Raw genomic sequence first — 144,179 nt, 5'->3', positions numbered from 1 at the left:
GAACAGTAGGCCATGTCAATAATTCCTCAAGCTGCAGAAAAGCAAGAAATGCAATGAAAGGTCAACATTCACAAAAAGCAGAAATTAATTTCAGTGCAATGCTGTGGCACAAAGCCCATCAAATGGCTGGCTGAGGGAGAGGAGGGAAGAGGCAGTCACTCTAGGAAGGCTCTTTGCTCCAGCACAGAAATTAGAAGGGAAACCAAAGACTAGAAGGAAATCCAGGCCACTGCCATGGGAGAGTGGGGAAGTTGTTAAGAGTATGAACAATGAGCTCTGGAAATGAGCCACTGACTGACATAACAGATCCATGTGGATGTGTTTGTCTTGGGCTTGTAGGTTAAACCTGGAGGTCCTTCTGGAGGTGATGCTCTAGCCAAGCATTTGCTAAAGAGCTCAGGGCCCTTTGACTCCCTGGCTTAGAGGAGTCAAAATAGCAACTTTAATGGTCCTTCAGCCTCTGCAAAGTCACCAGAACAAACACAGATCCCAAACAAGACAAGAGATGAGTGAGGTGCCTGTGGGAGCAAACAGGCCAGAGTCTCCAGCTGCTCTGTCCTCTGCTACTGTCTTTGGAATGAAGGATGAAGTCTGAAGGGAGCCTGGGTGGAGGTGGCTGGGATGTCTGTCAGCCTTGGGGGCTGGCCAGCTTTCTTATTATTCTGGTACAGCATGTTCAGAAAGCAAATTGAGGTTTTTTCTTTGCTCTTTGTGCCAAAGGGAGTGTTGTGGCTGAAGCCAACTGCCCTAGGAGCACGTCCCAGAAGTGCTGATGCCTGGGAAGCTGAAGGGCTGGAGCCAGAAGGCAGAGCAGGAGTGTTCTCCATTCTCTGGAGCAAGGTTCCCTCAGCTGTCACAAAGGCAGGGGTCAATGTCTGCTCCACAGGGCTGGCTGTGCAGCATGGCCACCCATCTGTGTGTAGATGAATGGCAACATCCATCTCCTTTTCAGTGCTCTCTGGAGTATTTCAGGGAAGTAAAATCAGAGTGGGCACTGTTCACCGAGCAGCTTACACCCTGCCAGATCACATCCTTTTTTACCCCAGGAAAAATGATTTCTGCATCATTTAAGGCAAAAACTCATCTTAAATACCATCAAGTTATGGCAGATCATGACTTCTTTTCATACAAAAGAGCAGAGGTTTTGAAATTTCCTCTTCAGAAATGAAAATCAGAGTGTATCATCTCCAGAATGTGTCTAGACAAAGATCATGTTATTGCCTTCACCTCTAACAGGAGCACCTACAGCTCTGTGAGGTAGATCCTTCCTTCCTTCCTTCCTTCCTTCCTTCCTTCCTTCCTTCCTTCCTTCCTTCCTTCCTTCCTTCCTTCCTTCCTTCCTTCCTTCCCTCCTTCCTTCCCTCCTTCCCTCTCTCTTTCTCTCTACAAAATAAAGTCACAATCAATAATCTGACAAACAAAACTGAGAAATAAAACCCACTTCTCTCTCTCTGAGCTGTAACTAGTACAGCAGTGTATGCTGCTCCACCAAATCTTGCCTGCATCACATCACATCAGCATCAGTGATGAGAAAAGGACAAAGAGGCCACATTGCAATATTAGCTGGAGACAAGTGCCAGTAAAAAAAGGAAGTCATGAGTTTGGAAAAGGCAGAATTAAAATATTACAAAATATTACATATATGCAATCAATGGTGCAAGAAGCTGAGCACCACAGGCTGGAGGAAGATGTTGGACAGCTGATCACCAGCTGATAAGCCATGCAATGTTGCTCCTTTTTTACTTTCTGGGGTGAGCCCTGTCCTGCTGTGCATAGAAGAGGCAGCACATCCATGGCTGCCTTTCATGGGATGGCAGCACACACAAAAATCCAGGCAGCATCCACAGGGAGATGCCCACCTGTACTCATTGTGCTGACAGCTCCTGACCTGCCTCTAACCCATTCTGGAATCAGGTTAATGTCCTGGCCTCTACACCTCCTGAAAGACAGGGCTTTTAGGGGAATTCAGCCCAACCACTCATCTGTCCTGCAACCACATTTTCAAAAACCCAAATGCCACACTACACTTTATCTACACTTTACACTTGTATTGCAAGTGGTATCAAAGGGAATTTTTTGAGTTATTTAAGGGCCAAACCAGCTTTTTACAATAAAATGAAACTACAGTTCTCATCAAATCCTAGTAGTAGTACCATATTTTATCAAATAATTCAATAAACAACATAAAGTCACACAGATTTCAGTTCCCATTTCTCATTAATTGGCACCCGTATCATATCCTGTTGCATTACATGGTTTCCTATTCTACTGTGCAATGAGGAGAAAGAAACACTTTTCTATTTTTTTTTTATTTCTAAAGACAATGTTAAAACATTCTTTTTGGTATGTGATGGGCACTGTTTTGCTCTGGCACTAATGTATCCAGGAATACAGCTGTTTTTCTTCAAGAGGGAATATTTTAATGTCAGAGATTGATTTCCAAAATGTGCTAGATTCATAACTTCATGGCAATGGCTTAGAACAGGACAGATACATACTTGCTTTCTTACGTAGTGCTAAGATTTTTTTTTTACAACACCTGTTCTTAAAATAGCTTTCTATAAGGTCCATTTAGACTTGGAGCACAATATCAGTTTTCAAAGCCATGCTTAATATGTTTTATAATTTCAAATCAGAGCTCATGTATTTTAACAGGTATAATGACATCATGATAATCAATTTACAATTATATATATAAAATTATGGATAATATTATTTCTTTTAATCTGCTTCTTAAAAATTGTTGATGTAATCTTCAATTTGTACAGCAAATATCTGCGCTGAATTTTATTTCCTTAAGCAAGTATTAGTCTTGAGACTTTACATAATTTTGTTTGAATCTGAAAAATGTTTTACCTATTTAGATGTTTTACCAGTTTTGTTTGTCAGATTATTGCCACAATGGCTCTTAAGCATTTTCTCTGAACATTTCCTTAGTTCTCCTCACAGAAGATCACCATGATCACAAACAAAAAGACACCTTAATTGTAGGGCATTTTATGGACTTCATCTTACCTCAGTTTGAGAAGGCTGAGGTTTGAAATCACTTTTGGTAGGTTCTAAATAGCTTTATGTTTTAGTTTATACCAGATAGCAGCCAGTATATGCACCATGGATTCCCTCTCCATGCTCTCTGTGAGAGTTTGCAGTCACTGGGATCCAGGGTTAGCTGTGATGGGGATTTTTTTTAATTGCTCAGAGGATTTCCAGTGCTCTGTGTGTTATGTGGGATCAGAAATGCCATGCTGAAGAAGTTGTCCTAAAAATTAGCAATGTCCTGTTGGAGAAGGAAAACCTTTGCTGGATGGTTTCAGACAATCTGGTCCTTCTCTTCCTCAGCTAAAGGCATCTGCACCTGGCTTAAGGCTGAGTTTCTTCAGCTGTGCTCCCTCTCTTGTCACTCTTACAGTCAGTGGAGTGAGCCTGGGCAAAAGAAAGTAACCCTTCTCCAGAAGGCATTTCACACTGTAAAACCTGTGAACTCAAAAACCTGTGAATTCTGTTCCCAAACAGCTTCTTTGATGCATAATCTCGTGGCCTGAGTAAATAATCAGAACAAAGACTATCTGGCAGAAATGAAACTGAGCAAAGGAGCAGAGGGCAATTGAGAAAACAAGAGCACTCTTCTCTTTGGAATCATTCCACACAGGATAATATGGCCTGAATACAAGAGGCTCAAGAGACATTTTCAGCAATGACATACCGTGGTGGATCTTTTTTTTTTTAACATGCCCACACACAGTGAGCTGGGAAAAGTATTGTTATAGTATAGTTATTCCCTTGCTATTCCTAAAACAACAGAAAATCAGCTATCTAAACATGCACAATTAATAAAGAATTGTGAATATCAGTGCTCCTTTCTAACAACATAACTAAATATAACAGAGTACTTTCCTTCTCTGGGTATAAATAAATGGATTGTCATTGCTGCCACACACACAGTACGTTTTGCCCAAAACATGTGTTTTACAGGGCTACAGGTTTCCTCTTTTGTATGGAACAATCTTGGAATTTGGGTGTTTAAAGTGATATTTTTGGCCAATTCCCTGAGTGCCTGCTGTGACAACAAAATGTGAGCAGGAGAGCAAACAAAGAGACAATCGCTTCCTCTTTTTCATTGACTTCTCACAAATGGTTTTCTCAGAATCACAAGGTATTTTAATTGCAATTGCATCTTTTCCCTTATCACCAGACTGCTCTTAGCAGTCAGCTTCGCTGTCTTACTCCACTGTCTCCACTAGTTAAGGAAAAAAAATATGTTTGTGCTCCCCTCATCCTCTATTAAGTGTCCCTCCTCCATCTGCTAATTCTATTAGCTTCTCTGTAGGCAGATAAAAGGTATTGGAAAAGCGTTGCAAAATCATTCACACCTTGTGCCTTCTTTTGGTTTTACCCCTACATAAAATCACACAAGTGGCCAAAGCTACTGTGATTTCTCTCTTGACTTCTTTCCCAGTTGCAAGTCATACTTTACTCTAGTAAAGCTTTGTGCCACACACTGAAACCTCCACAGTGCAAAAACCAGAGATTTGTGGACACCATTCCATAAGGATGTGATATATTTCAGGTGTCACAGCACTTCTTTCATGGCTGACTCCAAACACAGCTGAAGTCCTACACACCACACACAACCCTGTCACCCCTTTTTCCTGTCCCCGAAGGTGTTCAATCTGAGATCTTTTCTTCTATAAATTTAGTGAATATATATCTTCTATATATGTGTCCTTTCTTCTATATATGTCTCTGTTTCACTCTGGATTCTCAATAACTGTATTAGTAAGATAGGTGTTTTGCAGATCCACCAGTTCTCTTTGCATGACACACATCTGAAAGCAAACAGAGCTCTCTCACTTCTCTGTCTAAGAGCCTGGAAAAACTGGGATACTGTTTTCCTCTCTCTTTTTTTTCCCTAAATCTTCGCAGTGTTTCTACTTTCAAAGTCCACAGCCAACATATTTGCCACACACAAGCTGTAGGAGTTACTTTATTTTCCTGACAGCCTTAGATGCTTTGTGTCAAGTCGTGTGTCCACACTATGGAGAGGACAAATCACCTGTCAACAATTAGGGTGTTTTTAAAATCACTCAGCTGGGAACTCAGCTGTCTCTGTCTGAATTTTTCTGTGAGTGCATGGTAATAGGAATGAGGAGCCACATCTTTGATGGAAACTTTTCACAAGCACCTGTCTGTTATTGTTCATCTTATTTTTCATGGGATGCTTGTAGAGCAAAGATCACATCACTGAGGTCTCTCTTTTGACCCTGAACCAAATACCCCAGCTTATTGCTAGCAAATGCCATATTAACAAATCTGTGTTCAGAAGAATAAAAATACATTTTTATTGTATGCTATTCAGTGTAAATACAAGGAACCAAATCAGCTGCAGTTGCTTCTCTTTTTTTTTTTTTTTTTGCTTGTATATTAAGAAACATCTTACATGTAATGACAATGATTTGGCAGTGAGAACCCACTTTTATTAACCACAGGGTTGTTCAGTGTGTGCCATAGGAATGGAGCCAGTGGCAGAAGAACATCCATATATTTCATGTCCTCTGAAGAATTCTGCAGATAGGGGCAAGTTACCTGTATAAGGCTGGGCCTTTGTGAACACCATTTAGAAGGGAAATAGAAGACAGGTTGACTTATAGATTAAAAATTTATCAGGCAATCCACATTCAAAGTGGTTTGCAACCTGACCTTTCCAAATCCTAAAGAGATTCCTGGCTATGGAGACACATTTGCCTTTCTTGCTTATTGGGACATTCCACCAAAACTGGTACAGAGGAGTGAAAAAAGCAGGATAGAAGACATTGCAAAGAACAGCAGAAGAGTTCTTTCAAATTATGTATCTTAGAAAGAAAAAAAATTATATCCAGAACTGTAAAAAGTCACATATAAACTCCCAAGCTTTTAAAGTCAGGAAGTTTTTAGCCACAAAGAACTGATTCTTTGTACATCCCCATTCACCAAATGCCTGTTATTAAAAACAACATCTAAAATATCAAAAGAACAATTCCCAAACTAAGATGTACCATCAGGAAATGTTTCAGTGAAAGACATGAATTGGCTGATACAAATATGTTCTGATTCAGGCAGAATTCCATAGGAATGTTGATCTTTCTTTAAATTCAGCACAAATTTAGGCCTACCCTCCCAAAATGATGACTGATAGTGGGAATTGCAGGCAGTCCCGACATGGGAAGAGATGAGAATCTGACTCCATGTTTCAGAAGGCTGATTTATTATTTTATGACATATATTATATAAAAGAAAATTATATACTAAAACTATACTAAAAGAATAGAAGAAAGGATTTCATCAGAAGGCTAGCAAGGAAAGGAATAGAAAGGAATGATAATAAAATCTTGTGACTGACCAGACAGTCCGAGACAGCTGGACTGTGACTTGCCAATAATTAGAAACAACCACATGAGACCAATCACAGATGCACCTGTTGCATTCCACAGCAGCAGATAACCATTGTTTTTCTTTTCTTCTGAGGCTTCTCAGCTTCTCAGGAGAAAAATCCTGGCAAAGGGATTTTTCAGAAAATATCATGGCTACAACTGATTTGCAGGTGTCAGTGATACAGAGAGGCTGAAGTAGTGTCAGCTTTAAGACCCAAAACTGAAATCCCCCTCTTGCTGGCTGGCAGCGGAAATGGCCTTGAGATGGCGGGTCTTGCACAACCCCACAGTTTCATATTCATTGTGCACAGCGTCATCGCATTCCCAGGGTGACTAAAACCCTGAAAAAATAAAACATGAATGTGCTAGACTTTAACCATTGCTGTGAAAGTTTTGTGCCTTGTGTCACAAATGCTCACATTGGCAAAGAGGTTCCAGCTGGGTTTGAGCTCCTGACAACAAACAAGGCAAACACAGCCATGGATGTGGAGCCGAAAATGAAACTGTAGCGACTGAGAACCGCAGTTTTCAAACAGCCGGGGGGTGCTAAAACACCCCCACACCAACACACCTACGACAGCTTCAGGTGCGGTTCTGTTCTCTATCAAATCCCACTTAGCTATTTACAAAATATAAATACAGAATAAAGATGCTATTTATGTAAACATACACTTAACGTACTTTGAAAAACAGCTTTCCCGCTTCCCAGGCAGGATTCTCCGAGATCTCCGAGATCTCCGAGATCACCGGGCGCAGTCCCTGCCCTCCCCCGGGGCTGTGGCACCGAACTCCAGCGCCTCGCAGAGCCAAGAGGACGGCTGTGAAAAACGCCAATCACTTGTTTTTAAAATGTTAAAAGTTTAATAGTAATAAAATGGTTATAAAAATAGTAATATAATTAGAATGGTTATAATAATAGTAATGTAATAGTAATAAAAATTTGGACAATTAGGATTTAGGACAATATGAAACAATAAAAAACAAAGAGTTATGGACAGTCCGGGTACCTCTTTCTGGGCAAAATAAGCCCAAAAAGGACACATGTTAACAGAGGATTAACCCTTAAAAGCAATAGCCTGTTGCACATCCATACATCTCATACATGATGCAAAAATTCCATTCAAACACAGGATTCTGTCTGGTCAGCGTCAGCTTCTTCCTCTTTATTCTAATGGTGTCTTCATGGCTGAGCAAGGCAGGAAGAAGTTCGTTTCTCCTGATAATGGAGCAATAAATTCTCTTTCTCTGAAAGATTTAGGTGTCCTGTGGCTGCTATCTCGCTGCGAGTCCTTTCCTTTAAAAAAGTATCTTACATAGCATAGTTTCTATTTTAACATTTTTTATAACCTAAAACCACATTTAACACACTACTTAAGAAAATCAATACAGCATAACTTTCTAACATAACACATACAATATTCGTTTTAATATTTGCGAGAAGGCAGTCATAAAATACGCATTTTTCACAACGCCGTTGTGTCTTCCACAACGCGCTATGGCCAAAGCCGCCCAGCCCCGGCTCCTCAGCAGCGTGAGGGGGGTCCCGCCTGACGGGGACCGTCGTCCTTCCCTCACGGCACATGGATTTGCAGGAGCCGGGATCCCCCATCCAGAGGCCCCGACGAGGCTCTGGAAAGGGCTCACTGGGGACAGGCGGGCCCCCGAGCCCCCTCACGGCCGGGCCGGGCTGTGCCGGGTCCCCGAGCCCCCTCACGGCCGGGCCGGGCTGTGCCGGGTCCCCGAGCCCCCTCACGGCCGGGCCGGGTTGTGCCGGGTCCCCGAGCCCCCTCACGGTCGGGCCGGGTTGTGCCGGGTCCCCGAGCCCCCTCACGGTCGGGCCGGTTTGTGCCGGGTCCCGCTCACCGGCTCTGAAGGCGGAAATCCCCGGCGGAGGAGGCGTGGGAGGAGAAAGGGAACGGCCCGAGGCGGGCAGCTGGTGCTCGGCTCGGCACGGCTCGGCACGGCACGGCTTGGCTTAGCTCAGCTCAGCTCAGCACGGCACGGCTCGGCTCGGCTCGGCTCGGCTCAGCACGGCACGGCTCGGCTTAGCTCAGTACGGCTGGCCCGGCACGATGAAGCCGCGGGGGTGAGTGAATGGCGGCCGTGGGGAAGGGTCACTGCTGCCGCTCCCTGTGCGCTTCCCGGGCAGGGATGCGCATCGCCCTTGGGAAGCGTGAGTTTTGCTGCTGCGGCGGGCAGGGAAAGCGCTGGCGGGGGCTGGGCTGCTAAAATGCGCTCAGGGAGATCCACGGAGCCGGGACAGGCGGCAGCGCTCCCGGAGCCGGGGGTTGGCAGAGCTCCCCGTCAGCCCGGGCAGGGGTCCCCTGTCATAGCAGCCATGAAGGGCTCCAGGCAATCAACGCCTTTTATGGATATTTTCAGCTGAAGGGTTGCGATGGGACGTGACTCGCTGGGGTTTATTGCCCCGGGTGGCGCTGCCTTGCAGCAGGTGTTAGAAAAGCTCCGCAGGTGACACGCTTAGGGCACCTGCTGATCGGGAAAAAACGTGTCACCACAAGGCTGGGGGACAAAGTGGGTCTCAGCAGTGCAGCAAAGCCCCCAAAGTTGTTACTGCAAGCGTCAGGATGTCTCTTGCCTGGCTAGAGCATGCCATGGCAGCAGCATCCCGTGGCATTAAGATAAGTAGTGTTGGAGAAGCTGAGGTGCTGGTAGGAAAATCGTCTCACCCATGAAAGGAGAAGCGCAACTTTCTCCTGTTTCACACGGCATTTTAAAACACTTGCAGAAGAGGAAGGTGTGGGAAAGAATTGAAAAAGTAAAAAAGTTTATATATATATTTTTTTTAAATTAGGAGACTAAGACGCAAAGAAGGTAGTGCAACTATGCCAGCACTTAACTGAGCTCACTGCTAGTGATGGACACAGGAGCTGAGTGAATGTAGAGGTTTCTCTGCAGGCAGAGCATTTCTCCCTTTTTCCAACTGAAGCTTGGAACTAAAGCCATTCCAGGGGAACATCGTGGGTGGACACCACCCGCTCAAAACCACAGCTGCAACTTCCTTCAGGAAGGAGGAGGAGGCATCTCTGGATCTGTCTAACCTTGACTGTGGCATCATTTATTAAAATAAGAAATCAAGATCTGCTTTGTATACATACATATGAGAATTAGTTCTGGCTGAATATCTAAATGTCTGCTGGCATTAGCAAATTCCTACCATGGGAAATTCCCTAGAGAGTCTCTTAAGTATTAATCAGTTATTGTTTTCATTCTATTCAAATGAGTTGCTATATCCACAGTTTCTAACTTGGGTTGGGAATAATAAACCAAACACAGGCATGGGATTAAGAAAGATTGATGACTACATGAGCTGAGCTTGTCAAGACAAACATCTACAAGCCTGTCACAAAAGTGATGACTCCTGAACAGTGTAAAAAATACAACAGAAATAAAATGCAAATGCACGTGTAAAGGCCACTGTCAAAATCTTTACACTTAGGTTTATGCATTAGTAAAAAAAAATCTATTGCTGTTCTGTTTTGTAGAGCTGTATGTTTTACATCTTTGATATTGGTTAATAAACTACTTAATGTAAGAGAAGTAGTAGAAGATAAATAATAGTACAGAATGTTTAGGTGTGCTTCCCTGGGAGACTTCCTTTGAGACTGATTGCAGATTTGCTGAAGTAACAGAGCAGAAATTTTCCACACTGGGTATACACTTAAACTTTTCAAGCCTCATCTATCAAATAATTTCAAAGGACACAGAAAAATAAAATTAAGTGTATTCTTTATACAAAAAATAATACAATTCAGATTGATTCTCCCCTAAAATTTCTCTACCTCAGTCTCTGGAAATGGGGCTTTGAGTAGATGTAGATTTTGTGTCAGGAATGTTCTCTGCATGGGAAGGTGAATATGTTTGGGAAGATGATAATTTTCCTGGTGGACAGGTGGGAATTGGAGACACTCCTCTGCAGCAGAGGAGCCCCAGGCTGTGCCCTGGCAGGTGGTGGGAGCAAAGCTGGGCAGGAGCAAAGCTGAGCCTGGGAAGGGATGTGTGAATTCCTGTGCTTGGCTGGACAAAGGAGCTGTGGGGAAAGGGCAGGAAGCCTGGAAGAGAGGGGATTTTGTAAAGTGAGGAATGGCTGCTGGGGGGTGAGTTTAGGTCAGGGCTTGGAGGGAGGAGGGCCAGACAGGGCAGGGTTGGTTTGGAGGGAAGGCAGTGACCAGCCCGGGTGGGGGAATCTGGAGCTCCATCCTGGGCAGAAATGGCCTGCTGGGAGCAGGTATCCCTCAGTCCCTTTGCCTCAGCTCAGGGCTCAGTGCTGGGCCTGGCTGAGGGCTGGGTGATGTCTTGAGAGGCTGCCTGGAACAGAGGATTGACAGCATTAAAGGAATAAAGCAGGGATTTATCAAAAAGGCCTTCACAGGATGCACCTTGGGCAGTACAAGAGCCTGGCTGAGGCTACACCCAGGATGGGTTCCTGGGTCTCACACCTTTCACACTTCTATAAGTTTTGGTCCATTTCCATATTGGGGTTAATTGTCCAATTACAGCTCCAGGTTATGCAGTCCCATCCTCCCAGATTGCTCTCCTCAATTCCCTGTTACACTTTTTGGGCCCAAAGCTGCAACAGTGTCCTTGGTTCTGGGGCTGGAAAAGGATTGTTTTATCTAATTGAACTGTGAAGAGAACTTGCTAACACTTTCTATTAAGTTCAGAGTTCTATACTAATGCAGTACAGAATCTGGAAAATATGAAAAGCTAAAACTTAAGGCATCCTGAGAACTCTGGGGGAAGGGAACCAGCTGAACCTGGGTAGTGTGGCCTCTCAGTCCTGCTTGCAAAGGAGAGCTGGGTACACTGGTGACAGGCCAGAGCTCCTGTTCCTCTGCCTGTCAGCTCAGCTTTGCAACCTTATTGTACCTGAGTAATATCAAGGTGGCCAGCTCAGCCACACAGTTCTCATTTCTTCCCCTTCCTACAGCAATCTGGAAGAAGGAGAGCACAATGTGTAACTAGGTGTGGTGGTGAAAGGCTATTTTAAAGTAACTCACAGGGAAGTGCTGTCCATTTATCTTAAACCCCTGTGGGATGAGAGTTAAATCACTTGGACTTTATAGATGGGTTAAACTGGGTTTCCTATGGCCTCCTTTCCTCTGGAGAAACTCCTGCACAGATTTGCCCCTCCCGAGTAATCAAACACACCAAATTCCTCCCAGCAAAAACCTTTGCACAGCTCTCCACTATCAGCAGGTTTCCTGTTTACACATTTTTACTCAGTGCACAACCAGGTGGGCAGCATGGTCAGCTGCTGTTTTCCTTTAACCAGACAAAATGACTCCTGGACTTTCAGCAAAAGATTGGAAAACTTTTATAGGGTTTTGACCTGTGCAGCCACTGTCCCTCCCAGTGACCCAGATAGCCTCTAGAACCTGTTTGTCCAGCAAGCCAATCAATTCTTTCAGAAGAGAAGACAGGCCCAACACCAGCTTCATGCCCTCTGCCCTGATTCCAATATTAGTGCATTTTGCTGCTATTCGTGGCCTTGGCCACCAAACCACTGCTGAGTTGTATAAACAGAAGCTTTGCAGCTGTCAAAAATGCAAATACTTAATGGGGCATTACATGGGAGCAGTACCTAATTTACCTACTTCTGCCACTATATTAAAACAATCAGAATTGGGGTTATTGCTTATTTAAACAACAGAGATGCAAAGTCAGTTGTAACACTCGTTTGCTTTTTGTTTTAGGTACAGATTTCTGTTACTGCTTCTTCTTATCCTGAAAGCTGGTAAGTTCATAAAAACTCAGTAAAAATTAAACTGTCCTCTCTTTAAGGTGTTTGGCCAATTGCACAAGGTGGATGTAAAATATACGATATTAACATCTCTGTATTTTCTACAAGATACTGAAGAACTCCTACTGAAGAAGGAGTTCTTCAGTATCTTGTAGAAAATACAGAGATGTTAATGTTTCTCTGACATGCATCAGGGAAAGAAGATAAAATCAATTTCTGTTTCATTGCAGAGAGCAGCAAGGGACCTTATGGATGCTCTTGCTTAGATTGCTTTCCTTGCTTCAGAGACTTCCCTGTGTACTTACCTCTGTCAACAAAAGGCCTTAGAAGTGGAGTAATAAGAGCTGCTGATAAGCAGATCTAACATGCCTGTATACTCAAGAGTAGAATTATATGTCACGGTATCAAGTAGCCAATGCTAGTAATTTTACTACTACTTATTAGTAGTAAATTTACTCCTACTATTAGTCATTTTACTTTTACTATGGTTCTAAAATATCCCTTGCAAAACAAAGGTAGAATTAAATCACACCATCTGGTGATATTAAAATGTTTTTAGAGTTCTCTCCTCTGTTCTTGCTTAATCACTGAGAAGGACCTCAACAAAGTCACCAAGGAAACTCCCTGGCCCCAATTTCAGGACAATCTGTACCAGATTCAGTCCCAACAGATGTTGGCTGGCCTGTCTCTGTCCAGTCATGAAGTTGCACCCATCATTGCCAGGGCATTACTTTTCCTGCTATTCCAACGGGTTTCCCAAAATCTGAACCAAGCAATTGTGTTGCATTTCAAGCCTGTTACTTCAGTCCTAGTACCTGGTAAACATCCTGCCTTTCTCCCTGCAAGCACTGTGCCTGCCTCAGTGGTAGTTTTAGACCAGGGTGCCCAACTCAGATGTGTAGATGAGCTGTTTCTGAGTCCAGTGCACCCTCACAAAGACAGGTTCCCTTTTAGCATTGACACCTCCCTCCCCCCTCACCACATGCTGTTTCTGCATTTCCCAACCTCCACTCCTGTCATCTTCCTCCCCCTCAGCCATCCACCCAGGTAATCCCTTCCCCCAGCTGTAATCTCTCCCGTCCAGCCCCATGCCTGGCCCCTCTTGCCTGGCACCCACAACACAAACACTGCTTTGGTGCCACCAAGCAGTTGCACCAGTGAGGTTTTGGCTGCTGGTCTGGAGGGCAGGGATCCAGCAGGGAGGCCGTGGGCAGAGCTGCCCAGCCCTATGGGAGTCACTGAGCTGAGCTTTCTGCATCAGCTGTCATCACCTTGTGCCTTTGCCTTGCTCACATGGAGCAGAGGCTGCCTTTCTCATGTCCAAAAGGCAGGAAAAGTGCTCTGAAAGCCAGATGAAGTTCTGACTTTACCTCAAGTGACCCTCAAGATGTAAATGTCTAATGATTGTGCCACTGGAGGTATCTGGATGTGCTGGTTTGCCAGCTGAGTGTATTTGTTCAGAGGGTGTCACTGACAGTAGCAGTAAAATGTGGTTGCTTTGTCATGCCGGCTTTGAGAAGTGCTTCTTTTAACCCCCTTCTTAATTTTTTGGGTCTCAAAATAATGGCAGCACTCCTTCTTATCAGTGTTTCCACTTCTTGTGATCTAAGTGGAGTTATTTGGCATTTTTCTTAATTAAAAAAAAAAAGTGATTATTGAAGCATTAGGACCTGAATATGTGTCTGCAGTCAGTGTGCAAAGTGAAATGTGGGTATCCATGGGGCTAGGAATGATTAACACTGCTTTCAAAGAAAAGGTCCCTTTGGACAATGCACAGACAAACAGACATGATGAGAATTAGCCACTGGAAATTTGGGAGATAGGAATGACTATGAAGAGAGCATACTCACCTACCTGCTATAAAACTAATACCAGAGTTTATATGTGGTGTAATGTACTCGAAAATAATTACTTTTTCCCCCACATAATCTCCCTTTTTTCTCTCTCTTTTAATCTTGTAGTTACTGCACTAGAGAAGAAGAACATCATCAGTAAACTTGGAGACAACGTCACACTAAGTTGCATTTATAACGAAAAGAAACCCTTGCAATTAAAAAATCTACGGGTATATTGGCAAATAGCTGATGATTCCTATCAAGAAAAGTGTCCAGTTGTACATGCACTGATCTCTGGCCAAGATGATAACAGTAATCAATGTATTCACTTTAAAGACAGAACTCAATTATTCTGGGATAGGTTGGAAAATGGTGATTTTTCTCTGCTATTGCTAAATGTCAGCCAGAGTGATGAACATACATACAAATGCATAGTGCAGGAGAAAACTGAACTTCCCAAAGTGATTCACCAGGCAGAAGTGGTTCTCAGCTTAGCAGGTAAGAACTTGTGTCACTTTGCCCAAATTCTCATTTCTACTTTTCAAATTTGTGCTATTTCAATACTATATTTAAGCACAACTTTAATTTTGAAACAGACTTCTGCTCTTTGCTGAAATGAAGTCTTCTCTGCTTAATGTAAGACAGGGAACGTAAACCTTGGAAAATGAATGTAAAAACTGTTTATCCAGTGTCTGTTTCTTTTCTTCTTGTTTTTCATGGGTATGAGAGCTCTTGCATGTGACTGGGTGATAGCAGCTGAAGTTGGTCCTTTCTTCCTTTGGGTTTGGCTTTAGCTTTCTGCCCTCTCAGAGATTCTCTCAGCTCTGTGATTTACAGACCAAACCTGCAGGCACTTCTCTTTCAAGTCATGAGGGTGGTGTGAAATCCAGCAGTTTGTTCAGAATCCATCCCAAAATTTTGCCTTTCCAGTACGTTTCAAAACATCCACAACTATTTCTTTTTCTCCTTGCTCTCCAGCGAGTTACAGCAAACCAATACTCAGTGGACCAATAAGAAACAGTGACAGCACTGGAGAGGAGGTGACCTTTTACTGCAGGTCTGGCAATGGATACCCAAAGCCCAACGTTTACTGGATCAATAAAGTGAACAACAGTCGCCTGCATCCCTCACAAACTGAGATCATATCCCACGACGACGGCACCTTCAGTGTTTTCAGCACACTGAAGGTGACAGCCACTTCTAACATGCAAATAGAGTGCTCCATAGAAAATGAGATGCTGCAGGAAAATCTGTCAGCCAACTGTAAGTTCCCTCATGCTGCCTCTGTTTTCTAGGTAGCAGGAATGTCAACCAGCATGTCTCTGTCTGTAGATGCACATTAATGAGGGCTATGCATTAATTCAGTGGTTCCAAAATGTTCTGAGAAGATCTTGGGCCTTGTTTCAAGCTCCACTTGTGCTTAGCCATGGACCTGATGTTTAAATCATCCACACTGAAGCAAATAACCCACCAAGTGTGTTGTGACAACAGCACTGAGAAGCTCTTGGATCTGAGGCAGTTGCTGAGCTTAACCTTTTAGTTCCTCAGGAACATGATGGTTTGGGGAGTCAGGTTGTTTTTTAGGGGCCACCATCCAGCAGATCCATGATTTCTGACCCCCTACACAATGGCCTTGCAACACTAACATTTGCTTTTTACTCTGCCGAGTTCCAAAGTTCAATTTCCATTTTCTCCAAAACTAATAAAGTGCACAACTTAAACCAGGTCTGCAGCAAATGGGCAATATGAGCTCAACAGAACAATGTACTTTATAGCACAAGTGTAATGTGCTATTTATTGCTGATGTGATGATTAATAGCAAAAGCAAGTATTTAGTCATTCAACTCTTCACAAAACCAGAAAGCTATTTTTAAAAAAAGGTATTAAGAAGTTATAGTTTCAGTGTCACTGCCAGAGTTCATTATTTCCAAAAAGCTGTGTAGAGAATCTGTCTGGAGTGGAAGGCTGATCTGGAGGTGGCTGTTTGATCTCACTGCTGTTCCTGGTCCTGCCTCCAGCCACACTTTTCTCTCACAGGTCTCTGCACCCTGGTGCAAGGAGCTTGGACTATTTCCATAACTGTAGCTGGATACCCACAGCTAATTTACCTGAACGCCCCAAACACTAATCCCATGCATGCAGGCAAACAATATAAACTATTTCCAGGAGCAAAAATTGAACACATGAGCAGAAGTTGCACAATAGAGTGTTTATGTGATAATACACCATGCTGTCATCCCAAATTAAAGGAAAATTAAGTAACCTCATCATTAGTTTCCTAATGGTATTGTCATGTTGTCTTCTGAGGAAAAAGATCTTCATATTAATATTTTTGTGGGGTTTTTTTAAGTCTCTCAATCACACTTGAAAGAGTCAGAGATGTGATTTGAAACCTTCAGTTTGCAGCATTGAGTGAAGATTCTTCACTAACTTCAGGGAAGCAGATTTTCACCCATTTTTCTGAATACTATCAGATTTGCTTTATAGATTCTATATAGATTTATTTTCAGCTGAGTCTAGATACAAGCCCAAACATACAGTCTCTCAAAGCTGGAGGGAAAGAAGAAAAAGGAAAAAAGAAGAATGGATGCATTATGATGACAGGGAAGAGTAAACTGGTATTTAGACATAATTAGTTGGAGATGTGTCTCACTCAGAAGGAATCACCAAAATCACACTGATATGAATAGCACAAATCTTGACTCCTTCAGAATTTTTTATGCATCTAAAACATGGTGAAATATTTGCCTGGTATGAAATGTGAAAATTTACACCTTATGACATCCTTTTCTATTTTATTCTAGACACACAGCAGAAGAAAATCAGTGGTGCTGGCACAGAAAGTGACAAAAAGCCTGAAAAAAAAGGACGAGGTGCTCAAGCAGCTGCCATCATTGGCATTGTCTTTGTGATAGGTCTTCTAACTGGTTTAATCTGCTGGCTGTGGAGAAGGAGGTCCTCTAATCTAGTGTCCTATAAAGGTAATGAGACACTTCATTTGCATGACCAAATTATAAGAATCCTTTTTCACTTCCAAAATCCAACAGGAAGAGATGAAGTATGACTAAGCTACCTGCCCTTGGCAGTAGGAAATCCTGCCATTAACAAAAACTTGGGGAGGAAATGTAGTGCCCCAGGATATGTTGTTCTTTATGATTTTCTCTTCCTGTGTCTGAGCCTTTCTTCCTGTGTCTGTGTCTTTCTCCAAGCTGGAGGTGTTTAGCCTGGAGAAAAGGAGACCCAGGGGGGTCCTCATCGCTCTCTACAACTTCCTGCAAGGTGTTTGTAGTCAGGTGGGGCTGGGCTCTTTCTCCAGGCAGCACTGACAGAACCAGAGGACACAGTCCCAAGCTGCATTGAGGGAAATACAGGTTGGATATTAGGAAAAGGTTTTTTTATGGAAAGAGTGAGAAAGTTCTGGAATGACTGCCCAGGGAGGTGGTGGAGTCCCCATGCCTGGGTGTGTTTAACAAAGCCTGGATGTGGCACTGGGTGCCAGGGTTCAGCTGAGCTGTTGCGGCTGGCTTGGACTCAATGATCTTGAGGGTCTTTTCCAACCCAGTGATTCTGTGAATTCTGAGCCTCACAGGAAGTAATTTCTGGATGTGAGAGTAACTCAGACTTTGTGTCTGTTTGGGCTATGGTTTGTCAGCTGATCCCTGCAGGCTCCTTCTGGACAGATGGCACAAAACAGGACTGGGGTCAGTAGCTTGCTCATCATAGCACAGTTTGAAGCAGAAATCAGAGCATAATTCAGTCCTGAGAGCTTTAGAGTCACTGGCTGGATGATTAAGGATCAGGATCCTGCTGGGATCAAGCAGAAATGTAGCTGGTCACATGGCTACCCTTGTGTAGCTGGATTTGCCCACGTGTGTGACTCTAAAAAAGCTCTAAAAGACATCTTGAGGGCCAGACTGAGTCTGCCAATGTAGCTGAGCACTTGCTCTAAGCCCCTATCCAGGAGCCAACATCTAAGGGACAGAGCAGGAACAGCCACACTTTTCAAGGACAAGGACAATGCGTGTTTTCAGTCTGTGCCCTCTTCCTCAATGTTAGCAACCCTGGGTGCCTCAGAAAAGATCAGGGGAAAGCAGGGTTGTGATCTTGTCCAGGATCTGCAGCAGCTCTTGTAGAAGTAATGTCCTTCCTACAGAAACAACAAGAGTGAGGCAGGACTCTGTCCCAACATGGGGAGCAGGGCCATCACTTCAATCCCAAAACCTCTCCTTTCTGAAATGGTAGCCTGGATTGTAAGCAAATAGAATATTGGACTGCATTTTACAGAACATTTAGCACATTGAACCCTCAGCTTTGGTGGATGTTGCTAAATATGAATCTCATTTTTCTGAAGTCGGTGGTTGTCTATCCTACATGCTGAAACCCATGCATTTGTTTCAACAGATGTCCAGCAAAGAGAAGACCAAGGAGGACTCAGCTGTAAGTATTAAAAATATATTATTTTGTTTGTCTCAAATTACTTAACTTCAGAGCTTCAGTACTCAGGTTCAACACAAGCCTTTAGATTAGACTTGCTAGATGATACAAAGTGAAGCATTTTTTTGTGCACTACATCCTAGGTGATCTTTAACTGGGATACAGGGACATCATTTGCATCATGTCTGTGAACTTGAGCCTATATACACCCAATTTTAAAAAAAGCCTACCTTTCCTAGAAGAAACATACTCTTCAGACCTTCACCATGTTCATATTTTTATTTTTATTGCCACACAATATTGCAGGCCAGCTGGTTTACAAATTCATTTGTTATTTATAGTAGGGAAAAAATAAAAATTGGGTGAAAAAATGAAGACAGATTTGGAAAAAAAAATTGGACAGAGGACTTGCAAGAGTACAGGGTGAAATATCTGCCTATTTGGTATCTCATTTGGTAGTTTCTACTGAATCTAATGACTGTTGCCTGTGTGTCTGCAAAACAGGCAGAAAATACTGTGGTTTCACTAAAACTGTACTAGTTAGAGCATAGTTTGCTGTAGCAGATTCTGTGAATGTACACAATGCATAGTATCAAGCAAAAGCAAAATAACCCTTAAATAAATAAACCCATAAAAAAGGCTTTTACTTTTCCTGGAATTTCTTTGACAGCCATGGCAACTGGGTTAATGGTCAGTTATTTCTCAGACCACAGCCTGATCCCCAACATTTGTGGTTGCTAAACATCAACAGCTGTTGCATTCCCTCCTGCAGAGCATAATCTATGGAGGAGGATGGATTTTCTTCTTAAAATAAAGAGACATTTTCTCCTTTTGTTCCTAGGAACTGCATTGACATAACACAAGCAGCTCATTTAAGGTCGACTTTTTCTTCTCCAGACTGACTTAGAGCAGGCCCTTCTTGGTTTGATCCCTGGCCTTAGCCCATTAGTAAAAAAACCTCAGTGGCATAAATAAGAGTAAATATTTATCATGTTTGTATTGAAGGCTGCTGTAGCGTGATTTGTTCATTGAGGACAGAACAAGGGCACCTTCCAGATGCTGTCTTTCCATTGTCATTTCTCCACTCCACATGTGCAAGAGGAGGTGGGACAGCAGCTTTGGTGGCTCACTGATGACAGAAGCTGTCCCACCACTGAGGGCCACGTTTTGGGCATCCTAATTTAAGGGCAACTTGGATTAATACCAGAGAAATGAAAATGTTCCAGGGAATGTGATCTCTGGTGAGAGATGGATTATGTCTGTTTAGGCTGGAGAAGGCCAGGCTGATTAAGGACACAATAACAACCCTCTTCAGAGTGTCTTTTGAGAGGATGGGACAAGTTATTTATTGTGCTAACCCAGCTGACACAGCAATTAAAGCACAGCAGACTTAAACAAAGGAGATTTAAGCCAGATGTTAGAAGAAATTGTCTAAGGGTAATGGTAGTTGAGCACTGAGGCAGAGTTTGTCCAGGCTATCAGTCCATCAGTCCAGGTTTGCTGCTTTGTGATTTTTTAACAAAAGAGAGAACCAGTATCTGGCAGGAATTATTTAGAAATAAAGCTGGTACTACCTTAGTACAAAAGATGAGCTCTAGGAGAAATTCTAGCCTAATTCAATCATTACTTGGTATTTTCAGTCCTGTTGTGTGTGGTAGGTGGGGAATAAGGCCCTGGGGAGGTGCATCCTGGGGGATGCTCTGCCACAGCATTTTGCTTTTCAATACTGCTGTAAATGCACTTCTGCTTCTGGCACCTTTTGAAGAAGGCCAGGTTGTTTCATGGCAGTGAGAATCCTGAATGCTGCAAACCAAAATGAGATATTTAAACTAACTTTGCTGTTACAAAGGCTAAAAAGAGTTTGGAAACTGGGAGGAAGGCAGATTGCAAGGAAGAGTAACTCCATCCTGGTGGGATTAGTCTCTCCAGCCACCCACTCCAGGCAGTGGGGGAGGAAGCCCTGGTGAGGAGAAATTCAGAGCTGGAGCAATTCTGACCTATTACATGAAGGAACTCCTTCATTTCCTGAGAGGACCCAGAGGAAGCTGTTTTCTCTTGGCCACAGAGAGGCTTTTTGCATCTCATTCTCTGAAATAGTTTTAAATGAGCCCAAGGTGATACTGATATCCCTTCACAAGGGAGGAGGTCACTGTTTCCAATTGCACAGAGAGGCACTTCCAGACTGTGGCATGAGGACAGAAAGCCCCCAGTGTCCTGGGTATCCAGGCAGGACTTCTCCCCACTCAGTTCTCTGTCAGCAGCATGAATATGTCTTTTCCATAGCTTTGCAGCTTGTTCCACTGGTTACATATGAATGATTATTTCTGAGGGAGTTTTTAATCTATTTTTTTTAATAAAAATAAATTATTTTGTTCTTACAGCACCTGCCTAAATAGAAGGTCTGCCAACAACTTGGGCAGCTGGAGATGTGTCAAGAGAAGCATCGCTCCCTCAGTGGCAGCATTGTTTGTAATACAAGTGACAGATTTCTGCCAAGAGAGATGGCAAAGAAAAATAAAAAAAAGCTTCTAGAACACAATAGAGAGGAAAATCTGCAGAATTTTCCTTCCAGCCACTGACTGTGTCCACAGAACAGTTGTGTCACCACTCCAGCTCAGCACTGTGGACAGTCCTCTGTGATTGTCAGTGGTTTGGGCACCTGTACTGGGGAAAGCAGAAAGCCTGGGACTCAGCTGCTGTGTGCCAGACCACTGGAAGCTGGTGACTGTCCAGTCTCTCATCAGGATCCTTGAGGACTCTCAGGAGCAGAAGCAGCCACCTTCAGGAGCATGGGACGTGCTTCCTGCCACCTTTCCCTGAGGATGGCTACTGCAGGTGAAGAAAGGCAGCTAAAACAAAGAAAGAAAACTGAAGGGCTCTGCAGAGTGAGATTTGTGACTTCTTCCATGTTTTTCTCTCTCTAAAATACAATCCTTTCATTGTCTCTTTTCACCAGCTGCTACTTTGTACAGAACCAGGCAGAGCACTTTGACCCAGTCCTCCAAAAACAGGAGTTGCTCTAATGGGGTCAAATACTGAATTTTTTATAATAAGGGAAGGTGCCTTCTTTAAGCCTTGATAGCAATATTTTGGTTTTTACCAAATATTCCACCAAAAAGGGGACTTCCACTTTCAACAGGAGCCAGCTGTGAGAAAAAAACAGGCTGTGGAAATCAGAAATGAAGAATAGTGCTCTCTACTAAGTGAATGTCATGTTACCTGGACTTACCCTTCTCAGGATGGTAAAAAAACTGTGGTTGAGCTCTGCTTGATTCAACTGAATCTTTATTTAAGCACCTTCCTGTGGCTTCCAGGGAGGATTTTAAACTGAAGGTTTTAAACCAAACTTGTGCTTTTGTCTCATCCTTGCACACACCCAACAAAACAAAAAAGAACAAAAAACAATTTCTATCAGTGTGTTGTCCATGAATGTCCAGAAAGCCAAGAGCTGCATTTTCCTTGTGCCAGTGCATGTGTGTTGCTGTTTCAGCCCCAAGTCAGCCAAACTGACTGCCTGAAAATAGCAAAAGAGTAAACTTTGCTGATGATACAAAATTTTGAATGAGGAGGAATTTTTACTAGCTCTCTTTCCCAGATGGGACAGTTTCCTCATCTTGTCATGGGGGGATGGAGATTGTTATTTTAAACTGAGCTCTGGAAACACTTGACCTCTCCTGCACCAGTTGCTAGACTAAATTTGTTTGATTTTTGTGAATAAGTCTTGTTTGTTTTTGCTTTGTGTGTAAGAGGCACTCTAGTATCAACTCTGAGCTCAGACACTGATTTTTCATATCAAGATCAGCTTTCAATTCCCAGCTGAGTGAAAATTCTGTTTTACTCACATCACGTGGAGGCAGGGCCACTTGGCAACAGTGCAGCAGTTATCTTTTGTCAAAGCAATGCCCCCAGGGAGGCTCCCAGCTGAGTAGCTGGGCTTCTCTCATGTCCATAAGTCCAGATATCAGATATTTTCTGAGTCCAAAGCTCATCTTCAGTGTACCCTACAGGGAATTTGCTTGAAGAAAGCTTGCAGACACCTCAAAAATGTGAGCAACATCTGTGCAGATGTGCAGGGCAACCATTTCCTAGTGGTTCAGTAAAAAGTCCTGCAGACATTTCCTTCTTATCTGTCACATTGTGCAGCCTGTGGTGCTCCTGTACCTGACAGAAGCCTTTCCTACAAGTAGTTTCCACTTTTATATTCTGCAACTGTAATGGTTCAGAGATGTAAGAAGTGACCTAGCAGTCACTCTGCAATATGCCATTAAAACAAATTTGGACTGGTTGGATTTTCTTACTTCTGGGCTACTTCATGGATACACCTAAATGCAAAAGCCTTTTCTTGCAAAATCTCTGCTTTCATTTAGCTTAGGGTTCCAGCTGTTCTTAGAGGTCAGTAAATCCTAGATGACAGTTGGTTGCTACCATTCAAAAGGACTTGGGAATTTAGTGATAACAGCTTTTGTCTTCACATGCCATGTTTATATTTTAAATAAAGTCTATCCATTCTTCTGGATGTTTGACTAAATCTATCAACACACACAGAGCCAAGTCAATCCAAGCCATTGCCTCCACCCAAAGTGAGTTTTACTTTTAGCCACACCCCTCAGTGCTCCTTTTCAAAGGCCTCAGATTAGGGGAGAAAAACACAACACAGAGCTGACCACCTGTGCTTTATTTTGGCTCACACAACAAAATCCCTCGAACAACACAACAAACTCCAGGAAAGCCAGGCAGTAGCCTGAGGGCAGCACTAAGCCTGGGCTGATTCATCCTTTTCTCACCCAACATCACAACCCCAAGCAGAGCAAAGGCACAGCACACACTCCTGCTTCCAGCACTGAAACCAGCTCATTGCACTCCCCCAGCCCAGTCTTGCACAGGAGCACCAGCATCCCTCTGTTTGCCTTCATTAAAGACAGCAGCTCACTTAAACACATGCACAGGAAAGCAACAGTTGATGCAGCTTTGGAGGAAGACTAATAAATGGACTCACTTTAACAGAAAAGTGAAAGACTTTTGTTGTGGCATGGCTGGTAAACCACAAGTGGAAAGCCCCAAGAGAAAACATGTGTTGCTACTTAGTGATCTGGATCCATCTGTCCTGTTGTTAGATTCATTATTTAAATCTTTTTACCTGAGAGAGCTGAAGTATCTCTTTTGCTCAAAAAAGCATTCCCTGACTCCAACATCTGTTCTCAGTAGCTGTTGGGCTATGTCAAAGAAAACTTATTTGTTGCTTTCCCAGCTTACAAAGTGAATTTTTCCCATATTTGTAGCAAACATGCACAAAAGGTAACGTTACCCCCAAGTGTAATTTCTCTAACCTCTCTCGTTTCCAGAGGAGCAGAAACTGCTCTAAAGAACAATTGAGTACAGCCTAATTCCACAGGGAGAAAACACCCCCATAGCTGTCAGGCTCTTGGGACTTTCCCTCTCAATATGTGGTGGGCATTAGGGCTTTCACCACCTCCATGATATGACATGGGATGGAATCATTCAATCTGGTCCCCCTTGAGGATTATTGTGGAGCTCCTGGAGCCTGTCTGGAACAAGGGTACAAAGGTGATGGGGGGACTGGAGCCCCTCAGTGATGAGGGAACAGTGAGGGAGGTGGGCCCAAGAAGAGACAACTGAGAGGGGACTTGAGCCACGTCTGTCATTGTCTGCAGGGAAGGCTCAGAGCAGGGAGCAGGCTGAGACGTGGGACAAGAGGAGTGGGCAGAAACCGGTGGGCAGAAAGTTTCACCTGACAACGAGGAAGAACCTTTTGTTGAGGGTGGCTGAGCACTGGAACAGGAGGCCCAGAGAGACTGTGGAGATCTTCCCTGGAGGTGCTCAAAAGCTGTGTGGACACAATCCTGAGTAACATGTTCTGGGGCACTCTGCATGAGCAGAGAGGTTGGACTGGATGACTGTGTCCCTTCCCAGCTTCCCCGTTCTGTGTTTATTAAAGGCACCCCACATGTCCTTGGAGGTGATCTCTGCATCTGGCACCCCAGGGAATTACAGAGCAGTGACTTCTATGTCATTCATCTCTCAGGATGCACTTAGGTGACAACAGGTCAGTTTGTACAATTACCTTCCAACATGGGAAAAATGCTTCCAACATTTCCTGTGTAATCAGCACCACTTAGCATAATTACTGCATCTGAACCATGCTCCCTTGATGTCAAATGCAAGCCCTTGGCAGCTGCTTGTGACATTGTTGTTAATCACAAACTCTTTGTTTGTATATTGTTAGGGAAGAGCCTGTCTCTCATTTCAGTCTGGCACAGAAACTGCTAAGTAGGGATAGATGCTCATATATCAAGGATACTTAGGCTGCCCTTTGAACTCGCCCAAAATAGGTCCCAACAATTTACTAATAAATTACTTATTTGTTTTTCTGTAATGCCAAGAAATGCTGCTAAGGATGACTGGACACAGAGTCATGCTCAGAGTCACACAAGGCTGCCTGTAGCTGACTTGGTGCTTACACTCCTATCTCCAGCTTGCAGAGACCTTTTTCCACTTGCTGGACTGGAAAGTCTACTTTTGCAGCTTCTACCCCAGTAGACATCATAAGTCAACAGAAGCTGTTTGCTAATTTTGAATGAGATTACACTGCACACAAAAAAAAAGATCACCTCTAAAAAATTTAGAAAGAGGAAAAAGATATCTCTCATTCAAACTGGACATCTTTAAATAATGTGTCAGTAAGAAGCAACAGTAACACAGCCATAATGTGGACAGGGAGTGACTGCAAATGTTTCCTTAATTTCTTCTGTGCTGTCACATGTCATCCCTCTTACAGGGCTGAGACTGCAGTTTCGAAACAAGATCAGATTTGCCTGCAAAAAGAAATTTTCCACAGCCTCATGCTGGACTAGAAGCAACTCTACACCTCTCAATTCATTTCTCTGTCAATCAGACTTACCATTATTGTGCTACCTAGCTTCTAAAATGCATCACCACTGCAGTTATCACAGTTACTGTAACTAAAAATAGGTCATGGAATAAAGGTGCAAAATGCCTGAACTGTAGCTAATTTTATAACAGTAGGCAAACATGAAATATCTTTATCACCTTTTTGGAAGTTTTATTAACCAGCTCAGATCAGTGTGATTAAATTCTGTGTCAGAAAAGGACTACAAGTCCTATCACAAACCTGGTCTTTCAAGCCCTTGGTTTGGTTTTCCCTGCCCTCATGAACTAAGTCTCAATATGCCCATATTTCCATCTGGCTGTATCTGCAGCACAGAGGGCTGCTCTTATTCAAGATATGTTACTGAATTCTCTTATCAAAACCATGAGAAAAATCCAGCTCTGTGCTTGTTCCTGACCTATTGCACAAAGCAGGAGGGCTGGCCAGACAATGGCCACGCTTCCCAGGAGAATTCAGTGACTGATTCTGCACAGGGTGAGGCAGAGGGACACCACCCCAGGAAGGTCTCCTGCACTCCTGGCACCAGCTGGCACAGGAAGCATGCCCAGAAACTGAAGGACTGGAGAGGCTGAGGAAGGGGCTTTGGAGACAGGGAGGTCTCCAGGGGTCCCAGACAGGTGCCAGGTCTCTTCTCAGCAGGTGAGGATCCCATTGGGAGTCCTGGGCACAACCCAGTGCTGAGGGGTAAGTGCCTCTGAGCAGGAAAAATTAAAAGAATACATAATTAAACACATAAATAAATAAATAACCCCCAAACTTTGTGCAACTGTTCTGTTTAACTTCAGATTATCTGTTTATTTTTTGAAGTTGCATTGCTCATGACTATCATGGGGCAGACAGCTGCCTGCCCATGCTGTTTTGTATGGGACAGTTTGATCCAGCTGAGAGGAGGAACAAGAAAGCAAGAGGGAAAAAAAATATTTTAATCCTCTCCAGCCCAGTGACAATTTGCCAGTCCTCAGGAGATGAAGGCTTGTGGGGGAAATTGATTGGTATTTAATTTACTTTTAGTGACAATTTGCCAGTTCTCAGGAGATGAAGGTGTCTGGGGGAAAATGATTGGGTTTTAATTTATTTTTATTTAAAATAGCCCATAAAGAAGAGCTACCAAACATACACTCTGGCCAGCTGGAATGATTAACCAAAAGACTATCAGGCATGCACAGAGTGAGCCAGTGCCTTTCATCAGCATTTTAGGCAATGTGGCAGCTGCAAACCAGCTTCATATAATGTGTCTCAGCTTCATTTTTCAGCAATTCCTACTGAATCACAACATAATCTGGGTAAAAAGTTATTTCTAAACAAAGACAAAAAATGGTTCCTCAGAAACAGAAAACTTGGCCAAAGGAATCCACCAGAGTCTGTGGCTGCATTTATTGCATCAATAGACCTTCAAGTCTTGGGAAACAGTAGTAGATAATTCACGTGTCAAACACCTCCTCCATTTTATGCTTTATCAACTTTTGCATTAAAACTGGTTTTAGTGTTCCCAGGTCACAGATGCTCGGGCTCAAGCACCCTACAGCCATGAGGGATCCCAGGCACAAGGGGTGTGCCCCTGCCTGAACATTTTTCAGAAGATCTGGGGTGTGGTTGAAGGGCAGGACAGGAAAGGAACTGTTTGGTTTGGTCTCCAGGCAATGCTGCAGTAAACAGCAAGGAGGGACCCACTGCCCTTTTGCACCTAGACAGAAACCAGGTGAGAAGCTGGCAATGGACCCTAAATCCCTCCTACACAGGCCTGGCTTTACAGCCCAGCAGTTTTACTGATCTCTCACTACACCTTTTACAAAGCAAGCTATAATCTCAATCTCTGCACCCCCAGGTGATGGGGCAGAGCAATACACACTTGTATATCATATCTCTGATATATCCTCTCTCAGCTGAAAGCTCCATGCGAGCACTCAGCACAGCTGAGAGGTGAGCACAAAGCAGCCACATGCAAAAGTGTAGTGGAGCAGAGATAAAGTGAAATTCAGCAGCTTGCCAAATGCTGGTCAAATTTTGCAAGGAGATAAGCAAGAAAGCACATGGCTCCCAAAACATCCCTGTCTGAGTGGCAGGACTGTCACAGGCTGGATGCAAACACAACTGGAATGTCACTGCTTTCATTCACACTGTTTGTTTTTTGGGGAGCTGTGGAAACCCAGGGCACAGGGAATATTCCTCTGTCTGCTCTGGGGTGTCCTGACCCCCAGGGATGCACTGACTCTGACCCTCATTCATGGAGAAAGTTTCCCAGACTTCAAGATAGACCAGAATCCACAAAAGTGTGAAATAGATTATAGAGAGCAGTGTAGGTGTATCACTTGGTGAGAAATTGAGGTTTTGGGGTTTTTAGTATGTTGTGGATGGCAGCAAGATGGAGGGCACAGGGTGTCATCCTGGGTTTGTTCTTCATGCTTCTTCTTCCTTCTTCTTCATGGGTTTGGGTGGCATTTTGTAATTGGGCAGAAAAGTCCCCATTGCAGCTCTTTGGGATCAGTTATTGGGTTAAAAGGGAAAATAATCCAGGTGTCAGTTCTTCATTGCATAGTTTAGTCTTAAAAGACCTTGGAACAAGAGATTGTTGGCCATTTTGTGCCTTCTAATGAAAAGCAGTGAGACTGTTTTACTGATAAGAAATGATAAACAGCTGAGTCTGAACACAAATTACTGTCTCAAGTGCCTTCAATCCAGACCCAGAGAAACCAATGACTGGTACTGGCACAGGGAGGGAATATTGATATTCCTGTCTCCCCTGCACCCCAACATGCCAAAGCTCATGTCCCTGCTCACTGTCAAGACAGCACAGAATATTTTTTGCCCTCTTGAGGAGCTGCTTCCCACAGGTTGGCAGAATACCAGCAAGTTAATTACACAGACAGCTATTAGGGCCTGCCTGAACTTTCACACTAGGAAAAAGTGGGCTTTCTCTCAAAATACTCATTTTTAGGTAAGGTGAGTTCCAAGATCTGAAGAGTTGCTGCTATATTCCTCTCCCATCACAAACTCTCTGCTCACCTTGCTGTCCTTGTGGGTCACAGCCACAGGGAAGGTGTTGCCTTAAGGGCTTTTGGACACTTACAGCACAGCAGGTGTTGCTGAACCAAACAATTTCCCCACTATTAGACCAACTTCTTATAGGCCAGGGGTAAAGGACTGCAGATAACAACAGCAGAATGGGCACTTTCATTGCTTGCTAACATTTACAGTGACACATGACCCTTCAGAGACAAAAAACCCTCTACAAAATATAACAAGAGTGGCTGGATCTGCAGTCATGTTCAGAAATGAACACATCAGGCTTGACAAAGCTCACACAGGATAGCAGAGACCATAACTCTGAGAGCATAAACCAAGCTGTAGGATTTTTTTCCTCTTGGATCTCATGGTATCCCTGCCATGAAATGGAAGAACCTCTCCTATAATTAGCTTTACTAAGCAGTTGCATCACTGGAGGATTGCAAATGGCATTGCTGGGTGTGAAAAACGCCAGTCACTTGTTTTTAAAATTTTAAAAGTTGAATAGCAATAAAATTATTATAAAAATTGTAATACAATTAGAGTAATAATAATTTGGACAATTTGCATTAGGACAATATGAGACAATAGAGACAAAGAATTATAGATCTCCAGGTACCTTTTTCTAGGCAGCAGAGCCCGAAAAAGGACACCCATTAATAGAGGATTAACCCTTAAAAGCAATAGCCTGTTGCATATTCATACACCTCACACATGATGCATAAATTCCATTCAAACACAGGATTCTGTCTGGTCAGTGTCAGCTTCTTCCTCTGAATCCTGACAGCGCCTTCGAGGCAGGAAGAAGTTCATTTCTTCTGATAATGGAGCAATAAATTCTCTTTCTCTGAAAGATTTAGGTGTCCTGTGGCTGCTATCTCACTGAGAGTCCTTTCTTTGAAAAAAGTATCCTACATAGCATAGTTTCTATTTTAACATTTTTTATAACCTAAACTATATTTAACACACTACTTAAGAGAATTAATACAGCATTACTTTCTAACACAACACATATAATATTCACTTTAATATTTGAGAAAAGCCAATCATAAAATACACATTTTTCACACAGGGACTGTGCTGAACCTTCCCCCAGTTATCTCTGCTCAATTCCTGGCTTACACAATTCACAGGCCCAGAGAGGAACCCAGTTACACCCCCAAATACTATTATAGTTGCAAATAAACTGGTTGGAATGTTAAATACCTTTCAAAAGGTGGGTGTGCTCCCTGCACATTTCTAAGCTGAGCAGAGCCTTCCCCCCACCTGATTAAAGCAGGTCCTGCCCAACTGAAATAGTCTATTTTATGTCTTGCTTATGCTGGGAGGAAAGCAACCATACATGGAGAAAATTACATTTCCAACACCTCCCAGTGCTTGCTGCTATTCCCTAGGAAAATCCAGAAGCCTTGTGGCAAATACAACCATTAACAGCTTTAGAGAAAAAGTACAAATCCTCCCTTGAGTGTCTGAGATCCTGAGCCCTCGGGCAGCCACCCACTGCAGGGTAACCTGAAAAAAAGGGGGGAATTGACTTCAGAGAGAAACAAACAGCTAATTGATTGGCCCAAAAGTTTTATCAGTTAAAGTAGTAGTAGTAGTAGCAAAAATCAGCTTCACATTTGTTCCTTTCTCACAGTCAAACTGAATTTTTGTTCCCATCCCTGCTGGCATGTTCAGGTCATTAGGCCTCAGTAACAGACACACATTTCTTGCCAAGTATCTCCCATTGCCAGGACTTACACATCTCTTGGACAGCAATGCGGCTGGCTGTCACCTCTTCCTTTGCAACTGAACACGCTGCTTCAATTTTTGCTACTATGGCTGCACCAGGAAAGGTCTTCCACTGTTGCTCAAGTGGTTCAAAAGCCAGCATGGAAACTCAGTAATTCTTCCTGTGTCTGCATCTGCCCTCACCCTGGGATAAGAGTCCTAACTACATAAGGTATTAGCTAAATACGTGGAAAAAAGGGAAACCAGACACAATCAGGGCTGGAAAGCCCCACTGAGCAGCCAAATCCAAAATGACAAATAAAGCACACAGACTCAGGTGCTCACTAGTCTCATTTGAACAATCTTTTGGTTTCCACCTGAACTGGAGAAGGATTAAAGTTTATCAACAGGAAGTGGAGAAGGTGAGCAGGACAAGATATAGCTGGTCTGTACTGCCTTACCCAAACAACCTTGCTGTCTTCTGCTCAGAATGACAAATGGAGTTTGCATTTTCCTTCTGAGGAGGCTTGGTTGAGATTGTCTGTATTATTTGGTTAATCTGATAACAAAATGAGGAACAGGGCAAAAAGAAAAACTCACATTTATCAGTTATACCAGCTACAATCACCAATATGAGATGAACAGCCAAAAAAATACTCACTTTTTGGAGAACTCTGCCAGCAGGCTTAGAAGCCATTTGGATAACAAACACAAGCAGAGAGGAAATAAACAACTAGAAGAAGGAATATTGCAAGGTTACAACATGCTATAATAGCACCAAATGAAAGTACACAAGTCCCTTGACCAGTCTGCACCAGTACTCAGCTGAATGCAAGCTTATATTCCAGATACAGGAAATTAAAATATATAAGCTATTCATTCTTCCATCAATTCACTTATAGGTGATGAAAACAGTCTGGCTCTGATTTTGGAAAGGATCTGCTTCACAGTGTTTGAATTAGCACATGTGTGGGCAACTGTGTTTGGTAAAAAAAAGGGAGTTGTGTTCTGTGGAAAAGCAGGCTATATTTTGCTTTTGTTAGAAACCTTTTCTCAAATATGCAGGATATAGCAAATACAGGGAAGAAAGCACATTTATACACCCTAAAAGCAGCATGACAAAGGTACTGATCATGTGAACATCTCCAAACACTGAAGTGAGGAGCCCCAGGGACTGAAAACCAACAAGACATTAGACAATGGCCTGTAGTAAGTGAGCCAGCTTAAGGATTTGTGTTGGCTTGGTAGCTTGTCTCAACAAGGTTTTGTTCTGTGCTTGTGTCATTGCAATGTGTAGGAAGCCAAAAAAAAGAAAAAAACAACAAGCAAAAACATACCAAGAGGCCTGCATGGATGAACAAGGAGATCTTGAAAAACTCAGGCACAACAAGAAGCAGGCAGAGGGTGGAGCAGGGGTGGATGACATGGAAGGAAGGAACAGAGACGCTGTCTGAGCATGCAGAAAGGCGGTTTAAAAAAAAACAAAATCCACCTGGATTTTGATCCATTCAAGGTTTTGATGAGATGCACCAATGAGTGCTGAGGGAGCTGGCAGATATCATTGCAAGGCCACTCTGGATAATCCTTGATGGATGATGGCAATTGTGAGCAGTGCCAGAGAGGTAGAGGAGAACAAACATCACCCCTGTCTTCAAGAAGAGAAAAAAAGGATCCATGTCAGACACAAGTCAGCATTGTATCCTTGTGGCAAAGAAGGTTAAAGGCACCCTGAGCTGCACTAGGCAAAATATTGCCTGAAGGTTGAGGGAGGTGATCCCTTCCCTCTCCTCAGCACTAATGAGGGGAATTTCTGGAGTTCTGGGCTCCCCCATACAATAAATATATCAATCTAAAGGGGAGAGAGTGAAGGATGAGGAAGAGACTGGAGTATGCCTCCTGTGAGGAGAGGCTGAGAGAGCTGGGGCTGTCCTGCCTGGGACACAGGAGGCTCAGGTGGGATTCCATCAGTGTATGGAAAAACCTCCAGGGAGGGTGAAAGAGGACAGAGCCAGGCTCTCTTCAGAGGAAATGGGCCCACACAGGAGGCTCTGTCTGAAGGTCAAGTAGGTGGCCTGGCTTGAGCAGGGGAGCAGAAGCAGATCACTTACAGAGGTCCCTTCCAAGCTCAACCACTCTGTGGAAAAATTATGACTGGGTTTTGAAAGCATACAGACATAACAGCACTCCCCTTCAGGTCACTCAACCCATGCTAAGTTTAATGGGATAATGTTGGAAGAACGGGAAGGCTAGGAAGAGAAAAATATTTCTTTCAGTCTTTTCTTTCTGTCAAGATAAACAATTATAAGCCTGTATTGCACTGCTGCCAGGTCTTAATTTTCTTCCAAGTTTGACTACGCTCAGTGTAGCACAGTGGAACACTCAGCAATCACAGCACCTCTTCTGTCACATGAACTATTGATGAGCCTGGAAAAAAAATCATCCCAAACAAAAACCAACTCCAAACCAAAGCTCAACCACACACTGGAAAGGTTTATCCTGGTGAGCAGTCACCACAGATCAGTATGACTCCTTTGTATTTATCACTGAAAATCAAATTGAGTAAAATCTGTATGGCCATGCCCACCAGACCCACAGCCTTCATCCAGACCATTAAATGACCACAAGTGTCCGTAGCTCTTGTATTTTTGTATGCTGAGTGTGGAAACCCAGGGCACAGTGAATATTTCTCTGCCTGCTCTGGGGTGCCCTGACCACCAGGGATGCACTGACTTTGACCTCATTCATGGAGAAAGTTTCCCAGACTTCAAGATAGACCAGAATCCACAAAAGTGTGAAATAGATTATAGAGAGCAGTGTAGGTGTATCACTTGCTGAGAAATTGAGGTTTTGGGGTTTTTAGTATGTTGTGGATGGAAGCAGGATGGAGGGCATAGGGTGTCATCCTGGGTTTGTTCTTCATGCTTCTCCTTCCTCCTTCTCCATGGGTTTGGGTGGCATTTTGTAATTGGGCAGAAAAGTCCCCATTGCAGCTCTTTGGGATCAGTTATTGGGTTAAAAGGGAAAATAATCCAGGTGTCAGTTCTTGATTGGATAGTTCAGCCTTAAAAGTCCTTGTACCAAGAGATTGTTGGCCATTTTGTGCCTTCTAATGAAAAGCTGCAGAACTCACAGCAGTGAGACTGTTTTACTGATAAGAAATAATAAACACCTGAGTGTGAACATGAGACACCATCTCAAGTGCCTTCAATCCAGACCCAGAGAAACCCACAACTGGGACCCCCACAGCTGAGAGGTTTTGAAAGAATGGATTGGTGATCCACACCTGCTACCTCCTCCTGCAAGATGGGAGGACAGCAATAACATGAGAAAATAATGGAAAGCACAGTGGGTATCTAAGCGCAAAGCTGGAACACTGTGGCCTTTCCATCCTCATGAGTTTTTTTGCTAGGTGGTACTTAATCACCAGGCAGGGCACTTGGAAGACAAAACACAAGAAAAACTTGTGTTTAAAGACATAGGACTTTAAAGGGATGTAGTGGAAAAGGCTGTTGGAATCACTGGACACACAGGACAATTACTTCAGCTGATAGTTTAAATTTAGGCTTGTTCAAAGCACGTAAAGAAGGAATTAGCCTATGAAGCATTAAGGTCACATCCTTAATCTTTGTTATGGAGTGATTTTCTTTTATCTCAAACAGGACATGGCACCTCTGAGTCAGATTCCAGCAACTGAGTTAACTTGGACAATATTTCTGCTGTTGTGAGAGGAGTTCTCAGAGTAGGATTAGGATCTTCCAGAAGAGTAGCACTCAGAAGAGCATGAGGGGGGAAAAAACCACAAATACAACTTTCTCTTGACATTAGTGCAGCCATAGATGGTTTTGGTACTTAATCATGAATTCTAGTATTGGAAGACTTCCACTTCTGTGTTTCAGTGCTAGAGAGAAAATAACTTCTACAAACTCACAAGTTTATTCCCCTGCTCTGTCTTCCACACATCTAAATATGAGTTGCATCAGACATTCAAAGCTTTCCAAAAGTGAAGTGCCTCAGGAAATACTCTGGATTATCACTGCCACAGGGGAGAATGAGCAACTCCATTACAGCCCTATTTGAGTGAGAAATTACATATTGCTCAAATACTACCATGAAGCTGACTGATTTGCTAAGTCTTACTTTTAAAACAGAGTGTGGGTGGCTTTGCTTGTTTTCTAGTATAATGAAAGATGATTTTCTAGACTTTTTTCAATTACTTAACTTCTAGCTTAATACCAAAAAAAAAACCCCAAAAAATATAGAATCCCAAAAAATAAAAACAAGAAACAAAAACCAAACAGGCTTATTCTAAAGTTTAAGTATTTTTTTGTATGAGTGTTACATGTTAATATTTAAATTCTTCCAGCATGATTAAATAGCAAGCTCTCTACTTAATCCAAGCAGAGAAGGAGCTGAGATAAATGAGAACAGTGGTTGTATTACTATTATTTCTTTTTAAGAGCAAATATTATTTAATAGTTTTTAATAATAATTCAAATCAATGGTATGCCTTTTATGGCATGTTTATATAATGTAAAGTTTAACTAATAGTGAATTAAGTGTGTGTATGCATCTGTAAAGTAAACAAAGGGAGATGTCAGAAGGATTCAATTCAATGCAAGAGAGACTACCCAGAAACCAGAGTTTGAATAAGTGTTGAACAGAAAACACCAAACATATTTTTCCACAATTGAATTGCTGAATTGTGCAATTATGCAACTATGTGCAAAAAAAAAAAACAAAAAACAAACCACCCTAGTGAAGAAATGCCCTTGGCAGCAAATGCCCATTGAAAGGAAAACATAAATTTCATTATGCATTCCAATTTCATCATTCAAATTTCAATTTGAAATGCAATAGCAGACCATGCCAGACTCACAGCTCAGCAACATGCAAGAGCTCTCAAGGAGAAAAAGAAAGGCTTCTGCCATGGCTGGCTGAAAACATAAGGGGTAAATATTGCTCAGAACCTGCACATCAGAAGCAGAGAGCCAGGGGAAAAGCAGTGCTTGATTCCAGAGCAAATAAAAGAAACAGCTTTTTTTGGCACTGCAGAGTTTGGAAAGGCATGCTTAGAAACTGCAAGGGGTAGAGTCAGTGCTCAGCTGTAAAGGAAACCAAATACAATTAGTTTTGACTGATATTAATGTAAGATAAAAGTTTTTTAGTTTTTTTTTTTTTTTCCTCAGTAGAAAGAATTAAGCAAAGCCCCAAGTGCCTGCTAAAGCTGAGAGACAAGAGTTGTTCCAGAAACACTGGCAAAATCCTTGTTCTGAACATTTTCAAGTAGCACATTCATGCAAAGAAATGCTTAACTATGAGACAAAAGGTAGGCAGTCCTCCTAGAAGGAACTGCAATACCTGAAGGCTGCATTATCATAAATAGCTAAATTCTGGGAAAAGATCAAAGGTGGGTCCTGAACTTTTTCTATTGGTAAAGTGGTAACTCCTGAGCTTTTTCTATTGGTAGTTTGTAAGAGCCTGTGTCAGCTGAACAGGCTATGGTGAGAGCTGACAATATTTCCATTTATTCCTCGGCTTGGCTGGAGAAACAGCCCCTGATTTCTCTGAGTCACTGCTCACATCCTGCCCTGCTCCAGCACTTCCTCATTCACAGCAGAAGCTCCTTGCAGCAGCACGTTTGGATCTCAGCACGTGCAGAGGGGACACAGGGAGATTCCACAGAGGTAAGCAAGAGATCAAGTTTTCTATATTGGATGAGAAAGTGCTAAAATTGCAGTATTTGGGCTATGGGGTTTGGCTAAGGTCTTTTACACTTGCTTCAGATGATGTTTCCATGGGTAAAAATGAAAAAGAAACCATGTGGATTAGGCTTGTGGGTTTGTTTTATTTTTCTTTGTCATGAGCAACAGTTTTCCAGAGAGGAAAAGCTCCGGATTGAGGGGGTTCCCATTTGTGTAACTGCTCTCCCCTGCGCTGGCTCCCAGCTGGGGTGTGCTCAGACTGCAAAATGGAAAGTGAGGCCACCACTAAAACAAAAGGCATTTCCAACTAATTTTCTCACTGAGCACCACTTTGCCTTTATTTCTGCTCTTATCTTTTTGCTTTTCCTTAGCCGTGAAAGTGGCACACTGACAGAAGTGACTGAACAGGGAGTCTCAGCTTGGTGAAATTCAGAGGACAAACACTAGGCTGAAAACAATCCAATCACACTTGCTGCCTCAAAATGTCACCTGAGCAAGAGCAAAGGCTCAGGACATTCAGCAGGCAGGCAGAAAGGGAGCTCTGGGTAACTCCTCAGGTTCTGAATGCTCTCTGATCACAAACTGCAGAGAGTAACAGCAGCTAAAAGGAAGGCAAGAGGTCCCGGGGTGCAGGCTGCAGGTAGTGAAAAAGTCAAGTGTAAGAGTGACAAGACTAGAAAGAGGCTATACATCTGCACAGGAGGGTTTTCCCAAACTGAGTCACTGTGGTTTCTATTACAAGTGGTGGTGGAGTTTGGGAGAAAAAAAAAACATTAAAATAACCAAATTCTGTTGCACAAATAAGCTCCAGAGAAACCTGGTGCCTTGATTTTGACAGATTTATATTAGATTAATTACAAAACAAACCACAAAACCTACACAACAATATATATACAAGCCAATGCCCAAACAAGGCATTTAAAACAACTTTCTTATCTTAAAATCTAATTTTATTCTTGGTAGCTCATTGTGGCCTTTAGAGGGGACTGTCTGTACCCACCAAATGAATGCAGGGACAGAGGAAGGTAGGAAAAAGACATCTGGGAGAAGTACAGAGCAACAAATGCCACAAAGATCAATTTCTCACACTTCCTCCATGTGAACCTGGAACTCAGACCCCCTCAAGAGCCAGCTCATGCTAGATAATCTTGCCTTTTTGAAAGCTAAATAGAAATGTTTCACCAGTTGACTCAAAGTGAATCTTGGGGAAGAAGTGAAATAACAGAGCTATAGATTTCAGTTCTCACTAAATCAAAAAACTTGCCATTTTTTGGAGTTTATCTTGGTAACACAAGTGTAAGTAGTGCAAAGGTGGAAATCAGCACAGATTTTTCATTCATTTCATGGTTTATCTATTTCTGGAAAGGGAAAGGAGATGACAGGAAATTTTTTAGCTCCTAGTGCACTTCTTGTAATACAGACCAGGTTATTGGAATATTTGGCAAGCTGAGTATTACAAAAAAAATTCTGTTAAGCTTTCCCCAAGAAAAGCCCTAAAAAAAAAAAGATATACTACACTCAGGAGACTGATCTTTTTGTAGAAAAGTCACCAGTTCTGCACATTTTATCTCCAGAAAAGCCACTCAGTGTTTGGTGGGAGGTCAGGGATGGGTGAGAGAAGAACATCTCACTCTGCAAAAGAAAAAGCATTTCTATCCTTTAAGGAAAAAAGAAAAGAAGCCAATACACAGGTGCAGTCAATTCTTTAGGGGGCTTCTTGGATTTTCCCACCTTGTCACTTATCTATAGTTTTCTGCTAACATAAAACAGAGACCTGGTGGAGCAGATCCAGAAGAAGTCCATAAAAACAGTCAGTGCTGGAACACCTCTCTTCTGAACACAGACAGAGAGAGTTGAGGCTGTTCAGCCTGAAGAAGACTCTGGGGAGATCTCAGAGGGGCCTTTCAGGGGCTGCTAAAAAAGAGAATTTTTACCAAGGCCTGTAGTGACAGGACAAAGGACAATGATTTTAAACTGGAAAAGGGTAGATGCAGGATGCACATAAGGAAAAAATTCTTTACTGTGAGAGTGGTGAGGCACTAAAATGGGTTTCCCAGAGAAGTTGTGGATGCCCCATCCTTGGAAGCATCCAGGTCAGACTGGTTGTGTCTCTGGTATAGTAGAAGATGTGCTTGCCCATGGCAGGGGGGGTTGGAACGAGATGATCTTTCAGGGTCACTTCCAAATCATTCTATGATGAGTACTTAGAGCCCTTTGAAAAACTTTAGGTGGTTTTTCTTTCACACCCTTCTCACTTTCCTTTTCTGAACTGTGTTACAGCCTCCCCACCCTCTCAGGACAAAGCCTCCTATGGAAGATGAGCACCCCTGAACAGCCACCTAAGGTGACAGTCCAGGTGCTGGGACATGTCCATGACTGAGCTTTGGTTCAACAACAGGTGAGAGAAATAAGGGAGGAGAGAAAAATGCATATAAACTGTCCTCTGAGCAATGAGATACTTTTCTGCTACATTACATTAAATACACACACACTTGAACATGCTTCAGTGGGTGTGTCTCATCGAGCACTGATAACTTTCAGGGGCATTTGGGGATGTGTATACATTGTGAGTGTACCTGCTGTCATATTTTTCAAAGCAGCCTGAGCCTCAGAGACTTCCATTCATTGATTTCAGGTCACATCTGCTCACATATTTTTAAAACAGCACCTCAACACCTTGAGGCAAATCCTAACCCCAGAGCAAGGTGTGGTGCAGAGGTGTCTGTGCTAACAGGAACTGGAGAAGTGCTGGAGCATTGCCTAGACATGAACTCCACGTGCTGAAGGGCAGTTGTTAATTGCATTACTCCAATACTCAAAGTTTCACTCCAAATTCACTTCTGTTCTATACAAAAAGAACACTGGTGAGTGGTGTAATCCAGCCTTTGCTTGATGTAGTTGAAGAATGCAACTTTATTAGAGAATGGGAAAGATGGAGAAAAAAGGGGAATTATTGAGCTAGATAACTATTATGGGTTATAATCTATAGGGTTCTAATTTTTAAAATTATTTCCACAACTTAGTTTTGCATGTATTTTCCTCTCTCACCACTTTGTGCACATGTTACAAAGCCATTTTTCATATTATTTCATTTCACTTACAATCTCCTTGCAAGGCTGCTGAAAAGAGCACACTAAATGAGACTAAGGAGACTGCTGCTTGCTTGATTTTTTTTTTTTTTTGGCCTCCTATCAGTTTATGAATATGGTTAATTAGTTGTACAGTCCAAACATTTCTCAACTAAGTGCATTTAAATGTAATCTCCAACTCTGGCTTCTCTTCTAACATTTGAGCACCCCATGTTCTACATTGGCATGCGCTTAAGCTCTGAACCAGAATTTTTTTTAAAAGCAAAATTGCTTTCAGCTTTTTTATCAATAGCCTTGCCAGGCCAATGATTGATACCACCACAGAGAAAGATCAGAGCTAAAGCCAAGCAGATGCTTCCCATTGTATCTCCAAAGAGGGCTGATTGATTTTGACATCAGGAAAGGGAAGAGCATACAGAACTCCATATACTACCTCTTTGAGGTAGACCAGCTTAAATTTGGTTCTTCTTCTTACTCAAATGTAAGGTATTATCCAGAGGATGATATTTTCTTTAATTAGTAATAGCAACAATGAAAGGGAAAAAGGAGATGCCCAGAAGCATTTGAGAAACCCACAAGGTGAGAAGAAATGGAGACAGGAGCGTCACCACTTTTCCAGCTCTATCACAGATCCAGCAAGGGCCATTCCATGGTTAATTCACTCCCATGCACTCCTCACTCAGTCACCCACAGTGATGCTTCTGAAGACTCAGGCTGCAAGCCAAGTTTTCTGGCAGCACTATAGGTAGCACTATATTCATACTTCACAGAGATTTTTGAAAGCAAAGCATAACACTGTATGAATCTAAAGGCCCATAGTGATAGGATCAATAGAGTAGAATCTATCAGAGCTTCAACTGTCTTCTATAACAAAATCAATATTCTTTTACAGAATGATTTGTTTAAGATGAGGAAGGATTTTTTTCTCAACAAGAAATTCTGCAATGACTTGTGAGGATGGGAGTGAAAGCTCCCTGGGGTCCCCATGTTGCGTTGCATCTCTTGTACTTTTTAAATCCTCTGCTGGGAAAGGGAGCAGGGGCATGAAATTAAAAGCTTTAGGGCTAAAAGGTTTTCCTGGAAAGGTCCCCTCTACAGGACAGCTATGCCAAGCCAGAGAGTCAGGGGTCAGAATACAATTTCATTTCATCCCTAGGAGCCATGTAAGTCCCTGTGCTGTAACACATTTTACTACCTCTTCCCCCATTTCTTCACTCAGCACAGAGGAATGAAGCAGAAAAGAGTGTGTTGATTTGTACTAGAGTGTTGTCATCCATCCAGTAAGTGTACCCTGGGGAAGCCTAATTCCAAAAACATTTCTTGGGCCCACACTTGGGATCTATTAAAGCCAAGGAAAGCAGCAGTGCCTTGCTGAGGACAAGCTCCTTTTATTAAACAGGATAGAGCTGCATGAGTACCTGGATGAAACCTTCAGAGTCTCAAACTAAAACACAAAACACCTAATTAAAGAGCTAGCAGGGTTGTATGGTAGGCCTGTCTAGGGGATCTTTGAATTTCCTCGTGGGAAACTTCTGTCCTCAAAGATTATCTTCCACACAGTTCATTTCACCTTTTGAGAACCTCACTGTGGCTACAATTTTCATGGTGGTCATGGAAAGAAACCATTTTATTACAGGTGTTTTCCAAATACTGCTTTCACTGAAGCTGAACAACTCAATTCAGATGCAGAGTGACCTGCAGGAGCTGATCTCCAGTCAGTGCAGATTTGCTGGCTTGGCATGTGTGACAAAGCCCAGCCACAGATGTGCCCCACACCTCAGAAGAGAGAGGATGATCTAACTTAGGATAGCCTTGGTTAAAATATAGTTTTATTAGCCTGGCTCCTATTTTCTCCTACTCTTCTGTGTTGAGAGATGCACGAACAAGTTCCCACTCAGAAACAGCCCTCATGTCAAGGGTTATATCCAAGGGTAAATGGAAACTTCAGCTCCAGTGTTCCTTGCATTTGCAGGCCATAAAATGCAGGGATTTGGGGATGAAGCAGCTGTAAGAGACAGAGCTCAGGGAGGTAACACAAATCATGGCAAGGCCACCACTGACTCCCTACCAGCAAGGTGTGGATCAGAGACACCCCATGTCTTGCTCTGGTTAGGCCAGAGCAGGTATTTCATCTTGGATCAGAGACATCCCATGTCTTGCTCAGGTTAGGCCAGAGCAGGTATTTCATCTTGGATCAGAGACATCCCATGTCTTGCTCAGGTTAGGCCAGAGCAGGTATTTCATCTTGGATCAGAGACACCCCATGTCTTGCTCAGGTTAGGCCAGAGCAGGTATTTCATCTTGGATCAGAGACACCCCATGTCCCAGGTTAGGCCAGAGCAGGTATTTCATCTTGGATCAGACACCCCATGTCCTGCTCAGGTTAGGCCAGAGCAGGTATTTCATCTTGGATCAGAGACACCCCATGTCCTGCTCAGGTTAGGCCAGAGCAGGTATTTCATCTTGGATCAGACACCCCATGTCCTGCTCAGGTTAGGCCAGAGCAGGTATTTCATCTTGGATCAGAGACGCCCCATGTCTTGCTCTGATTAGGCCAGAGCAGGTATTTCATCTTGGATCAGAGACACCCCATGTCCTGCTCAGGTTAGGCCAGAGCAGGTATTTCATCTTGGGTGGCTCCTGAACAGGGCTGCAAGGCCCAGACATTTTGCCATCCCTGAAAAACTGCATAGAAATAGGATTGCTTCAATTCCTGAAACCAGTGTTATGTTTCAGAGCTGCTCTGAGATGTTCACTGTCCTTCAGCTGCCAATTCAATCTCCCAAATGATGTTTTACAGCTTGAGTGATTGTAAAAAGGCCAACATGTAACACTCTTAGTTCAGTCCTCTAAATAAACAATCCTAGAAGCAGCGAGGTCAGCTTTGAGTTCCTGACAATCTGGAGCATTGAAAGAGACAAACTTAACAAGGCTCTTCAAACCCCATCTGGTAGCAGGACAGGAATGTAAGGGCTCTGAACCACAAATATGGGATCGGCATTTAACATCTAGAGAAGATTTCTGTGAGGGCTCTGAGGAAGTGCTTCAAAACTAGATCATGTAAACTTCACATACCTTGAGTGCTTCCTACAAATCATTTCTCCCTTGGGTTGAACCCAGGAGCTACTACTTTGTTTGACAGCTGTCAGTGGAAGCAAATCACACCAAATAACTACTAGTAAACTTTCCACAAATGTGTCAGCAAGGGGAGGAAAAAAACCCCAACTTGTTCCATTATATATTCTCACAAATGGACTTTTGTGTCTGCAGAAAGGGCAGCTGTAGTGTTTAATGCCATTCCATAGTGCTCTAAAGATCCAAACACAATTCTTTGTTTGCCTGCATTATAATGAGGCCTCCAGATGTTTGGCAGCAGCCTGTAAAATATGCAAAATGCCATAGCTAATCAATTAGCATTTGGTACTTTCCCATCTGAGGACATCACATCCTTTTCCTTCGAGAGTTAGGAATGCCGTAGGTTGCAGAGAAGTCCCACCCAACACTCCCCCCACTGCCCCAGCTGAAGTTAGGAGATGCAGTTTGGCTAAGAAGTAGGTCATTGGCACATTCCTATCAAGGATCACTCAAGTTCCCATTGAATGCATCAGCTTTTTTTACCAAGAAGCAAAGACAATTTGGAGAAGGAGTCCTGCCTTTCCAAATCAACACTTCTGTGCGGTTTTCACCTCAAGTTTAGTCATTTCTGAAGGCCCAAGTCTGGCCATCTCTTACCACAAATACTCAGAACTCAAGCTTTGGGCTCATTGAAAAAATTTTCATGAAAAGCTGATCACAAGAGAGGATGTGAATTCAGACAGTCCAGCTGTGGAAAATGTCAAGGAAAACATCTCTTCCCACCCATAGGAAGACCCACTCAGTTGCTACATCTGTCCTAGAGTAAAATTGCTACATCTGTCCTAGAGTAAAATTGCTACATCTGTCTAGCACATTGAGCACATTGCAATGACAAAACTCCTCCAGGCTACAGCTTTGTTAGACATCTCCCAGAAGTGCCTACTTCCCCAAAATCTGATGGCAACGCAGAAAAATCAATTGTTTACTTTGGTAGCAAGAGCTGTGCATTGAATAATATTGTGTTTTATGAGAGTTTGACTCTCACACACTTTCAGTGTATTGGAAACACATTGAAAAGTAATTTAAGAAATGCAAAAAAGAACATCCCTTCCATCCAAACAAAATATCCACAGCATATTACAAGATGCCAAAAGGGCCCAGCCAGACATGGTCCTGCCTCTATTCTGCATGTGGATAAATAATAAAGTATTTGGCCTATGATTTTAAATATTTTGTGCAAGAACAGAATAAAGGAAGGTAGTCCTTTCTAGGGAAAGTGCAGCAGGCATTCTTAACTAGAGAAACCCAGATATAAACAATGATCTCATATCTCATTCTGTGTACAAAAAAAGTGTAGAATGTGAAGTGAATGTGAAGGAACACTGTGTAGCTAACACTAACTACTAACTTTACTAACACTGTAAAGCTAATACTTTACACATTTTGCTTTCCCAGAGAACAGGGCTATCCACTGGTGTTTACAGTTCTCAATGAGAATGATAGGAGAGAAAGCTGAGATCCTGTCTCTGATTTAGGTCCATTTGCACCTTAGGAGATCACTAAAGCAGAGAATATCAGAGGAGCTTGAAAGTAACCAGTTTAAAACCAGTTTTCACAGCTTGGACAGTCAATGTTTTTGTCATGGCTCTAGGAAATGTGAGCAGAGAAACATTTGAGAAGCCTGGCCTGACACTACACAGCCATAACCTCCTGCTCAGTTCTGGATGGCCTCATGAATGACACTGCTTCTCTGGTATTCCAGGAGAAGATATCCAAGCATTCAGAGTTCTTAGGTGGTATTAGAGATTTCCACTCACACACCTCCTGGATTTTTGACATGGCTAGAACCAGTGCATCTTTCTGCCCTTTATGCTCCAAGGCACATCATGCACCCAACCAGAAATTAGCTGCCATATAATACAAGTATTTAGTAGTGTTTCCAAAATCATTGGCACAGACATAATCACTGTAGTGCTCCAACTCACTTTTTTCCTGGATTTCCAAAGAACGGTTGTTATCTAGGTGATGCAAAACCTCATCACTTGTGCAAAACTCCACCAAGGGTTCAGAGGGTGCCAAAGCAGATGTGGCAGAGGAGATTTGTGTCTGTGGCACTGAAACAGCTCCTGCAGCTACCCAGAGATACCAGATCACAACTGTGGAGCTACAGCCTGTTCCTGCTATTGCAGAAGCAGGTATTGGATCATCCTAGGGGAAAAAAACCATCTGGTGTGAGATAGCATCAGAAGATATTTCACAGGGTGTTAATCAGTGGAAAGGAAGGAGCACGAGTTCAAGGGAAGTCAGGATGAGTGTTGGGAGCAGGAGATGTCACATAAGCAGTGCTTCAGTCAGAGCACTGTTAAGATCTCTCAACAACACTGGTGAAGGTAAATGCTGCTGTTTTGGAAAGGAAAGGGCTCAGTCATTTGGGGGAAAGCAAGTCCTAAAGACCCAGCTGTGAGTCAGTGCAATGCTCTGCTGAATTTTCAAGCCTTATGTGAGTCGTGCGTTTCACACCCTCAGCTTCCACTTCAGGGCTAGTTGAAAATAGACTGCAAAACAAAGATCACCTAAAACTTTCACAGGGGGATTTCCTACATTGAAAGTGTAGAACCACAAAGAGGTCAGGCTGATTTTTCATAGCAGGAAACCTTGTGGTTCTGCACAAACTGCTGCTCTTTCTTTTCAAGTCATTGCTTACCAATGTGCTCCAAACAGCATAAGCATCTAAAAGAAATGCTGTTTGGCATCTCTGATGCTGAGAAAGATTTCCTTTGGTGCACTCTAGATTGCAAAAAAGACACTCAGCAGCAACCCCTGTGCTGGTCCCCTGCTGTAGATGCAGCTGCCTGCATAGCCAGCAAGGTTCCTTCAGAAAATAATCTCACACAGCTGATCCAGTGACTCACTGCTAAGGTGATTTGTTTGGGCCCAGGGCCATATCTAAAGGGAGCTCCAGCACAGCCCACAGGATGACCCTGTGGCCCCCCAGGATGACCCTACCACCCACTACCGAGTGACCACCAGATGTTATTGCAACACAAGACATCTGGGCAGAATTTATTAGCCTGATACCATCTGGCTGATTTCAGATATTCATTCTCCAGCCTGCTTTCAGCTGTGTCCTATATTCAGGACTCTCTGGTATTAAACATACCCATTGGTGAGAGGGTTATGTGGCTACAACCAAAATAAGCATCCTCTGAAGCAAAAGACAGTTCATTACCAGAGCTCCCTTCTCACTGAACCATTTCACCTTAGAAGAGCAAACTAAAAACTTTTTAAAAAGTCAGTAACTTTTAGGATTATATCCTCCCCTAGTTCTTGGAAGCTATAATACATTTACATATTGGGTTGTGCTCTTCAGTTGTTAAGTTCAAGGACTGACTTAACTTTTCCCATTCTATCCCAACTCAAAGATCAGCACCAGCCAATTGCAAAAAGATGTAATTAACAGTTCACAACTTGGTTTCTTAAGAAGAGTGAGGTTTGTGGGATCAAGCAAAACACCTGCTTAATTCCTCCCTCTTCCCCCCAGCACCCCTTTTGGCCCTTTGACAAATCTTGCAAAAATAAGAAAGTAAAATAGAAATTAAAAAAAAAACAAACCAAAATTAAAAAACACCAACCAAACAACAACAACAAAAAAAAAAAAACAAAAACCTCCAGAGATTCTCTTCTGAAGGCAAGAGAAAAGACATAACTAAGACAGTTCTGTAAAGTCCAGGGAATTTGTGTTAGAGGGCAAAAGCATTAACATCAGGAGACATCAGAGAACCCATACCAGAATTCATGTGCCCTTTCCATGCACTTCTGTGCACTTTTCTCACAGCAGTTATGGAAGAACAGTTTGCCTTCCCTCAACAATCTATCAGGGAATGCAACATCCAATGCAAAACATCTCTATGTCAACTGCTGCTATTTCTCAATTCTAAATTCATCCTTTGTAAAACCATCTGTAATGCTGCTGGAGCTGGATTTTCTATTCTCTCTCCTAGCTCTCCCAGATAAAGGCTTGCTACAGCTAATTTGCAATAGGAAAGGGAAGACACAGAAAGAAATTGTAATAAGAAGTGCTACAGCATAAGAAATTGTGGCTTCCATCTTACACTGTTCCTTTGCTTTCTCCTGGGGGAAGAGACCTTTTACTGTCCACTGGGGCAAAGGGGAGAGCTGGAATGGGAAGAGCTGGTTTGGATTTTTAAAACTAGAGCTGTTGGTCATCTTCCAGTTCTAGAAGAGAAACACTTTAACCAAGTACGGCTTTAATTTAAAAGATCATTCACAAAAAAACAAAATCCTGCTGAAGTCCTGCAGTCTCCAACAGGAAAACCAAGGCACTGAACCATCACAGAAAAAGCAAAAGTAACACACAGCCTTTCCCCACCCAGACACATGCACAGATAATAATGACACAAATTTCAGCTGGTCCCCACATACACCTAAACGAGAGAGCAGGTAATATGAAAATTAATTTACATGCACACAGCCATGGCAAGAATAGGGCACTGTTGTCAGAAAAGGGTAGGAGGGAAGATGCCACCTCATTCTCATGCCATGGTTCTGAGCAGAAACACGTAAGTAGGAAGCAAACACAAGTGGTCTTTCAGAGAGGTTCAAAAGAAGGGAGCTCCTTGCTTTGCTTCCAAATCCCAAGCCTTTTACTTTGAAAAGCAGCCAGCACCTCCCAGTGTGGCTGTGATTACAGTCAGGGGTAAAAGAATGCTATTAATGCTGTTGCATTAATAACAGAAATTGCTGTTTTGCTGGTGGGACAAGAATGAGACAAGATCTCATCATGCTTACACAATGCTTGAGAGATGGGTGCTCCAGATAGAAAATCATTTGGCTGAACTCAATCTGAACGAGGCATTAAAAAGGCCTGAAAGCTTTAAGAACATTGAGGAAACATTCCAGAGCATGGGGCCTGCAGGAAGTGCTTATGATCCTCAACTCTTCCTTCTCCTTTTTACACAAATTGACTGTTACAGACATTTTCTTCAGACAAAAAAACACATCCACCTCAACTATGAAGCCAAAAGTCTACAGACCTTCAGCACCTGGGCAAAATATCTCTGTATGACTGTTCTGCACTTGGAACAATTATTTGCAGGTTAGCAAAGAAGCATGAAGTGCTTACAAGCATTTTTAAGGGCCTGTGCTTAGCATCCTGTTCATATCTCTGACAAACAGAAGTTAATTGTAGATTAATATTATCATGATTGTAACACAGCCATACAACTGGAAGCTTTCTGCTCCAACACCAGAGCAGCTAGGTTTAAAAGACTGTGTAGGCTGCAGCTTCATAAATATTTTCAAAAAGCAGGGGTTGGGAAAGCAATTCCATGGGGAAGACGGGGTCAGGTTTAAGCCTGCAATATTTGGCAACTCTCAGTCTTATTTTTGTCCCTGATTCAAGAGCCCTTGAACCACTAGGAGTCCATCTTTTTACTAATACAAAGTATTCCATTATACTTTGTGCTTTACAATGGGCATCTGTGGAAAAAGCCGAGTTGGGCTCCTGGAGAAGGGAACAGCTTTTCCATTTCTTAATTATTTGCACATCTGGTTTTTTCCTTGCATAAGAAAAGGTGCCAGTGGAACCTGCAGAAGTTTCAGAGATAATTCAGCAGCACACCAGAGGTACTGGGTGTGCTATGTGTGTACATGCCATGAATCACTTGGGAAAAGTTCTTCTGTAAACAGCTCCTCTCTCCTTGAAAAGTTCTCACAAACTGCAGTTGCAGGTCAGTTTACAAGAACTGTGAGAAAACAAACCTCATATAAAACCCAGACACCTTCACTTTTACTTTAAGAGAGCAATGTTCCTTGAGAGACCAGCTCAGGCAGAGACCAGCTGCTTTGAGTTCCTTAGCTCTGACATCAGTCAGCTAATTATTATCATTGATTTGCCCCAGGATTTGTTCCAGGTCTATAAGAACTCTATGATGAACAGTTGCTCATAAACATGTTCAAACAACTGCATTTAGTAGCTGAAAAACACTGGCTGTTACTCAGGTGGTTTCTGTTGCTCAGAGGAGCTGTTCTCAGGGTTTATCTTCCAGGTGTACAAACCTTCAGCAGGGGACTCTGTCACCTCAGTCCCCATAAAGGGAACATTAACCTCCAGGAAAGAGCCAAGAGAAGTTACACCAGCCTTGAATAATTTCGGTTTCTTTCTCTCCCTCACCCTGGCACCCTGAACTTCCATTTTCAGACCCACCTTTCACAGTGCATAGGCTGCTAATTAGCCTCATTTACCTGTCAGGCTCATCAATTTGTTGATGAATACTTAACTCCCTCCTGTAGAACAAAAACATTTTCTGAACTTGGTCCAAGTTTCTTCCTCTTCTTGTCTGATAGGAAATATAATTACAATTATTTTGGCATTACAAGTCAGGGATGAGATATATTGTCCTAACAGGTCTGATAGAGGGAAAAAAATCAATTGACTACCGAGGCTTGGTAGGATTGTTATATGTATCACTAACAACCACATCTTGTAGAAAGAACCTCTTTTTGAGATATTATAAAATTAAAATAGCTAAGGGAAGAGAAGAATCACAATAAGGAAAAGAAACTAGTAATCCTGGAGCTTCTTGCTAGCAAAAATAAACATCTGTATGTCAGGATTTTCCCTGCTCTCACAATATTGGGCTGGAAAGTCATTTTGGAGAATAGAAATTCTCTGGCAGTTGTGTGTTACACTTCCTCCTATATAAGGCATCAAACAAAAGTAATAAAGGCATTTTATTGACTATTCTGTCAGCTCAAAGCAGTCTCTTGAGCCTGAAATAGTTTCCCTTCTGCTTGCTAAGAAATTCCCCCAGAATTTCCCTTTCTCCCTCTCCCTTTTGATTAGGCTATATCCACCACCTGGATACAAAACTTCCAAGGGAGGGAGTTTTCCTCTTTCCTTCCTTGGCTGTTAACATTTACCAAGGGGGTTTTATAATCCTGGCTCTGTGTGAAAGATAGCTGCAGAGTGGACAGGAAAAAAACCCACACTTTTAAAATGGATCATTTTGGAGCTTTGCAAACTTAACAGCTCAATACTGTTCATAGGTTGGTCTGGGTATTAAGGGATTTTAAAGATCACCTCATTCCAACCCCTCTCCATGGGCAGGAACATCTTCCACTAGACTGGGCTGCTCAGAGCCTCATCCATCCTGGCCTTGGGCCCTTACTTAGTGTTCAGTAACTCAATTTTTGTCAAGTTACCTCCTCTCTAAGTTTTCCTTGCCCTTTCCATCATTCCAGGCAGCAATACCCTCCTGACTCTGTTTTTCCAAGAAGCCTGAACCAGCCTTGTACACATCTAGCTGTGCATGTACCTTGTCCCTCTGTGGGAGCTTAGTAACAAAGGAAGAGCTCAAATAATTGTGTGATTTCCATGCAAGCAGAGGAGCTCAGCCCATTAAATATTGGAGCTGCAAACTATTTGCAGAAATTTAAACTAGGTAGAGATATTTCATTGTAGGGAGGTTTCTACATGTAACAGACTAACAGAAGGATTAGGCTTCCATCCTCATTTTTAACAAGATAGAATCGTTTCACTTAGGGAATCTCTAATCCAGGTGGCACAAAGCCCTTTCAGGCAAGTAGTAACTGCAATGGGAGGGAAAATGGGAGAGAAAAGGCAAGGCAAATTACCTGCCAACCACACCCATACTATGCAAGAACTTCCCACATATTTCAATCCATTTTGGTCCTTCTTGCCTGTATCTGTCCTATGAGGAGGCATATTCCAGAATTCCTACCATCTGACATAATTAATACATAATTAATGTGTGGGGAGGCATATTCCAGAATTCCTACCATCTGACATAATTAATACATAATTAATGTGTGGAAGGCTAGAGGAAGGAGGATAGTGAGGTATTTTTATTTCACCTATCTTCTCTCTTACTCCAATCAGTTCCTCCCCAGTTTGTATCTCACACACATCCAGTCAGTAAGGCTCAGTAATCATTTCAGAGATTGTGGCACACTTGTACAGAAGCTGAGCTCTCTGTTCCAAAGTGATGCTAGTAACCCAGACTGCATCATCACTCTTCAAAACCAGGTCTCATTTTTACATCTCCAGATCATCCACTTTAGAAGTATTAGTATTGGTCAGTGTTGTATTAATCCAAACATTTTCACTAATATCAGTTAAACTAATAATGCCTCCAGGATTCTTTACATAATTTAATCTAAGAATCAGCTTAGCTGCTTGGTTGTTGAGTACTCCAGAGTCAGGCAATATCAATAACCCTGATTTAAGGGTTAGTTTGAGCAGATGCCAGAGGAAAAAAAGACCCCAGTGAAGAAAAAAATCAAATCCTTATTTCCATGTTAACATTCTAGCCTGCAATACCTCTGTAGGTTAAACAACACTAAAATAAACCATTATACAGAGAGTACTAGAAGCAGATGTTCAGGCAGGAATTGCCTTCCAAATAAGAAAAAATACATAACATAGATTCAGCTGAATGAATCCTTGTCTCTTTCTGCATTGTCACTTGGGAGCTACTTCTTTAGGACTACAGTTTCCTAAAAGGTAAAGCCTCACACACCTGTGCCTTTTTCACATAACTAATCTCTTGAAACAAATCTTTATTCTTGAGAAGAATAATTTATTCACCAAAAGAGGAAAAAAATATATTTTGTTGGAACTGGAAGATAAAGAGCACTGGAAACTCTCAGAAAGGCAAAAAGGAATTGAGAAAAAGAAGAACTTTTGTGGGAGCTGTCAGAAGGACTTTACAAAAAGGAACCATGGCTTTTTTGTCTCATTCCAGAAGCTTCATCAAAGGGCATGATACCACCACAGACCACTAGTCACAAGGAATAAATCCCACCCATGAGCACGAGGGTCAAGGAGGGGATACAAATAGATATATAGATACATATATATGCATATATATATATGCATATATATATATACACACACATACACATATATACATACATATATATTTATATATACACACACATACATATATATATTTATATATACACACACATATACATACATACATATATATATACATACATATATATACACATACATATATATATACATACATACACACACACACACACACACACACACACACACACACACACTTATACTGCTTAGGCTGTGCTTCCTGAGATGTCACAGTGTCAGATCTGCAGAACTCAGTCCCAGGAGGGCTTAGGACACACAAGACAGGGATAGGTGGGGCTGGGAACATTTCCTAGGGATTTAGAGGGAAGAAGTCCCTCCCTATGCCAAGAGACTTTGCAACAGGTAGAAAGCAAATGGAAGGCACTGCTCTGCCATGCAGCAGCAGCATTCTCTTGGAAAGCTAAATGCTCCAAAGTTATCTCACATAGAAAATAAAGCATGTCTTAAGAAAATGGGATTAGGGCCCACTACTGAAAATGACAGACAGATGTCATGCCAAACTGCCAAACACCGACCCCAAATGTCAGGATTTTTATCTTGTCAGAGTGATCCCGAGATACATTAGAAAGTCTCTTTTCCCAGCCCAAGTGCTTGAAGAATGAGTTGGAGCTCTTCAGTTCTCAGTCTCAAGGTTGTTTATTGTATCTTATCTATAAAAAATTTTCTCCTGTCCTGCCGAGGTCCATCCAGCAGGACAGTTCCAGGCACTCTGCCTGCCCCCAGGGCACTGTTATGTCTCTATACTAAAAACTACGTGTACAATGTTTACAATTACTTTCCAATGCCTATCACCTATGTTAGACAGTGAGCTTCTACTCTAAACCAATCTGAAAGTGCCAACATCACAGCAGGAGATGGAGGCCAAGAAGAAGAAGGAGAAAGGCTGGACATGCCCAGTTCCCTCCATCTTGCCTCCCGAACCCCCATACCAGAAACCCCAAAATCTACTTTTCCACCCCGTGATAACTTCACTATTATTCTACCTAAACTATTGTGGCTTGCAGATCTTCATCTAAGGTTGGTAATTTGCTCCACGGATCATAATCAAACCCACAGGTGTTTTGGGCTCTGTGCCAGGGCTCCTGAGCCCCCTGGCAGGGGTCTTGGCCATCCTGGACAGCCAGAGGGATGTTCTGGGTTCCCACACCCAAAGGCAGCAGAGACACAACATCCCTCTGGACCAAGCACAAAAATCCTCCTCGTTCGTGGATTTGCCTCCATACAAGGCAATTGAGGAGATGACAGACACATTTCTCAGAAATAACAGCAGGAAACATGGATGCGACAGATCTTGAGTGTCTGAGAATTCAATCAGACCAGACTTAACATGAAACCACCAAACAGCCACAAGACTGTAGCTTCATTTGCTCAGGGTTGAATTCTGTTCACTTGCATACCAAGAGCATGCTTCCTTCCCCCTGAAACATGAAATGAAACGTGCCACTTTTAGCATCAGTCCCCTGAGCCATCAAACTCCTCCCATTTTACAAAGCCACAGACTACCTCAGTTCAGTCTGAGAGCTATTTAGAATGGCTGTTTCTGAAATCAAAAACACAGTCTAGTTTCCCAAGGCTTCCAGCCTGCTAAGTGTGAGAGGTCACATACAGTCTGTTTTTTGCCAGACACCTCTATAGTTTTGCTATTTTCCTTCAAACCCTTGGGAAGATCTTTATTTATGTTTGAATTCTGGAAACTGGTCCATTATAAACTGAAATTCCTGTTTTCCCTATGCATTTTATTTCCATGCACAGAGATAAATTTCTCTTTACCAAAGCTGTTTATTTAAAAGCCAGGGAGGCTCTAAGTTCCTGCTGCAGGACCTGTATGTGGTACAGTGGAGCAAACAAGGGACAACGGGGGTGGGAAAGGGTCTGGAGCACAGGTGTGGTGAGGAGCAGCTGAGGATGTTCAGCCTGAAGAACAGAAGGCTCAGGGAAAGCCTTATCACTCTCTACAATTATTTGAAGGAGGCTGTAGCCAGGTGGGAGTCAGCCTCTTCTCCCAGGCAACAACTGACAGGACCAGAAGTGGCCTCAAGTTGCACCAGGGGAGGTTTAGATTAGATATCAGGAAAAAAATTAAGGGTTGTAAAGCACTGGAACAGGCTTCCCAGGGAAATGATGGAGTCACTATCTGTGGAAGTGGTCAGAAAATGTGTAGAGGTGGCTCTTGAGGGCATGGTTTAGTGGTGAACACAGCAGTGGTGCTGAGTTGACAGGTGGACTTGATGATCTTAAAGGACTTTTCCAATTTTAATGATTCTTTGATTCTACAGCTTTCCACCAGGAGCAAACCATGCACCATCACTCATTCATTCATTGTTCCCAGAAGGAAAACCTTTTCAGATCAGAAATGCCTTTGCTAACCTTTCAGTCCCCAGAGCCTGTTTGTGGCCCACAACAAGCCTTAAACAAGCAATGGGACATTCCAGCAGCATGGGGAAACCCAGGAGAGCCCAAAGGCAGCACCCCACCCACCACCTCCACAGCTGGGCTGGGGTGACTGCAGCACAGAGCACACAGAACCCCAGTGCTCAGCAGAGAAGGGAAATTCAGAGAATTACAACTGCATAAAGTTTGCTAAAACAAACAAACATGAAAACCAGGCCAGCCACCCACAGCAGGGCACCTGAAGATAAGGATCCCAATGCAAGACCCAGCTGTCACCACAGCACATTTTGCAGCCTGAAGCTCCAGGCAGTCCCCCAAGGAAGAAGAGGACACTCCTTCCTTCCTTCCCACTGCCTTGGGCCACAAGGGTGGCTACAGAAACCCTTGCTGCCACCACTCAAACTTCCAGAAGATTGCTTTCAAATTAGGGCAATTTCAAAACCTAGAATCCTTGAAGAGGAAGCCACTGTTGCTTTTGACTATGTATCAGCATATACCCCTCTCCAAGATGTCTTAAATCCCTGTCCTTGAACTAATTATAGGGCAAGCCTGTAAATTTATGCCTCATGTTGTTTATTGGTTGCTTTCAGATGAGACCAGAAGTAATCACCCAGTTTCAGTACAGGCTGTTGCATCATAAAACTTTCTCTAAGAAACCAGAGTGTAATTTCCACTTGCAAACTCACTCATTAGCTTTCTATTAACTAATGGCTTTTACCTAAATGTAATAGGACTGTTACTGTGGTTACATGAGAGGAGAGCATTTAAGGAAATGACAGAAAATTGCCTTGATGTGGGTAAGGAACAGCAAGGTGGCATTTTTCAGCTCAGGGTACACTCGGGATTTCACAAAGTCATGGAGAAAGGTGCCTCCCCCACGCTCCTGCAAGCACCAGTAACAACAGCCACTTTGCATAAATCTGTTCTCAAAAGCCAAAGGTATGCAAGGAAGGAAGGGGAATAAAAACCATGCTTGAAAAAATTACCAGTGACTGAGCTACCAAGCCTTGCCAGGTGCACAATGAGAAGTTTCCACCTTGGCAGCAGCCTTCATTCATCTGCTGGGTGATTTTGGCTAATCCTTTCAGAAGTGCTGCTGCCTTCTCCAGCTGGTGCCTGCTCCACCTTGCACAGCCACTCATTCCGTGCCCAGGGCTGGATGGTGCCAGGTGAGGTGGAAGAGCTGAAAAAGCAAATCAGTTCCCTCAGTTTGTCCTGCCCACTCAGTTCACAACCACTTTGATATCAGTGTCACACTCTGTGGTCACCACACATGAAGAGTTTCAGTGCTCCCAAGAGCATTATAACTTTGACAGTAGCATTTAGACCCTTTCTCACCCATCCCTCCTGCACTGGAAAGGGACAATTGGAATCCTTTTGCTTTGGGACACAAAGCCCTGCAGTTCTACTGGGAACATTTGGTTACTTCACTACTTGATTAATTTAATTTTAACGCAGGCTGAGCTAGCATGCTCAATACATGGCCTTGCACATATGACACAAAAGCTGGGTGACAAAGATTGTCAAGAAGATCATAATTTTACAATTTAATAATATGCTTTACAAGTTAATCATACATTTTACAATTCAATCATATATTTTAATTGCACTCAGTGTTTTAGTTATTTCAGGTAGCTTAGCATGTTAAAGAGTTACTAATTAGCATTTGAATTCTTCCTGAAGTGACTATTCATTGCAAAGCCTTACTCTGTTAATTATTTTAACCTCTGGAAAAAGAAAAAGTCCTAATTCCTACAGCTGATTTAAATGATCAATAAATGGATCAAATTTTAAATCTGAAAAAAAATTAGAAAGAAAAAACTGTAAGTTTCCAAGCTTCTATTTAATTCAAACCAGAAATGGAAAATAAGAAAAATGAAATATAAAATAGAAACTGTTTTAAGTGCTTATCCACATGGTGCAGAAAACATCTTACACCAGCTCAGCTGAACAGACAGGAAGAGATCTCTTCTTTAGGGTAGTAGGAGCATCAAGTTAAGTCAGCTCAAACCAGAAAGAAATGTTATTTCAACTATACAGTGCTGAATTAAGCTAAATTAGGGTCAGGTGCTCCAGCTAGACCATCTGAAGCATTCCTGTGGTTTGGTTCTGCTTCCTTAAAAAAGACCAGCATTGCTCTCTTTATGCACAAGCTTAACTCCAGTAGGGAAGTAACTCCAGCACGTGGATGGCAAGAGAGCTCAGCATACCAAATTGTGTCTGAATTGTGTATCTTAATTCTGATCTCAGTCAGCCCTCAATCCAAAACTTCCAGAGAGGCATTTCTGAGAAGCAGAAACTCCACAGGGAGTCCGTGGGAGGAAGGCAGCCAAAGGCAGGGACCCAAACAAACCAGCTATGCTGGAACAACCACCCTGCTTTTCCTGGAGTCAGAATCAAAACTGACAGAAAACAACTGATGCTCCACAAGAATAATACAACTTTCAGGAGCCACCCTGGTTTTCCTGGAGTCAGACTGAAAACTGTCAGAAAATTACTGACCTTCCAGAAGAATAATACAACTTTCAGCAGCTCTGCCTTGTGGGTCATTCCTGTCTGCTGCCACTGTACTTTTAAAAATGCCTGTTAGCTGCCTATACATGCCAAAATGTTTAGCTGTTTTTGGATAAGGAGATTATCATAAGGACCACCTGTATGTAGAGAGAGAGTGGACATGGCCACAGTACCACAGAGCATGAGCTGCTTGGCCAGACACCCTCAGCATGGCCAGACCTCACTGCTGCCTGACAGGAGAGGCTCCTGGGGAGCCCTAGTCCAGCAGAACAAGTGCTCCTGGTATTTTGGCAGCTGTATGAGGAATGGAACATCTGCACAAAGCTGAGAGGGCAGATAAACTCAACTCTTGTCACAGGCAGCCACAATGAGAGGACACAGCCCCAAACTGTACCTGGGGAGGTTCAGGCTGGACATCAGGAAGAAGCACTCCAATGCTTAACCACCCTTTCTGTGAAAAATTCTTCCACAGGGAGGTGGTGGATTCTGCAGCCCTGCAGGTGCTCAAGAAAGAACGGGACATGGCACTCTGGTCTGGCTGACAAAGGTTATTCTATCTCAGAGGCCTTTTCCAACCCCAATGATTCTGTGATAAGAGCAACCATCAGTGCCTCTGTTTCATTGACAACAGGTAGGCAGGAAGGAAACAAGTATGGAATAAACTTCCATAAATGTACACCCTTGCCCAAAACCTCCTCAGTGGGGAGGGAGGCAGCCATGGGAGTCCAGCAGAGACAGGCAGGACACACTGTTAATGTCAAAGAAGCCAACGATGGCAGATGGTTTGCACTGAGTACCAGGATGGGGCTGTTGAACAATTCATGAGCAGGGCTTGGCCATGAGGAGAGAGGGAAGAACACAAATCCAGGTCCCCAGGAAGCCACACTTGTGGCAGGAGCAACAGCCAGGAGAACAGCACCAGCACCCTTCCCACACAGAGCTCCCTCAGGGGGAAGAGAATCCTGGCTAAAACACTGCTTCCACCATCAGAATTGTTGGATCGGCAGAAGAAATGCGGCACTCAATATGCGTGATCAGCAAGTCTCAAACTTTATTGATGGTTCACACATATTTATATTGGTGTTAATGTGGCTTATACATATTGCAAAGCTGAGCTCATTATTGGTTAATTACTTATTGGTCAACCACGCCTACTTCTATATTCTTATGGTTATTTTGTTACTACTTCTACATTCTTGTGGTTATTCTGCTGAAACTATCCTCATATTTTTGGCAAAAGATCCTCTCCTCTATCCTGTTGTTGCACCAAGGGCACAATATCCTGGTCAGTGGTTGGACACTGACTGCTGAATCCTAGACTGACACTGACTGCTAAATCCTAGACTTGTCTCCTTCTAACTCAACCAATGCTATCATGTAGACGTGACCTTTCTCAGCTGGCCAGCTGTCCACAAAGCTCTCACAAGGATCATCTCTGAGCACACAGAGAGGAACAATCACTCTGATATTTGTACTCCTTAACCTGTGAGATCCTAATGAGGATGGCAAAAGGAAGCCCAAACTCCACATTCATTCCCATCTCCACTCCTGCTCCATTTTGGATTTTTTCCTGAGAAGGTACCTGATTTAAAAGCCTCCTCAAAGGAAATATTTTCACTTTCCTTACAGGCTCATTATTTTGTTGGGATGTGTGCAGCTTTGGTGGTATTTAGCAGTTTGTAGGATGGTGCCTGCACCTCCTGATAAATACAACACCCATCAGGTTTCTCCACCTTCTCCTCTCAGCTGGCTGCAGAACAAAAAATCCCTTCACTGAGCTGAGGGCTAGTCAGTGCAGGGCTTGTGACTCACATCCGTCCTACACAGGAAAATACATTCTTGGTATTGTAAGAGTGTGTGCAAAAAAAAAAAAAACAAACCAAAAAAACCCCCCACAACACAGTGAATTTACAAACACAGACTGTAAATTATATATACCTAGAAATTATATAACACCCTGTGTTTTACATACACAAAGTGAAAGAAAACAGCAAACTAAGCATCAGTAAATAACCTGTTCTCTCTTACAAGGAATACTGCTAACAAAAAATTAAGAGCCCTTTCACTCTTTTGCAGAGACACAAGTGGCAGCTGAAGTGTCTGGTGAAGCTCCTGATTCCCAAGGGCTGGGAGGCACAAAAATGAAATGGTAAGTTCTGCTTTTCCTTGGGCTGTGAAGGAGCTGAAGTTTGGGAGCAGAAGGAATTTCATTTAATTACCAACAGAAAATAATCTCAGGATCAAACTATGACTATGTAGATGCAATTAACATTGCCTGTATGTGAAGGCAAGAGGGAAGTACAGGTCTGGAGTTGGCAAATGAAGCCTTGTCCCATCATGAGCACTGAGAAACCTCAGTTCTACAGGCAGCAGATAAAACCCACACCAAAACTAGATGGCAAAACAAGCCAGGATTTCTAACCCGTCCAGCTTCATGTCCAAATTACCTTCACAGAGGAGGGAGCTGGGAAAGATGGCATAAATTACACCAGAGGAAAGGTCTTTGATCTCTGCTCCAGCAACCCAACAAAGCATTTGACCTTTCTCTCTTCTCTCTCCTTCTCACTAGGGAGACTGCTCTCTGGATGGTTGCCTGCTTACTGCTTGCTTCTCTGCCCAGAGGTAAATGTTCCATAGTGCACACCCAGGAATTTGCAGAGGCATTTACATGCAAACACACAAGCTGCAAGCAGAACCTTGGAGCAAAACAGAACAAATGAATGTATTGATTTGCATATATTTCATCACAATCCAAAGTTTGAGAGTACAGGTCATAACCCTCAGATAAACTTCTGTATCCAAAAGCAGTGGTTTTCAAATTTAAGGTGTTTCAGACCCATAAACCTTTACCTATAAAGTTTATCCTGCCATATGTTTAAAAGTACCCCATCATTTTAATAATATTAAATATTACTTGGAATCATCCTTTAAAACCCCAAACCATCTTGCATCTGCTTAGTTCTAGCAGAGTTGACTTTCTGACATTATAGGAATTAGATACCATCTTGCCTATGAAAAGGATAAACCAGTACATGTTGTTGAGAGAACTTTATACAAGATGCAGTTTCCTCATTGATGTTTAAGGACAGTAGTAATAAGACCTCTGTGTGTGGTCAGGACTCCTCTGTTTGCCCAGAAAAGCCTCACATTTGCCAGACACTGTGGTGGTTAAGGATGCTACACTTCACCTGGAAAACAAGGGGGAGAACAAAAAAAGGCCCAATCTTCATGAGCTTCCCTGCACCACACTTCAATTGCTGAAGCAGGAGAGTTTTCTCATTACAGGAATCTTACAGATTGGCTAAATTGTCACATTCAACTTCATCTTAACAGGCTTAAACATTCCAACAATACTTAAAACACATACTTTTTTTTTTTTAATTCACAAAATAAACTCATCCCACTTTCCTCATTACTGCAAGTGAAAGCTGTGTGGCAACATTAATCTCCTACATGGAGAGCTGCCCCTTCCATGTGCAAAGCTTTCTTGCTAGGTAAGATGAGCACTCTTAATCCTGATTTACACACCTCAGCAGCAAGTGCCACCACAACTACTCCAGTTTTCTGGCCAGGAAGTTCCCTGCTTCCACATTTCTTGCTGCAGTAACAGCCTCAGTGGGAAGCTCTACCAGCACCACCAGCCTTCAGCAGGACTTTACTCTTCCTCTCAAGACTGGCTTCTATAAGGACTCGTACTTGACTTGCCCCCAGAAGTCTGTTCTCCCCATCTACCAAAGACCTCTTGCAGCTGTGGGCTGATTAAATCACTCATTACAGCAGATTTCAGACACCTGCTCTTATCCCAGCCAGCTCCAGCAGTGCCTCCTTTCCTGCCTCCTTCTGCCCTGATTTTACCAGCTGGAAGCAGGGAGGACAGGGTGGGCTGGACCCTGTGGCTGTTTGCAGGGTCCTCGTGAGTGTTGCAAGGTTTGTACACCATGTCATGGAGGAGAGGGAATGGGTATGGCTCAGTTCAGGTATGCTAAATACGGCTGTCCTCCACCTTCAGAAAAAGAACCAAGAGCAAATAGGTGCACTGCTAAAACCAGTATCAAATGTACAGGAGTCCACAGCCAGGAGGTAGGACCCACACCCTTCCTCCCTCCTTTGCTCGTTGGGAAAATCCTTATTGTCCATTTTTCTGCATGGAGCTACAAGCTCTGTTTACCATCTTTTCTTCATGCAAGTGCAGCAGCATGCATTGCAGGCACTCTCCCCCCTCACAGCACCCTGCAGTCAGGACTTTTCCCACCAGGAAAGTCTCTCTCCCTCCTCCTCTGGAGGCTCCTTTCTTCCCCTGCCTGCCAAACCCCTGCAGCAGCCTCAGGCACACTCCTCTCCCCCTGTGGTTTCCTGACCATGGTCAGGGTCAGCCAGAACCACAATCTGCTTTCACACATGGCCATGCCCTGGGGACACTGCTGAGCACAGCCTTTCCCTGTCAGGATCAGGATGAAAGTGCTAGAGATGGTATTTTGTGCTCTGGCTCAAATGTTTATTATTTCTTATCTATATTACAATCTTACAAGCAGTGAGTTCTACAGCATCCTACTAACAAGCTAAAAAATGACCCCGTATCTATCTCTCTACAAGGTCTTTTAAGGAAAAAGTGTCCATTCAAGAAATGACACCTAAATTATTTTTACTTTTAACCTCATAACTAATTACTCACGTCCCACGATGCAGACTTTTCTGTCTAATTACAAAATATCCCCAAACACATGCAGAAGAAGGTAAAGAAGGACCAGCCTCTGTCCTAAAACCTCCAACTTAGCTTTAGATATTGTCACTGTCAATTTTCTGAAAAATCCTTTTGCCAGGATTTCTTCTGCAAAGCTGAGAAGACTCAGAGAAAAATGTAAATAATAATTATATGATTGCTGCTCCTGTGTTTGCTGCTTTGGAATGTGGTCTGGACATTGTTTACCAACAGGTGAATGTTTGATTGGTTCCATGTGAATTGTTTTAACTTAATGACCAATCACCATCAGCTGTGTGGGACTCTGAGGAGTGAGTCATGAGCTTTCATCATCATTCTTGCTAAGCCTTCTGATGCATCCTTTCTCTTTCTTTAGTATAGTTTTAGTATAGCATTATGATGATATGATATGATATGATATGATATGATATGATATGATATGATATGATATGATAATCAGCCTTCTGAGAACACAGAGTCAGATTTCTCATCTCTTGTCCTGAGGACCTCAGCAAGCACCACAATATATATTACTATATTCTAAACCCTTAAACTCTAAGTTTTCCACCCTGTGATATTACACACTTCTAATCAAACTACACACCCACAATCCCAGTTCTATCATTCCATTTTGGAAGCTTTCTCCATGGCCTCAGGTCCAATGCAGTGTTCTCTTCAGGGCCCGTCCTTTCAGAACAGAAAGTTTTAAATTCTCAGCATCCAGGGTTCCAACATTTCCCCAGGCCTAAACAGCTCAGGGAATGGGTTCAGGATACTCCATCCTCTCCTTCATCCAGCAGTGGCCCCTTGGGATGTGCTGGGACAGCTGATGGCCCTGCCTGGGTGTGTCACTGATTGCAGGGTGACACATGCTGGGGCAGGAAGGGCGCAGTGCAGGGGAGGCTGAGCTTTGTTATAATCCAAGTGCCCTTTGAGAAGCAAATCCTGGCCAGCAACTGATACATTCTGAAAATTGCAGAACCACAGAATCAATTAGGATGGAAAAGACCTCTGAGATCATCAAGTCCAAGCTGTGACCAAACACCACCAGATCATGGCTCTGAGTGCCATGTGCAGTCTTTCCTTACACATCTCCAGGGGTGGTGATTCCACCACCTCCCTGGGCAGCCTGTTCCCAGGTCTAATCACCCTGTGAAGAATTTTTTGTCATGGCCAAAGCATAATGACCAAATGGCTCAGCTCTCCACACAACAAGGGGATTCTCCTTCCACCACTAACCAGAAAAAAGTCTTGGGATATGTGTTTTTTTCAGCTAAAAGCTGACATTGTTGGGCAAACTTGGCTGGGATTTTCAGCTGAAAACTATAAAACCAAAGAAAAGCAGATGTGTGGTGATAGAGTTATTACTGAAGACATTTACTTGGCTCTGAGATTCAGCTGTCTGGATCGTGGTTTTCCTTCTGCTTTCATGCCTGCATAAACACAGTGTGACACCAAAAAGGTCTGATTGATCTGGAAACAAAGGATGTAACAAGCTGAGCCATGTGACAAGCTGAGCCATGGCTGATGTCACTGCCTTCAAGGGGAAACTGGGACTCTGCTCTTTAGCCTGACATATGCAGAGAGCTGATGCAAGCCAGGAACACAGGAGTGACCCCACTGCAACCAAGAATATTTATTTCAATATTGAGTCCAATTACTTGCCCCTTATGCTTCCCAAAACTTTGGCCATGGAAGCAGATTGAGTTGTTTCACAGTGAATTTTAGGTTTTCTTTTTGGTGCAGTCACAGACTTACACTGCTTTTGCTCTGTTCCATGCTGGGAATAACTTTTTCATCCAAATTAATTAATCTGCATTTAATTTATAATATTATTTTATGCAACAGGTTTGGTCAGAGTGCTAATTTAAGCCCACATTCTGTGCTGGAAATACCTAGTTGTTCATGCTTTATAAATGCATTAAAACTTTCTTCATTACCCAGTCTACCCTAGAAAATGTGGCACTACAATCTGATAAGAATTGTCCTACCTGATAGTGGCAGACTCATCCATTTTTGCAAGTTTTAGTATGCTTTCAGCTCACTTGGAAAGATTTATAGAAATAATTGGCACAAAGTTATTAAATGAACAGTGTGTATAAGTGGGGTGCAGCTGCCTGCCCTGCCTGTGCCCCTGTTTGCCCACCTGCAGGATGCCTCCATCCTGGCTCTTGCATGTGCTAGAATTGGTTGGCAAGGTTGGGAAGGTTGGTAACACCTCTGCCTGATGTCAAGGACATCCACCAAGTCTCCCCAAGGTCTTGGAAAAACCATTTCTCCAAAGTGGGAATGACAGACTCTTCTTTCTGGCTGCTGCAGATTAACACCCAAGAGTGTGAGACCACCAGACAGGGATCAGCAAGAGTGCACCAAGCCAGACCTGCAGAAAAAAAACTCTTTTCTGTCAGACCCTCTGCAAGATTTTGCAGAGAAAGGGGGATGGGAGCCCCCAGCACATTGCTTAAAAGTTGGGAATTGTGATCTGGTAGCCAAATAATGGGAGATGTGGGAGACCAAACTCATCCAGGATTTTTCTCCTGGTCTAGCACTGTTTTTACACTTCTCCTTTTTTTCAGACAGACTTCCTACAAAACTAGAACTTGTTTCATCATATCTGCCCACCCCCACTTCCCTGCATCCCCTTTTCCTCTTGTGACCTGACCTATTAATTAAAGTCAAATCAGACACCTAATCCCACAGACTGAGAATACCAAAAGCTGGAACAAAAATCACCAGCTAAGGGGAAACAAGCTCAAGCAAAAGCCACATTTCCAAAGAGGAGGCAACTTGCACATATCAACATCTGTCCTGCTGTGTGGGAGTCCCAGTTGTGGGTTTCTCTGGGTCTGGATTGAAGGCACTTGGGATGGTGTTTCATGTTCAGGCTCAGGTGTTTATTATTTCTTATCAGTAAAACAGTCTCACTGCTGTGAGTTCTGCAGTTTTTCATCAGAAGGCACAAAATGGCCAACAGTCTCGTTACAAGATCTTTTAAGCCTGAACTATCCAATGAAGAACTGACACCTGGATTATTTTCCCCTTTAACCCAATAACTGATCCCAAAGAGCTGCAATGGGGACTTTTCTGCCCAATTACAAAATGCCACCCAAACCCATGGAGAAGGAGGAAGAAGAAGCATGAAGAAGAAACCCAGGACCACACCCTGTGCCCTCCATCTTGCTCCCATCCACAACATACTAAAAACCCCAAAAACCTCAATTTCTCACCAAGTGATGCACCTACACTGCTCTCTATAATCTATTTCACACTTTTGTGGATTCTGGTCTATCTTGAAGTCTGAGAAACTTTCTCCATGAATGAGGGTCAGAGTCAGTGCTCCCCTGGGGGTCAGGGCACCCCAGAGCAGACAGAGAAATATTCACTGTGCCCTGGGTTTCCACACTGCTGCACAGCTGGCTGGGCTCGGAGCACACATGGCCCTCCTGGCTGGAAACAGGAGAATTTGGGAGGGAGAGTGGCAATAATGATGTGGTGAAGCCAAATTCTAGGAATCGTGGTGCCCCTGTCTCTGCTGCATGCTGATGGAACTGTCTGGGCTTTATTCCAGGTCAGCTGGACACCGTGTGCCATGCATTTGTTGGAGAAACTGTGGTTCTGCCTTGCACCACCACCCCTCCTGGAGAGCTGGCCCTTTCCAAGTCAATGCTCTACTGGCAGATTGGCACCAAGCAGCTGGTGCACTTCTTTCAGAATGGGCAGGATTCACTGGGGGGCCAGGATGAAAAATTCCATAACAGAACCAGTCTTTTTCCGGACCAGATGAAGCATGGCAACCTTTCCTTAAAGATCTCTAATGTCCAGTTAGGGGATGATGCTGAATATTCCTGCATCTACAGACAGACTGAGAGCCACCAAACAAAGAAATCTACAATTAAACTCAATGTATCAGGTAAGATTTTTTTTTTAGTACAGAGGAGGGAGTTGAGGGTGCCATTTCTTGTTGATAAGCCATATGCAGCCATTGAGAGGGATTACTTCAATTTTTAAAGCATTTTTTCACTCAGTTTCATCCTGTTCCTTGCTTTTGTTGAAAGAATATGTGAGAAGGAAAAGATAAATCCTCTTTGTTAAGCTTCAGCACTTCAAGGCTCCTAAAGGCAAGGCACCTGCCTCTTCATCCTCCCTTTGAGGAGACATTAAGGAATAACGTCCCCACATTTAAGCCTCTGGTTATTTATGGTTTGTCCTGTCCTTGATCCGCTTTGCCCCTGAGGAACAGCAGAGTTAATTTCACTGTTTGCACGTGGGTCTGTGAAGCAGAAGTTTAATCCTGGCAATTGGATCCAAGGTCCAGGTGACAGACCCTTTCAGAGGAGTGACAGCCAGTTTCTGCTTTCCTTTCCCCTTGCAGCTGCAAAATGTGGGTCTGGTGGCATGGCTGGACAGATGCAACGAGAATTTTTATTTTTCCTCCTTAGGAAAATGAGTGAGACCATAATACATGTTTGAATAATGCCAAACCTGTTTGAGCTACCTACAAGCATAGAAACCAGAAGGATGAGGCATTGAGTTTGACCAACTGAAAAAGAAAATCAAACAATAAGTAATAAACATCAAAACAAATAGTACATTTTTAAGGCGTCTTGTTTGAATAAATCAGCTGGAAAATTTCATTATGCTCAACCACACAAATTTACTTCTGCTTAAAATAGAAAAAAATTATTTTCAAATAATATAATCCTTTTAATATCTTTCTTTTAATGAACAAAATTCTTGGGAGAAAAATGCTTTCAAAATATAAAGTGAAATAACATTTGTTCAAAAATTTTGAAGTGAAATGTTTTACAGTTTTCAAAATGAAAAAAAAGATGTTTTGAAAATGCAGAATCAAAATGTTTCAATCATCTAAATTTTGGGGGCAGTAAGGTGTCTTTGATATTATTCTGTGATCATACTCAAACTTTCAGTTTGTTTGACAAATGTAGGAGAAAAAATAACATTAACCCTTAGATGAATTATCAGAAAGAGAGAAAAAGTTCTAGGTTCAAACAATTAACCTTGATTATTGTGGGGTTTTTTCCCAGCTGCACCTAGGATTGAGGAGCCACCTTCCCCTTCTGGTAAGGCAACACTCCTTAACTTGCAAGTGTCTGGGTGATTATCCTGTGCTTTATTTTGTATTTGCAAGATTGGCAGAATGTGCTGAATAGAGAAAGTCCAATAAACTTGGGGTGCCTGTTCTCCCTCACTAAGCTGTCCCAGACAGGGAAAAACATCTCCAGCACTGAGACAGAGCTGGGCTGCAGGGAGAAGAAGGCTGAAGGGCCAGGAGCCTCGAGTCCCTGCAGACACTCACCAGTATGGGCATCATAAAAACCACTAAAAAGCAGGGGACGCAGAAGCCACTCCATTCTGGGAGTTAACACCTTTGTAAATTATCTTGCTGTGGATAAACCACAGGATCATCAAGGCTGTGAGACACCTGCAAGGTCATCCAGCCCCACCATCATCAGCCCCAGATGCCACATCCAGGTTTCTCTTGAGCACTTCCAGAGATAGGGATTCCACCACCTCCCTGGGCAACCTCTTCCAATGCCTCCAACCACTCTCTCAGTAATTTTTTTTTTCTCATATCTGATCTGAATGTCCCCTGATATAATTTAAGGCCATTTCCTCTCCTCCTGTCATTTGAGATATGGCAGAAGAGATCAACCCCACTTAGCTACCACTTCCTCTCAGGTAGTTCTGAAGTTACACTACCAGGTACCAGGTCAAGAGATCTGGGGGGTCCTTTGGTAATAAATATTAAAAAAAAAAACAAAAAAAACCATGATTAATGACTCCACATAAGCTCTTCTGGGAAATTAAAGTAGATTTCATCCAAAGGCAATATTGCAATATAGTGCAGATGTTATGATCTAGCTTTATTCATTACAGAGAAGTAACTACACAAAGGTGATTTGTAAACACTGCTGGAGTGAACTCAGTGCAGAAAGGATGCCCAGCTTCTAGATACCATTGTCAGTAACTTCTTCCCTAAATATCTTCCTTGCAAGCCAAATAATTCTTATTAGTGCTACAAAATCTTAAATTGGCAATAAACCTATAACACTTGGTCATATAAAATCAACAGCAGCAGTTTTTATTTTACTGAGTGGGGCTATAATAATTACTTTTTACATAGTAATTATTATATTACATTTATTGTGATAAGTTCAGCCACACTATGACATTACAGACAGATTATGCTGCTATAAACTCAAATAGAAACTAAGAAAGAGAAATGTTCCAGGGTTTTATCTCATGATCACACAGAAGGAAAAAAACCAACCCCAACAGTTCTCGTGCCTGACAAGCAAAAAACAACTTGCAAAAATACAGGAAATATTAATTTTTAGACCTAAGCTAGGTAGTCTAGCTGGCCTGAAGGTCTTTAAAAAACATGAAGTTAAATTCAAGATGGTATAATGTGCTTTCACATTACTTTATAAATGCAACTAGAACAGGAATTAGAATATCTCCAGCTGTTACCTTCCACAAGAAATCAGAAATTATTGAGGGTCAAACTTCTTAATGCAGAAGCAGTGGAAGATTCTCAAAACCAAATGTAAGTGTGTTATATTTAAATGAGATAGTTGTATATATGTTTGACTCAGCCAAAACCTCCCTGAAAACTACCCCTGAATATAAACTATTTCTAATAATAAAAAGGCATTTTCATTGAGGAAGAAAACAAATAAATTATTGAAACAAAAGGGGAGTGTTTCACTTTAGGAGTACAACCTGAAACACACACCTTTGACACCTGGTGGTTCTTGTACTGCAGGATTTTGAGGGGCTTGGGGAGGAGGACAGAACAAAAAAAGCCTAACTTTTTAAGTGTAATTTTTTGCAAAAAGGGAAAATCGATTTCCTGTTGTTAACCTCTTTTAAAGAAAATCATCAGCCACAGCTCCCCCCCTTTTTTTTTTAATTTTCAGCAATTTCTTAAGCAAGAGAGAAAGGGAATCTGTTTTATATTAGCTGTTATTTCAGAAGGGACGTAGGAAAATTTAAAAATGACCTGCTGGGAACAAAGGCATTATATACAGAAACAGTTCCCACATTTCACAGTCAACCAGATCAACAAATACCATTTTTACGTCAAGCAGAAACAATTTTCATCTGTTTCACTATGGCTACATATCTGTTTGTTTGCTGCATGGATTATTTTTCCCAACTACTAGTTTAACACTTTTTCTGGGAAAAATGAAAGGGCCTGGGGAGAAGACACAAAAGGCCAGGAGGCTTGTTGTTATAACCTTACATTTATGTCAAAGCATTACTGAGGATTACCTGATGTTTACTTGTTCTCTGCACATTAATATCACAAACTCCTTCCAGGAACAGGGGGGAAGCACCCTGGCTAGAGATAAATTAACTCCAGTGAGACACTGACAGCTGATCCCACAGCAATAGGAACAGCCCTCAGGTATATAAAAACCAATATACAGCCTGTTCTTCACAGAGAAGGACTTGGAACACTTATAGGAAAACATTCTCTTCTTTTTAACTCAGGGGTTGAAAATTTCTTTTTAATTGTGTACTACATCCAGCACAGGTTGAAGGTAGCACCTGTACCAAGGGTAATTTGTGCCTTTTGTCCACATTGTGGTTTTTGTACCAAAAGTGGCCCACAGTGCTGCTACCACCTAAAGTGTGTGTGACCTAGATTTTTTAATATTTATTACCATCATTTATGGACTCTTAATCAAAACATCTCCCTCAGGCCCTGAGTAAGAAGAAGGAAAATGTATTTTCATCCTGAAATCATAGAGTGGCATAGACTGGAAGGCATCTCAACAAACCCACAGTTCCCAGCCCCCTGCCATGGGCAGGGCCAGCTCCCATTAAACATTTGGCTGGCTGTTGCTTTTCTGTCAGGATTTTAAACAAAGATTCTCAGTCATCCAGAAAAATTGCAATCATTATTGCTGGGTTTCTGCACTTTTTCTGTGAAAAAGAAAAATTTATTTGTCCCAGTACCTTGAGACCTTTTTGTCTGGACTCTGTACAGACACAAAAAAAGGAGAATTATGAAAATGAGGCAAAATCCATTGTTTTAAAAATAATCCTCCATCCATCCATTTATGTAAAATGTGTCATGCAAACTTATAATATATATTTTTTTGTCAAGCCATCACTTACATGCTGACTTTCTCTTTTTCAATTTTTCAGAGCAGAATCAGATTCCCTCCGGAAGCCCCGTGGATGTGCCAAGTCTGGCTGTGCTTCCCCTCTCTTTCCTTCTCCTGGTCCCCCTGGGGCTTTGGCACTTGTGACAGGGGAATCCAACCTTGTCTTTGGGAAGTTCTCCTCACCAGAGGACCTTTCTGGGCAGGACAGGTCTGTGGGGTCAGTGTGACACCTGCTCCAGAGCACCAAGAGCTGAGAACAGACCAAGCATTATATAGGTGCTTACGTCCCACATTCTGGTGTTCCACAAAACCAAGGGCAGCAAAACTCTGAGGTGGCAAGTCTGCTTTTGCATTTGTTTCTTGGAGTCCAGTTTTAGTGCTGCCAGGATACACAATTTATTTTGGATTGTGTGGGTTTGCTTTAATGGCAGGAGAAAAGGCTCACAAAACTCCAGGATCAGATTTTAGCTGATCCCAATGAGATCTTTTGCCTTTCATCTGCTGTCCTTCAAGACAACTGAAAGGAGGAGTGGGAGTAACTACTCTCTGTGTCAGACAAAAACTGGAAGTAGGAAAGCACTCCCATTGTCTGAAATGTGAGGATGGAAAACTTGTGAAACTTGATTATGTGGAACTTCAGCTTCTGTTTTCACTCCTAAGCGTCATGGGCTATGAGTAAGAACCCTTTTTTCCACAAGAAATGTAGTATTTCTTCAGCAGATGGGTGAAGCTTACCAAGAAAGGAGGTAGAAGTATATAAAATATCCATATAGAGGAAGGAAGTGATGTATTACTATAAAATCCACGGCTAAATGTGCCAAAAATTCAGAAGGCTGAATTCAGTATTATCTTTTTCTGTCATGGAATAAGGCAAAGCTGGATTCTTAAGCTGGAACTGTGCAATGAGAAATCATTACTGGACAATGTTACTTCTTTAAAAACAGTACCTTTGGAGTGGAAAAAATATTTTAAAACTCATCAGAATACTTGTAACTGATACCTATGCAAACTAAATGGGTTTATTTCTAGAAACATTCAATTCAGGTGCAGAGGTGTCCTGTGCAAAACTTGGGTCCAAAGGACCCTGCATAGAAACAATGTTCAAGGAAATGCAGAAGTTTTTTTCAGGCCAGAACTGCAATTACCCTGTTTCACAACCAAAAAGCATCCAGAGAACAGAGCTGAGACTGAACCAGCTGAGACTGAACACACTGAGCCCTTGGGCAGGGGGAATGACTCACAAGGATGCACAAAGTCGCTCTGATTTGGAACAGTTGCACCTTTTTTTTTTTTTTCCATTGGAGAGACAAGACTGTTTTTGCAAGGAAGGGACAGAATAAATCAGAGCTGAAAATGGACATGGAGGAGACAGTTACCTTTGAATTTCTTAACTAAAGGCTCTTTCCCCATGGTGGGGAAGAGAAACAAAATCCCCCAAAATGGCCTGTGCTGGTGCTGCAGTGAAGCTCAGGTGATATTTGGCTACCCTGAGTACAGAGCAGCTCAGTGGAACAGCTGGGGTCCAACTGCATAGAGATGTTATTGTAAAAATTGTACATACTGTGACTGTCTTTCTTTTTGTGTCTCATCCTCCAAATGTTTGTCTCAGAGTTTGTGTATTTTTCAAGACACAATTTGATTACAAATAAAAACCTGAAATAAAACCAAAAACCCTGATGAGAGCAATCACTTGGTCCGTAAGAGTTCTTTATTTGTATTCCAGTTGTGCCTACAGTTAGAGAGGCTCTTCTGCAATTAGAAAGTTTAAAAGGTAACATCTGTGTGCTTTTGTTGTCCCTAAAAGTCTGGACTGCTTGCCTCATCTCAAGGACTCCATGACCTCTAAAAATCTGATAGCCACTTAAGCAGCCCCGCATTTCTCAGGAATTGTAGAATCCCAGAATAGTTGAGGCTGGATAAGATCATTGAATCCAACAATTAACTCAGCACTGCCAAGTCCACCATTAGACCCTCAGAGCCACATCTCCACATCTTTTAGATCCACCCAGGGGTGGCAGTTCAGTTAAACAATCTCAACATTTTGGTGCCAGCTCTGTGTGAGGACACGTGTCCAGACAGAGACTAGAGACAAATTCCCTTGCCAGCAGGGCCCCTGTCCAGAGGGCTGCCAGGAAAAAACCTGGCAGTCTGTCAGGAGCCAGGACTTCAAACCATATGTAATTTATAAACTAAACTCCATGTTTTGTGTCACACTTGAAAACAAACCAGGAGCCAGTGCATGTTAGAAGGAAACTTTCCTCTTTGCAAAGGGTGTCACAAGGCAAAGGGATGTCGAAACAGCACATCCTGGAATAATTTGCTCTAGCTGTGCTAATTGCATTCCCATAGTGCTGTATGTAGCAACAATCCAGACTGGAATTATAAAATTCCTTAATCATAGCACTGATGGCCACATCAAAAAAGACAAGGTCACATCTTTTTTTAGCCATTGCAGATGGATTTTTTTTTCGGAGATGTTGATGTTGATGTTGATGGATGGGCGTCTTCTTCCTTTAACAATATCCTTCCCTCCTTTCCCTCCTCTTCTCCTTTCCCTTTAGCCTTTTCCTTTTCTCTTTACCTTTACCTTTTCTCTTAGCCTTTCTTTTCTAAACTATGGCCAGATTTTGGGTTTATATCTCAACCCAGGTGCCTTCCAGTTACACTGTACATAAGACATCTAAAACCTCTCCCTCTCCCCCAGTTCCTCCCTTTCCCCTCCCCACATCAGTCACACAGCTCTGCCTTTCATCCCTTCTAGATCAACAGGCACTGTGTGAATGCTGGTTTAGCCTATACTAAGAACAGCATTTTTCTCCACTTCTACATGGAATTAAAAAGGTGTTTCCATGCTTCTTGAGTATTTGACAAGAGTCACAAAATAAAGTTGAAATGGCAAAAAACAAACAAACTAAAAAAAAACCCAACCAGAACAAAAATATTCCCACACCTAGTTTTTAATTACTTTTTCTCTTCTTTTTTTTTCTAAATTCTTTTTCTATCTCACCCTTTGAGAAGAAAGGACTATTGGAAATGTATCACTACACATGATAACACTCAGGATATGGCACAAGAACACAGCCCAAGCAGTTCCTGTTTCCTGAATAGCAAGAACTTTAAGAATGAGGCTCTAGAGCAAACAAATTAATATGAGGGGGGAAAGGAGAAGGAGATTCATGGAATTTTCCAAATTATTACACTTACTGATGGCAATCTTTTTTGCCTGCCAAAATTGCCTGCCAAAACTGTGGGCTTCTTGGCCAGAGATGAGAAAGAGAGACCAAGCCAGGGCATGAGTGGTGCAAGGGCAGCAGCAAGAACTGAGCTGCAAGGACCTATCAGGTACTGATAGGTCATTGAAGACGTAATATGAATAGGTTTTGTAATGTAAACTGTTGTGTAAAAAAGGTTCTGTAAATTGCAAAAGAAAATATGCAAATAGTCTTAAAATTGCATTTAAGGAACCCAGAGTGGTAGCACAGGGTTTTTCTTGTGCTCCAGCCCAGATGCACCTTTATTGCTGGAATAAAGAGAGGACTTCTGCTGCCTTTTTTTCACAGTACCCTCCAACAAAGGAGAAGAAAATTAAAACACAAGGAAATCCATTTCAGTAACACCTGCATGGCTAAAGCAACCTTGCAATTTCAGCCCCACACCAGAGTCTTTTACAGGAATCCCTTTATGGCACAGAAGGGAGGGAAAGTTCCCAATTGCTTTAAGCACAGAAGAACACAAATGCAGAAATCTCATTTTTCCAGTGACCAGCCATACAAAGCCCTTTTGATGCAGGCAGCTCAAAGTATTTCTGTAAATTCAGAGAGCTCCCCAACACCATCCCTGTGCAGTGATGGAAAAGAGTCATCCCTGGTTTAGGCGGAGAAAGCTGAAGCAGTGCAATTTTTTCCAGCTGACATTGCTGACAGATCAGAAACCTGAGTCAAGATTCCTCACTTTGTTTTGGGTTTCTTTTGTGCCAAAAGCAGGAGAAACTTCCTAGCTACTGCTTTACACAGTATTGGGCATTTATTCTATCAGCATTGTAATTTCTTGGTCATAAACTGAAAAAATATTAGAAGTCCAATCATGTCAATGGACTAATGTATTCATTCTCAGAGTATATTTTGAAAATAAAACCCTTGTAAAAGCTGCACAAGAACAGAGACACATCCAGTGTAATGCATATGGAACTAAGAGGTGTCAGTAAAAGGCCCAGTATAAACATATGAGCTAGATTATATACTATTTAATTTCTACCAGCTTTTCTCAAAAAATTTGTAGAACTCAATCTTTATGGCTGCTGTGAAAATTTATTGAAAATAATTGGTGTTAATTGATTATCACCTCTAAATCAAGCCCATTAAAACTGATTCATAGAGCCATGATATGAATAAGACTCCGATGCTTTAATGTTTTTTAAAATGCTTCATATGGCATAAACTTTTTACACTTGAGTCCACATACTGTGCTATTGTTGGGAAAATAACATTTATTTCTTTGTTGTATCATCCATCTGTTTTTAAATGTAATTATTGCTGTGTGCTGCTCTGTGCTGTGTGAGCACCTCCGCTGACAAGTGTGAGCTGTGTGACTACAGAAGAGCCTGGGTGACCTCTTAAATGTTGTTTACAACTCTCCTTTCTTATGACTCAGATTTGCAGCAGCACTTTGGATGTTTAACTGTCCCTGTTTATTATATTTTCCCAGAGCTGTGCTTCATGCCATTCCCAGTGCTTATCTACAACCACCATTCCAATTTCCTGCAAGTGAAGGTTTGAGTGACCAGCTGACCTCGAGCTGTCCTTCCTTGTCTGGGTGATGACACAGGAGGTGTCTGCTCTGAAAGTTCCCTCACTGTGCAGAATGTGAGGAGCACACAGTTCTTGTGCCTTCCAGAGCTTCATTGGGAACGAGAGGGATTGCTTTGAAAATTAAGGAGCACAAAAGCAATTCACACATTTAAGGAGTAATCTCCACTCCTCTCACTTGCAGTACCACCTTGGTGGCCCACACCTACATATTCCATATGGCAGGAGCATATGGCTGCTAATGTGTTATATTAAAGAAATTTTTAAGAGGTCTTTAGAAATTATTATTGCCAAAGAATGGCTGTAAAAGCCAATTAATCTTTTTTTCAATATTTGGCAGTGACACTGGTAAGAGACAAGCAGGAGTTAGCTTGATCATGTTTTTTTAAGTTTACAGCAAGGTCAAAGATTAACTGGTTAATGCTTTCCTCTGTCAGCTCCCTTTACTTTCATGTGATGTGAGAGAAATGGCCCATAAAGAATATCAACAAGTAATGAATGGGGACACATTTGATGCAGAATCATAAAACCTTACAATGGTTTGGGTTGGAAGGAGCCTTAAAGATCTTCCAGTTCCAACCCCTGCCATAGTCAGGGACCTTCCACTAGACTGGAATTTTCACCATTAGTTCAGCTAAGCCTGAGGGCAGTCATTCCATAGCCTGACACTCAGAAGTTGAACAGAGTACTGAGAAATACTGAAAACAAGCAAGGAAGGTGATTATTTTTAAATATGCAGCAGGAAATCCCATGGCTATTGGTGCTGCAATCCTCACTGCAACTTCTGTTTCGGCGGCTTTTTGGGACAGCCCCAGTTTAGCCCCTTCCCTTCCCCCCTCTCTCTCCTTCTGCAGAGATGTTGGCCACCCTGGAGAAAATAACCAAATATCAGCTCCTTAATTCTCCTGAGGGCTAAGGCTCACCCATTCAATAAGGAAGCTTCCCCTCAAGCCACAGGAAGAAGAAAATCAGGTCAAACAAAAGACTCAAGCCCTGGAATGAAGGCAACTCTTAATTATTTGCAGGTGGAGGTTTATCTAAGTTCCCACTCTGAAAAAAATTATAAGTTTCACACATATAAAGTACTGCTAGCTTGCAAAGCCACAGACACTTCAAGAAACAGTATGTTTCCTTCCAGGGATATCTCTAGGCCTGATAAAAAGTCCTTCCTGACAAAACTTCATTTTCAGTAACACTGGCCATAACACTACTAGTGTTTAAATAAGACCCAAACAAGAAAACAAAAAAACCCCATCCCTATTAAAAAAACCCAAACCTCACTATGTACCTTTATGACTTTATACTACACTTTTCTTCATTTTTTTTCCAAGATATCTATATCACAGGAAGGGGCTAGAGCTTAACTGATGTTTATTTGCTACTATATTTTCAGGGGGATAAAGAACTGTGCTGAAGAAATGAATCTTAACAACACAGCAGGACAAATGCATTCATTGCAATGGAATAGGATGTCCTATTATTGTGAAGCTAGGAGGAAGAAATATTTGTTTTATTCTCCATACGGATCCAAAATGTCCAAAAAACCTGCCCTATGGAACTGTCCCACGTTCCAGCTGTCACACAGCTGGAATATCGTCCCTGGGTAAGTGGAACCCTGCACAGAACGTTGTTCACCAAGTGCCCTCTGCTGGCTTTTTATTCCCCAAAAAAACACGTGTCTCTCGCAGCCACAAACCAAAGGGTAAAAAACAAAACGGGCTTCTCAAACCCCGACTCTTGTTTCTGCTTTAGAAGAGAAAAGCACTGCTGCCAAATCTGTGAAAGCTGCAACCACCAGCAGAGAAACCTTTCACAAAACAGGGTTTGTGTGTAACCTTCAATGAGGCAAAAGGGGACAGACAGAATCACAGCTGAGAGGCAGCAACTCCTCCCACTCCTGCAAGTTAATCCTGCAAGCACTAGAAAAGCAACCCGAGCAGGAGCACGATTATTACAACTCACTTTCAGCAGCACAAAGCTCTTAAATGCTTCCCAAAGATAACAAATGTCAGGAATCCATAAGCCAGGTATTGCATGACTCCTGGTGGAGGCTTCAAGAAGCCTCTTTCACTTCTTATTTCTGGTAGCATTTAGCAAAACAAATTAATCATAAACTCCTGTCCCCTTGGCTGAAAGCAGCAAACCCCTCACCAGTTCCAATCTGCCCTACTGAAGGAAAATCCCAGTTTTGCAGACAAATCTGTAATAATAATCTCTAAATGCACATGGAATTTCCCTCCAAATTTACACAGGCTGAAGGCCAAGATGACAATCCTACATCTTCCACCAAAGTTAAACAACTTTCTTCTGATAACAAAAACGAAAACCAAAACAAAAAACACTGAACAAACAAACACAACCAAAAAAACCCACACCACCAAATCCTTGAAAAATGTGTGTATCAGAGGTTTCTGGTCAGCACATTACTGGGAAATTAGAGAGAATTTAAAAAATGAAAGGCAATTCTGGTGCACAATTCTTTCAACCTTAAAAAAATCCCATTGTCTCTAAATTCAGAGAAATTTAAAAAGAAGGGTAAAGAGAGTTGAGAACTGTTTTAAAGAGGCACCATCTGGGTGATCCAACCACCAACTTCCCACAGCTGCTCACTGATAGCAACAGCAATTTCTCCAAAAGATCATCTTTTTTCTCAGGGCACCTGGGTCCGAAGATTGAGCACCTAAGGAAGCTTTGTGCCACCACAGTTTCACTTCCTAGGAACTGTAGATATGAGAAACCTTAAATTCCAGCAGCCCTCAGCCCTGCTGTGCTGAGGGAGTTCATGGGGAGGTTTAACCCAGAGCTGAGTTCTTGCAGCAGAGGGAGGTGCTGTTAACGCAGGCACACCAGCTGCTCTTCCACCCTGGGGATTTCAGTATCATTTCTGTTGTGTGATCATTTCTGTTACCAAGGTTCTTCTAAATCTCCTGCAGATGTGGGAAACACATGCACTTTAAAATGTTATTGCATTTTATATGAACAATGACCTCCTGTCTTCTGCTAAGCTTCTCCATATTGATCCTGAAATATCCACTAAAATTGATCCTAAAAATATCCACTTTGTACAAGCAAAGCTCATGAAGGGGTGTTTTTGCACTGAAATATATAGGGGCAGTGTTATAAATTGTTTCTTACCAACTTGATACTGAAAATTTCATTAAGAATCTGATGCATAAGCAAAAAAGGTTTTAGAGAAATGTCCAAAATTCACTTCATGAACCACGTCTACTTCCACAATGACTTGGTGTCTGTGTATGATTCCTGTGTAACCTCACTGGAGTTGATCTGCTCAGGCAATTTCTGAAATCCCCCAAGAAATCAGTGCCAGCACTGAGTACAAATCCAAATCTTCTAAATCCAGATGTGATTTTTTTCTTTTAGTGACAAAAAATTAATCATCAGGAGGCTCCAGAAGCAAAAATGCTCATTTCCTGAACCCTGACTGAGGAAGCTGAGCATGCCCAACACTCACTCTCAAATTTTCTCTTCACTCACCCCAATAAAAAAATGTCACCCCACACGCCTGGCAAGTGTTCAGCCACAAATGGCATTTGCCATACACCAACTCAGTCTAAGACTGCTAGATTCATTTATGAAGCACACAATTCTCCCTTGAAAATATGCGTTCACTTCAGCAGTCTCTCATGGAAAAGGAACTTAAATCCAAGGTAAAGGATGTCATTTTGCTTTTTTGTTTGTTTGAATTTGAGAAATGCTATGTCCTAATCAATAGAAAGAGGTGGAAGTGGAGAAGATTCTGCTGGATTCTATATGGAAAAAATATACAAAATTGGTGAACTGAAGAGCAGAAGAACTGCTAAAATGTACCGACCAGTGTAAGTTATCAAAGGTAGCACCCAAACAAAAGTGAAAGGACAAGGATAAGATAAAGGCAGAAATTAATTTATTTATACATCATTATTCCAGACTTCTTTGGAGAAAGCTTTATTGCCCTAAAGCAGAGGAAGTTAGGATATTTTGAGATTGTTTTTTCCATTCACTACTTGTCATACAACTGCTTTAACAGGGTGCTGTCCTTAGAGTTGTGCGTCACGTCAGCGGATATTATTTTCTTATTTTCTTCGTCATTTCAAGACCTTTTAAAACTATAATGGGCCAATGGATGAGTTTTTCAAAGTGCTGCTGTTGTGGCAGTTGTGTCCTGCTGCTGATTGGTGTTCAGAATGACCTTGTGAAAGTAGGATTCTTTGAAATTTAAACAAAATCTTTTCATTAATACTGAGTTAAATTAAGATGTGGAAGATGCCTTTTCCCTCAACAGATGAGCCTGGCTGTCAGTTTCCAGACACAGGCCTGAGCTTAGACACCTTGAACCATGCATTCCTTCCTCTCCTCCCATTCTTCATCCACTACATATGGTGCCATGTGACAAATCCCTACAACGCATCTGCCCTCAGCTTCTGGAAGGGCCTTGAGTCTCTTTTTCCTCCCTTAAAACTGGTTTGACATTGGTGTGTTGGGAAGACTTTTGTTTCAGAACACATCCAGTCAGCTCTCTCCAGATGGAAAAGCTCAAGAAAATCCTCTGTGTCTCAGGCCAGGCTCCTTGTCCTCTGCAATGCCCCTCTCTCAAAAAGGCATGGAAAATCCTTTGTATCAGCATTCACTAGAGTGTGAGCAGGACAAGCAGGTGCAAAGATCTCCATTGGTCCATGATATGTTTGATACCACACCCTAAATTTCTGATTTTATTTGCCAGTTAATTTTAGCACATTCTTCACCATTGCCCCAATGCCATCAAAGATATGGTGTAATGCTGTTTCACACATAAATGCTGGGGTGGTCACCACCTTATTTTTTGTATCCACATGAGCTTCGTAAAAAGGAGTTAAGGAAAACACAGCACTTGCAGATGCTGTCTGCAAAATGAACCAGCACTGAGAAAACTTCACAGCTCCACTATCCTATAAAACTTCCTCCAAATATGGGATACCATCCAGCTGTAAAGACAGCTGCAACCTATAATCCAACCTATGACAAGGTATTTTTAGCCAGAAATACAAATGCTGCATGAGAAACCTGTGGAAACACCCAGAAACACCAGAAAACCTACAAAATTCACTGATGGTAGTAAAATGTCTCCAAGTACAATCTGCAGCATTAAACTTCAGGAAAATAAAAATCTCAAAAAGAACTGACCAGCTGTAACCCACACCAGTTTTATGTGCAAATTCATTCAGCACTTGGTGTATTACTGGGTGCCCAAGGGAGCTGACTGAGAACAACTTGTAACTCCCAGTGTGTAGTTACACAGCAGTACTTACACAGCTGTGTACAGAAGAGTTTGTAATCCTGCACTGCACCTCTGCTATCTGCTACCCACTGCACATTCCCATGAAAATTTATGTGGAAAAGCACAGATTTTACAGGTGTTCATTCCTTTAATGCCACATTTCTGAACTGTCTCCCAACATGGAAATTACCAGGAAAGGATATGGTGACTTCTTTCACACAGTGTTTTGCTCCCAGCTCTTTGATGGCTCCTGCAGTCCCAGCATAAGGCCACTTGCCCCCTTCCTCTTCTTCGTGGCCCACAGTTACCTCAGCACCAGAGAGCACCTTTGCTGCCAGCACTGGGGAAATGCAGCACAGGCTGCAACAGAAGGAACTGTAAGAGCAATTCTACAACACCACTAGTGCAGAACTTGCTCACAACTGACATGATTCAAATGAACACAGCCTTGAAAATCTGAAACACATCACAATTTCCTCTCAGCATTTCCCCAGCTTCTCCTTTGACAAACACCAACATACAGAAATCTTGAAAAACAAATATAAAAAATAGGCTGCAAATGATACAAAACAGAAGATCCTTTTTCCAGTTCCAACAACAACAGCTGCACATTTCAACTAGACACAGGTTGTTTCCATGGTCACACTTTCAAACAAATGCCATCCAACTCACATACCTACCCAATAGGTTTGCCTGCTTTGTGGAAGTCTTTCAGGACTCGCTCAACTTCTCTGTTCACCTTGCAGTCCTTCCCATCAACAGCAAAGGTAGATCTGTCACAACAAGAAACTTACACAAAGCTCAGTATAAACCTACAAACAGAGGTACTTGTCTATCAGCTGTGAAACTGGCTCCAAAGGATCATACCAAACTTAACAGCTACTGAAAAACTGGTTAAAAACTCTCTGTAGGTGACCATCAATGCTTCAACCAAAATGTCTCTTTTCGAAGGCTTTGTTCTGCCAGAAAGTCTCTTACTTAATAAAAACATCTTAAAATGAGAATCATCAAATCAGCTTTCTAGGATTACTGAGAAGTTGAACAGCAATCTTCTCAAAGAAGAAAAATATGTAAGAAGAAAAGGGAAGTAACATTCATGTTCCTCCAAGGAAACAAAAAGCATCTCAACAGCAAGATAACCAGTATTCCACATGGCTAACACTTTTTGTTTCCTTTTTTTTTTTCTGAGTCTGCTGTTGTTTTATAATTATAAAGCCAGAGGGGATTTTTTGGTAGGCAGAGAGGAAGAAACAGAATAACACTACAAGCATCTGAAACCATTAAAATTGTACCTTCACTTCCCTCAGACCCAAAAAGAAACACCACTAGGGGGAGGAAAAAGAACTTCTTATGCATTATCTGAACTCCTGAGTTCTCATCAACATTGTTCAGAGAATTTAAAACAAGACAATGACAAGACTTTGAAAGGAGTTATCCTTATTAATTAGGAGTTACGTATGTAGTAAATAAGGCCATTTATGGATTTTATTGTGTGAATCTTGGTTCATAGAATGACAGAATGGTTTGTGCTGGAAGGGACCTTAAAGATCAGCTCATTCCAACCCCCCCTGCCATAAGCAGGGACAACTCCCTCTAGGCCAGGTTGCTCTGAGCTCCATCCAGCCTGGCTTTGAACATTGCCAGGCATGGGACATCCACAGCTTCTCTGGACAACCTGTTCCAGTGCCTCACCATCCTTACAGCAAGCAGCTGCTGCTTAGTATCTCATCTAAACCTACTCTCTTCCAGTTTGAAGCCATCCCCCCTTCTATCATCACACCAGACCCTTGTAAAAAGTCTTCTTCCATCTTTCTGGTACTGAAAGGCTGCAATTAGACCATCTCAAAGCCTTCTCTTTGCCAGGTTGATTATGCATAGTTAATTATGAATATTTAGTAAATCTGATGTTTAGTTGGCACTCACAAGTTTTTGGCAGCTCCAAATCCACCAGGGAATATCACAGCATCGTGGTCTGCTGTAGTTAGCTTAGCCAGGCTTGTGATTTTGCCACGAGCAATTCTGGCAGATTCCACTAAAACATTCCTTGAAGAACCAGAAATAAAACAATGTGATTAATTAAGCATTTGCACACAGAACAGAGTAAATAAAGTTTTGCAGAGGAAGAGGAGGGTGAGGAAGGGAGGAAGCAAGAACACTGGTATTTAGTAACTGAAGCTATTGAAGGTTCTGAAATGCTACTGCTGGGAACACAGGCACTGACTGTATATAATCAAGTCCAGAACACTCATGTAAACATCTTCTCTCCAAGAAAACCACCACAGCTGGCATAAAGCTACTGAAGGCATTCAGCCAAGTGCTACAAGAGCCATTTACAGGCTACTACATCTGAAGAAAGCCTAACACATCACAGACTTACCTTGACTCAGCTTCAGCTGGTTGCCCTTTACTGTGGTCAATGACATGCATCTGAGGGACATCTGGAGCATACATCTGAACCTCAGCTCCCCCACGGCTCAGGTGAACCAGGACACTGCGAACATGGAGATACAACATGCAGAAAACTTGAAGGGAGAAGCTTTATCTGACCCCTAAACCTGCTACAAATATTCCACCAACTGGTGGTGGGATTTGAATTTTAAATGATGAGAAAAAATACACATTCTACCAGAGCAGGCAACCAAGAACAACAAAAGCTTCCCTTCTCCAAATCCCCAAGTGTTATGGAAGAATCTCACAATTAACATAGTCATTAACATTTAATCTAGGTCTAGGTGACACATCTCTTATTAGTTCACAGTAAGATGCTTACTTAATTCCATTTAAGCATTAACAATTCTGCTGTTAGATTTAGCCCCAGGAATGGAAACTCAAGTGGTTCTGAAATTAAGTCTGTATTTGACTCTCTTGAGATTGAATCTGGAACTCTGAATTCCTGTTTCTGAAGAGAGTCTCTCTCAGACTCATTGTTCTGGCATCACATGCACGGTGCTGCATGTTTGGACAGCCACCGAGTTCTACAAGAATGCAGCCTGAGCTCACAATCAGGCTGTGAGAAAACTGTGAGAAAGCTTCATCATTCATCTCTCAGGGTAATTCTGACAGCCAGAGACAGCAAAACTAAATTAAACAAACTGCTGCAATGCAACGGAGACTTTTGTGGAGCCCACAGTCCCAAAAAGCAACTTACGCTGATGCCTCGTGGATTTCTGTGCCATCATAGACACCACAGCCAGACAGGACCTGCAGTGAGAAATTAACAGAGTATTGTGAGAAACAACAGAGTATTTAGTGAGAAAATAACAGAGTATTGTGAGAAACAACAGAGTATTTAGTGAGAAAATAACAGAGTATTGTGAGAAACAACAGAGTATTTAGTGAGAAAATAACAGAGTATTGCAGGTGACACAAAACTCCCCACAGGATCTTTCACAAGGTAAGATTTTAAAGAATAGTTAACAGCAATTTAAAATCAAGCTCTTACGATGCCAGTGAACACCATGCTATTAGCACTGGTGTCACCACTTGACAGACTGCAGAAATGACATTTCCTATTTATAGCAACCCATCACAGGGCTCAGAAATAACCACTATTTATTTCCTGGCTTATACTTAGTATTTATTTATACCAAAGTTAATAAACTGGCATGCTACCCTTAGGAATGTTTTTATTGTGCACACAGTGGGTTGCTTTGAGTGTCATTCATCTTTCTTATGTAGTGTCCACATCCATGTGAAACACTTCTCATCCAGGTGCACATCCACCAGAAGAGGGACAGAAATGCACTCTGAGGTGGCACCCAAAATAAACCACTTTACCTGCTGCTGTATTTTAAATGAGCATCTGCATCAGAGATCAACAACTAAACCACTTTTAATGCAGTAATACAATTATGCCATATTAGCTATACTTCTCTTTAACTGTGTGGAAATAATACTTTTAATTTGTTTATACACCCCAGAGAATAAAAAGCACAAAGCAGTCAGCTGCTCTTGTGTGGGTGGAGAATCTAACAAAGTAGAAGGATAAAAAACTTTTTTTTTCTATAAGCCATTGTAAGAATGAAACAGAACCAAAAAAATCCAAAGGTTTATCTAAATCCTGAAAGCATACAGGTGAATTCTTTTGGAACTTTTTGTTTGGCTGTTTGCTCTGAAAGGAAAAATCCTGTTAGGAAGTCAATTTTCTTTTTTCTTTTTATTTTTTTTTTTTACTTTAGTCTCTTCCTTCCTGATTTCCCCTCAGTTTTTTGTTGGTTTTTTTTCTTTTTTGAAGCTTGAGAGTTTTTAAACACAGACACATGAACAGAAACTCACAACTGAAAAAGTCTCATCTAGTAATGTTACACTTGAAGGGACTTTCTGGTCACAATACCCAGGTGTCTGCTATCGTGGGCAGAACTTCACCAAATATCACCATCACCAAATGAGCAAGACACATGAATGTTCTTCTGTCCATGTTAATCTGTTCTGATATTTAAGAGCTGCCTTTTGCTTTGTAACTAACCTGCAACTGTGCTAGGGTTATGCTCTGTAAATGACACTTCTAAAATGTTTTTGAAATTCAGTGAAACCAAAATGCTGTAACATTATTATTGTAAACTCTTCTAAATATAAACTCTTCTTTTATTTCAGTACCTGCTTGATAATAGATCTTTTACCACAGTCAAAAATTTGCATCACTAATGTCAAAAATCACATTTGTTTTCCCAGCTCTATTTTAAAAAGTGATTATTTATTTCAGTCACTTTTATTTAGTGACTTGCTAAAATGACAGCATTGCTGTTAGGTTATTTTTTAGCCATTTGGACCAGCATTCTGCCCTTTCCCAAACATTTCTTTATACAAGGCAATGCCTTCTTATTCTTTTATGTGAATGCTGTCTAGACTATGCAAAGCTCGAGCTTCAAAGACTGTCCACTGAGTTCCAAAACCATCTGTGTATCCATTTGTGACACCATCTACAGCCTGGATTTTTCTTTAGCAATCTGTAGCCACCGCCTTGCTTTTTTCTGTAACGTTTTTTCTGTTACATGTTTTACCCCCTTCCTGCCAAAAAGCATAACCCAATTTAAATATATTCCCTGCCAGTACCTCACCCAGTAATAATATCAACTATTTCAAGTTAAATCCTCCTGGGTTCCTCAGTACAAAGGATTCATGGAGCTTCTGGAGTGGGTTTAGTGGAGGGCAGTGAGGATGAGTGAGGAATCTCTCTTACAAGGAAAGGCTGAGGGAGCTGTTCAGCTTCAAGAAGAGATGATGAGACTTCATTAATGTGTACAAATATCTAAATGGGAGGTGTCAGAGGATGGACCAGGCTCTGCCTGGAGGCGCCCAGCAACGGGACAAGAGGAATGGGCATAAACTAATGCAAAGTTCCACCTGAACATGAGGAAGAATTTCTTTCCTGTGCAGTGACTGAGCACTGGGACAGACTGACAAGTGTGAAAAATGCGTATTTTATGATTGGCTTTTCACAAATATTAAAATTAATATTATATGTGTTATGTTGGAAAGTTATGCTGTATTGATTTTCTTAAGTAGTGTGTTAAATATGGTTTTAGGTTATAACATGTTAAAATAGAAACTATGCTATGTAAGATACTTTTTGCAAGAAAGGACTCGCACCGAGATAGCAGCCACAGGACACCAAAATCTTTCAGAGAAAGAGAATTTATTGCTCCATTATCAGGAGAACGAACTTCTTCCTGCCTTGCTCAGCCATGAAGACACCATTAGGATAAAGAAGAAGAAGCTGACAGTGACCAGACGGAATCCTGTGTTTGAATGGAATTTATGCATCATGGATGAGGTGTATGAATATGCAACAGGTTATTGCTTTTAAGGGTTAATCCTCTATTAAAGTGTGTCCTTTTTCGGGCTTATTTTGACCAGAAAAAGGTACCAGGGACTGTCCATAACTCTTTGTTTTTATTGTCTCGTATTGTCCTAATCTCAATCGTTCAAATTTTTATTACTCTAATTATATTACTATTTTTATAACCATTTTATTACCATTAAACTTTTAAAATTTTAAAAACAAGTGATTGGCGTTTTTCACAACAAGGAGGCTATGGAGTGTCCCTCACAGAAGATATTCCAGAACCGCCTCGATACAACCCTGTGCCAGTGCTCTGGGCTGGCCCTGGTGACCACCGCGCTCCCCTCCAGCCTGACCCATCCTGGCATTCTGTGGTTCCCCAATCAACTCCAGGCCAACAACAACTACACAGACGCCAATTTTTACATGTTTCCTTCTCCTAGCCTGGCTTCCTCCAAGTTTCTGAGCTGCAAGCCTTTTCTTCTCAAATTCAGCGTTTCTCCAGGGTTTCCAGCGGTCGCAGCCACCAGGCGAGGCTTTCCCAGGCCGCCGCCCCGCCGAGCCCTCCCCTGCACCGGCCTCACTGCCGGAGCGACCCCGGCTGCAGGGCCGAGGGTGGCTGTGGAGAGCCAGACGGTGGAAAAACAAACAAACAACAAAGAAACAAACAGACAGACAGACAGACAAACGCTTCTCCTCAGCGCTGCCCCGGCCCCCGCGCTCCTCCATTACTCACCACAGCGACGCGGGCGGCGCGGCAGCGCCGAGCGGAGGAGTGGAAGGAAGCGAGGCCGCCGGGCGCTGCTCGCCGCAGCGCCGTGCACAGGGCCGGGCCTCGGGAGGTCAGCATGGCTGAGGGCGGCGGCGGAGGAGCCGGGAAGGGGAGCGGAGGAGCCGGGAAGGGGAGCGGGAGAGGCCCACGTGAACCGGGATAAACGCGCCCGGAGGCCGCTGCGCCCTTGGCGGCGACGGCGACGGCGCCCCCTGGCGGCGGGGAGGGGCCACCTCAGGGCCGGGAGCCGCGGGCCCTCGGTCCCTTCACGGCCCTCATTTCTCGGGAATGGCAGCGGTGGGAAAGGGACTGAGGGTGAAAAGATAACGGTGCGGAAATTACAGGGGAAAAATAAACAAGGTGGCAGACGGTGCAAAACTGGGAGGAGTTGTTGGGTCCTTGGAGGGCACGGAGGGCCTGCAGAGAGACGTTGCTAAATCAGAGAGATCGGCAATTGCCATCTGTATGAACATTGGTAAAGTGCTGGATTCTGCTCCTGGGATGGGACAATCCTGGATATACGGACAGACTGGGGAATGAAAGGCTGAAAAGAAATGTATTAAACTATCAGAGAGTGTCCAGAGGAGGGCAGTGAAGATGGTGAAGGCCTTGAGGAGAAGCTTGGGTCTGTTCAGCCTGGACTGAGGGGAGACCTCATTGCAGTTACCTTTAATATTTAAAGCCCCATAAAACAAATCCAGAAGAGCAGAATATGCTGAGGAAATAAATTCTGGATCATTGGTAGTATTTGTAGTATCTTCATTAAAAGCCATTTCAGCATGTGGCTTTGAAGTATTGCAAGGACAAGCCCAATTATTTGTATTCAGGTCCCTGCTCTTATTAGCCAGTTCTCCCATCAATTCACAAAACCAGAGGGAATGAAAAGTTACAGGTTTAATGTGTTAATAAACATTTAAAAAAAAGACACAAAAGGGCTTTCATCAAAAAAAAAATTTTTTTTAAAAAACCTCAAAAAAATCCAACAAGCCATGACATTTGTAACACATTCTCTTACAGTTTAAGTTACTTTATTTGGTTGGTAATGTCCAAAAAACAAATTTTCACTACAGTACCTCAAGACTGTCAAGCAAACCTCGACACAAACTGTAAAGCCCCATAAATTTTCTCCAATAGCTACTGCTATGGGTCCTCATTTCTCCTCATTATTGAAATCTCATCAGGTTTGGAGGCTACAGAACTAAGAAAAGTGTTCCAGAAATATGTACATATTAAATCCAAGTAAAACAACATTTAAAACAAGTTGAGAGCAGTACATTTCAAATCAATAAATTTTTTCATCCTTTTTAAAATTCAGTCAGTCTAGGATAAGCTTGCACTATAAAATTCACAATACTTAATGTCCAAGGCGTTTTTAATAAAGAATAAACTTCTTCCAGTTGTACTTCTAACTTCCCTAAGAACACTTTTTTGTTTTCTTACTTGAAATCAGGAATTATTAAAAAAAAAGAAATCAGTTAATCAAGAAATCAATGCTGTCTAGTTTACAGCTAAATGGTACAGGAAATAGGCCAAGTGCCATCCATGGCATGTCCCACATTTCCATCACTACCTCCCAGGGAACTCCGTCACACTGTTAGGAACTGATGCCACTATGAGGGCCACTCATTCTCAGTGAATACCACTGCATAAAATACAATCTGAGGTTTTCTCCCTCTCACAAGGAGCAATTAGGAACTCAAAGTATCTTTATGAGCTTCTTGCATAAGATAATCACTGTCAGAATCCGATTCTTCTTCATCTCCTGGCGTTTCCTCTGCTGCACGCTTCATGCCCCGCTGCTGGGAAATGGCCAAGGCGTATTTGATGTTGTAAATGTTCCACTCACAGCTGAAAAAATAAATAGGAAAATGTTGTTTTCCTCCTGAAATAAAAACAACTCTAAAAGAAGGCTGTCTCAAAAGCTGTAACAGCACACTGTCATCCCCCAAATCACTCCAGGTTTTAGATTTGGACTTTCACATGTAACAATACATACAGTTTTGAAACATCATCAAAGTGACGCTGGATGCTCTTCTGGAGGAACTGAATCACAGGGAGCAGCTTCACTGACCTTGGATGGAGAAAACATGCAATTTGCAGTGCAGTTCATGTTTACCTATGGAAATCTAGAACTTTTCTATACTCTCAAGATTCTAACAAGCATACAACTTTAATGCCAATGCCAAAAACTTTTTAAGATAATCCTAAAGAAACAAAAGCTCTCTGCTTTTGACTCTGTCCACAATGATTACACTTAATACAAGTAATATATTGTGAGAAATGTTTTTTCTAATGTCCAACTGCATCTGGAAGAGCTGATTCTGCTTGCTGCAGCAATGACAGTTCCTTTCAGATACTACAAGACTTTCTGAACAATGGGGAATTTGTTTTAAATTGTCCTCTTCTACTTTAGCAGGAACAAAGGAGAGATTTTGTTCCAGTCATTTCAGTAACTAAAACATTAATATCCATGTTGAAGCAAGGGAAGAGTTACACAATGCACTGTTTTTTAAATTGTAGGACTCCTTCTCAGATTACTTCTCAGCCCATTTTAAATTTGTAGATTTGCCTGGTTTTGTTCCTAGAAGTCTAAAATTCTGTATTAGGGGTGGGCTGAATATAATTCACAGACCAGGCCTGTGTAGTTTCAAAGTACTCTGTAGGAAGGCAGAGTACTACCAGCTATAGTCACAAGCTAGGTCTGTAAAAATGCAATCAATACCTGCACATCACCTTTCAGTTAGATTTAAGATGCATAACTGTTTAAAAACACAACTGCCAAATCTTGCTATCACTCTTGAAATCGTTATGCAGTTATTGGCTAAGCAACTCAAGCAAAGTTTTACCTGTTGTATTTGAAAAATGTTTCTGCAATGTATCTTCACAAATATAGTAACATATTCCAATTCTGTCACACACACTTTTTAGAATCTTTTTAGACCTTTAAGATCAAGTCCAAACTGTAACTTCTATCATTAGCACAGAACTTGTAAAACTGAAGTGCTCTAATTGTAGTTCATGCATTATCTAGAATATCAGTAAATGTTAAGTAAAAGCCTTAAACTGAGAGGTTTTTAATTTTAATATTCTTGTCAGCATTTTGACTTTCACGAGATCTCACCTTGTTTTCAACTTCTGTCCATGCAGCATAAGCAACTTATGAACCCAAATAAGATAGAACTCCAAGTGACAAGAGGTCTCAAAAGCAGAGGCCAGGAACTCCAGTAACTTCTCCACATACAGGTCTGGCAGTGATGAGCAGACAACATCAACTGTGCAAAAAGGAAAAAAAAAACATAAACATTCAATAGAGTTGAGTTATTACTTGGAATAACATGAAGGAGACCACAGGAAAGCATAGGGGGAGGAAGAAAGCACCACTTTGGCAAGTGGTGGATATTTAGTGCTGTATTTCAGGGTACAGTACCACAATCTCTCAGGGGACAAATGTTCCTCCTTTGAACCTTCCAAACACTACTGTATATAAAAGCAAGAAATTAACTCCTCCCTCTCCAAGTTCTTCCTCCTAGCAGAGCACTCTCCCCAGCAGCTCTCCTTCAGAATTTTTACATCACCCTTTTGTCCTCTTTTCTAAAGTAACAGACTTTATTGTTGCTGCTTCTGACCTCACCCAAATTTCTGTATTTAGTGGAACCAGTTATGCACAACAATCAGAGGCACTGATATTTGAAAAGACAGCAAAGTCACCTGCCCACACAGGAAGTGTCTCAATGCTGTTAGCAACAGCACAGCACAAACACTAGAAGCATCCAAACTGATCTCATATATAACTAAATGACCTCATTATATATAATCCATTCTCAAAAACAGCTTTTGCTTAAGAAAAAGGCACAGTTATCCTGTTAACAGTGGATTATAACAGCCTCTCCTCAGTTGTACTCTGGCCTTCCAATCATCATCTAAGCTCTCCACCAGATGTTCTGGAGTATCAATGTCTTTTCTTGTGCTGTCAGTCCCAGAACCAGGCACAGTACTTCTGATGTGGTGCCACAAGTGCTCAACAGACAAGATTCATCACCTTCCTCAAACTGCTGATTACATCCTTGCTACTGGTTAATAGTCTTCATCACACAGGCACAGTGCTAACAAGGTTAAACTTGATGTGCCCCTCCAACACCAGCTGACATCCAAAAACCCTGCCTGCACCTCTAGGCCTGATCAAATTCCATGCTGAGAAGTCACTAAATGAGCATGAAGTAGATGGGCAAAATTAAAACATAAATTAACACTAAGAAATCTGCCTTTACACCTCAACTTATCTTGGCTCACCCATGTCTTTTTACAGCTAGCTCAGCCCAGTTTCATGGCAGATCCACTCACCTTCACTGCTAGGGACAGCCTCTATCACCTCCTGAATTAATTTCTTTTCATTCAGCTTGAAGGCCATGACAATGGCCATAGTGTATTCCTTCTGACTCAGTGTTTTGCGGATATTGCTGGGTGTGACATCGATATCCAGCTCAAAAGGATCAAACATTAGCCCAGAGTCCAGTGAATAGAGCAGGAGGCCCTCTGTGGTGGTGGCTGCCCAGCTTCGTCCTAAAAGAGAAATAACAATATTTAACAACAAAGAGATGTGTTTTAGAATGGAAACAGAAGAGTAATGATAATCCTCCAATACTCTATTCTTTCACATGTTTTATATGGAATTTAAAAAATCCTAAATTAACTGTTGATACTAACCTGTAGGACAGAATCGCACACAAGTCACCCTTATTTCTGGTTTAAAGTGTCGATAGCTCATGTCACCTAAAAGAGAAATCTGGAAGTGATTTAACAGATTCACCACAAGTTCACAGTCTAGTTATCAACTCTGACTATGATGTTACCATTAAATAATGTGCAGCATGGTAAAACCTGGCAGAATTAAAGACTGGGTAAGGAAGGCACAATTCATGTCCAAGAGATCACAGCTTAGGTGGTGGGACCAAATTTTGTAATCCTGATGTTAAAACTGAGCTAAACAAGTCAAACCCTTCTTACCTGTGTCAAAGGTTCTGATGGAAAAAAAAGTAGAAACAAAGAGAGCAAAGCCAAAGCCATACCTCTTTTTACTCCAGGAAGAGGGATGGCAACACCTTCGTCACCTCCACCACCTTGATCAATCAGAGCCATGCTGCCAAATTCAGTCATTTTTCTCCGATCTAAGTACTCCTGGAAAGACATGCAAGTTCCATTCACTGCACTGAATCTCTTCTCCAACAGCAGAGCTCAGTTTGGACTGTGCTTTCACATTATTATAGGTTTGATATATACTCCAGAGATGGACCGTTTGCTTCCTCAGCTGCAGCCCTACTCTTTCTGTCCTGCAGGTTCCATAACTGCAGTGTGCTAATGCAAGGGTTGTGTGGCCAAAACACTGCAAATGAGATTTTAGGGACTTCACAATGTGAGTGAGATTTTAGGGACCTCCCTGGTCCCCCTTTCTAAATACCCATCCCCTCCAGGATTCTGTTTCAGCTTGTTCACTTTCTTTCAAGGCAGATGTTGAGCTACACCAGCTCACAGACCACTGCTATGATACTTGGAAGTACATAGCAGTGGTCTGTGTAAAAAAAAGGATACCTGGAACCACAGTCAGATAGAGCCTGACATGAACAATAATCATCCTTCCTGGTAAGGGGATGGTGAAAAGGGTTACTGGAATTTTTTCCCCTTCTGATATTTTTCATAATTCACTTTACTTTTAAAGGAATTTAATTTGGTATTTGGCAATATTCAGAAACAGAGTTTATAAAGGTCAGTGATGTTGTTCTGTGTCCACAAAAATAATCCTTCATTTCTTTGCTAACACAAACTGACACCTGGGAAGTTAGCTTAGTACAAAAGGCTGATAATTTAAATTTTCACTTCCACTTTAAGTCTAGTGCCAACTAACTTAGTATGCTTGAGAGTTCTGCCCATTCAACACAAGCACAGTACAAATCTGGGAAGAGTTTCAGGAATTCAATCTGTTCCAAGGAATATATCCTTCCACCTCTTCTGCACAAAAATAAACCCCTTCTTTAAGAAACATTCATGAATCAGTCTTAATGAGATGTTATATCAAAACCAAAGTCTTGTGGGGGTGAGGAAATTTAAAAAAGACTCCTGTGCTCACATACCTCCATTGCATCTAAAGAATGGTTGCATGAAATTTCAAATTTTTTCATAAGAATCTGTTCCTTGACATTATATATACAGACAAATTTTGACAATCCACCTGCCAGAATAGATTGACCATCTGCTGAATAGCACAGAGTTGTAAAAGATCTGGTAAAGAAAAAGAGATAGCAGTTAAATTTCACTGCCATATCTGAGCTAAAAGATATGAGTAGAATGTGAAGACTCAGAAAATAACCACTACATGGTAAAAATGGAAATCTTATTCACACTGTATGTACTTCACACACACATCTACTACAAAGCATTTGGTGCTTTACTATGAATCAGAGACAATTTCAAGAACTTCAACAGCCTTATGAAATACTTCCATACTTCTGAATCTGAGTCACAGCTCAGTCAATGAGCTCTCAACTATATCATGCATGACAAAAAACCAGAAGAGCTACAGAAAAACCAATGCCATGGCATGTTTGAAAGACATGGTTGAGAGCTCACCAGCAAAAAATACTGTTTCTTTCCAAAACTTTTTTCCAAAAACTTATTGTTTCTCTTTTTTTTTTTTTTGAGTGGAAGCAATATGGAAAAAAAAGGGGGAAAAGAGAAGAATAGAACATTTCTCTAAGATACTTTTTGATAGCACACAAATTCAACTTGCTTTTAAACATTACCTCACATGTATAGCAACAGGTAATAAACCCCATACTTTAATTACCTTCTTTCAAAAATGTAATAGTTTCTACATACTAATGGTTGTACACTAGTATTTGTGTAGAAAGATATCTACTAAAAAACCTAACCCATAGCAAATTAACACCTTGGCCTGAGAAGCTTAATATTATGTGGGCAACCCAAGTCCCAAATAGATGAGAAAAAACACATGCTCAGAATGATGCTGACCAGTGAGAGAACACAGCCAACTACAAAAGGGAGGCATCTACATGTCAGGCAGGCTTTTAACATTCAGAATCAGAAATATCTGAACAGCAGATGCACTCTGCAATCTTCATGTGGAAAACAAATGGAAAAACAACTCCAAAGTGACCCAGTGTGGCACCCTCTTGTCACTGCAGCCCCCTGGACGTACTTGCCCTTGGCTGCCTGCTTGGCAGTTATTTTATCCAGCTCCTTCCTCCCCATCTGCAGATCGTGCCTGCCCTCAATGGAGCCAGTCTGCACTGCACTGTCATGATCCCAAAATGTTATCTGGCCATTCAAAGCAGCAACCGCCAGCTCCTTGCCATCGGGACGGAAGGCAACAACAAGAACTGCAAAGAATTTCATAACAGTTAAAAATGCACTCAGATGCTTTTCTAAGAAAAGACCCTTAATTTTTCTAGGATCTTATCTCAGCTATTAGAAAAAATTTAAGAGTAAAAGAGTAAAAAGTATGACTGTACTTTTTCCTGTGGACAATATACAATTATATGTTGTTAATTATAACGCTAAGCAAGAATTAAAGTATTTATTGCATTATTAACCAAGCACAAGAGTGAAGTATCTGAACTTTTCCATTTCCATGAGTGAGTGTCTCTGTATTTGACATGTTCTGTTGTTATTAACATATTTTACACAGTATGTTTATATTTGATAAAAGATGAGAAATGAAACAAGAATTACCATCTGAGTTTATTATGAATGTCTCCTTAGTTCTCCAGCTGTCCAACATATCCCATAATTTTACAGTCTTATCCCAAGAGGCACTGGCTAGAACACACTTCATTGGATTAAAGGACAAGCTGCTGATGGGACCCTCATGACCTGCTAAGACCTAAAAAGAGAAGAAAAAAATAACCTGGAATTAGATGTAAGAAACTGAAATCTGTGTAGTCTGCATTCAGTAAACTCCAGATACAGCCAATAAACCACACCTGAGTTGTCCACACACACTTGAGATCAGTTTTGGACACAGGGCATGATACACACCAGTGATTCTCAACTTTTTATTTTCACAAGTTTTAAAAAAATTCCCTGTAGTGCTACCACTATACAGGCATCTACAACCACTCCTATGCACACACTTTAGGGATGCAGTGTGCCAATTTCCTCCCTCCTTTCAAAACAATCAGACCAATTGTGAAAAACCAAGTCATTGCTCTAGAAATTCAGTACCTCCTGCAGCTGATAACACTTCAGAATAAAAACAAAAATAAAAAACTGAGAATAAGAGTGACAGAGATTTTCATTTCACGGAAGGTTCCTACTCCTCCAAAAAATATCTAGGAAAGAAACTAAACTCAAAACTCTGGAGATCCCAGTCAAGTATATCCCAAGTTACTGAAGTGATCTGTATTCCATATCTGTGCCAAATTAAATATGTGAATCACTGAGCTCTTCTACTTGTACAAGATGCAAAGGAATGCTTAAGAATTGAAACAATAGTTGAACAATCATGGCCCTGCCCTGCTCCAGCAAAACCCTTCATGAAATCTGTATCAGTCTTAACAGAGCAACTACGATTTCTTCATTACCTGTAGAAAATATGTGGAAAAGAACATCTCTGAATAAGGAGGGAAAGACTTTCATTCCCATGTGCTAGCTCACCAACACTGGTGTTACTTCATGACTAGAAAGGGCTCATTACTCAAAAATTTTAACTATTTCCCACACAAATTCAGGGTGAGCTCCATGAAATAAATAAAATAAATGCTGAGAGCAACATAGTGTAGCTCCAGTTTTTGAACATAAATATACCAAAACACTTCATGTTGCATTGAAACTCCCCTGACTAATCCCAAAGTTGCTGAGTATCACCACACTCCACACAAGGTTACATTCAAGCCCTCCCAGCACTCTGGGTCCTTACATCCAGCAGCCTCCCACTCTGCATTGACCAGATGAATATTTCAAAGGAATCCTGGGAACCAGCTGCCACAATCTCACCACTGGAGTCCACAGCTAAACAAGAGAACTGACTTGGTCGTGGGGAGGTAAAGGTACGGAAATTCCGGTACCTGTGGAGGAGGTGAAAAGAAATTATGAGAACATTTCACGTAGATTTATTTAAATGTGTGTTTAACAAGTTTATTTATAAAAGGAGTTCATTTGTTTTGTAAAGACTTCTAAGCTATGTACAGAAAAAATATTGTTTTTATAAAATTAAGATATGTTGCCTCAGCATGACTGCAAGATCCAAAAGAAGTATGAAAAACTCTGCAGAAATAGGAGACAAAAATACTCTGAGGAGTTCTCTTCTATTAAATAGCATGTGTCAATTTTTTAGAAACATGGGCTTGTTTACACACCCAGTTCTGTGCACAGCTGTATTATATTGTGGAAAGTGCCTTCTCCCCATTTGAGTAAAGCCAGACAATGATTTTCCTGGATTTCCAGCTTCTCTGAGGAAAGTTCTTCCAGAATTTTCTTCACAGAAAGTGGACAGAATAAGAGCATTCCTAATAACTATCTCAATTTAAATCAAAGGCCGAACCAAAAACCAGTAAGGCAGTGCTGCTCACCTTTATGAGACTTCAAACAAACAATCAGTAATTTGCTGTATTTTGGGGGGAGTGTGAAAGCTGAGGACTAAATGAGACATGAAAGCTTTCATGCAAAGAGTTACCTGTGCAGATCAAAGGCACGCACTGTTCCATCCAGGGAAGCACTCAGGACAACATAACCAGTGGAAGTGAAAGTTACAGCAGTTACACCACTGTTGTGTTCTGTAAAGGTGACAAAACAAAAGCTGCTTGAAGTGTTCCACACTTTCACCTGCAGGACAGACAAGAAAAGACTTCTTAGAATCACCATCATCAGTAAAAAGAGAAAATCAGAGTAAGGCAGCAGCAGAGTAGAGAAAACCTAATTATAGAACTCTGCAACAGCATAAAAGACTTTCAGTAATAGCACTCAAGAGGCCAGAGATTATCATTATACCTCTTAAGACACATTTGCAACATAAAAATCTAAGCAGAGACAGACACAAACAAAGTTAATAAAGGAAAGTAACACTTGGTGAGCATCTTGAGCTTCCAAGCTTATACTGTCAAATAAAACAGGTGTCAAATTCAAAACCAACTCTAAAGCCATTACAAAAGTTACAATTGAGATGATATTCCAGTTGTTTCAGGGTTTTTTCCTGAACAAAAATTTTATGCATTTAGCCTTCTGCAGTTTGACACTTCCTTATTTTGGCCAGTTTTCATCCTGAATGGCAGAAAGTGACAGATCTTTTTCTGCCATTTAAAAGTTTTGACAGGACATCAGCTACTACTATTGCCCCATTTATGTGCCAAGACATCGTGGCAAAACACCTTTTAAAATAAAAGTACCTGTACACACAGCCTATCATTTCAATGCAAGTCATCCATGAGAAGATAATTTTTCTCTTAAATGACAAGCTTCTGGAATGGTACATTTAAACAAAAAAATTGCACTTGCATAAATCATTTGAAATCAATTTCATATCAAAAAACAATTATTTAAAGGGTAGGAAGTTGGGTGGCTGAAGTTCATTCATCCCAAGATATCATGGGACCATAAATAACATTGATGAATTTGTTACTTTTGCACTTATGGTGACTGGACCTGTAATAATTAAAAAATCACTTGCTAGAATGCATAAGTGATACAATTTACAGGCACAGGTAGTAACAAAGCAAAATATATATAGTCTAGAAAGAAAAATCAAAACATTTAAGGAAAGAGAGGATAAAAATTTATGACTTTATAGTAAGAAAAATATGTACCAATTACATTAACAGAGCTTTCGACATAAAGTAGAAAGTCAAGCTGCTTAGTACATTATTACAAGTTCACATTCCAGCAGTATTGTCTCACTTACTTTGCCATCCTCCCCTCCAGTTACTATGTACTGTCCATCTGGAGAATATGCCAAGGAAACCATGCTGTTGAAATGGCCCTGCTGCTTCAGCACATAGGACTCACTCTGCCACTCCCACACCAGGAGCTGACCCAGACCTGTAAGCACAGCAGGATTAACCACAATGACCCTGCAAATGCAGGCCACAAAACACAGTGGCAGGCAATGTCAAAAAAAACCCCAAACAAACCCAAAGGTTAATGCAGACAGGTTGAATTCTGAATCTTTCAGTCCTAATAGGAGCTTTTTCCTTTTATAACTTCAGGGAAACCTCCCCAAAGATTTCCTCCATGAGCTGTTACATGGAATAATGTTTTCAATAGTACAAGAGCAATGCTATCAATCAGTTGATAAAAGAGCTGGAAAGAAAAGTAGGGCTGCATATAAGAGTAAAATTTTGGGTTTCAGGCAAACTGTTATGGACAGGGTGGGAATGCTGGGAACATCCAGGCAGGTTTGTAAAATGCCATAGGCAACATTTTGCAAAGAAAGAACAGCCCAGAATGAAAGCAGGAATTAACTAGAGGGGATCTGGGGTCTCCCTAACTCTGCTAGAAGCTTTCCTAAATAAAAGATGTATTTTTTCCTGCAAAATAAATTTTTTCCTGCTTTGTTAGAAGCAAAATACTTCCCTGAATCATCAGAATTCTCTCAGAGACTCATTGGTGGTATTTGTTTTACTATACCTAGACAGCACAGATATGAGACTATCAATTATTTAACATTTGGAGTCAAAACTAGCAAGAGGAATTTGGGCCTCATGCCCACCACATTTCCTATTTTTCCCATGAATACAGACCAAAAAAACCTGACAAACCTGAACATCCAAAGGCAATCCAGTCACCAGTGCAGTTGATAGAAATAGAAGCTATCCTTTGGTCTGAAATACTGAAGTAAGAGAATTAACCAATCAATAAATTTGTGTGATAAAACTTCAAGTCTAATATTTATTAAAGCTCTTCAAGCAAGTTGTTTGATTGTTTTACTGAACTTCTGTACCACTGTAACATCAAAAACCACCAAGTTCATTCCTTTGTTCCACTCCAAACCATCAAACATTCCCAGAATGAAGGCAGAGTATCTGCATCCCAAAAATGTACTTGCCAACACAATAAAACTCCCCAAGTTTAAGAAAATAAAATAGGGGCTTTTTTGTACATGGAAATTGTTTACAGTTATGGAAAAGAATCTGATTTGATTTCTCAACTTAGACACAATTTACAGATAATTTTACATATGCAGAACTTTCCAGCTAATATTTTCTACAAAGAAACTGAAAATATTAAAATGGACAAAGTTAAAGAAGTCCAGCCAATGACCAGGAACTCCTGAGTAGTTTCCTTATTCAGACCTCACTTCTCCAGAATGAGGAGTGGAATTATATGGTATTTATTACATAAATGTATGGTTTTGCCTTTCCAGAAATTACAGTATTAAATAGACAGTCATGTTTTAAGATTTTTGTGTTCTTTTTTATTCATCCTTCACTGCTTAACATGATATGTACCCAATCAAACAAACATGAAACCCCTGCAAAAAAACCTATTCCCTTCCCCCACAAAAACCAACCCAAATGTAGTGATAACCCCATGGCTCACCTCAAGGAGTGGATCAGATTGAAATCTGGAAGCTCATGGAGGTGAAAGACTCCAGAGGCAAAACCAGTGACTAAAAGATGTGTTTTCTTGTGATAGGCTGCAGCTGTCAGGTTATTAAAATCTCCCTCTTTATTGAAAAAATACCTGGCACCCAAGAAAAAAGCAAAAAGGTGAATGTTGAAGAACAGGATGTTGTCAGAGTTGCATCTCCAAGCAGCTCACCAAGAAGGCTGATGAGCCACCTTTATGTCATCTCCTGAAGTCAACCAAGCCTTTCTGGCAAGAAACCAAAGCCTCAAGACTTAGAGAGGGTACTGTAGTAAAGTAGTAAAAAATCTGTAGTAAAGATCCCATTTACAATTTCTGAGTTCCAAACAACAGGACACCATGAGTCAGTATTTCTTATACTGTTAAAATTACACTTGTTATTCTGAAGGTAAAAGGTAGTGCCCATCATATAATCAAGGTAAGACAGACAGAAGTTCTGCCAGAACTACTTAAAATGGTATCTGCAGTAAATTTCTAAATTTTAAATTCTGGACAGTTTTATACTGCTTTGAATAAGTTAGAACAGATGAAAAAAAAAAAAAACAAAACCAGTACAATAAATCCCCATTGCTACTTTCATTTTTGATAACTGAAAACCACTTACTTTGCAACACGTGAATATTTAACTTTATTTCTAGTCTCTTCTTCACTTGGATCAGCTTTCCCATGAATTTCTTCACCCTTGGGCTCTTCAAGCAGCTCTTCTTCTTCTTCTGCTGCCTTCTTTTTCTTTGCTGCATCTTTAGGGGGCATGGGCTTCAAACCATCCAGCTCAGTGTCACACTGCCACACACACAGAGCTGCATCCTGGCTAATTGTGTACAGCTAGAATACAAACACACAAATTATTATTGTCCAATATCCATGCTCTGTGCTCTGCAAAAATATGAATATGGACTTGCAGAAGGGTTAGCAAGTGTGCATTCTATTCTCAGGATAGAATCCAAGGTGCTTTGAACTGGAAGTTTGACTTGTCCTGAGAACTGGTGAATTATTTGCCTGCCCCCAGAAAAATTTTGCAAGGACCAAAAGCAACTTGATAACCAGTCAGCATCACAGCTAAACTAAATCATTTTTTCATATTTAAAGCTAAAATGTTTTGGGTGAGCAAATTTAAACACATAATTATGGAAGAGCAATCAAGAGACACTTCTGTATTTTCTAAATTCTGAGATATTGTCAAAATAGTCACCTACAGATAAGGTTCTGCTTCCTCTATTTCAATATTCCAATTCAGTGTGTTGTGTGATTATACATACATCTAGGCTGTTCTCTTCAAAAAAGCAGGCAACTATGACATCCTTATGGCCTCCAAGAGAGTAGTAGATCAAGTTAGCCCATCGCTCTGCTCCAAACACCCACGTAGACATGTCCTTGCTCCCCACTGCAAAGCACCTGCCAAAGAAAAATACAAAAGAAAATTAGAACACTGGACTGCAAAACTCTTCCCTGGGTGGAGAACGTGCTGAGCTCAAATCCAGCAGTCACCACTTTGATTTTACAAACAAGTGTTGTAAACTGTGATTGCTGACCATAGCAGAGGTAGAAGGGGCTAAAACACATTCACCCTGCTCACATTCCTAAGATATGTTCCTTTTATGAATTACTATGCATTTTCAAGTAAGAATACTTAAATAAGTAAGTTGATTCCCATTTCTTATACTTTCTGGTCTGCCTAATTGTATTTTTTAATTAAAGACACAATTTTTAAAGCTAGTACAATACTTCAGAGGAAATGCAATGTGCATTGAAATATCAACATGTGCAGGTAAACAGTGCTTCAGTTTAACAACTCACTTGGAATCATCAGTCCAGTCAATGCAAGTTGTTTCATCATATGGGCCATAGTAGGTTTTGTCCAGAACAAATGCATTAAATTCTCTTTTCTTCCCAGGAGCATGGTACAGGTAAGCAAGATTGTCTTTTGTAACCACAAATTTCCTGGCATAATGGGGGGGAAAAAGACATAACTGCACACAAAGCTGATAGAGCAAACAACTGTTCAGTACACACTGCAATACAATGAAACAATATAATAATAAAGAGGTTCCTGCACTACTGAAACAATAAAAATGAATTGCTTTTGAAGGAAAAAAAAAGTATTTGCAGATTGCCCCCAACTTAAACATTATAAAAGAGAAAACCTTCAGTAAAAATTACTGAAGTTGAATAATGAAATTCTTATTCTCAAAGCCCCAAAACAGAAGGTAAAGTTCAAACACTCAAACCAGGATATTCTATTTTCAAGGCTTTGCTTTCCTTCTTTTCTTCCCCTCTCAATTTTACAAAGTGACCCTGATCAGCTCAAAATCTCCCCTCACTCATGAATAGGAAACATTTCCAGATTGGTTAGGATGTCTTCATAATCACAACTAGTTTATGGGGAAATTCCTGCTGTTCTGTTCTAAAGCATGCACTTCTTACTTACTTGCCATCAGGGGAAAAGCTGACACTGTGAACTGGCTTGTGAAAATAAAACTGATGTATCACACATTTCCCAATCAAACTCACAAGCAAGGCAGCTCCCTCTGTAAGGGCAGAAAGAAAGGATCATAAGAATAATTGAGTACCAAAGAAATCATAACCCCAGAAAACATTCTTTTCTTGAAGAGGAGGGGAAAAAGCATTTCAAGACAGTGTGCTTAATATTATTAAAATTAAAAAATACAATCGAAATTATGAGACACTCTCCAAATTCTGCAAACAAGTTCTGTAAATAAAGATACCTTACCCAAAAATTATAATGCAATTTCTAAAGCATATGACTTCTAATTTTGTGTTAAGGTTGAAAACCTAACAGATTTCCTCCCCTCAAGGCTGCATTTTTACTGAATTCTTTTACAAAACAGGTGTCTCTTTGTGCAAGTACCTTCATCAATTAGAATGGCAAGGCTTCCATCTGGAGAGAGCCCCACGCACACAATATTGAGCCGTGTAGCCAAGGGCAACGTCTCACACTTGTTACTGCAACAAAAACACAGAACAGTAAAATGAGGACAGGGATGCAGGAAGAACATCAGTGTCAGTGAAATATACCTTTGTTAAGGCCATAGACAAAATTTAATGTAAAACCCTGACAACTTTGTTCAGCTGTCACAATCCCCTGAGCACCAGCTAGGTGGGTTGTTCTGAGCAGGGCCAGGAGCTGGATTCGATGATCCTTCCAGGCCAGGATGGTCTGTAATCCTACATAACAGAATTATAATTCCAGGCTCCAGGATGGTCTGTAATTCTGCATAACAGAATTATAATTCCAGGCTCCTGACTGGAACGCAGGCACAGAGAGCATTGATCACAACTCTGGCACACAGGAAAGGCTGATGATGCTCTAATTTTTGTTATATGCAAGGCAGAAGCACACAAAGAAACCATACAACTAAATCAAACACAAGTCTATTTCTTCCCTTTTCTTTTTCTCTCTGAAATACACCTTTACATAATTCCTCTGCTATTCTCCACACGAGTGTACGCGCCCAACACCGTGACAGGTATTCCACTAGACAGGCTTCTACCTTTTAACGCTAAAGCAAACGCTTTCCGGGATATTTTGGCAGGCCGAGCATCCTGGACAGCCCCATGGTCGGGCTCCAAAACGCCCTCAGAGCTTTATTAACCCCGAAACCCCCGCGCTGGCAGCGCCAGGCCCTCCCCGCCCCTCGCCGCTCTCACTTCTTGAGGTCGAAGAGGGAGATCCTGTTGCCGACGGGGCTGAGCAGGGAGTTGCCATCGCGGGTGAAGCTGAGGTTGCCGCGGCGGTACACGGTGCCCAGCAGGCCGGAGAACTGCGGGGGCAGGAAAGGGCAGGGTTAGAGCGGCTGCGGAGATGGGGATCGGGGGAAGGTGATGGGGAGATGGTGCTGGGGATCGGGGGCTGCCCCCCGGCCCGCGCTCACCCGGTACGCGAAGCGCATGGCGGCCACACGTGGGGAGGGCAGCCGCGGAACTGCGGCACCCAGGGGCGGGAACGAGGGGAAGGGAAGGAAGGCAGCAGAGAGGGAGGGACAGGAGGAGAGTGGGAGGGACAGGAGGAGAGAGGGAGGAGAAAGGGAGGAGAAAGGGAAAGGGACGGGCTGTGGCACCGCCCTGTGTGCCCTTCCCCAGGCACGGGCCTGCCCCCCGTCAGCCGCTCCGGGCCCTCCCCAGCCCCGCCACGAGCCGGGGGAGCTCTGGTTCTCTTTAGTAAATATATTACGGTATTTATACTTTTTATTATAAATGCCTTGGAGTGACTGTGAGGGCTGGGCCTGTTTATTCTGGAGAACAGAGGGCTGAGAGAGCTCATCAATCGATATAAATATATCCTTGGTGGGTGTCAGAGGATGGTGCCAAGCTCTTTTTCAGTGGTGGCCAGCATCAGAATGAGGAGCAGTGGCTGTAAAATAAAACACAAGGAGTTTCAACTCAACATGAGGAAGAGTTTGTTTATATTGAAGGTGGCAGAGCTCTGAACGGCTGCCCAGGGAGGACACAGAGTTCCCTCTCTGGAGACATTCCAGAGCCACCTGGATGTGCTCCGTGTCACTGCTCTGGGTGACCCTGCCTTGGCAGGAGATGGACTGGGTGATCTCCAGAGGTCACTGCAATCCTGACTATTCTGAGATTCTGAAATTAGAGTGCAACAACACTGAATGCCCGGTGTATAGATGTGAGAGGTTTATTTTAAAGCCATTTTATTGCAGTGGAAAGGATCTTGGTGGCCAGTTTGATTCTTTTCAATAAAAGTGTAAAAATATCACAAAGAAAATACATAAGGAAAAGAAAGAAAGGGAAGGAATGGGTAAAGAGTAGATAGTGGAGACATAACAGCACCCATGGATCTAGTGATGAGACTTGAGTGTTGGCATTTCAGTGTCCCTTGGTCAGAGAGATGATCACAGTCTCGATCCTTTGGCCCACAAAACAAAAAGTTCCTCGGGTTATGTACAGTCAGATTAGCATTGCAACACCCAAATCCCTCCCCAGGAAGGGAATTCTTCATGTCTGACACAGACTGGGGCATGCAGCACCTGCTGAGGGAGAGTTCCAGAAGGTGTCATGGGCTGCTTTGGGGTCCTTGGTGGTCTCAATCCCCCTCTCTTGGTCTTGCCTGCTCCATGACCCCACTTCTGCACCCACACTGGGGGTTATGTGGCCATCATGGACCTGACAGTAAAACTGGCACCAGAAAGATGCTGCCCTACCTTGGTATTTCCTATTTGAATGGCTATTGGTGTTTGAGCCTTAGCAACCCATTAAATCCTTACTGTCTGTGCTCCTTCAGCCTTGTCCTTGGATAATCACTCACAGGTGTTAGTGTTGCAAAATGTGGAATATGTCAAAATTAACTTAAGTCAGGATGTTCTTTGATGGTTGATCTTTGTATATTTCCAAGCCTAATCAGCAAGGAAGGAGAATTAATTGGTGGTACAGAGAGCAGTGTCCCTTAGTTATGGACATCATTATAATGAGCTAATGAGCTCATTATAACTAATCAGCTTTAAGGATGCAGTAAATCAAAATATGAATGTATGTCTTATATGTTGCTAACCTGGCAAAAGACTCAGGTCCAGGTATCCTGTAACTGATTATATAATAATAATATTAATGCATAATTATATTATTATTATTAATAATATAATAATTATTGTAACCAACTTATTATTATAATACTAATAGTCAGACCTACAGGGCAAAAAGACCCTGCCCAGGTGAAGACCCTTCCCTGGAGGATGCACAGAAACCAGCTGGGATTACACAATTTGTGTGGAAATTATTAACCATTCATAATAGAGGGGCTGTACCTGGGAGGTTGCCAACACTGAATTTCTGTGTATAAATAACAGCAGGAAAAGTCTGGAGGGGTGTGCTGGATTTGTGCAATACTGTGGAGGCTCCAGAGGCTGCAACTCTGAAATAAATAAATAATCAATGTCTCCCTCGAGTGTGTAATTGCACACCAGGTAACAAATCTGATTTTTGCAGCCAAAAGCAGCTTTGGTTAAAACAGATGAAGCACTCACTCCTCCAGACCAAACAGAACTCACAGAGCAGAGAAGGTGATTTCTTTTTAAAACATGTATATTTAGAACTGTAACGCTTACAATTTCATTAAACAATCTTAGTACAATGTGTTTAATCTAACAGTATCTTACAGAACAATGTGAAAAATGATTTAATAGCAAACCATGAAAATGGAATTAATAATACCTGCAGTGTCAAAGTCACTAACTTGTTACCTTTTCCAGTCAGAGAATCCCAGCAGTCATTCGCACTAAATGATGCTTTGGGTTTTATCCAGAATAAAATGGTATGATTCCCACAGAGAAAGGGCATTCCTTCACAGAAAGAAGATGCATAATAAGAACATTTTCAGCTAGCAGGTCTACTTTATACATCTAATTAGAATTTTTAAATAAAAAATAAAATTAAAGTAAAATGTTTAGACCAGTGCAGGGTGCCTATTCAACTTATTTGTGGTTCCTTTTGGAAAGAGGGTTTGTTTTTCATTTCCCCTTTGTAATTTAGCAGAAGAAAAGAAAATAATAACAATGAGTTTGTCTAATGAGCAGATCCTCACTTCAGTCTTGCTGACAAGTGTTTGACATGGGACTGTTTCCTCTGTGGAGTCTGTTGACAACGCACCATTATAGATCTGCAAGTAGAAAAGGTCATTCTCACATTAACTGCACAAGTTTCAATATCAGAAGCAGGACATCAGAAGAAGTTGTAATTTTTCCAGTCACAGGTGAATTTGCAACATTCACAAAAATTACACTTTTTTTTTTTACATTTTTTGTATTTACATTTCAGATATAAATAATGAAATTCTTTAAGTTACATGTTTTAACTTTGCTTCACGATTATTCTACATCTGCAAGCTTTCCTGTATCAAACCAACCTCCTTCTTTCATCATGAATGCACAAGTCTGGCCTCTAATCAGTAATAATTACACTTAGCCTTTATGATGAAAGGTTGACTGTTCAAGTATCACATCATACTGAAATTTTTGCCCCAACTTAAAAATTGGGGCAGCAAACCAAGCCACTTGGAAATGGTAATAAAAGAAATTAATCTGGGAACTCAAAAAGCCAAATAATTTATTATTAACTTCTATCAATATCTTTCTTTGGTAAGAAATATGCAAGAGGATAACCCAAAGCCCACCCCAAAAAAAAAAAATCATATAATATGTGACATCACAGTGTCTACTCTGTGAAGGAGAAAGCCTCAGAAAATTAAGGAATTTTGTTCAGTTAAGATTGTTTATAGCAGTAGCTCTTCCATGCATCTAAGTATGCAAATGATGGAAGTTTAATATAAAATTGCAATGGCAGGAATTAACAATGATCAAACAAACAAAATAAAAGCAAACCAGAAAAGCAACTGTTACACCAGTGAATGTGTTGTTGTATGCTCTTGTTATGTTTCTGGCACATGTGTGGAAAAGCCTGTAAATTATTACATAAAAATTCAAGATTTGGATAATTACATCATCCAACTCTACATTCTAAAATATGTAGGAAGCATGAAACAAATCTCTCAGCTGCCCAACAAAAATAAAGAAGTGGTCCAAAGATTTGGATTTTTTGCTTTTTGTTGCCCTGTGTTGGTTGTTGTGATGCAGGGATGTGACTGCAGGAAGAAAACCCAATAGCTGACACAAAACATACTAAAGTGGCAATATAAACTAGCTGACACAAGCCTCACTGTACATTTAAATTGATACAATTGTCTGCTGCTTCCATGGCCAGTGCACGCCGGGTGCCACGGGTCTCCTTGGAGTTAATGATGCAACGAGGACTGAGCAGGTCATTATCCCATAAAGTGCTTTCAAATCCAGTTCCTAAGGGGCTCCTTGTGTCACTCCGAGCTGTCACGTGACATTGACCTCCAGAACGTGGTCGTCCCTGCTGGGAATGACCAGGATTTGCATCCCTGTGCTGCTGTTGAAGACCTGGCCCGGGGAGAAGGGCTGGAGCCGGGGCATGGGCAGACCCTTGTGCTCCCCGCTGGCTGTGGAATGCAGGCTCCCCCTGCTCCTGATGCTGCTGCTGTCAGCCTGCTCATCCACATTCTTGTCCACAGACAGGTTATCGTTTTCAATCCAGCTATCTGTTTGAAAAAAAAAGGAAAAAATAGAGTTTTATTCTACCAATTAAGTCTAAAAGGTCATTTCAGAGCTCTGACAGTCAGCTTAACACATGTTCACAGTTATTGATCATCTCTGCTGAGGTAAAAGTCCATGCACACTTTTGGCCAGCACCAAATGTAACAGAGTGAATTATACTGGTTTAGAAGGAAAATTTCAATAGCATGACCTCACATCTGTCACAAGCTAGGAGGATGCACACTGGCAGCTCCACTGACAAAAGCTATGTTGCTTCTCTGAGTGAATTTTCACTCTGGAACTACTCAGTACAGATAAATACTCTACATGGCTGTGGTAATTTAAACTCTGCATCTAACTGAATGGCCCACATTTTCAGCAGTTCTTTTATTTCACATTCAATCCCTTGAAAACTGGGGAAAGAATATCAAAGCTAATGAAGACACAATTTAGAGAAAATGGAACTGCAGGATTAAAGGGTTATCAAACAGTTTTCACTTGATTATAAATCCAGTGACAACTCATTTGCATACTAATCTTTAAAGGAAACATAAGAGAACAATGCATTTATTATTCCTCCTCAAAAATTTAGGTGGCAACCCAAATTCAAAGTTCCCATTAGAGCAAGTTTCAATTTAGGACTGTGAGTGAAGGTAGCAGAGACACCTGTGAGTACCTGGTCCATATATTGTCAGTGTATTTCTTGCTTTGCTTTTCTCTTTACACAAGAACACAGGAAAAGCAGAGTAATTCCTGTAAGTAGCCACGTGGTCAAATTGGCCTTACCAGCATCAAGCTGCATGGAGTGAGCAGAATGGTGAGGGAGGTATTTAAACAATCTGACATCAGGGAAAGGCAGATGCCCAGCAAACAGTGGCATCACTTCCATGTGCACTTTGTGAGTTGCTCGAGGTGCTACAGGCATAGAAATCACTCCAGAGCTTTTTCCACAGACTGCCCAGTTACTACTGTTGTCAACAACTGCAAGAATAAAGAGAAAACACTATACAGTTCTTCTGTGAAAAGTGGAGAACCCTCAGGATAGTTTTAGAGCACTTTGAAAATCTGCATTTTAGCAACATCTAAAAGCCCACCAGCTTTTATGTGTGAAGAGCTGTGCAAGGTAAGAAAACAGCCCTACACAGAAGGGAGCACAGTTGGGCCTCGAGCATGTATCCATCCAGTCTGAAGAACATTTCTACTCCACTGGAAGGCAGATTAATGAGGGGAAAATAAAATATTCCCAGTCTTGCAAAATGAAAACTGCTGTACTAAGCAGCTGTACCCACAATAAAGGAATTTATGCCACAGTGTATCTGGCAAATGTTATTGTCAAGAAAAAATTAGGGGGAAATTTATTAAAATGCTTAAGAAAAATAGTCTTACCTTCATACATAAGTTTTGTTGTGCAATATCCATCTGATTCTGTTAATGCTTCATCTCTGTCAACCTCAGAGAGCTCAACAAGCCGGGTGATGGACACCTCTAAGGAGCAGAGTGAGCCTGTTTTACAGTACTCTGCATCCAAGGGTGGGAAGATTTCACTTTTCACATGGTACAATGTCTGTCAGGAAGAAAACAGTGCTGTTATCAAGAAAAAATGGGTGTTTTATTTGTGTTTAAATTGAGCTGACAGTGGGTACAGTACCAACTTTACACATAACAGACACATCCTGTTAAATCTTCTTAATGCAAGAATCACTTATAAGCAATGTTCACTTCATTGTCTTGCTCAGTTTAAGAAAATCATAGAACATGGAATCCTAGAATGCTGTGCAATAGTAGGGACCTTAAAGATCATCTGGCTCCAACCCACCTGCCATGGGCAGGGACACCTTCCAGTAGAACAAATCAAATTTGATTCAATCTATTTTTGATACCCACAGTGAAAATTTATTTTTTCCTTCACTTCTGTACTTCAACACAGACTTTCAATGCTCCTAAATGGACACCAATCTTACTATTTAAACAATTTTTATCAGTTTCTTAGCTCCTCCCTTTACAGACACATCACTCAGATTCTGAGTAATACAGAACTACTTCATCCTTCCTCCTATCATAGTCCCTGGAATAACAGTGCCCACATCAAAGAACTGATTCTTAATTCCTACAAAATTAAATTTCTACCAGAAAACCCCCACTGTTTCACATAGGTAATTGTCTTTAAAAACTCCAGAAAGATGCTGATAGAGGTGCCAAAAATGCTTGTTACATGGCAGTAGGCAAACAAACACCTGAAATGTTGCTCAATGCCAGTTTGCAACAAGCAGATAGAAAACACTGAAAACAGAAAAAAGGATTTGAAAAACAAGAGTCTTCTAATGATGCTGCTTTTCACCCAAGCATCACAAAGGGGAACACTGAGTTTAGAGATGAGATTAAATAATGTTGATAAAACTTCCTATTAAAGGAATTCTACCTAGTCTATGAACTTCCTAGCTGATCAAAGGAATAAAAAGTTTGTCCATAAAGGGGAAGAAGAATATTTCAGATAATGGCCTAGAAAACCCTAAATATTTCATTAGAGGAGCTCATCTCAAGCACTGCAAAAAACTACTCAGATGCTTTCAATAGCAAAGATATTTTGGAAATTGCAATTTGCTTTGGAGAGCACAATCTTAAGCCAGCAGGGAAAAAGCAGCTCAGTAAGCTGCAGACAATCTCCATGGCACCAACCCAGGAAGGTGAAAACAGTAAAAAATGGAACACAATTAAGCACAAGTGTTACAGCTCTGACCACATTTCTGTGGCAAGGATATGATTCCACTACATCACATCAGGCTGCAGCTCTGTCACTCACAAACTGACTTCCCAATGATTCTAAGTGGGTATCAACCTCATGATATAAACCAATTTTTTCTAATATATTTCTTATTTTTCCCTTTTGACTCCTTAGGAAACCATACTCAGTTAAGATATGCTACCCTATTACTTAGGGAATACTTACAAAAAAATTTTCCACTTGGAATTGATAAGTGAACGGCTTCAAGATAAGAGACTGTTCTTCAGAGGTAGCTGGACAAAAGCTGACTGAAAACAGGCACTGCAAGGAGAGAGGAAGCTCTTTTGTCCACTTCAATTCCCATACAAAGAATATTGATTGCTTACTGTACACGACCTGAAAGAGAGTGTTTAGAGTGTTAGCTGCTTCCTCCCTCTGAGAAAGAAGAGGAAATGCACACATGAATGCATTTGTCTGTTCTGGCATTGGTACAGTTTACAGAAACAAACTGTAAATCATTAGGGAAATATGGAACAGAATGACCAACAGTGAATCTTTTTCACAATGCACATATTTTTAAAAGAAAGGATCCATTTCACTGTCAGAATCAAATGTTTCAAGAGGGAACACTTCACATTCAGTGAAGTTCAATTTCATATTTTAAAATATTTAAATATTTAATAAAATTATTAATATGTTCCTACATACTTTTTCTAGGCACCAAGACTGAACAATTTAATATGTTCAGACAAAGCTGAAAGAAACTTGAAGGTTGCCCAGGGAACTTGCGGATACCCCATCCCTGGAAGTGTTCAATGCCAGGTTGGATGGGGCTCTTCTGAGCATCCTGGTCTAGTGGAAGGTGTTTCATTCCCCAGTCCAGGGCAGGGGATTGAAACTTGCTCATCTTCAAATCCCCTTCCAACACAAACCATTCTATAATTCTGTGGTAAGAAACTGTTCTGCAACTGAACTGGTTTACAGCTGTATTTAATTGGAAATCTGTCTCTGCCTGACTTTTTTTTTCCCCAAAACCCAATGACAAACTGCAACCATAAGATGAATAAATTGAATAAACCAGCAAGTGAATTTTACCTGTTGAGATGCAGGGTTGAGAGGTACCAGCTGCAAATCTGTACACTCAGCAGAATTTTTTAGGCTGTAGTCTGAAAGCTGGAAACAGAGTTCTGACAAATTCTGTACGCAGACTTGCACGTATTTCCTGAAAAATGTGACACAGTTTTTTCAATAAAAACTGAGGAGTTACATTGGAAGAGTCCATGTCCATAAAACAAGGCTGTAAAACATCCTCTTTCACAGTAAACAAAACCAATCTACACACAAACAGGATAACTGGGTTCATCTTGTGGTCTTATTTCCAAAACCACAAATTTGTTTTATTGTCATGAAAGAACACGAAAGGAAATGCACAAGCTTCCACAGGGAAGATAGTAAAAGCCCAACATATATATTTTAAAAAACCCCTGCTATAAATATGAGTGATGAAACCTCATACAGCTCCATACTTTGTAAGAAGAAACAATAAATAAGTAATGAGTACATTACCGTTTGCCAGCTGACAGCAAGGAATGCTTGGCATTAAAGGGTATGCAGAATGTTAATGCAATAATAGTGGAGTAAATTGACCAAGGACAATCAATGGTCACCTACAGGAAAAAAGGGAACACAGTTCTTATTTGCAATTGTCTTTGGCACAATGATTTTGCTTTTCTTTTCCTTTTTAAGTGGAACTTTTCTCATCAAGTCTCTATATCTAATGCATACAGGAGGGGAAGAAATAAACATTTAAAAAAAATCAGTATGTAAAATCTAATCTGAAAAAATAACAGGTTTTTGTTTGCCTGTGAGTGGGATATGAAATCTCAAAGCAGCTTTTTCTCTAGGAACTAACATACCCAGTTCTAAAGACTATAAAAAAAGGAAGGGGAATAGCAGAAAAAAAAAGGACACCAATAGCATCTCTGACATCTTCACCCCTGGTAAAGGTCAGTATAAAATAAACTGCTGTAAGATCTATTATTTTAATGTCTTTATAATAATTTAATATATCAAAATATTTTTATAAATGCATTTAATGTATATTTGTTTTAATTTGAAGTAGCACACTTGACTTCATCTTTGCCATGAATCAGAAGCTGGAATTAAAAGACCACCATGCTACCTTTTACAGAGACACAGGCACCCTCCATGCTTTATACACTGTGTTAAAACACTTAAAATTAGATTACTACCCAAGGGAACAGTTAACAATTTATTAACAACAGTGTATATTTCTGCTTATATTTACAATTTCTTTACATTTTAACATTCAGTATGATTTTTGCATATATGCCTTTTGAAGGAAAATAAGTTCTAAACAAGCAAGTTCCCCCGCACCACCACTTCTATTTTGTGAAGTGCTTACCCCTGCAATCAAATACATTTCATAATAAAAAAGTTAAACTACATCTTACTTTTTGATCAACAGTAGCCATGCAGTTGTCCTGTTTCTGCTTCTCTTTGTTTTTTCTGTGATTTTCTTTATTTGTAGTATTTTCCTTCTCCACTGCAGATTCTGTGGCTGATGGCAAATACATGACTTCTAGTTCAAATTCAATCACATGGTAAGCAGGGGCCACTGGCAAGCTGATGCTTGTGATCTTCTCAGAAGACTGAATCCTTAATGATGACTCTGAGATCTTTTCTATAGATGTGGAGAATGGGAAAAAAAGAAAAGAATAGAAAATTATGTGGTGCCATAACCACTTCCCAGCAATGTTTGCAAAAACAGCAATGAAAAACCATGTTAAAAAACTCCACAGTAACTTCTTCAAACCAGCTATAATCTGCACATGTTAAATATTTAACTTCCCAGGAGTAATGCTCTATCCTTCTTTAACTGCAGGAAGTTAACCACCACATTCCATGTAATAAAAGGCTCCTAATGTTCAGGAAAGAACTGAGAGGGCAATTTAACAACAAACTTCAAACCAGCTAAAGAGCTACTTTAGCCCATCATAAGACACTTATTCAAGTTTCTACAAAGTGAAAGCACCTTGTTAAGCCTCATCATTTCACTTCAAGCAACCTTGGACACACGTGCAGCAGTTTCACATGCCTTCTGGATTTCATCAATGGAAGTAAAATTGTCCAATTGTGTTTGTCAAAGTTCATACTACTACTTTGAAGGTGAAAACTTGAGACTGAAGTACTCAGTTGTAAATCCCTAAAATTGTTCTTAATAATGACTATTGACAAGCAGTGTCAGTGCTCTTAATGCTGTAAGTATTAAGCTTCAGGATGACTGAACTTGTGGGCCTTTTAAAGATGATTCCTTTCCAGTTCCTGGCTTACCCCTGGTGTTGGAGTAGATGACAGCCTTGCTCTCGGGGTGGTACAGGATGGGCATGGCATCGGCGTTGCTCAGCTGCAGAGTGTCCCCGCTCTTCATGCTGTAGTGACCAGTGGTCACTGTGAACTTCACCTTCTGGGGAATGCCAGCCAAAAGGCTCTCTGGAGGACAGAGCAGGAACTGTTAACAGATTCCAGCACGTGGTGACAGTGCACTAAGCCTTGTTAGCAGACAGTTGGTCACACAGTGGGGTAACTTACAAGGGTGGGGTTTTGGTGTTATGGGACACATTAAACCCAGCTCAGATACAACTTGTGGGGAAACCACATTTCAACCTGAGAGCCCAAACCCACTGCATCTTGGATAGCTTACATGAGCTCTCTAGCAGAGATTTCAGTGAAATACAATAACCCCAAAGAATTTACTAAGCTTTTAAAGTTCTCCAGGTTGCAGACAGCTCTGTATTTTCACACCTGTGATTCCAGTCACACCCATGTGCTGTATTTACATGATCAGCACAGCAAGAATGCCAGTGTGCACACAGAATGACAACTATCAGTTTCATAGGGGTCCCTAATTTGATTTATGCCCAATATGCCTGTCCTTCCTTAGCCACACACTGCAACCTGGAAAACCAGCACAAAATTCATATCAATTCCTCAGCTGCCACACTCAGTAGCCTGAAAACAAATCACTATTATCTTCCATTTATACACTCTAATAAACACTACAACAACTAGTATTCAGCTGTCCCTGAAACCAATGGATGCATTCAGTATTCATTTTTGATTAGTTATATCCTTTCTAGTAGAGAATCCCACTTCTTACTTATTTCTTGTACATATCAAAGGGACTCTAGCATTAAGTTTGGAGGAATTTCTTCACAGAAAGGGAGAATACACATTGGAATGGGCTGCCCAGGGAGGTGGTCACTGTCCCTGGAGGTGTTTAAAGGGAAGACTGGATGTGGCACTCAGTGCCATGGTCTGGGTAACAAGGTGCTATTTGGCCATAGGCTGGACCCATCCCAGAGGTCTTCTCCAGCCTAACTGATCCTGTGATCACAACCAGTAAGGAGCTCAGTCAATCACAAATGTAAATATTCACATCTAGTCAGTGTGGCAGCTCAAATCACACCTGATATTTCAGTGACAATGCATGCTCGAATCAGGGTTCAAAAGTGACACTATGTGTTGTTCAGTTGAATCAGTTGTTCAAAACAGGCCATCACTGGCAGGATATGATGATGGATAATTTAAAAAGCAAGGCTGTATTTCAGACTCACAAGGCAGAGTAAGGCAAACTGAGTAATCCTGAAGCCATGAAACACTTTCTCTAGTCCCACAGGAGCACAAGAGGAATCATCAAAGCAGCTTCAGCACAGCCACTGCACCTACCAGTCATGGGCTCCACTTTGAGCTGGGGCTCCTGGGAGTACACATCGTACTGCACGATGGGGTAGATGTGAAGAAGGACAAACTGCACCTTTCCCACTGAAGTGCACAGCTGCCTGAGCGTGTATGTCCCAGGTTCTTTGGCCTTGGAAGAAAAACATTTGAATTTTTTTTCCTAATGTTAAGAAAATACTCCTAGAACAAGCCCTCTGCTAAAGAACAGCATGTTTCCATCTCATTTTTATCAGGTACTTTGGGTTTGTAAGTTAAAATTGCAGATGTCAGAAAACTCAGTTTTCTGAGTAAATGACAAGATTTACACAAAGGATCACCTTTTGCCCCACTAAGATAGAAGCTGTCTGATTCCAGAGAAAACATCATAATTAACCAGTGCTAATACTAATAATCAGTATAACTAATGTAGTAGTTATGCTGTCAATTTGTTACTTTGGAGTGTATTTTGCCTTCTTTGTTGGTTGGTTCCCCCCCAAAATGCAACATACATGAAAAAACATTTTTAAGTACCTAAACAACACCTGTGCTTATTTGGCTAATTCATAAAAACAGTTATAAAATCCCAAAGCATTTATCTAAGGCACAGCTTTCAGCTCCAGCTATTGATTTCACACATTCCCCACCACACACCCTGAGTCAATGTTTACAATAAAGTAACACATACATATTTAATTTCCAACTCTTCCCATTTCCTGAGTAATGGGATTCTGGATGTTTCTCAATAAGATTACAAACAAAAGCAAATCTGTAACACCTTATAGTATATTTATTCTTGATTCTATTTTCTCTTAGGGACTGCTAGGGAATGGGAAATGTTTTCTTTTGCTCATGTGCCACTTTCCAAGTGTAATACATAAATAACAATGCTGGGTAGAATTAAATAAGTCTACAAGTTATGGAGAAAAGCTATACCAACTCAACAGTCAAACCTCATGCAGTTCTTTACATGGCAAATCCAGACTGAAATTCAGTATTATGCATTCTGACATTAAAGTCACTACATTTTAGCCCTAAAAAACCAGAAAAGCATGAGTAAACTAATACATAATATACACATACTTTAAATCTTAGCATGGGATGGGAATATGGGTCTAAAGAATTTAGACAATGCTTTCTCATCTCTTTTAAGGCTTGTAAAAATTTGGAAGATTGCTGTCAGCATAGATAATGTTAATCATCACTGTAAGATCTACAGAAATGATCAAACCCCTCTGGGTCATAGAAGCACAGTCATTCCTCTTCCTCTTCCTGCAGAAGTGGTGCAATTAAGCATTACTTTAAGAAAATCCAGAAAACAAGTTGTCAGCAGCTCTATCCCCTGGCCAGCTGTGTAATCCAGTAGAAGTGACACAGTGTATTACTACAATGATAATGGATTTTTAGTAAATATTTCTTAAATACTGCAGCTCAAATCCAGAGACACTTTTGTTGTTTTATCTAATAATACACTGTTAAAATTATAACATGCTCAGATTTTCCCTTTAAGGACAGATAAATCATGCCTGAAACAACTGTATTGTGGGATTCACACTGAGCAGTCTTCCCATGCAAAGTTCTTTTCTTGAAAGGAAGGTTGGGAAAATAACAAAGTTATAAAAGTAAGGCTGTCCATCCTCCAGTGGCCACCAGATTCACAGAAGAACCAGACAAATTCAAAACAGAGCTCTATCTAGCTTTTCATCCATCTCTTCTTCTGGTGTTTCCAATTGCACCCTGATCCCACTAACCCCAAATGCCAGGTCAGTGCAGTCCCTAACAGCTCTCTTCATCTGAAATCCACTTTTACATACATGTGAATTCACTTCACAGAATATGGGATTTCCAGCCACCAAGGCCTCTGGTCCAAACCCCATGAACCTGTCCCAGTCCTTTGAAAGGATGAGAAAGCTCAGAAATTAGGTCAGTAGGTAGTTCAAATGACTGCATTGCCATTCCACAGATGGTAACTAGTAACTAATAAGTTAACTTAGATGATGACTAATGGGGACAATTTTAATTCTAACATCTTCTAAATTCAAATACTTGTAGCTGATCTCAACTTCTTGCAGGTAGGTTTACTACATCCCCCAAGAGAAAAATTATTCTACCACCCTCTGCAGAGGAGAAAAGGCTGTCAACCAAATTTAACCACACAATCACTTACTGAATGGCTGGAAAAAGAACTCACATCAAAGCTTTTAGACGTTATTCTGAATAACCTCCAAAGCACAGGCAGACTTCATGAGCAGTACATCATATTGTATATGAATTTATCAGTTCAATTTTTGTCAGCAATTGTCAAGATGTTTAAAATAGGTTTAGGAAGGCTGACTCAAATGATTTCAAGTAGAAGAGTCATCTGTATGTTTTAGCATAAACACAACAGCATCCTTTCAAGGGAAATGATGGTGGAGAACAACAAAAAGCTGCAAGGGGAATGGATGATCCAAGTGTAACAGGAAGCAATCAATACCTGTATATACAAAATAGGCACCACTCACCAGCACAACGCTCTTCCTCAGCCAGCATTTCTACTTTCTCTACAATCGAGTGCTGCAACCACCCAGCTCCAAAAACATACCTGAATATTGAAGGTTATTTTATTGTCCCCTGGCTCCAGAGTCAAGTTGTTGCACTTCAGGACGTGAGCCCCATCCTCCAAAGTGAGCCCTGAGGGCACGTCCAAGGAGCTGCTGCTCTCCTGGCGCCGCAGCAGCATGTGCGCGTTCTTGCAGATGATTCCTGCCGTGTTCAACGAGTTGTCCGAGGGGCTCCTCTCGTACATTTCAGCCAGCTCCAGGGCTGGCAGGCTGTTTCTGGACAAAGGCAAGCCTGTCATTTCACTAGGGAAGCTGATGACACCGTTGGAAGTTTTGTGCTTGGTGAGCCACTCGGCCGTTTTCCTGTAGCTGTTCTTCTCGATGCTGAAGTGAACGTGGATGGCAACCTGGTCCACCTGGACAGGGATGGGCATTTGGCTCAGCAAAGTCAACTCGATGGACAACTTTCCACCCACGTGGACAACAGCATTTGGAGGGTCAAAATGCAGAGTTTTCAGCTGGGCAAAGGAGTGCATAGGCAATATAACCTTTTGACCTGCAAAGATAAAAACAGGGATTTTATTATTCTCTAGTGCTGCTGGAGATGAGCAAAATTTTTCTCTTAAAAATTCAATCCCTAGAATTGAATGGATCAACAACTTTTCAACAATGAATTGTTTCTCAACAAATCACTGCTTTCTGATTTTTTATCTTGCATGAGAGTTAAACGACACTGAGATTTGTTTTACTTAGACTACAATTTCCATTTCCAGGCTATTAAAAACAACTGAATTAAGAAAGATTGTCCAATCAGAAGTTGAACATTTCACCACTACAGAACACAGTAGCATTAAGTGACCAACTTCCCAGAGCTTGTACAAATTTAAGAAACTAATAATCAGGCTGGTGCCTTGAGCCAGCAGCTCTGCTGTGCAAGGGGTTTTCATTCTCTTTTCTACATTCCAAAAACAACCCTAAGGCAGCACCTAAAATTAATTAAGAATCAAGTCTAAAGTAACATATTACTTATGGTACATCAAATCATTGCAAATTCTGCATATTTCTTCATATAAAATATTTCTGCATATAAAATACGCAGTGTTCAGATCTACAAGAAGTATTCCATATGAATTTGAATTGTGATTAATATCTGATAAGAAGATATTACTGAAGCAGCATGAAGAATAAAGAGAGGAAACAGGATGGACAAAACAATAAACTGCAAGTGGATGGGCACAGATCTAACATCAAAATCCAGGATGCACCATCACAGAGCTGCCACTTGCATGCCAGCACTGAGAGACAAAGATAGGTTAGGAATTGAAAAAAACTCACCACACAATAAATTATGGGCTGTTAAAGCAGAGAAACATAAGTGAAGGAAAACAAAGACTTTGTAGTATTTAAAATAAAAATGTTAATTACCCTGTCATCTTTGACTATTCTTCATTAGAGGAGATTTATAAATGTTTTGGAAAACACAAGTTTAGAAATTATACTCAAAATAATGAATCCAATGAGAAAAAGCCTCCCCATCTACCTTTAGGGAACAACCAGATTGGAGAAGCTGAAGTTTTAAGACCCAGACTCACCTTGGTTTTCTGCTTGCTGATTGGTAAAATCGAGTATTTCTTGGCAAAATCTTTTTCGTTCCTCTTCTGTTAAGTGATTATCACCTGCTAAAAGGCTGCTTGTTTGGAGATAACTACTGAAGTTAAGGAAACGGGACAGAAACCCACAACAATTACAAAATTGACTGAAAACAAGACATTCAATAACTGCTTTTCTGAGCTTTAGAGACAAGACCTCCTGTTATCATCTCTGCACTTTTCTATTAGAAAAGAAAAAATGGAAGATTTACCATCATCTGAGAGTATTGCAGAATCTCAATATTTCTGTAGCAGACCTAAAAATATGATCCATAATTAACCAGTGCAATCTTGCCTCATCTAAAAAGATTCATGAGCATAGAAAATTCATTATTTTACAATAATCCATGCAGTGTGCAAGGTAAAGACACAATGTCTTGTATCTCTGACTGGCCAACATTTAGCACTAAATAATCTTGAGTATTCTATTTTATACCAATTTACCTGGCTGAGAATCTGCCAGCTGTTACAGCACCACTTATCATAACTAAGTCACAAAACATTTTTTAAAATTTTAAGTGCTGGAGATAGAAATGATCACTTGAATATTTAGCTAAGAATGCAATATTACTGGCTCAGATTCCTTACGAGCATTTGCACTGAAGCAGAAAAATTTAGGAGTGCTTAAAAGTGATGTGAGAATATTTTGTAAATACTGCAGCTCAAATCTAGAAAAGCTTTCATTGTTTTATTTAATAATAAATTTGCAAAGGAGGCTGACATGTAAAATGTATCTTGTTCTAAAAGCACATGAACCAACACAAAACCAGCACAACAGAACAACCCCCAAAATACACTCTATGGTATCAAATAACTCAGATGTCTCAGCTCAGACTCAGAATGTCTGGCAGCCTTTACCATTAAATAAAAGTTAGAGATATGTCAGAAAAATAATCCCAAGCATCATTTTTCCTGTCTTCATTGTCCTGGCTCTGCCTTAGAGGATACTTTTCTATCTGGCCGAGCTGCTTCTGACACTCAGCCAGCTGCTTCCTCGTGTGTGTGACCAGCAGAGCCCAGCCCTCAGCAAGGTAGGTTTTCAGTGCTCCTTGGAGATACACCTCTGCCTTCTGGGGACCTTTCTTCCTCCTTGGAAAATGAAAAAATGAGCACAGAGCAATGTAAGAACCTTTGCAGCCAGGAAAACTCTGCATCTTTTCTCAAAGTGCTGATGGGGAAGGAACACTGCAAGTAAATGCAGGACAAAGTGCAGTGATCTTGAATTATGGTAATCTATGGTATCTATGAATTATGATCTTGAATTTTCTGGTAACAGATCAACATATGGGACTTCCTTGTTGCAATTCACTTCAGCAAGTAGAAATGCAATTAATGTCATTATTCCATACGCAGATCTATCCCAAGTCAGAGTAAATGAGGTGAAGGAACCTCCCACAAATGAAACAAAAGCCACCCAAAGCTTCTGACAGTTAACTAAAAATTTGCTTCCTCAAAAATTTTAAAGCAGAAAAATACTACAATGAAAATTTTAATCACCACACAGCAGTTCCATGGCAGTCTTTAAACCTAACATTACCTCCTCTGATAAAAATTCAAGTTAATTTGGGAGAAACTGTTGCAATGTGGAGATCAGACTGCTTAAGTGAACATCGGTGGGAAGCATGTCCCAACATAATTTTCAAAAAAAACCTCTTATGACTCCCAAATTCTAAATAAGAAATACAAAATGACACTGAAAAATGCAGGAGGTTTTCTCAGTGGATTTGAACAGCGGGGATAAAAAGAACAAAAAAAAAAGTGGAAATCAGGAATCAAATCACTGTTTCACAGGAGGGGAAACAATCACTTTGCAATGATAATCTCAAATATGAAATGCTTTACTCTCCAAAGACATGTTTCCTGGCTTTTTTAGATAGATGCCGTTCACATCTGTAGTTGAGGTAACAACTGCATTTACTATAGCCTGCTTGCTAAGGAGGCCTCTAACTTGTTTCAAAGTTTCCAGTTATCTTTCCCAGCCTTTTCTCCCCAGAAGAAGAAAAGATCAAGCTAAAGAACACAGAACAGTTAAAGGTAAAAGTACAAAACCATGAGGTGAGAATTAAGGTTTGATAAGAGAGATTGCTAGTTTTCTTTTTTTTTTTTTTCCTGAAATAGGGTTTGTTTACATTTTAAAAATATTTTTTAAAATTCCTGTTTAATTACAGCATATCTTCCTCAGGGATAATATTCAACCTTTTCAAAGGCAATGCATTTAGGACATTTTAAAGAGTCATTTACATATAAAACTCTGCCAAGTCCTTTCCCACAAGCTTAGCCGAGCGAATTCTTCCAATATTTGTGTACATTTCAATGGTGGCATGGGACAGATCCTGTATAAAAGAAAAGAAACCATTATGAGCTTTATGTATTTTTGGCAGCTGTATGGTTATTTCACACAAACTCATAGCCAGAGACTAAGTTACTGCAACAAAATGCCCAGAATGAGTCACATTTGCCCTGAGCACAAAATACTCAGCAGGTCACCTTCACTGCTCCTGCAGCTGGTCATATCCCACATCTGTGAATACTAACTTATAGTCAGAATAATTATTTTCACAAGATTGCCTTAAAGGAATTTTGTTTGCCTTCCCAAATTGAAGTTTATCCCTCATCCTTAAGCTTTAATCTCCAATGCAGCCACAGTGTCCAAATGTCACCCTCCTCCCCTTGCCCTAAGCTTTAATAAAAAGCAGCAAACCTTTCTCACAAAATTAGCATTTGCAACACACACACTGTGTTCAAGCATTCAAATTCTTTCAAAAGTCCATAATAAACTCTGGCCAGATATATAAAAATAGAAAAAATATATCACATGGTGACAGGATAAAGGGGAATGGCTTCAAACTGAGAAGATTTTTTTTGTAATGCAAATAAATTATCTTAGGTGTGTTAGTAAGTTTTAACTAATTCTTGTCCACTGAATACAGGGCAATATTAAATATGGGCATACATAAAATGTATATATTTACATGACAATTACACAGAAAACCATCTTTTAGAGTCTATCTGATAGCTGAATTTCCATTGCATAAAAGTGCAGTCGTAAATACAAAGAGAAATGGCAATTCCTCTGGCAAACATTACAGATCCCACTTAGTTTCTTAAATTTAGGAAGTTACTGCTGAGCTTAGCAGAGATATTCAGGTGCAAGATGGAACTGAATAGGTAAGAGAAGCTGGCAACTTTCAAGATTTTAATTCTGATCCAGCCACACAACTAGTCCATAAATAAATGAAAATAAAAGTGAAACCCAGTATCTTCAGACAAAATGTTTTGAGACTTTTTCTTTTGATAAAATTTTACAAAATTAAAGTATCACATAGTTTTCATGTTTCAAAAAAAGTATTCAATTTTCCTTCAAGGTTTCTCCAGAAAATCTTCTTTGCCATATGCAAATATGAGAAATTTTAAAGGAAAATTATATAAGGAACAAAAGCCCAAGCAAAACTGGTTGGAAAAAAAAAAAACAAACAAAAAACCCAACAAAAACTGTCAAACCAAGCCCTCAAAAAATCAAACACATTCTTGTGACAGTCAAGAGTATTTTTTTTTATTTAACAATCTTCTATTTGAAAAACAAAACCAGCAAAATAAAAAAAAAAAAAACTGAAATCATTACAATGGTTCCTCAGTTGGGGAACTGTCAGGAAATAAAGATGCACAATATTAGAATCCTCACTGTGCATCAATCTATGCCAGGTACAACCCTATTATCCACAGATGTCCACAGTTTATATATTTATTTTTTTTTTAAATCAACAGTATAACTTTAATCATGTAATACTCACTGCAAAATGCAAGCCCAAACCATTTAAAAGGAAGCTGAATTCATACATCAATATTCTTCTGGGTAAGAGTCAGTTAATTCTGACTTTGGGATAGCAGAACATGACAGCCATGACATTGGCTTTTTTAATATCTAAGTATACATACCCACAGATAATAACCTCCAGCTCATAACTGTAAATATTAAAGTTAATGCAAATATTTGAAACCTGGGGCCCCTACAGGGTTCCAGCTGTTAAACAAATCAGCCTTGCTGTGTTCAGTGTGCAAGAAATAACCTTTGATACCAAAACATGGGAGTACAAATTTATGTTCTCAATGTATCTTCTCAGGTTTGAAAACTCTGGCCCTATTTAATCTACAGTGCAAACACACACAAAACTAATATAAATAACCAAGACTCATACTTACTAAGTAGTGTTTTTCAAAAGCTTCTACAGATGATAAGGCCTCTTTGAGTTTCTTGTAAGGGCTCTGTGATGCATTGGCTTTGGAAAAATGCAGGACAAGAGGTGTTACTTACAAACACATTCTGAGAACAGCACTCCCCACATCCCTTCCCTGCTTTTTCTCCAGTACAAAGTGGAGAGAAAACTAAAAACCAATATCATTTTGCAGCTCCAGGTGCAGGTTATCTATCTGCACACAAACAAGGATGCTCCATTTGTTTTTCCAATAATTTTATTTTAAATATTTGTCTGAAAGCATTAAGACCTTAATTGAAATCCAGTGCTGTTCAAGCCCAATCACCTAAATGCTGCTAAGTGGAGCATCGATGGAAACATTTATACTTGCAACAGTAAGGAGATGCACTGGTAGTTTGAAATACTAAATAGGCATTAAAAGACTTACAGGACATAAAGTTCTATCAATGTGTGTGTGTATATGTAGGGATACCTAAACATTTGTATTTCTGATGTGTTTCTATGCCATGCATTTCAGACAATGGCAGCTACTGAAGGAATTCCAGCTCTCCTGGCAGTACCTGTCTCAGGGCGTTCTGCTCCCAGCCCTGCCAACAGATCCACAGTCCTGTTAAGGTCTTCTGAATTGGGTCCCTTCTCTGACACGAGTCCACACAGGTAACCCAGAGATTTTAACTGTAAGAGAAGCCAGATGCTTGCTTTCAATAGGCTGTAAAATCAATATCAAACTCCTCTTGTTCTATTACATCGTTCCATTTTCATTGCTTTCATATTATGCTGCTTATAGGATCTCAAAATTAACTGTTATTCTCAAAGCATCAAGTAACTTATTAAGGAATTAAATTGCATATAAGTTACTGCATCAAATATTGGAACATGTGCCTACACACACAGATCCCTATATGCACAACACCTAATCTGAATAGTTCCTTCTGGTTTTCAACACAAACACAAACAAAGCTTGAGATGTTCAGCAGTTATGACCAAAGATTATTTCTAATAGCTGTGTCTGTGTTTTTGAAAACTGCATAATCAAGAAAAGCAGGTAAGTCTGCAGTACAGTGATTAGGGAGCTTGCAAATCCACCTGAAGGATTGCATCCAGGTGAAAACCTTCCTGAAAAAGAGATCAGCACAGCTAACAGTGTTAGCTACCATAAAACCCCTTCTAGACAGCAGCTGGTGGCTCAGCACCCAGAATATTGTCTTAAAGAAGCTCCTATCTATTGGCCATTTGGTTAATTTACTTAGAAAACTCAATCAACTACAGAGGTAAGCCTGCAAAGGAGTAAAGGTCTCAGCTTGTCACATAAAAAATGGGGATGGACATTAACCTCTTTTTAAAATTTATTTTAAACTCCACTTAATTTTGTCACTAGTTGCTAAACTTCTTCATTCAGTCAATTCCACCTTACTGCTACTCATTATCTTAAAATTCTTCCCTTTACCCTTTGTGTTACAAAATGATGGAAAGGAAGAACACTTCCAGTTCATATTGGAGCTTATTTTCCCTAGAAACATGTAAGGAGTATGGGAAGAATCTGATGCACCAGTTGCCATTTTAAACAATTCTTTGCTTCCTTTATTCTGATCTCCATCCCCCTCATTTTTTTTTTAGCAATAACTCTTCAAGGTGAAATTTCATTTCCCTGCTTTTGTAATAAAACAAGGACCTCAAGGACTCAATTAGAGGATTATTAAGTCTACTGAAACATGAGCAAACTATAATTAAAACAAAGAGAAAATATTCTACAGGCTATGCAAACAAAAGGGTGAGTCTTCAAAAGATGTCGGTCTTCAAAAACATCCACAGATACTACAGTAGACTATTCCAATAGTTTCTGGAGTTTACCTTCTTTCTAAAATGTTTTTCAGCAGTGGACAGAAAGCAGCAGCAACCTCAGACATCCCCTCTTTCATAGGAACAGACTAAGTGGAATTTGAAAAATGGATGTCTCATCTAGACTAGACTCAAGACAATGTACAGAGCCCAGTATTAAATTCCACAATAAAAAGGACAAAATCTGCTCCAGGGAAACAAATATTCTATTTCAACATTGTAATCCCACCATCCCAAAACATCATTCACTCACCTTCTCCGTGGCATAGCTCCACAGGCCAACTGTGTGGGAAACATTTGCATCTATTTGAGCCCTATCACAGCAGCCTTCTATTCTCTGTAAGACTTCCAGGCAACTCAAAAATACCCAGCAATCCAAAGCTCCAGGAGGAACTGAGACCTGGTGATGAAGAGATAAAATTAACTGGGAAATAAACCATCACCAGGTGAGAAAATACTTCAGCAGAAGTACTTTTCTTGACACCACACAGCAAAACCTCTTAGAAGAGTTTACTCTCAGAATACACAAAGCACAGCCCAACTCTGGCTGCCTCCTGAATAATTTATACATATTAGTTCATGAAACATATTAACTGGATCTGATACATTCATCAAGATGAAAGAGAAGGAAAGGAAGACTAATAGGTCTTGGAAAAATTCCAGAAGTCTGAAAACTCAGCTTAAGGAAAACAGAGTTAGGAAAAATTTCTGGAAATAGACTACTACTTTCCTAAGGAGACACCAGTTCTAACTGAGACTGAAATGAAAAGTGTAAAGAAGTGTTAAAAACCTGGAGAAAAGAAATTAGTCTCTAAGATTCCTTCACAAAAATAAGCTTATTCATTGAAGGATAAGACATCTGCCATGGACAATTAATTTTAAAAATGGAGATAAAAACAAACAAAGGAACACAAAAAGAGAAAGCTAGAGAAAGAAAAGAGAGTCTGATATTAAAATATTTTCAAGACTTGAGATAAAGATAAGCATAACTAAAGACATGGAATATAGACACAATAATGGTGTTTCAAAACCCTGTTCATAACCCGTGCAAAAATATTCCTTTTAGAAAGACTATAAGGCCTAAACTCCATAATAAACTAAGTGACTAATGGGATAGGAAAGTCCAAAGTATGAGCACAATGAACTTGAAGAAATAATAAAGATCTGAATTCTGAAGGAATTTTCAGGAATACAGAGATCCTAAGAAGGGAGTAATTTAGATTTCTGCTGTGTGTTCAGTGGTGTCAAGCCACGTTAAGAGGTTTGCCTGCATTAAGAAAAAGGATCACAACAGGGATAAGTACAAGCTGTGCACACTAATGTGTCACTGTCTCACAGTCAGAACACTGCATTCAGTTTGGATCACCACAGCAAGACAGGAACAACAGAAATAAGGGACAGTGCAGAGGAAAACTCCAAACACTGGGGGCACAGGACAGACCTGGGATGCAGCAAAAGGGGAACTGTAGGAAGTGCCTTCAGAGATCTAGAAGGCTACACTTTGGAAATTTAAAATAACCCACAAAATGCACACACAAATAATACTAAGTGTGGGAATTACACATTAGTTTGAGAACACATGAAGGTGTCAGCAAAGCATCTGAAGCAGATTTGCAGTTTTTAAATACAGATGAACAGATGGAACTTACTACCATGATGTCAGACAGGCAAAAGTTAGCAGCTGCTGTTATAATGGCACAGATAAAACTAACAGGGCACCCATGGGATGAGGACATGGGTAAGCCACAAAGTGATATTCAGAAATAATCTCTTCTTTTTGTTACAGAGGATTAGCCTGCATAACAGCATAATAACCATACTGCCTTATTTCCTTCAATACAACACTGCTATAAATTTAAATTATGGGAGCTACATTTCAACAGATTGGTAATAAATCCATGAAATAAGCAGGCAAATGACTACCACTTTAGAGAATAACTTTCCACGTGAAGAATAAAACACTTTAACTAACTAAACACTTTACCTAACTAACTAATTAAACAGATTTGGTTCCCAGATGTGATGTCTCCAAATTTCTTCCCAAAAACATCCTCATGATGACACAATCAGCTGCAGCACCACTGTTATTAAAGCACCATTTTGATAACTCCCAGCCAGCCCTTATTGAATGCAGGTCACCAACAGCTAAACTTGAGAGATCTCATTAGATCATTATGGTATTTGCAGGGAATTGCCCTGACGGAGGCAGGAATGATGAATCTGACTCCATGTTCTCAGAAGGATAATTTATAGTTTTATGACACTATATTATATTAAAGAATACTATACTGTACTAAGAATACAGAAAGGATACTTACAGAATGCTAAAAAGATAATAATGAAAACTCCTGACTCTTTCCAGAGTCTTAACACAGCTTGACCCTGATTGGCCAAAGAGTCAGAACAACTCACACCAGAATCCAATGAAACAATCAGCTGTGGGTAAACAACCTCCAAACACATTCCACATGTGAGCACAACACAGGAGAATCCAATGAAATAAGAATTGTTTTCCTTTTCTCTAAGGCTTCTCAGCTTCCCAGGAGAAAAATCCTGGGCAAAGGGATTTTTTCAGAGAATGCCACAGATGATCACTGGATGAAATAATTCACATAATGGAACAGATGACACCAACTCACTTCCAACAGCTTGAGCTCCTGCACACAGTTGTGAAGAAGCTCCAGTGCTCTCTGGGAAACCTCCCATGGCCTCTGCAGGAAGATTAACAAGGTGCACTGCCGGGAGAACAGGTAACTGCGCAGGTCCAGCAGCGTGGCCTCCTGGTTCTGGATCAGCTCTCTCTTCTCCATGTCTATTGGCTTCCTCAGAATTAAACCATTCCAGCTCCTCACTGGCTGGCAAAAAAACGTCAGCCAGTTTGCACCATCTAAGTAAACAAAGTTAATATCCAAGAATCAAGCAGTGCTTTTTAGGAAAGCCCCTTCATCCTCCCTCCAGAGGCTGTGAGCTGCCTTAGTCCTTCCCAAGTTTATCACATGGATAAATGACTTATTGTCTTAGCTTTAAAAAGCAAACCAAAAACCCACCAGAACTTCCACAGCAAGGTAAGATAACTGAATTTCACATTCATTTCCCACAGGCATTTTGTCTTCACTGTATGTTTGTTATCAGTACAGTGGCAACCAGTTTCTAATTTATTTATTAGCAATTAAGCCTACCTGAAGTTCAAAACAAACAAGCTTTATTTGCTTAAGTATTTCTCACTCAGCCATCATGGACGGATATGCCCCACTTCTAGGTATTGCATTGGGTTCAGTCAGCATAAATCTATTTCACTGCAATTACTCCTGCACTATATTTTCACCAGATTCATAAAACATATCTGATTAAAGCTGTTATATAACAGCATGTGCTTTAGGTCATTAAAAGAGTTTAAAGCTATTTGATACTTCTTGCACAGTAATTTTTCCTCAAAAATGAAGTTAAATCTTCTGTAGTGCAGATTAAGCACCTATTTCTATTAAGTTCTGCAGTGATTACCAAACATCTTGTGTAATTTGAGGCAACACTGAATGCACTTTTCCAGAAAGCTCTTTACTGAAAAACCTAGCAGTGAGCTGTAAAAACAGCAGCTGTATCTCAGCCAGATCAATACTTGTGTCATTTCATAGTTCAGGCCTCTGGTTGTAACAATCATCCCATTAGAGCAAAACACAGGTTTTCATTAAAAATTGCTTCTAAGCCTCACAAGACAAGAAACAAAATTTTGGTAAGATTGCAACTGATGGACATTTGTGTTTGCACACAGCATAAAACAAGTGCACAAACTGCCTGGTGCAGCCTCCCTGGGACTGCCCAAAGCACAGGGCTGCTCAGCACAGTGAAGGAATTCATGCACTCAACATTTATTTCACATTTTCAGACACTTACCACCAGCCCCAAAGTTGACAACATACTGAGAGAACAAGGCATCCAGCTCATCATACTGCACCAGGGCATCCTCAAACTGCTGCAGCATCTCAAAGACAAAGGCCAGCTCTTCCTTTTGGCACACAAGAAATACAGGGAACATGTTATTGACATTATTCATGTCTGGTTTTACAGCCTGTCCTCAGTCTTCATCCATCCACACAGCTCCAGGAACTACTTTTTCTAATTTTTGTTTCACATATATAAGAAAAACCTGCCATTAGAGCAGATTTCTTCCCAACACAGGGAGGTCCACAAAAGAAAATTAAATCCTACAGCTCTGCCAGTAAATTCTGATGAGTATCCAGATCCTGATTCACTACAAAATATTGCTCATAGATCTATAAAAAGTTTGAATTTAAATAAATAAATGAATAAATGCTGAAGACTCATCTCCTATAATAGTACTGATGATTTCCTCTCAGTTTACACCATGAAGGCATCAATTGCAGTTCATCATAAAAGGGTTTTTTTGTACACAAAGCCAAACTGCTAAGTAGAAAAGGCCTCAAAATAAGACATATCCTATACAAAAGATAGCACATGCAGTCAAAGGAGACAGGAGGATGCAGTGGATTTGAGATCAGCACTGTACAGGGACCAAAAAATTCCAAAGGAATCAAGATACTGAATTTTATCAAACAAGGGGTTCTTGCTTTTCTCTAAACCAGCTAAAACAAAATTGTATTTATAACTACATAAAGAATAGAATTCATGGCATGGCACTCTCTATATGGATTACTTCAAAATAGACACTTTTCTAAACATCACCTCCATAAATACTGATAACAATCTGAACAAAGTAAACAGCAGCATTCACATTAAATACCAATTGTGAGTTTGAGTGTGTATGCACAGTAATGGGACACTTTACCTCAAATTCAAGATCAACTACTAAAACACTTTCTAGATGCAATTTGTTTGCTTCAATTGAGGTTCAGAAAATTTTGACAAGCCTGAAGATATTCTGCTTTTTTAACAGCAGAAAACTGTATTACTGTATTAAAAGGTAACTCAAACCTGCTGCAAACAGGATCCAAAAATGCTGCTTTTAAACCAGTCTCCATAATTCCTGCCACAGCCCTCAAAGAATAATCAGATGATTTAAAGGACCAGAAATCCAACCACAACAAAAAAGCACCATTTTTAAAACTAGGACTCAAGTATTTTCTTCTTGAGTTCTTCTTCAATATCAAGAGACTCTTACCTGCACCATGAAATACTCGCAGAAGCTCCACCCTGGCTCAGTCCTTTTCTCTCTCAGAGTTCTCATGTCATCTTCAAACTTGCCTAAGTTTTTGGTAAAGGACATGAGAAGCAATGTCCTGAGTTTGGTCAGGAAGGCATTCCAAGATTCCTGAGAACGGGAAGAGTCTTTCAAAGGGTCAGAAAGTACCACACATCTGTAAAGAGATTGATAAAAATCTATTTGAGGAGGAAAACACATAATTCACATATAAATGCCCAGCTGAATACTGTGCATTCCTGACAATTTCAGAAGGAACAATATTTAGTTTTCCATCCACCTTAATCAGAGGAAAAAAAAAAAAAAAACATGACAAGGGTTATGTTTGTTTGTTTGGAGGCAGCTATGTTGGGGTTTTGTTTTTGGTTTTTTGGTTGGGGCTTGGTAGCTTTTAATAAACTCTGTCATGTGATATAGTTTATGAGAACAGTTAAGTGTTTTACCCAGAATGAACACTCTAAAGCTTTTTTTTTTTCCTTGAAGCAAATAATGGGATACATTATTCTAACTACTTAAATATAAGTAATGCTGTAGCTAACCTAGAAAAGAAAAGTCTGCCTAGCAATACAAATCAGCAGAACAGCAAATATAGCTACTCCTGGTAAAGATTCTACAAAATACAAATCAGGATCTATCAGTTCACATATAGTCAGCCTTTCCTAACTCACTTGAAATAATCATCCATAATAGATTCTTGAAATGTCTCAATCCTACGTGCTAAAACTTCCTCTGCTTTTCTCAGAAAATAAACAGATCCTGTTAATTTACAAATAAATCTACTTTTTCAGAGCATCTTCCTTCCTCAATTTTTCTATCACAATTTATTAACATCCAAAAAACTAATGATATCTCTAAAGGCAGGAAAATCTCTCATCCAAGGAGAGCACTATTTCTGATAAGAAAATCCTATTTTGTTTCCTTTAATGAAAGAAAGAACAGTTTCATACACGCATTAGTATTTCCTTAGAATAAAAACATCTGAAGAAACTGGCCTTATGTCAATTATCTCAGAGTGGAAAGGTGATTAAGTGAGCAGCAGAAAGTACAATGGCAAAAAATCAGCCCTATGGGCTTCATATTCCCTACTCAGCTCACTCCCACTACCTGCAACTCTGGTAAGCTTTTGCAAGCACCTAAGCAAACAAAAAACCCTGAAGGTCTAAAAGCTGATTAACATCACACTGTTCCCCTTAAACCTCTCTAAGCCAGGAGGAGATACTTGAAATCTATTTGACACACATTTCAAAGCTGCCACAAACCCAGGAAAGCTGAAAATAAAGTTTCTCCCTTTATTCTTTGTGCCTGCCTCCCTCAAAGCACAAATCTTACAGAGCCACCACTGTTAATGCTGGGCATCAAGGGAAGTCTCTAAATGAGTAAGGAATGTCTTGCATATGGAGCTTTAGAATCAGCACACTGGTCAAAAGATGAAAATGTTTGCAAGCCCGAGAATGCTCACCTGTCACTTTGCTTGTTGCAGAAGTCATTCCTTATTTTATCTACTATAGAGGTTCGGGGAAGGATGTTGGTTTTGTTCTTTTTCTTGGCATCACTCTCAACCACCACAATCAGCCAGTCCACTGAGCTGTGAGCTTTGAGAACGTTCTGCCACTTGGTGATGTCATCCTTGACTGTGGTTTTGTACACTTCCGTGTCCTGGGATAAGAAGTGGTGAATCATCAAATCAAACAGACATTCTGAACAATTTCAAAAGGCAAGTTTTGTTCCAAAAGAAAGCAAACAGAAAGACATAGCAAATGGAGTTAGTGACAGTAAGTTCACTTACTGAAAAAAATTAAATAAGGTAAAGCATAGTAAAAGTCTAGTCTTTTAATTTAATTCATTTCCAGTATTTCAGTTAATAGCAAATATAGTAGTTGGTACATTCTCATTCTTTAATTGACTGAAATTAAGATTTTTAAACATCATTTAAGCTCTTTACTTTACACCTTCTGGAGCTTTACAATAAAAACATGTTTGAAATTACAAAGCTGAACTGTTTTACTCTCACATAGTAACAGAAGTGTGATATTTCCACCTTCTGCACTGCTCAAATCTCAACCTTTTTAAAAACTTATTTTGCTTCTGGGTTGGTATTACTGAGATAAATATAGATAATTCTTAACACTGTTCTGGATTCTTTTTGACTGGTCACAGATCAGATGTCACCTGCGTCCTTCAAGTGGATAATTAATTCACAACAGAGGCAAACCAAAAGGCAGTGAACTGGAGATAAACAGGATTAAGACATTCCAAATTTTGCCCAGTTAAATTGCTGACATCCACCAGTACCTGACAGACACAGAAGATGAAACTAAAGAAAAAAAGTGTATCTATTTCAGTGCACCATAATTGAACTACCCTGGCCACAATTCTTTGTTACAAAGAAAGTGCACAGTGCCACTGCAGTGTCACTGTAAGATCCTGGGGGTTTTGTGACAAAGTACTGAAAACAGGTTATTCAAATGCCTGTCCTCTTAGTGTCAAGTAACATTACAAACAGATACTGCTTATGGCAAGAAGTGCACAAGCTAAGTTTTGTTTCCAGCAATATATCAGGTATGCATGCTTATGCAACCCAGAGTTAATTGTTTTGACTTTCTGCTTGTGCTGTCTGTTATTTTCATTTGCTTTTCATGCTTATGTGAACAATTTCATTTTTAAATTTGAGTTTTTCCGAGTACTTACACAACATTCTGTCCAATAAATATGAAGGAAGGGAAAAGTCAAAAGGGCTTTATTCCCCTCTTTGGGTAGTAGCTCCTCTTTAAACTGAACAAAGTTGGATTCCAGGTGAATCATCTTCGGAGCACGGCCGTAAGACCTACGGAGTTTAAAAAGTGAAATTAGTGGACAGAATAGAAAAATGAACATGTGTTGTGGGTCAGAGAAATTAACTGAAATACTCTGGCACTGGAAACCCACAAACTACACTCACTGCAGTTGGTGTAAAGTCAACTAAAATTTGGTATTGCTTGAAATGAGATAAAAGCTCCTTTTTGAAGAACAGAAGCTAGAAGCTCTTCAGCTTTCTTTCAGTAAAAGATTTTCTGTATCTCTAGGACAAGGAGAAAATACCAAATAACAGAATTCCTCAATTTTTTTTTTCCAATCAGAAAACATTCAAATATATTAAATGTACTTCTGAGAGGAAATACATCTAATTCCATGTGAGTTCTACCTATATTCTCATTGAGAAGAAAGCATACCACTTTCAGAACACAGCAGCCCAAGTACATCAAAGCACACCAAGACAAACCCACAAACCACAAAATCAGGAAGAGAAACACAGCATTACTATCATTTTTCTTTAGACAAAGTTGAAGGGTTGAAAAGATCATCTTGAAGTGCACAACATTCACTTTGATTATCTAATTTCTCCAATTTCTTTGAGTCAGTTGCTCTGTTCAACTCAATTTATGGTAAGAGCTTCTCAGAACACAACAAATACACATTTACCCAGGTCAAAACCAGACACTGAAACAGAATCACTGAATAAAATGTAAGTTTACCTCCTCCATTCCATGGGTTCTCTAGGAAGCTGCTGAGAAAGTGTAGGATACAAGGAAGTAAATAAATTCTGATCTCCAGCACCTGAAAATGGAAGGCATTAATATATTAGCATGTGAAAATTATAGAATGTATATTAATATGCTATTCTACTAATGGTCTGCTGTTATTAGGAACATTTAATCTTATCTGCTATGTGGAAACTGGAGTCCAGCACTGAACTAGAGTTTTTTAAATCACTCTCAAGACTAATACAACATTTTTCAGCAGACACTGTTACAAACTTACTATTGTGATTTTCCACAGAGCTACATAATCCATATACCTAAGAGAGTATCATAAAGTTGGTGCAACTCCAAAAACAGCTGGAGTCATTGGTTTAAAAAAAAAGTATATTTAAAAATATTCCAGAATTTAGACTCCCCAAACCAGAAGACTGGGTAGAAAGTGGTTCCCACCATTCTGTATAGCTGGGCCTACACTGAGAAAATTTGGTTTAGCACATGTTGTGTGTTTTATTGGATATGATTCCTCTCTCCTCATTTTCTGGGACTGTTGTTACTACAAAACACCTCCCTGACTACCACGCTGTTCTGCAGAAACATGAGGTCTGCTAACACAGTGCAGGTCCCAAACAGCTACATTAAATACAACACCACTGCAGGAGCTACTTAGATACGAGTCAGGACAAAATGCACTGTTTACCACATGAAAAAATGTATTACCAGTAACCTTTCAACAATAATTCTTAAATTCTCTTAGGTTCAGGGAGGATATGATAAGGACAAGACATTAATTAAGATTTTAACAGCCTTATAGACAATTCTGCTATTTCCTGGTGGTTTTCCTTTTCACAATCTTTCTGCACACCAGAACAGGAAGATCCTCTCACCTTCCTGTGGAACTGGAAACTGCAGAAGTACCTGACATCCTTTTTTCTCCCTCCCAACCCCCAATCTCACATCCAGGCACAAAGCCAGGCATTGCCTCTACCTTCCTTTAGCATTCTTTAATTCATCTTAGAAATCTTTTTCTAGTCCTCTCTCCTTTCCCCAGTTTTCTCATATATGTTATTATTTTCGCATATAGTACTTTGATTACCACAATTCTATCACCACTCAATAAAGTATATTAAAAATTAAAGTTTAAGAGGCTGATTAAGTGCAAGAACAAGCAAAAACAGCTCTTCTGATGTCTGACCACATTAACTATTATTCAACAATGCAATTTCATAAAATAGCTAAAAAACATAACAAAAACAATCAGTACTTTAGCCCTGTTTCTCAAGAAAAGTACCTTATGCTGGATCCTTCACCTTCCTGCCATCTGAATTAAGTGTACCATACCACATGCTATTTAAGACCACAAACAAATGCCCTGAATGAATACTGAAACAAGTGTTAGTGATAGTGTTAATGCTGTTTTATACCAAGCTACACCTCTGTGAGCCAAGCTGAGAACAGTCTATTGATTTGCACCTCATTACTGCCCACAGAGAGTGAAACATAGCTCAGTGACTTAGGAGCTGCACGATGACCACATCAAAATGAGAGCCTGTGAGCTCCAAATCTGCTGGAAAGAACAAGCCACATATTTTATCTCTGGAGTATAGCAAAGTAATTTTTCTACACTGCAGCTAAAAATTCAATGTATGCCACAAAAATATTCTAGAATTCAACATCTTAAGTAAAAAGGACTGCTACTGAATACAGAGGAACTAAAGGATAACGTGTAAGCACCCTGCTATTCAGACAGACACATCACATTATCAGCTTAAAACAGGTATATTCATTTTAAAACCAGTCAGCTTTTCCTCCTGCACTGGTTTTGAGGGCATATCAAATACACATAAGAATGTGTTTTATGATCAAGGCAACACAGCCCTCTAGGATTAGAAGAAAAGTGAGAACAGACCTTCAATGTGAAACACATTGGCTGTCTTTGAACACAGACCAAAGCTGCTACCACGAATTTCCAACACCCAAAGGGCTGCAACATTTCATGTTCTGCTCAACTGGACCCTGTATCTACTGTAATCAGCATGTTTGAGCTGATCAAGCCAAGAACACTAAAATGAAGTTATCAGCAGGCAACACCAGCACAGCACTGACACAGGACCAGCACTGATACCAGTAAGTACAGCAAGGAATTGTTAGGGCTGTCAGATGCACCATAAATTGTCAACTGGTGCTACTGGGCTGCAGGGAGGGAGACAAGAGCACAACCTGCACAAATACCAGAACAGAAAGTCCCAAAAGATCACTATTTCTGGAGTGGTGTTGAGCAAGATTCCTATGGCTCAAGAGACCTCAAGCATGGTAGAAGTCTCATTCTCTGCTCTCTATATATATGCCCCTAATGCCTCACTATCTATGATCTACTTTCCAAAATATTAAGAAAAGAAAAAAAAAATAAGATGGAAAATAAAGAAGAAATAAAGGAGAAAATACAAACAATACCACTACAGGAGTTTTTGCTTGTATCTGACTGAATTCTATGAATTTAGAATGAAACATTCCAAAACCCCAATTCCAGTAACCCTAGAATTCAAACTTAGAGAAAACCCCAAAGAGTCTGAGAATTGCTTCAAATACCTTGTTGTAGAACTTTTTGTCATTTTTTGTGAGTTGGTAAGGAGGTTGTTTTGTTTCAGGTGTTTTGGAAAAAGAAAAAAAAATAAAAAAGATGATGACTCGACCATATCACAGCAAATTCATTTCAGTGGACTGGTCTCAACACTAAGACCCAAGCCAAACCATTCTATGGCTGTCAGTAATGGGGCCAGAGTGTAAATGATTATCAGACCCATCTCTCCTGAAAGAGACAAGGAAGGATGTGCATATATGGGAAGGAAAAGTAACTCTGGAATCCTATCATAATTAAAATCAAGAAGCCTTCTAGAGAAGGGTTTTCATCTTTCAGAACCTACAGGCAAATAAGACCAAATATCCCATAGAGATGATAACTAGACAGGAACATTAGAGTCTGATAACCTCCTGCAACACCTACCTCAGCTTCTAAACCATATATGTCTGAATTAATCTACTCCCCACTGGATGTCAACAGACACCCCACAAATACAGAAAGAACACAGAGACTCTTTCAGTGATACCACACCAGGGTGCTTCTGCAGGTGAAGTGGTGACACACAACAATTGAAAGCAGTAATGTTCAAGTGATACACGTTAAAAAGAAGTACTCCAGGAGAAAGAGAAGAACAAAGCACCTGTTTCCTTTCTTTCTACATGACAAAGTTCAAAGGGCAGGGCCTTTGGCACTTTTCCAAACACTTCCCGTGCTGTGGGTGGAGAATGGATCCAGAGCAGCCCTGAGGAGAAGGAATTGGGGATGTTGGTTCAGGAGGAGCTCAACATGGCCAGGCCAGGTGCACTGACAGCCCAGAAAGCCCAAAGTGTCCTGGGCTGCATCCAAAGCACCGTGGGCAGCAGGGGAGGGGGGGATTCTGCCCCTCTGCCCTGCTCAGGTGAGACCCCACCTGCAGAGCTGCCTCCAGCCCTGGGTCCCCAACATGAGAGCGACACAAACCAGTTGGAGTGGGACCAGAAGAGGGACACAAAGATGCCCAGAGTGCTGGGACACCTCTGCTATGGAGAGAGGCTGAGAGAGGGGCTTGTTCAGCCTGGAGAGGAGGCCTTAGAGCCCCTTCCAGTGCCTAAAGGGCCTCCAAGAGAGGCGGAGAGGGACTTTGTACAAGGGCCTGCGGTGACACAACAAGGGGCAGTGGCTTTAAGCTGAAAGAGGGTAGATTTAGACATCAGGATGAAATTCTGCCATGTGAGGGTATGCAGGCCCTGGCACAGGGTGCCCAGAGCAGCTGTCCTGCCCCATCCCTGGAAGTGTTCAAGGTCAGGTTGGATGGGGCTTGGAGCAGCCTGGGACAGTGGAAGGTGTCCCTGCTCATGGCAGGGGTTTGGAACAGGACAATCTTTAAAGTCTTTTCCAATCCAAACAATTCTGTGATTCTTTCCTCCTTGTCTTTCTTCCTGACATTTTGGTAGATCAAATCAGTGCAGCCTTCCTCCCTTCCCTCTTTCCTATCTAGGACACTTGTTCTACTCTAAATTTGTACAGGAACAGTGAAAACCAGAATGACCACCTAATCAAGGGGGACATGCACTCTTTGTAGCAGCTGTCTAATACCAAAGAACCATAAAATACTGACATTTTTTTAGGTTTGTGCCTGCTTAAAACCACCAAAATCCTCAATAATGTATTTTTTCCTAACAGTTTCCAAACTTCTTAGATGCTCAGAGGCTTTGTCACTATAGTATCTAAATATACCACAGTGATTTTTTTTTTCCCTCTAGAGGAAATCATCCTAACCCACTAACTACACAGGCAGTTTGAAACAAAAACTCCTGAGGTCAGATGACTAAAGAAGACAAATATTTTCCTTTGATACCAATGACAGGCCCAGTCAACTGAGATAAAAGGCTTTGAATACCTTTAAAAGAACGCAGAGCCAAGACTACACTTTGGAGTAGTTTTGTTTGGGTTTTATCTCCAAGTATCACTCACAGCTAACCTTTCTGACCCCTCTTACTTTTCCACTAGTCAAAAGTTCTACTGTGAATCTTTTTTCTTAAATCACTAGCCTGTAAGAAGTGGATCTACCTGAAGTTTTGGTGAGGTTTTTATATTGACATCTTTTAAAGGTCCTCCTCTCTCCTAACTCAAATTCACATTCAAAAGAGGTCAAAAAACCAAAACACAGCACAGCTAAATTGCTATATAAAAGCCATAGCTGATTCACTAGAAGAAAATCCTTTTAGCAAAACTCCACTTCTGCACTTCTGAATCTGTAAAACAGGTTAACACTAACAAGTATATGCCACTTCTTCTGAAGACAAATGTAATCAAATATTTAGGCACAGAATAATGTATCAGCTACACAATGTGTGCAGCTGATACATTATAAGTAAGTGATGACTTACAATGCAGGCAGGAGTTCTGGTTGAGAACAGGGGAAATGAATTTATAGGATAGAGTTGTTAAATGGTCTCAGTAGCAGCAAATCACTCTGATCACTTGGGCTACATCCCGCTTCTTGCTGCCACATTTTTTATTACATCTATCTACTAGTAACAGAAGAACTTCTGAATCAAGCTCCTCTAGTCCCAGAACAATATTCTTAACTGCAAGTATTTATTTTCACCACAAAAAGATGCAAAATTCTTCCCTTTCCCTCCCCACCCCTTACTTGTATTGATCTTTCTGTTCCTGCTGTAGATAATTGCAAACATTTTCTCTTCTTGGGCCTACAAAGCATTTGCTGATGGTTTTTCTCTTGCTGTATCACAGCAAATTCTGAACATGGACCAGATAAAAATGATGCACATCATTCTCTCCAAAGATTATATATAAAGTCCATTGTGCTAAAACAGGTTATTGACAGTGAGAGCAAACATGCAAACACACAATATAAACAGACAGAAGACAATATAAACAGATACTATGAGCTGATAATGGAATATTCCACAACTGCATGAAGATAACTACAAGAGAACAGCTTTTTAGGAAAGCTCTGAAAAGCTTAATAATTACTTCATTTTGCAGGATTGCCTTTAGTCTCCAGCCTCCTCTTCATATGGACAGAGTTAATAATTTAAGTGCAAATCAGCCACCTAAGGATGAGTTCTTTGGCTGTTATTTATGTGCAACAAGATTATATTGAAGCTCCACAGACTTTCTCAAAGTTTCAAATAGGATTCCTGAGAAGGAAACAACACTGTTTGGGTTTCCTAGGAAAGCAAGCTGCACTGGCTTAGAGATTTTGTAAAGTCAACATTTTACAGAAACTACTCAAGTTCAAGATGTTTGATGCAAACACTCAACTTGCCTCTGCAAAAAAACCCTAAAAAAATTAATGAAGCTAAAAATAATCCTTCTTCAGCAGTGAGAAAGCTGTAAGATGACTCAAAACACTTTGCAAGCTTACCAGGTCTGGCAGCAATGCAGATAAACTGCTACAAATGAGTTGAGAGTTTACAAAGTAACCTGCCAGAGAGAGCAGAACCACAGCTGGACAGAGAAACTCCCCAGTGGCTTTGCAATCTAGTAAGACTGACAGTGTAAAAAATATGGCTCAAATTAATTTGGAATTGAGTCATCATGGCACTCAGTCCTACCTGACAAGAGTGATTTAACACTCAGGGGTGCTGCCATACTGAGAAAAGGGAAAACACAAAAAGGAACAGCAGCTTTCTGTGAATATACTGCTTTTCCTGCATGGAAAATACAGTTGTCTGTATGCCTAGAGAAAGGGTCTCCAGAAGTTTGTCATGCCTTACCATAGTCTATTAATCTAAAAACTCTCTGTTAAAACTACAGGTGTTTCCCATGATGCAAACACAATAAAAACAAGGCTAATTCGCTTACACACAGCTTCTGAGGGCAAAATAATCAAATTACAGCACTAACATGAAAGAATTGCTGACAAAAACTGCATTTGCAACTGGCATCAGATATCCAAGACACGTGGAACCTGCCATTTCTCCCCATAGGCCAAAGCCTGTACACAGAGTGCTGAATTCAGGGTTGTGCCAATACACCAAATAACTACTGTTACAATAGAGATTAACTCATAGATTTGACAGCATAACTCTCCTTACCAAAGAAGCATTCCTTTCACAGCACTGTCAAATTTATTTCAAGTAGGTAAAAATATTTGTCTACAAAACAACTCTGGTATGCACAGTGTTGAAAAGAAGTTTCACCAGGAACAAAACCCCCTCTTCAGTTCTCTCTTATTAAGAACAAACCCTAAGAGTTAACAGGAGTTATTTCATGATGCAAAAGTTTACCTGACAGAGATCAATCTGAATCTTGTAGCAAAAGGAAATACTTCTGGTCTGAAAAGCACCCTCATTTAACCTTCACTCTCACTTCACATAATCAGAACCCAGCCATACCCTCACAGGCCTGCCTTTCCTCCACGTGCCCCTCCTGGGTGGGACACAATAAAAACACACACAGGGTGTTTTTATCCCAGACAACTCCAACTGCCTGCAAGTGGAACCACAGACAAAGATAAACTGTGTTTGTTGAGCAGTTTCTAACACCATGGCTTTTAATGTGTTTTGCAACAAACGCGTTCCCTGGAAGGCCAAGCCTCACCTCTCTGTAAATCTTTAGCAATACAATGCTTAGAGGAGCTTCCCTTCAAGTAAGTCATTATTGGTGAATGCACTTATTTGAAATATTAGAGTCTCTAAGTACTCCACTTCTCTGAAGAGAAAAGAAGAGAAACTAAAGCAGTTACAGTAAAATGCATTCCCCATTGAAATCAAATGTTTTGGTTTAAAATGTAGCAAGTCACCAATACTACATTCACCAGAGAGGTAATCTCTGAGCAATTTTGCTGAATTAACTTTAACTCCTGAATTAAAGCTGTCTCAGACCAAGCCCCTCCAGTCCATACCAGTAAAGATATTCCTGTTGTGCTTGTCCAGGGCAATAGAAATAATTTCCTCAGTCCAGGAGTGAGGCATACAAGTGACACATAATGCTCACCTCCTGTCTCATTTTTAAGTCTGCTGCTACCATACTGGATGGGGATAAGAGCAAAACATTTTACAACCATAATGTAAACTCACTCACCACACAAAATTAATACTGTTTTCAATATCAGGCAACTGGGCTTGATTGAAATCTGGTTAAATTTTGTGTTTGGAAGTTTGAAAATTCCCTTGTACAAAGAAACCAGAGTTCTTTCTGCACCCACTAACAAAAAACCCAAGGTTTTACCCTGAGGTAAAACTTTGTGCACTTCAACAGACTAAAATGTAATTTAAATCATACAGGAACAGTGAAGACTGACCTGCACCACACATGGAGACTCTACCATGCTGAATACACATAAAGCCAGAAAATCTAAAAAGCAAGTCCCCACAGCCTGAACAGTAGCATTAACACCAGCAAACTATATCCTCCAGATGTTTCTGATATGTACATTTTTTCTGACTTTAAATCTAAAGTGAAACGGATTTCAAAATTCTTGAAATAGGTGAGTAGAGAAGATTCAGTACAGATCCTGTTCACTTCAGCTTATGAACTGCATTCAAAAAAAGGAAAAAAGTTTAAGACAGAAAAAAAAAGCACATTTATAAAATAGTCTGGACAAAATATATACACACAGAGTTCCACAATTATACAGCTACAAGGTTACAGTTGGATACTTTTTCTAAGTAAGGTCTAAGACCTTAATCACCAATAAATGCTTACTCCATAATAAGACAACACAGAACTGTGAAACGAGTTTCTATTTCACAGGCACATAAAGCATTCCCAGTGCTCTAGTGATAAAAGTGCAAATATGTATTTTGTACATCATCAGTAGAGATACTTTTGACTAAGACCAGCCACTGGCTACCTTTTGTTAAAAAAGAAAAAGCAGAATTCTCTATGCTGATCTCATTCCCTTTACCTTTTTATTAACAACATTATGGATGTAGTTAGAATAAAAAAGACCATTCCACTTGGAAGGAACCTGCCAGGATCATGTGGTCCAAGTACCTGACCACTTCAGGGCTGACCAAAAGTCACAGCATGTTAAGGGCACTGTCCAAATATCTCTTCAACACAGACAGACTTGGGACAGACTGAGACACCTCTCTAAGGAGCCTCTTCCAGTGCTTGACCCCTCTCCCGTTAAAGAAAAGCTTCCCAAGGCCCAGCCTAGCCCACCTGCTTAAGTGAACTTTGAGTGCACCCCTCTACGCCTGTAAAAGCAGGAGGGGTTTTTACATCAGGACCACCAGCCTGTCTCTGATACCTGAAAGAACTAATTCACTAATTCCTGGAAGCAGGAGTTTGGTTAACTAAGCCCTCTCAGGGATAGAACCAAAGCAGTTTAAGATTAAAGTGTAATGTCAGCGGGCAGGCATCGGTGGGATCGCCGCAGAGGATGCCTCTCGCAACTTCTCTTAGCACCAGCAAAGCCACACAAAGCTCGCTGCCAGGAAGTTTGGGGTTCACCATTTATTCTCACATTTCACCCTCTTCCCCTAAACACCTCTGAGCACGGCATTCGCCTTGTTATTTACTACAGAAACAACCCCAAGTTTGCCCACTGCCATCAGAAAGGGGGAAAAGCAATGAAGAGGCAAACCCCGCCATCAGATCCCTTCTGCAGGCGCCCTGTCCCCACCCGGAGCTGCGGGAGCCCCCCAGAACCAGGCACCGGCTCCTGCCTCCCCCCGGGCCCGCCGGGGGCACCGGCCGGACCCCCAGCCCCACCAGCAGCGGCGGCGGGGACACTCACAGGTCACGATGGGCTTGTTCTCCATGGTGTAGATCACGGGGGGCTTCTCCCTGCCCTCCTCCTCCTCGGCGGGGTCCATGAGCGGGCGGGGTCGTCAGCCCCGGCTCCCCCGCCCGCCCGGCGCCATGGAAACACCGCCGGGGGGCTGGGACGGGACGGACAGGCCGGGCCGGAGCGGGGGTGGTGCCGCCGCTGCCTCCCCCCCCCCCGCCTCCCCCCACCCCCTTCCCCGCGTCCCCGCAGCGCCGCTCCGGAGGGGAAGGCGGGCGGGAGAGGCTCATCCGCTTCCTGGATCACCGGGCAGGCATTACCGCTTCCGGGGAGCGCCGCCGCCGGGGAACCCGGAAAAGGGGGAATGCGGCGGGGAATGGAGGGGGAGCGCGGCCCGGGGACGGGGAGGGGGGTCCCGGCCTGCGGCCCCCGGCAGCCGCGGGGAGCCGGGGCGGGGCTGCCCCTGAGGGACGGCCTGAGGGGCAGAGCCACTGAGCGGTGACAGCCGGCGGGAGTCACGGAAGGGTCGGGGTTGGAGTGACCTCTGGAGATCGCTCAGTGACCTCCGGAGATCGCTCAGTCCATCCTCCTGCCCCTGAGGGACGGCCCGAGGCGCCTGAGGGGCAGAGCCCCTGGGCCGCCCTGAGCGGTGACAGCCGGCGGGAGTCACGGAAGGGTCGGGGTTGGAGTGACCGCTGGAGATCGCTCAGTGACCTCCGCAGATCGCTCAGTGACCTCCGGAGATCGCTCCCTCCATCCTCCTGCCCAGGCAAGGTCACCCAGAGCAGGTGACACAGGAGCGTGTCCAGATGGGTCTGGAATGTCTCCAGAGAGGGAGGCTCCACACCCTCCCTGGGCAGCTGTTCCAGAGCTCTGCCAGCCTGAATGGAAATAAATTCCTGCTTGTGTAGGGGTGAAACTTCTCGTGTTTTAGTTTATGTCCATTGCTTCTTGTCCTGCTGCTGGACACCACTGAGGAGTTTGGCACCATCCTCTTGGCACCCTCTTGGGAGATATTTATATGTAGGGATGAGATCTCAGCCTTCTCTAGACTAAACAGGCCCTGCTCCCACAGGCTCTCATAAAAGAGATGCTCTTTATTAAAATGAATCTTATTTAAACTCGTTACAGGACTTCTGTGAGGCTCTGGTGGACTTCGTGGGCAGCTGCCTGATGTGTCATTCCCATGGCTGTTCCTGGCTAGTTCAGTGGGAGTAAGTGCATTAGGGATCATATTTTCCACTGACTTCAAATATATAAGTGAATATGGTCCTTGAAGTTTAATGGTTTATAATGTAGGGTTTTAAATGCCTAGAGGTAATAACACCCCATTACACTTCTGTTGGGTCTAATTAATGGTATTAGAGCCATAAAATTGAGCCTTGTTTTACTTTAGACTGAGATGCTATTCCTTTCTTTTAAATAAACCTGATGTTCACCTTGGTCATCTGCAGTTTCTTTAGAATAAAGAATCCTAAACTTAGAGGGTTTGCATGTACTGTCTCAAATAAAAGTAAGGTCTAGAAGAACATATTGAAAGTAGCCTATAAGGGGTAAAATATGGAAAACACTGCATACATGTGTAAAGCCAAAGGTTACCTCAGGTAGGACTATAAGTAATCTGTGAATTAATAATAATTCTTTATTTCACAGTGACATTGTGCTCAGGTGGTTTGGGTGTTCAAATATTTATAGAAGTAAATTTGTTTAGAATTTTCTTTCAGTAAAACCTTAACTCTATTTTCTGGACTTATAATGTTGATTCAAAAAAAATTACAGCATCCTTGTAACATATTTCATCCCTTAACACTGCTGAATACTCCCAGTTTTAGCTCTACCATTTTACTGGGGGATTATTGGTTCTTTCCTATTTGAATATTTTCACCAACATTTGCACAGAAATTTGCTTTCACCTTGGTTGTAACTTGTTTCCTTGGCACAGTGAAACTTTAAGAATATTTTATATAGCACAATAAAATGTTTTAATCTGATTTTCAGGTTTAGGTGAACAGCTGGACACAAACAATTTTTAATGCTGCGAGAGTCGAGACATATCATGGTACAACTTTATTTTAAAAATGTCAGCACTTAAACACTGTTTTACAGTATAAGTGTATGGAAAAAATTATTCACTGAAACAGAAAAGGAAAAAAACACTCTTTATGCACTTATAAAAAATTAGAAATTCCTCCCAGTAAGCTCCTAAGTAACTCAGATGCCCAAAGTAATTTTGTGCATCTGTCAAATGGTCCTGAAGAGCACAGGTAGGGAAGCAGGTAAGCCCAGGTCAAATGTATTTATCCCCTATTCTCAGAGATTAGAGCTAAGGCCAATAGTTCATTGGGATTAACATTTTATTCTCTATAGAATTTGATAAAAAATTAAATTTCTTTTCTAGATTTTTATGTTGCAGTATAGCTGCTTCTATTAAAAACAAACAAACCAACAAAAAACCCCCTCTGTCCTAGCCTTGCTTGCTGTTTTTGATAGCAAGAGAAGCAAATACATCTCCATTTGTGGTTTATTCCTAAAGCATCTTCTCCCTCCCAAAAAACAAGACAGGCTCATTAATACAGGCAAGAAGACTCAGGAAAACA

General features: G+C 41.1%; 5 protein-coding genes across 5 annotated transcripts; 2 read left to right on the top strand and 3 right to left on the bottom strand.

Annotated features, from left to right (window-relative positions):
- Window positions 1–8,352: 8,352 nt before the first annotated feature.
- On the top strand, window positions 8,353–22,953 carry ICOSLG (inducible T cell costimulator ligand). Its single transcript, XM_071430247.1, has 7 exons — window positions 8,353–8,493; window positions 12,122–12,162; window positions 14,130–14,501; window positions 14,982–15,266; window positions 16,808–16,984; window positions 18,405–18,440; window positions 20,819–22,953. The coding sequence occupies exons 1-7, from the start codon at window positions 8,480–8,482 to the stop codon at window positions 20,827–20,829; spliced, it is 936 nt and encodes a 311-aa protein (XP_071286348.1). The 5' UTR covers window positions 8,353–8,479; the 3' UTR covers window positions 20,830–22,953.
- A 12,260-nt stretch (window positions 22,954–35,213) lies between these two features.
- LOC139591556 (V-set domain containing T-cell activation inhibitor 1-like) lies at window positions 35,214–69,774 on the top strand. Its single transcript, XM_071430246.1, has 7 exons — window positions 35,214–35,765; window positions 38,064–38,181; window positions 57,867–57,939; window positions 58,360–58,412; window positions 64,058–64,399; window positions 65,535–65,570; window positions 68,668–69,774. The coding sequence occupies exons 3-7, from the start codon at window positions 57,932–57,934 to the stop codon at window positions 68,769–68,771; spliced, it is 543 nt and encodes a 180-aa protein (XP_071286347.1). The 5' UTR covers window positions 35,214–35,765; window positions 38,064–38,181; window positions 57,867–57,931; the 3' UTR covers window positions 68,772–69,774.
- A 7,545-nt stretch (window positions 69,775–77,319) lies between these two features.
- On the bottom strand, window positions 77,320–85,451 carry GATD3 (glutamine amidotransferase class 1 domain containing 3). Its single transcript, XM_071430245.1, has 7 exons — window positions 85,205–85,451; window positions 81,835–81,887; window positions 81,064–81,177; window positions 80,610–80,729; window positions 79,367–79,459; window positions 78,890–79,046; window positions 77,320–78,270 (listed from the first exon to the last, which is right to left on the bottom strand). Exons 1-7 carry the CDS (start codon window positions 85,316–85,318, stop codon window positions 78,142–78,144), a joined length of 780 nt encoding a protein of 259 aa, XP_071286346.1. The 5' UTR covers window positions 85,319–85,451; the 3' UTR covers window positions 77,320–78,141.
- A 784-nt stretch (window positions 85,452–86,235) lies between these two features.
- Window positions 86,236–101,842, bottom strand: PWP2 (PWP2 small subunit processome component). Its single transcript, XM_071430244.1, has 21 exons — window positions 101,725–101,842; window positions 101,501–101,613; window positions 100,701–100,795; window positions 100,260–100,359; window positions 99,629–99,772; window positions 99,091–99,226; window positions 98,436–98,656; window positions 97,784–97,927; window positions 97,003–97,073; window positions 96,147–96,283; window positions 94,926–95,074; window positions 94,170–94,317; window positions 92,984–93,134; window positions 92,451–92,631; window positions 91,366–91,513; window positions 90,307–90,415; window positions 89,945–90,010; window positions 89,582–89,800; window positions 88,362–88,512; window positions 87,237–87,311; window positions 86,236–87,088 (listed from the first exon to the last, which is right to left on the bottom strand). The coding sequence occupies exons 1-21, from the start codon at window positions 101,740–101,742 to the stop codon at window positions 86,929–86,931; spliced, it is 2,736 nt and encodes a 911-aa protein (XP_071286345.1). The 5' UTR covers window positions 101,743–101,842; the 3' UTR covers window positions 86,236–86,928.
- Window positions 101,843–103,870: 2,028 nt separating this feature from the next.
- Window positions 103,871–141,867, bottom strand: TRAPPC10 (trafficking protein particle complex subunit 10). Its single transcript, XM_071430243.1, has 23 exons — window positions 141,592–141,867; window positions 132,311–132,392; window positions 131,487–131,622; window positions 130,258–130,454; window positions 128,760–128,955; window positions 127,514–127,625; window positions 126,262–126,509; window positions 123,876–124,022; window positions 122,344–122,458; window positions 121,770–121,846; window positions 119,811–119,902; window positions 118,518–118,658; window positions 117,513–117,625; window positions 115,962–116,476; window positions 113,390–113,531; window positions 111,995–112,153; window positions 111,115–111,344; window positions 110,207–110,307; window positions 109,736–109,862; window positions 108,866–109,036; window positions 107,305–107,482; window positions 106,705–106,899; window positions 103,871–105,923 (listed from the first exon to the last, which is right to left on the bottom strand). Exons 1-23 carry the CDS (start codon window positions 141,668–141,670, stop codon window positions 105,685–105,687), a joined length of 3,792 nt encoding a protein of 1,263 aa, XP_071286344.1. The 5' UTR covers window positions 141,671–141,867; the 3' UTR covers window positions 103,871–105,684.
- Window positions 141,868–144,179: the final 2,312 nt, after the last annotated feature.

The sequence above is a fragment of the Agelaius tricolor genome, unplaced genomic scaffold, assembly GCF_023055355.1.
Source record: "Agelaius tricolor isolate 1412-34295 unplaced genomic scaffold, bAgeTri1.0.p SCAF_7, whole genome shotgun sequence".
In the NCBI taxonomy this organism is placed as follows: Eukaryota; Metazoa; Chordata; class Aves; order Passeriformes; family Icteridae; genus Agelaius; species Agelaius tricolor.
Note: the sequence above shows the minus strand (reverse complement) of the source record. Positions and strands in the feature narration are given on the sequence as shown.

Bases quoted from the DNA above. Each gene is read 5' to 3' on its own strand.
- ICOSLG (XM_071430247.1), top strand. The intron at 15,267-16,807 runs GTAAGTTCCCTC...ATTTTATTCTAG, and splicing joins GGAAAATCTGTCAGCCAACT to ACACACAGCAGAAGAAAATC. The intron at 16,985-18,404 runs GTAATGAGACAC...TTGTTTCAACAG, and splicing joins TAATCTAGTGTCCTATAAAG to ATGTCCAGCAAAGAGAAGAC.
- LOC139591556 (XM_071430246.1), top strand. The intron at 58,413-64,057 runs GTAAATGTTCCA...GCTTTATTCCAG, and splicing joins GCTTGCTTCTCTGCCCAGAG to GTCAGCTGGACACCGTGTGC. The intron at 65,571-68,667 runs GTAAGGCAACAC...TCAATTTTTCAG, and splicing joins GGAGCCACCTTCCCCTTCTG to AGCAGAATCAGATTCCCTCC.
- GATD3 (XM_071430245.1), bottom strand. From the start codon at position 85,318: ATGCTGACCTCCCGAGGCCCGGCCCTGTGCACGGCGCTGCGGCGAGCA. The intron at 81,178-81,834 runs GTAAGTTGCTTT...CCATGTTCGCAG, and splicing joins GAAATCCACGAGGCATCAGC to TGTCCTGGTTCACCTGAGCC. The intron at 79,460-80,609 runs GTGAGTGCCAAC...TTGTTGTGACAG, and splicing joins TTTGGAGCTGCCAAAAACTT to ATCTACCTTTGCTGTTGATG.
- PWP2 (XM_071430244.1), bottom strand. The intron at 100,796-101,500 runs GTGAGAGCGGCG...TTTTTGTTGCAG, and splicing joins TCCCTCTTCGACCTCAAGAA to TAACAAGTGTGAGACGTTGC. The intron at 89,801-89,944 runs GTTAGTATCAAC...TTTCTCTTTTAG, and splicing joins TGTGCGATTCTGTCCTACAG to GACGAAGCTGGGCAGCCACC.
- TRAPPC10 (XM_071430243.1), bottom strand. From the start codon at position 141,670: ATGGACCCCGCCGAGGAGGAGGAGGGCAGGGAGAAGCCCCCCGTGATC. The intron at 128,956-130,257 runs GTGAGCATTCTC...ATCTCTTTACAG, and splicing joins TGCAACAAGCAAAGTGACAG to ATGTGTGGTACTTTCTGACC. The intron at 109,863-110,206 runs GTAATGTACTCA...CACATTTTTCAG, and splicing joins TTGCTGTCAGCTGGCAAACG to GAAATACGTGCAAGTCTGCG.